The sequence below is a fragment of the Nymphaea colorata genome, chromosome 5 (assembly GCF_008831285.2).
Source record: "Nymphaea colorata isolate Beijing-Zhang1983 chromosome 5, ASM883128v2, whole genome shotgun sequence".
Classification (NCBI taxonomy): domain Eukaryota; kingdom Viridiplantae; phylum Streptophyta; class Magnoliopsida; order Nymphaeales; family Nymphaeaceae; genus Nymphaea; species Nymphaea colorata.
Window position 1 is genome coordinate 12258937 of NC_045142.1, and position 144179 is coordinate 12403115.

A 144179-nucleotide genomic window follows, 5' to 3' on the forward strand; every position below is an offset into this window, starting at 1 on the left:
AATAGATCAACGATCCTCCCTGTAAATTTTCACATAGAGAGAACAATCATGAAGACTAGGGAAGATGATAGAACACAGAGACAGAAATCTGTAATGCCCTGTTGTAGCAGAAGACCAGTTGCAGGGAACTCCTCAGAATAGTTTGTACTCAAAAAATCGTAGCGTCCTGGTGCCAACTCCAAAAATTCTGAAATTTAGAGGGAAGATTGACAAGAAGAAGACGATTCAGATGGATCTTTGCTCGACCAAAATGGTGGTCGGAGTAATCAACGCCAGTGTCTAGAAGTTGAGGCAGATTCTGTTTTTGTCGCCGACTGAGAAGGCTGAAGTTGAGGCAGAACTTCCATTTGTTTGCTTGTTGAATAAGCAAATCACATCCAAATTGAGTGAAAATTGGACATAATGAAGCCCAAATCTATATGAACCAAATAGAATATGTCCCATCCTCAGATGATAGGTGAGTCGCCAGATTCCGGTGTCGGAACTGGCTAGACTGTCATGACAGACAGAAACAGAACAAGTTCAATCGTGCCTCCAAAATTTAAGATTTTTGCATGGCTTCGATCACCAAATTGGTCCATCTTAGAGCCGTTGGATTGGTAACACAGAGAAGATACTCCCTGTAAAAGCTCAGTTTGAGAGTTTGTCTGTGCAGAAAACGCTGGTCAATGAAGTGAAGGGTGACAACAACGTTCCATGTTCCTTTTCTTCTTGACCGGGGCACTCAAAAATTCAAGTGTTCCCTCCTTGACACTTCAAAAATTTCTGCAAAGATTCTGGAAAGATCTCCTGACGTTTAGGAGTCCTTTGATCCTGCTTGACAGCTATATGGATCAACTGTGATAAGGTCAGCGGAAATCGTTGTAGTGTACAGATGGAATGTGCTCTATTTCTTCCTCTGTTTCACGCCTGCTGCAAAGAAGCTCTGATACCATGAAAACAAAAGAGATGGTACTCAATTTTAACGTGGTTCGGTACTCTGTACCTACATCCACGGTAGCTCTCAAAAGTATGAGAGACACACTATGTGTGTCGTTTAAATACAAGATGTATGACAAGAAGATTTACAATTAACGTTTATCTCCTTGATTTCAACCTTGGAGGTTACAGTATCTATCTCCTTCATTTCAGCCTTGGAGGTTACAATATTAATCTCCTTGATTCTAGCATTGGAGATTACAGTATCGTGAGTGATTTCAGCAACAACTATTTCATCTACGCCAGCATGTTCGTTGGTGATTTTGGCAACTTCATTATCATCAATACTTTCCACATATTTGATTCTTGCCTTATTGTTACACCCATTTCTGTTGCTAACTCATTAAATGTTTTATACTTCATTTTCCCTCAGACACAGGTGCCAAGCTTCTGTGGTTCTGCTCATCAAAGGGTGTAGTTTATTTCCTACCTTCAAGTACCACAGTGAGATTAAAGAGGTTATTACGTGCTTCTCTTCTTCCTAGGACCTCTTCCTTGAACAATTCTTTACACTCCAATTTACATGCTTGTTGTTTACTGTAGATTCGCGAAAAAATTCACAGCGTGAAAGAGTAGCTGATGCAGCTCTAAGAGCTTTATATAAAAGTGATATTGCAGGAAAGATAAAGCTGGAGCAAAGCTGTCCTTGCAAAAGGGTCATATTCTCCTCACAACCTGCTTCCATTTCCTTTTTTGGCTATTCTCTTTGAGTTGAGTCTCCGTCTATCAACACATAAGCCACTAAGTTACTGGTTTGTGTATTTTTGCAGAAAAAGCTGTTACATCTTATGAGGTCTCTCCTTTTCAATGCTCTTCATTTCAATTATTCTTTTCCCTTTGAAGGCATGTAGTCTTGCAGATGTTCAATATTTCTTCCAATATCTGGTCTGGTTGGTTCAAAAATAAAAACTAGAGTTGAAAAAAGTGTACATGGATGGTGGAACGGGCCTTGGCTTTTCAAAGTTCTTGATACTATAGAAGTTTGTCCAAGAGATCCAAAGGGTCCACTGATATCTACTTCACTTACAGCTGACACAAATATAACATTTGACTGACATCTAATAAGAATCAATCCCTGCTGCATATAAATATAAGATCCTAGTCATATCCAAAATTCGATTTTAACAAACACGGTTTGAAACCAACACTAAATTTGATTGCTAGATGTATATCAAACCAGGCCGTGACCAGAACTCAGTTGAAGCAAAAGGACACGCATGATCTCCGACCGTACTGCATGGTAACTTAGATCAACCTAACCCAGTATTATGGCAGGCTCAAAAAACACTAATTCTAAGTTTTATCAAGTTGGTCTAATTTTTGGGACTGATTCAAGAAATGATATATTACCATTACATTATACCTTCAAAATCCAAAACAGTTCCTTAACAAATATTAAGTTCGTCAGCAAAGGTATTCTTATACATTTAAAGAAAACAAATAAAATCTTGGCCTTAATTTGTCCACCAAAACGTGGATCGTGGTTTCCATATTCGAGCCCAATTCTATCCTCCAAAATAGAAATTTTGAAGTACTATGGTGGCTTTGATTAGGTGCAAAGACCGTGGAGGCTTTGATTTGTACACAAGATTGGTTGCAAGACCAAACTGAAAGACATTAATTTATTATTAATGTTTTTAAACATATTTTTGTGTTGTTTTTTTTTTGTTGGATGATTCCTATTTGCCTACACCCTAAGTCACATGGATACCGATACGATACGGGTACCGGTACGGGGATACCGATACGGATATGGCAGTTTTCAATTTTGTAGGATACGCGGATACAACTAATTTTATATTATCAAAAAATGTTGAAATAAAAAACCATTAAACTAAAACTAATAGTTCATCAACAAAAATCACAAACAATCTCAAAGAAAGTCTCTTGTTCATCATCAACAAAAACATTAAATTAATAGTTCACACTTAAAGTCACAAACAAAACATTATTCTTCACAAAACATTGTTTATCAATATCAACATTCTAGTCATTGTCAATGCCCAAATCGTCTTCAATGCCCAAATCGTCCTCTTCTTCTTCCACAATTTCACATGTTGAAGGAATAGAAGGTTCTTCGAATCTTGAATTAACAGCTTCAAGTTCAAGTTCATTGTCTTCTTCTAAGTTAAAGTCCTCAACATTCACATCCCAATATTTAGTTTCTCCTTCCCTACAAGACAAGAAAAAAATTAATTATTATGATATTAGCTAATAAGAACTAAGAAGAGAAACATCTAAATCAACAAATCATATACTTATTTACCTGTATTCTTTTTTGCTTCGTGATAGAAGTCGAAGGTTAGAGTGCACATAAACCAGATCCTCTGCACGTTTGCTTGTGAGATTATTTCGTTTTATAGTATGGATTTGTGAATATGTACTCCAATTTCTCTCACAGCATGAAGATGTCGTAGGTTGAACTAGTAATCTGAAAGCAAGGTATTGAAGAGTAGGATAAGCACTTCCATGTTTAATCCACCAAGATATAGGTGGATAATCATCTTTATCTGCAGTTGCACATATATCTTCTCCAATGCCACTAGAAAACCTTTCAAACTCATCATGAGCTCGGCGATTTTGATGTACATCAATAAAAATCCTATTAATACATGTCAATCTGTTTTTTGATAATTCTAGATCCATATGTGGTGCGGTTCTTCCAAGCCACTTTCTTCCATAATATTTAGGATTTAATGCATGTGCCATGCATTGAAGAGCATTGCTACTTTTATCCCATCTTACAATCAATATTTTATGCACATGATCAAAAAATGCTTAATTTTCAAGTGCAATATTTTTTTCCTCATGCTTAAAAATGACCTCTTGGATTTTTTCAACCATAGTGTCCCACATTGCATAAACACAGTGCAACATTGGATTATCACAATCAAGAACTCTCAACATATCCCAAATAGGCTCTGTGAATGCAAGAAAATAGAAGATTTTATCTCACCACTTGTCTTCAAGAATCAATCTTTTGATTGCTTGAGCTTTGTCATCATTATTAGCACGATAAAAATTCCAATCATCATCGGTCACCATACTAATCAATGCACTTTTGACCCTTTTTATCCTTTTGATCATAACAATTAGAGATGCAAAACGTGTCTCTGCAACTCTTAACAATTTTAGATCAGAATGCTTGTTATAAATGGAAAGTGCATGTTGATGATTTATTATGAAATTTCTGATGTTCCTCACATCTTTTTCTAACTCTTCAATCCACGAACATAATTCATAAGCATGAGGATCTTGCTCTTTACTTGGTGGATTGCATATACTCTTTAGAGCCAAATTTAAGCTGTGGACTGCACAAGGAGTCCAAAAGATATGAGGGTACTCATGTTCTATCGCAATTGCAGCTGCTCTACATACAGGTGCATTGTCTGTAATTATTTGAACAACCTTTTCTTTTCCCACTTCTTCAATAACTTCCATGAACAATCCTTTCAAATATTCAGCACTTTTGTATTCACCAGATGCATCTATCGCTTTCAAGAATACTGGTCCATTTGCTTAAGTTGCAATGAAATTAATGAGAGGGCGCCTTTGCAAATCTGTCCAGCCATCAGAAACAATAGAAACTCCATATTGCTCCCACGTTGCCTTTGGATACTCTAACAATTTGTTCACTCGAGTCTTTTTGTTGTTCTAATAGTACATTGTGAAGCCTTTCAGAACTAGGGGGAACATACCCAAACAAGTTAAAATTTGAAATAGATGTCAATAAATCTCTCCAATATGGACTTCTAGCTACATTAAATGGTATGCAATTAGCATAAAAAAATGTCGCCACTTTTAGATCTAATTCTCGCCGCCCTTGTAAACCAAATGATTCCTCAATTGATTTCTGATTCTGAGTAACATCAACAACTTTTCTTTTCTTCTGACCATCTCTAACATCATCATTTAAAATTGAAGCAATGTCATTATAACCAGATGATGTCGTGCCCTTCTTGTTCTCAAAAGCTTCTTGTTCTATCTTCAACTGATCCAAACTCTCCTCACTGATTTTTTTACATGGTTTAATTCCTTGTTTACTGATTTTTAATAGATGCGCTTTAACTCTTGTGTATGATCCAGTAACTCAATCCCACAAAAAGAACAACGAAAAACTGAATTTCCGCCACCTTTAGGACCTTTGTCTATTATTTTCATGTATGACCATAATGGTGGTCGGTCTTCCTCTGCAATAGATGCAAATGATCTAGATCCACAACTTGAACTTGTAGTTGTAGGTTGAGAAGAAACTCCCTTTCCTTTGTCGACCATACTATATGAAAACATATAATGAACATATAATTGAAGGAATAAAACATAATAGTTCAACAAACAAACAATCGAATCAACATATCTGAAAATTAAAAAAAGAACACAATAGATAGCCTCCATCACCATGGCATCTGCAATTCCCTTCCAGTCTTCCACCCTTCACCAACACCATCCCTGCCCAAAACAAACACGACCCAGTTCACCAAGATGCTTGCATCTTGGAACCCAAGGGCTTCAAGTCTAACACTCCGTCCCACTTACTTGAGAATCCCAAAATTCGATGCATATTGGTGATCTTAAATCCATAGTTCCATAGGGCCATCAGCCATGACTCCTCGGTGAATGACGGTCAGATACGTTGGTTGCTCATGTAAAAATCTTCACGCACACATAAAAACCCCCAAATAACAGAAAAATAGTAAAAAAACATGCCGTAACAGAAAATCTGCCCATGTTTTTCACAAATAACAGAAATGTAAGAAAAAAAACATCCCGTAACAGAGAAGATCAACGAACAAGTGAACAAGAACAAGTGAACAACCCATCACGCATCAATCATCATTCAAGAAAAGCTGAATGAGTTACAAAATCCGAAACCCTTAAAAACCCCCAAATGAAGAAGAAGAACACATTAAACTAGAAACGGAAAAAAAAAAATCCACTTACCTGTCCGTCGTCGGCGACGACCGGATGTCGCCGTGGGTCGCCGGAAGTTGTCACTGCCGCCCGCCATCGGTCGTCGCTCGTCAAAAGGTCGGCCGTCGGGGGAAGAGGAAGATTGAAGAACGTTCAGTGGAAACAGGAAAAGGAAGAACGTCGAAGTCGATGTAATTTCACGGATCAACATTTTAGGTTTGGATCGGGTCTGACCCAAACCCGATCCAAACGTATCCATGACGTATCCGTATCCGGATCGCCGTATCGGAGTATAAATACGGATACATGGGCTAATCCCACGTATCCGTGTGACATAGCCTACACCTTTGCATAAAGAGGAAGCACAATTTGAATGTGAAAAAAAAAAAGAATTTGCATCATAAATTAGAAATGTATGTTCTTTTATATCTATTTGCTTTCTTTACATCAATTGAAACCTACATATTTATGTTTAAGATGTTTATTTAATTAAAAATTTCATTTGCATAATGCAGGTTAATTTGATAACATTATCCTCAATATAGTGCCAACGTGGTTGGAGTATATATCAAAATATAAAGAAAATATCCACTATGGCAAGTAGAGGCATTGAAAGAAATTTTTTGGAAGCTCGCATTATATAGTGAATTTTTTTTTTTAATTGAAGTTGTCGAAGAATGACTTGTTTAGTCTCTTGTTGCTTCAACGAACAATACCCAAGTACAATTTTGAAAATTGAGGTTTGCATGCTCTAGAGAATGAAGTTTGATGACATGGTGTGAATGATATATACTTTTTTTGTTTGCTCTCTCTTTCTCTATGTGTCAATATGCTTGACAATTATCACTAGTCTAGTTTGGGCTGGTGTGAGGTTAAGATTGAGTTTCATAGTTCATTTGGTGCTTAATATATATTTTTGGTACATACTACCTTGATAATTACATGAGTACATTCCTTCATTATTTACTCATTACTTCACTATTGGTACTCGGTTAAAAAAATATGTTTTTGGTTTACTTTATTTAATTTGGCTAGCGTTCAAATTCTGAATTTATATACATATTTTTTAAGCTTAGCTAATTAATAAAATTACATTTTGAATCAAAATCAGATGGTATTTGAAAGTGAAGATTTGGATCGGATTGGCATATGGCTTAAAAGTCATATTCCAATCGGATTTGGATATGACTTAAAGCCAGATTCAAATCGGATTAGGATACGACTTAAAAGCCGAATTTAGAACGAATTAAGATATAACTTAAAGGTCAGATTCAGATTGGATTCAAATGTAACTTAAAGTCAGGTTCAGATCAAATTCAATTGTAGATTTTAAAGTCCGATTCAGATATGGTATAAGCTTGTTTTCATCTACATTCGAATCCAAGTATGAATCCGAATGTATGAATACCCGAAAAATCGAATATTGTAGAAGGTATGTTCAATGCCAATCAGATCTGTTGACATCCCTAAGACCGCCTTTGAACATGCTTAGCAAATGACTATTTTAGCCTTGGCACAAAGTTCCGACATTTGGATGATCCTAATCTATCATATTGGGTAGGTGGTAGATCAACCTCTAAGCTTGAGCCCGGTTCAAATCTCAACTGAAAATTCAAATGAATATATATTTTTTTAAGTCACGGGCATCAAATTTAAGGAGAAAATGGTAAAATGAGGGATAAACTGGGAAAACTAGCCTTCTAAGGTGTTTTAAATAGAATTTTCATTGGTTGAGCTGAGAAAACCTAGGTTACTACTATCTATAGAAGAATTTGTTGAAAGATGACAAATTTCTAATGCAATTCTGGCTAAAAGAAGCCCAAATCATCATAGAAGGAAAGGCAAGTGGCTAAAGAAAACTGAATTGAACTGTACTTGAGGCATTTAAACACAAATTGAACTAGGGCTAGGTTGATCTCAGTGTTGAACTTGACCCATGCTTGGGTTCAGGTGACTCCACCTTGTTCAGCAAACTTTGAGCTAAAATCTTCCATAAGTAGGGGTGAAAATGATCAAGTGAAATAAACAAATTGACCTTGAATGGAAATTAAGCAAGTGTAACTCAGAGTGAACTGAGGTTAGCCTAATCAAAACTCTGGTGGATTTGGTCTGAGCTTGGTTGCGGTAGTGCAGGCTGAGTTAATGGTAACTTAGAAATGACGCTTCATATGGCTAACATGAGTTTAGGGAGAACCTAATTGAGCTTAAATTCTTCTGATTTGGACAATTCCAAAATGTCCAAAGAATCAACAAGGGCAAGGCATTGGTATGGCCATAGTAGGTTGACATCCTACTGGATTCTAAGTGAGACTAACGCCTAGATGAAAGATAGATCAAGACTAATTTTTGGCTAAATGAACAATATAGTTTGAAATACTTAGAAAAACAATGCGAATATCTTCAAAATGGTAAGAAAACTAGGATAAAACAAGAAGATGTATAGATGGAAAATTTGAGTAAGAATAGGTTGAGCTTTAACATTACCATGAGATTGTCTTTCATAAAAACACTTGATTAAATCATTTAAATCTTTCTACACTTCATTTGCTTGCATAAATGCGAACACTAAAACCATCATAAAGAGGTGTATAGACTATCAAAAATCTTATGTGATGTCTTATAAATAATGAAGAGAAGCCAGTCTTTCCAAAAATGCTTTGTAGGACCAAAGAATGAATTAATTTTATTTATTTGCTTCTTATACTTGGGTTTAGGATTTTTTTTTAATCCTTTCCCGGAAGAGGAAACAAAACCGGTTCAAATCCCCGATTCCCGAGTCTACCATTTCTTTTGCCCCTTCAAACTTGTCGTCATCCTTCCCTTAAACGACCGTATCCGCCCTGCCGCGGAGGCAAGCAATGGCTTCCCTCAACCTCGGCTGGCTTGGCGACGGTAGCTGGTTCAGCAAACCGCCGAAGCCAATTACTCCTCCTCAACTTGTAACCAACCTCACCTCCTTCCTTTCTTCATTCTCATCCGTCTCCTTCACGAGCGGCAGCGGCGGCAACAACCAGCAATGCCTGCCTCCCAACTTCGCCTGGATTGGCTCCAATTTGTTCAGAAGGGAGAAGAAGGGACCTCCCACCAAAGGAAAGTACGGGGAGATGCTGGACCAGTACTTCTGGGAGTGCGAGAACCTCCCCGACTACCGGCACGCGCCCGAGGTGGATTCCATCCTTGACGACCACCCCTTTATCGAGAAGAAGGAGAACCCCACTCCTGAAGAGATCGAGGAGAACAAGAAATGGTGGGACGAGTTCATGAGTAACCCCGTAGTTCAGTTCTGGAAGAGGGCCGAGGAGATAGATGATGCCATCAATGAGATGGAGCTCAAGGAGAACGCGGTTCCTTACCGCCGGGAGGACCGGAAGCTGTGGCAGTCGCTGCCAAATGTCCCTGGAATGGACGGCCGGCCAATGCCGAGGAAGGCCATAAGGACGAAGAAGGAGTCGGACGACAAGTTCTGGGATTTCGCTAGGCAGTTCTTTTTTGGCCTCTGGGGGTTCCGACAGCGACCGTATCCGCCCTGCCGACCAATCGACGTCACGCAGGCGATCGGGTATAAGCGCCTTGAGAGGCGGTATTATGATTGTGAGTGATTGCTCTTTCTTTATTTTCATGCATTCACAAGTGAAGCGGCCTATGCAAGTATACCTCATTAGGCTATAGTGAGACTAGATAGATTAGATAGGTAAAACGAACTAATCGTTTTTTGGCGGTATTATGAAATTATTGAAGTCTTCATTGTTGATTTTTCTTGTTTTTTGCAAATAGCCCTCAGCAGAGCACAATCGATAGCGCAAACTGCTCTTCAGTCTGCACCATTTGAAGCTAGTTTGACTGCCTGTTCTTGAATTGAATCAAGCATGTAGATTGGGAATGGAGGACTTATATATACATGGTTAGGTATTTCAACGTCGAAATGTTATAGTGATTTATTTCAAAGTTTCAATGATTAGAGGCACGTTGAAGGTTATCATTTGACATTCTTTACAGAATTCACTTAGGGGCTCTCGTTATGGTCACTTTAATTTGACAAAATTTGGTTCACTTACAAATCCTAGAGTACCGACAAGGCAAAGGAACTACTGTGATGTGTTAGTTTACTAATTGCATATATGTCTTGATTTTGTTAGTATATTCACTTGGTTGCTTGGATACGAGATGGATGGGAGCAGATTGTAAACCAACTAAGCATTTCCATGGACTGGATAGCTTTTATGATCATTTATTTAAAATTTAAAACTGTTTAATGTGTTGTTATGCAGTTATCATGAGGAGCGGTGGGTGGTATTATAAGGATCGCTTAGGGCGTACAAGAGGGCCTTTAGAGCTAATAACTCTGAAGACAGCCTGGGCGGGGGCATAATCGACACAAATACTTTTGTATGGGGTGAGGATATGGATGAGTGGGCACCAATCGGCATGGTCTATGGTCTAGAACCAGCAATTGCCACTTGGGAAGGTTCGCCGACATCTTTTTCTTAGTTTTTTTCTCTGTTGTGCTTACTATTACTGTTATCATGTTCAATTTCTGATTACTAGTAATTCAATGCCGAATCACAAGTTGAAATATGTTTGTGTTAAGAAGGTTTTCCTGTAATTCCAGTTAGACTTGGAGCTGCTGGAACTGCTTTACTGCACAAGCTACAGAAAGGTATACCTCCATGGATACCCCTCAAGGTGCATGAGAAGAAAACGTACAAAGAACTTCAAGAAGAAGCAATTGAAAGTAAAAGACGTGATTTAGCAGTGCTTCAAGCAAATGGTGGAGTTTGGCCAGGTGTAAGAATTCCTAGCCATGCATTATTTCTTTGGGCTAGTGGGTCAGAGCTTACCCCAACTTTAGAAGCAGATCACATGCCTAACAAATTTATTCCCAAAGATCTTAGGTAATATGTTTTTCCTGCTTTATCTTCCTTTTTGTTGAGAGGCACTCATTTGTCTGAATCAGATATTTCTGCACTCTTGGTATCTTGCTGTTAAACTTAACAGGATAATGTTATTTTTCCTTTTGTCAATCGGCTGGCTTTACTGATGCTTTCATGTCCATCCAGTTTCCTTTGGTTCTCTGATGTACTTAAGAGTGACTACTAGTTTTCCTTATAGGATATCAATGCTAAGATTTTTGTAGTTGTTCTGCTCTTGAACATGTGAAATTGAATTTATTGTTGATGAGTGGCTTATCATTAAACTTAAGTAGGTATTATTGTTTGTGTTTATATTTGATGAGATTAGACCTTGGTGATCATCTCATTCATATCTGGGTTTAGTTGGTTCTCTGATGGTTTAGTTGGTTCTCTGATGTCCTTATTATGCTGAATGGCCTCTTACTAACTTAAACAGATTTTCTTTCGTTAAAGAGAACGTACATGTTAGCAGTATAACTGTTGATTAAATCAAATCCAAACTTCTTTTTTGAGCTCAATCTTATACTGCATCCATATAAAAAGCATTATTTGTTGGCGCACTTCTTATATTATCAAGTTTCTGATTATTTGTATATGAGTTCATTAAAGTCTTCAGCCTGGCAGTGAATGTTGAATACATTTAGTTGACACTTGGTTACTTCCTTCCTTGTATTTCTTAGCCTTTACATGCTAAGCATTTGAACTGTCAGAGTTGAAACCTTTATGGGTTCATTATCTTCGCAGAATTTTCTCTTAAATCATAAATTCATGGATAAACTATCTCCATTTCGTCATCTTTTGACATTTAGGATTTCGTTGACATTGATGTTATCTCATCCTTGCAGTTACAATTTTTCATTGTATTTGGTCCTTATTTGCTTTCAGAATGGTTGATCAGTAGTGTTTCCTTACATGAGTTGGACATTCTGCTTCACATGTCTAAGGCATAACATGCATGTGTTATGTTTTCCTACTATCCCTAATGCTTCTAAAATTGTGATCATTCATGTTTTTTGCTAATGGTAGAGCAGAAGTCCTTTTCTATCTTCTGTCTTTCCCGTACAAATGCAAATATTTATCTTTTTTCCCAGAACTATGGTCCGATACTTGTGCTCTTCAAAATGGTTGTAGATGTGGTATTAATAATTCCAACTTTGCTTTATAGTGAAATTGGTGACATTCTTCTACTCTATAGTTGTTTTTACTTGCAGTGGTTTAGATTTCTTAGAAGAAGTATGATGATACTAGCGTTCCAAAAAGTTTCTCAATCTTTTTGGACTATTATATGATTTTTCTTTGGTAATGGAAAGGTAAGAGGTAACTGATTCACTTTCTTAACAATTACACCTGCAGATGCATTCATTCTTTTGTACTTCTATTTCTTGATGCGACCCTACCATTGAGAAATTGAGGGAAAAGGATTTGAACTTTGAAGTTTGTTATTTTTATGAAAGATGCTTAAAGGTAACCTGTTGTTCATTTAGATGGTCCAATTTAGATGTCCTGGGCATATAAAAAATGCAAATGAAAGAAAATTGGATGGGAAAACGGTTGTAAAGTAACTGTATCAACCCAGATCCTCTTTGATGTCATATGATCTTGAGAAAAGGAAAGCCTATTTTTCATTTAGTGAAAACCAGTATGAGATCATCTTTTCTCTAACTGTTTATGCTGAAGTTCCCAAAGCAGAGGGTTGGGTTGTCTTTTTACTCTTGTTTGTGGCAACTTTGATTGTTTAAAATCACCTGAAGTTGGCTTCACCTTCAAGGATTTTCTAGCTCTGTACAGAAAAGATGTTTCAGAATTTCCCAATGTATAAGATGCTCCAATATATTTTGTTCTGTTGATAAATCAGTGTATTTGTTTTTGGCCTTCCTGATGCTTGACTCCAAGTTCACTGCTTTTTACAGGAAGCGTTTGGCAGACCTAATTCCTGGTTTGAGGCCTTGGGAAGTTCTGAGCATAGAACAAGCTATGGATCAAATTACGTATGATGGAGAATGGTACCGTGAACCATTTGGAGCATACACGACAGGTCCTCCATACATTAGGCATTGGAATAAGGATGTTAAGGTAGTGTTTTCATCTTGTTATGTATCTTTTATTTGCCAAGTTGCCATTGCATTATGTTCTACTTGTTTATAGTTCTTGGCTTTTAGTATAAGGACATAAGGCTATGCCACACTAGCTGGAATGTGGTCTCACCTGCTTAAAATATCCTGTTGAAATAGCAACATACCAAAAATAGTTCAAACCAAAGATAGGTGCACCTTCACATACCCTATTTTCTCTACTATTCATTGGGTCATCTGTAATTTGCAGTGCACAGCGTCCCTCTAAAATGGATTCCTTTCAATTGCTAAATTACTTTAGGTGCCTTGCTTGCCATTCTCTTTGTAAATTATCTAGGCACCTCCTTTATCGTTGAGTTAGCATTGTACTTCTTTGGCTTATATACTGTTATTGGACAAGTGTTGGTAATTTTCATGTTAAACAAAACCCTTATCCTCTTATGCATCACAATTTCTAGAATTTTTAAAGTTATTATTGTAACTCAATACCTTAAAGTCAGGAAAATTGGACTTTTATATACTCTGGAAAACATTCAAGGCACCATATAATCTACCAAATCTTGGCAAGACATTCTTATACATTGAAATGTTATGTTTTTTCATGGTAGGTTGAAGCCTCTAACTCGTCTAGTGAAATGACCAATTTTCTGCCATAAACCTACCAACAAAACATTGCCTGCTTAAGCTTGGATTATTGTTTCTGGGAACACTGTACCTTGGGCTAAAAACAACCATGCTTTGTACTTATGATGGAAAGATAGAACTAGCTTCCACTTAAGGGGAAGTGGATCATGAGTTTCAAAATTTGTTTTTATGGCTACATCTTCGTGGTGACAACATACACAACTTGCACTATATAGGGGCTCAAACATGAACTTGCCACAAATGCCAAGACAATGTCATCAGTGAAGTGTGATTGGTTGAGTCTTAACATGAAAACGAACCCTTTTTGTCCCTGCCCAGAGCTGGCCGGCCCAGATAACCAGTAGTTGACTTCCTATCAGTCCTGATTCGGATTGGGAGCTCTTGCCTCTTCCTTTGAAAGCATTTGCTATCCTTTCTGTAATCTTTTTGTAAATAATTGTTCTTTATAAAATACTTTCTCAAATCATTAATATTTCATTCGGGCACAAGATGCATATCTTGAGACTGTCAGCAGGAGGTATGTAGATCGGTAGAATATCCTAAATGACATCTTTACAATTGAGCTCAGACATTGTGCACCTTTAGAACAAAACTATCATCACTTGGCATGGCTGACATGACCCCTCTAGAAACATGGATTGAGGGACCCAGGAGATGCCTCGCCTCCTAAAACACTTATATGCCCATATCTCCCCATGAGCATGCTTGGTTAGGTGGAGTCCACAAATCTGGGGTCTAGCTCGTTGTTTCCAAAATTGGGCAAGCTTGCCTGACCCAGGTCTTGATTGTCCAAGTTACTGATCACGTTCCAAAAGAAGGAGGTGCTTGTCTTATATTGTGATTGGCCCAGTCTATGTGAAGGCAAAAGTAGCTCCACACCACCTTTGGTTGAACCATTAGGGTCGTAACACCAAGATATTATGACCCCCCCATGAGGTTGGGAGTATACTTCAACTCTAGAGGTCGAGACTAACTAACACACTCACCACCTTAGGTTGAACCATCAGGGTCTTTGCACCAGGATATTATGAACTCCCATTGAGGTTGGAGTATGCTTAACTATAGACTAACACACTCATCATCCCATCACCTTTAATTGATTACGACTTGATTACTTGACTAGATGCCATAGCTTACCGGAGTCTTGGCTTGGGTACCCATGTGTCTATTTCTAGATCACATGGGTGTGCCTAAACAGCTGCCACACCTGTGTCAACACTGGAGCTGGTGCTTCTCTGACACAACACATCTGGTGCGGTAAGCCGAACAGAGCCAAAACTAGCCATTTTAAATGTGTACTTGACTAAACTGGCTCTAATACAAATAGTTTATAATGACTTAAATGTAAATATAGGTAAATAAGGCTAGTAAATAGTCAACTGTACAGCAGCACCTGCATCTGCCCCTGCTGCAGCACCCACACCTTGCATCCATGTGACGTAGCTCTATATTGTTGATGAATGCTTACATGAGCAGTTACTCAAGCAAAAAAGTCTTCAGTCTTCTTTATAATGGCAAGTTTATGGCCACCATGACATGCTTAAATACCTTTCCAATAGGAACCTTGCCAAATAGGGTTAGTTCAGCCCTGTGGTCTCTTTTGACTTTCATATTGGGCCTAATCCACACACTTTTTCTAGTCTAGGTGTATTAACTGGACTTGACGTTCTTGTTTGAACCATGCCTTGAAGTACTTTTTAAAACTATTCATATCTCTGTGACCATAACCTGGATTTCCATTTCATCTTCACATACTGAAACATATAATATGTCCTCATATGATTCCAGTGTGGTGGTCCAATTGAGTCAATTGACACCTCAGTACAGGCCAAGTTCTAACTTCTAAATCTATGTATTTTAGTTTACTGTTTCCGGCTTTGACAATTCATCATAAAATGATCATGCTTTTTATCAAGGATTTGAAACTGATTGTTGAGATTGGAAGTAGACTTTCCCAACTTTCCTACCCCATATAGATATGTGTTCAATTGATACCCCAAGTTGCCTATGTAACTCGGTAAGGTTCAGGAATCTAAGAAGTTTTGGTTCTCTTCAACAATTTTCACAAAAAAGGAAACTATCTTTAAAGCCAAAACTCAGATTTCTTTCTGTTTATCAGAAAAATATATGGCACTCTGGGAATTTGAGGAACATTTATATGTGGTGCTTGGGTCCTCACCTGTACCTGAAGCTATGTCACATAGGTACGGGTATGGGTGCCGGTACCGATGTGGGTACGGGTACTGACCATTTTCAAAAAACTTAGGTGCGGGGGTACAGCCGTACATATATATAAACAATAAGAAATATTTAGAAAATATGTATCAAAATAAAGAATATACATCAACATAAACAAATAAATAACATAGAAAATATATATCAACGGCTCTTGCAACTGTGTGTTTAAGAAACCTATAAAAAACTTTAAACATATGAACAACCAAGCAGCCTCCTAGTCAAATATGAACATCAATCGAATTTTCACATCCAAATAATAGAATAAAAAGTAAAGTAGAAAAAAGTTAAATCAAAGTAAAATTAAGCAGTTTCAATCTATAGGTACCCAAGTGTCAAAGTACCCATTTTGGGTACGGGTACGACGACACGGGTACGTGGACTTTACTGAAGTACCCATGTGACTTAGACCTAAAGTAGCTGTATGTTAGAGTTCTGTCTCTGGAAGTCGGTTCATCAATTCCCACAGAGAGTTAGGGCTGTAGGTAGGTTGGGTTGGGCCAAGTCTCGTATGTACAAACCCGACCCATAAATTTGGGCGAGCTCAACTCCAGCTCTAGGTTGGGCCAGAAAGCTTGTGGACTGGACCTGAACTTGGCATTAAAAAGCTTGACCTGGTCTATTTCAAAATGTTGGATATTTTTATGTTTTGGAATATTGATATTCTTTTCTTTAGAAGGTTGCATGAACTGAAGTAAGATTACATGAAGTGTTATAGAAACTTTCATAAAAATTAAATGTGTGATTTGTCTTTTCTTAAGATTAACAGCGACACAAAGTTAAGTATCAAATATGTGTCACATGATAATTTATTAATTAAAATGAGATTACAAATGGCTTCTTTGGGCTTATGCAGGCTTTTCGATCAAAATTTTTTGACTGTGCTCAGCTTGCTATTGCGGTTCAGCCAAGCTTGGTCCTACTAAAGTATGGTTTGTGTCTTTGTGATGAGCAGGTCATGATACCGAGCTCAGGTTATAATCAGGTTATGAACATCCTTAGAGGCAGTCTGTGGTGTTCTGTCTTCCTTTTGTCCCTCAACTCCAAATTCAGTTCTGATTTCAATGTCAAAAAGAAAAAGTAGAAGTATAGGCCTTTCTAACATGCTATCATTTGCATAAAAAATGACTCAGGATGAGGGAGATAGTTTGTGTTACTACTTTGTTTGACAGCTGGAATGTAACCTGAGATTGCCTACACTCATCTTAAGATTATTTTTGAGTATTAACATGATTTTATTCAAAATCATTCAAGGGTCTGCAGTGAGTAATTTAACTTGCTAGCTTACTTAAAGGCATAGTGAAATCATTAGAAAAAACCAATATGTCAATACAATGGATCCTAATGTCCATAATCTTCACGGTCCTCCTCATTGAGCTTTTCTCCAAGCCTTGAAAACCTTTTTCAAAGTTTGATCCTTTTCATGTTATACAATCCAATAATCCATCCTTATGCCAAGACCTAATTCCATCAAAAGATCAATCCACAACAGAACACCAAGTTAGCATATACCATACATGCCACTGTCTTCAAATGAAGCAACTGAACAAATCCTACCATTTGTTGAGTTGCTTCAAGAGAACATGTTTATGTGTTCTTTCAGTGGGCTTTTGCCTTTTATCTTTGGTGGTTGCTTCACTTTGAAATTAGATTAACTACTTAAAGAAAAATTACAACTAAAAGTACCAAATAGTTACCACATTTTTTTCTCCTTTTCTGTCCTCATTCTCTCTTTCTTCCTCTTCTCTCTCTATTTTAGGTGCACCTCCCTTTAGAACAAGGGGAATGAAGAGGATGCGTGCCCCTCATTTCCCATTTATAGGTAAAGGTGGGGGCTTGCCCTCCTGTGTCAGAGTGAGCCAAGTTAGTACTTGGTCATTTTTCTTTCCAAAGGGCTCAAAGGAATGTGGCACAGCTTGCTTTTCTTTCACATATGCCATTTCTTGTTGGTCAATGACATTTATATCCTTTTTGGCCCTTTTATGCCCTTCACCAACTTGGTTATTTCATGGTTGCCATTTGGTCAATGGGCAACCTTAGGCCTCTTTGACTTCTATTTTTTCATGGATTTGGATTTTGATATTTTCTTGGGTTTCCCTTCTTTGTTTAGTTTAAGCTCCTTGGCCTTTGTAGGCCCATTTTGTTTCTTAAGTTTCAATTTATTTCTGTTTATACTTTATACCCATATTTAAAATTCTTAAAAATCCCATATTTAGCTGTCAAAAATTTCTATTTTATTCATCTTTGCTTTATTATCATATTTTTATGTTCTCAATTTTGCTGAATGTTATTGATTCTCTCTAAAATTCTCGTAATTTCGTATAAATTCTCATAAATCTCAATAAATTCATTAATAATTCCCCAAAATTGACTGAAATCCAACTTTATTGGTGATTTATATATAATGATTATATTAGAGTATGCAAACTCTGTAAATTTGAGAACTATGTAGATGATCATAAGTCATCTAATTAAATTGACAGATGCTTTACAAATTTTCATAAGTTATTTCTTTAAAAAGTCAACAAAAACAATTTCACTTGAAAAAAATAATTTTACAGTTGACACTTTCATCTATAAGGTTTATGAAATATGTGAGTGCTGAGTGAATAGGAGGACCATGTAAATGATTGCAGGTCGTCTAATAAGCGTGATTAATAGTTTACATGGTGCCACATGTATAGTACTTTTTCAAATAAGTTCATGGCAATTATGTTGACTTTAAAAAGATTAGTTTTTAGATAGCATCTTGCAGGCCATCAATCAAGTTGATTGGACAGTAATAATCGGCAAGTGCACATAGTTTTCATATTTATCTAGTCTGCACGTTTCATAAACCTCATATATATATATATATATATATATATATATATATATATATATATATATATATATATATATATATATATATATATATATATATATATATATAGGTGGAACAAACACAAATTAAACAAAAAAATGCACTCCTGTAAATAAAACGTGGTGAACAGAAAGAAGAAAAAAGATTACAGGAAGAAATTAGAAAAAAAGCAGAGAAGGTAACAGATTTTCTAGAAGACTAGAAAGTAGAATGAATAAGCAAAAAAGAAAAATCAGGTGTTACTTAATTTGAGGACTCATTTGTCACCATCTAGTCCCAATTTTGTGCCCTTAGACTAGTTCAATGACTGCCAACTTGGTGAATGTTGGACTTGGATTGGTGTACTGAGTTGAATCCTCAAATAAGATGTGATTTATTTGCATCATGCATAGATTTAAGCTATGACAGAATCTTGTTTATACTTAGTGTTTGGATGACACACTCAAAATATTTGGTTTTTGTCAAAACTAGGGTTTAGAAAAATTAGTTTTTAGTTCAGTTTGGAAAACTGATTTCTGTGTTTTCATAATAGGACCAAAACACTTTATGTGTAACCTGAAGGAGGGGCAGGTTTCACTCGATTTTGAAAAATAGTTTTTGTGAGAAATGAGTTTTGGCAAAATTCATTTCTGGTGTCATCCAAACATGCCTGATCTGGCGTTTAGGAAGAAAAACTATTTTCTACATCCAAAGATGGTTTTGGGGTGTCATCCAAATGCTCCCTTAATGTTTTCCATCTTAGTCAACCTTGTCAAAACTAGGGTTTAGAGAAATTACTTTTTTAAATGCTTTTTTTTTTTGTATTCTCTGTGTGGTCTCTATCTCTCCTCTCTCCTTCCACTTCTCCTTCTCTTTGTGAAAGCCCTTTGAAAGGGAGAAGAAACCCTAATTTTGGCTCTAACTTAATGCCTTAAAGCCCTCCAACAAAAACCACCAAGTTCCTTTATGTGAGGAAAGTGTCAAGAAGCTAGGGTTTCCTTCCTTTCTGCCCGCTATGGTGGTGCAGCTTGTCATCCCCAAGCTCTTGGAGCTTCTTATCGCCAACTTCCATAAGTCAATGTCCCAGACTGAGACAGGCGATGACACACCTTCTTAGAGTTCAATACACAAGGCATTGATTACAACTATGAATTCAAGGAGCTCAACTAGCTGATCATGTCTATGTCTGTGTGGTCCCCCGACAATTTTCACCTCTTTGCTGCCATGGCTCTCTATGAGTCGAATGACTGTGATCTGCCCCCAGATATGGATTGGGATACAGAGAGAAGAAGGGACTCAAAGAGAGGGACAGTGGGAGAAAAAGAGAGTTCGATGCACACTGGAGAGGAGAACATATTTGTTAGTTGCCAAGTCATTCAAAAACACATCCCGGAAATGAGAAAGGGAAATGGTGGACATCATTCCTTTCTTGCTTATAGGTAGATATGTATAATAGGAAAACCTAGAAGGTAGACATTGTTGGGCTGGGTCAAAATTGATGAAGTCCACAAATGATGAATTGAGGCTCAGGTACATTAACCACGCCTGACATGATCCATGCCATGTCCTGCCATGTCTAGGCCTGAATTGGTATTTTTATCCATGTCCTAGCATGTCAAGATGGGTGCATCGCTTCAAAAGGAGTATCCATGTGGCATGGTATCCCATGTATTATTTCACAAAATTTGATTTCCTGTAGGCAAGAACAGTTGGTATATTGGGATTATGTAAAGATTCGGTTAAGCAATTCATTAGACTGGGAATGGGACAAGCATCTCATGTGAAGGCTGATATTTTCTTTGGGGGTTCATGGATGGCTGGTAACATATTTGCTTGATCTTCTTGGGTATCATGTCATCACTCCGGTGGGAAGCAATGATATCATTTATTTCTTTGTGGATTTGTACGTCCAACCAGCATGTTTAATGCGTTGAATTAGAATAATCATTTTTTTTGTTTTTAGTCTTTTGCACAAGTTAAATGCAACCTTGCGGACTTGCAGTTGCTCTGTTAAAGAGTGGGTAATTTTCTTTATGGTCATTTTTTGCTTTGAGTTCTATTTTATGGGGTGTGTGTCAGAATTGGCCCTTTAGCAAAGCTTCACAAATAGCTAATTGGACAACCGGGTAACTTGTGAATTCATTTTTTTGATGCAGAGGATGTATCGGATCTTCAGCAAATTGAGCTACCGTGTGTGCAAAAAGCTAGAGAAAACAATTCCTGGTTTCGATGTTATCACGGAAAAAGTTATGAACGACAGTAGTGCGAGAGAGGAGCGGCGGCTGGAAAAGAGGGCTGAGAAAAAGAGAGCAGAGGCCAGGAAAATTTATGGAAAAGATGCGTGGGATTGATACTAGCATCACAGAGCAGAAAGCAATAAGTTCCACCTTTCGTCTATTAAGTTAGAGAACAGCCCCTAGTCCATCTTGTACGTGTGATTTTGGAATATGCTTGTGAAATGAGTTCTCTCTTTCGATTCATGTAATTGCTATGCATCTTCTGTTTACTGTTAATCATAGAAGCCTTCTATGTCCAGGTGGTTCATATATGCAAGATCAGCAGAAATTATCAAACCATGCTGAATAACCTTTTCTAATTTATGAACATGCACATGCACTAAATTTTGGTAAATCGAAATGTGAACAAGCAAGTTGCAACAAATAGTTTTGGTTCAGTAAACATTTGAGGACAGCTGACCTTCCGATCAATTAGAGGTACTACACCAGATTCATGTTAGGTTTAATCCTGGTGGCAGCTATAATCTTTTGAGCCGGCTTCATGCAAATTTTTCAACAACACCAATGGCAAGCAAGGGATGTAGTTCCAAGATTGAGGCTGTAATGGACGTGGGGTGTCGAAATGTGCTGGGGATTGCAGTCTTGTTTAGAAATTTTATTTGGATCTCTTCGACAAGTTCCAGATTGGAGATTTACAAAGCTCATAACATGCTAAAAATCTCTCAAACTCCTGGCCTCCATTGTCTTAAAGGTGGGCATGGCTCCCTGTGCAAACTCTCTTTTGATCTAAGGTGCGCGTCAACGCTTTGTGTAAGCTTAAGCAGACATAGGCCTTAGTTTTAAGGCACCAGGTGTGGTTGGGATTCAAACCAAAAAGTAAAAAGTAAAAACTTAATAATAGACTTCTATGAATACAATGCTTCATGAATATCCAGTAAAGATTGAGGTAAATTCATAAATGAATTTCCATTGCCAAAGGAATAGTTTGGTGGTAGAGACATTTTGTAAGTATCTTATAAATCTGCCTAAAAAATTAGAGCAAGTTTATGAAATAATAGTTTTAGTGTACAATAAACATGCTCCAATCTTTTAGGTAGATTCATGGAATACTCTCAAAGTGTTTCCTACCAAAAGACATCTACAATTCACAAACCAGATGAGTATATATGATTTTGCTTTTCAATTCGTGGCATGTATGCCAATGTCAATATCAGCATCAAAGCTGCCTAGGCTTATCAACCTGAATTAGAACCTGTCAAATAGGCTTTAACTTGCAGAACTAGAAAACGTAAAATGCATCGAAAATAAATTTTGCTTTAAAATACCTACATGTATGAGGCTGACATGATGATGTTCTTGGGTATCTCTTATTCTCCCTGCAACAATATTCCTTCGAAAGTCCATAGGAATCGGCTGTCATAGAACGGTGTCTAAATTGGTCCTTGCCAGTGACACAACAGCAGGCATCATGCCGAAGAATATATATGTATGCCAAGGAATATTTTATATATATATATATATATAGAGAGAGAGAGAGAGAGAGAGAGAAAACAAAATAAAAATATGGAAATATGAATTTTAAATGTATACGAGTCTGGCCCCATATAACTTTGGCCAGCCCAATGAGTTTTTTTTATTTTTTTTATTTTTTATTTTTATCGGCATAACCAGCCCATGCCTAACACATCAAAGGCCAGCTAACTAACTGTCCATTGACTAACCAACTTTCCATCGAGTATCTGGCTCATTGCCCACCCTTAGTTGTTAGGATAGGGAGGCAACCGTGACCCCGAAAAAGAAAAAAATAATAAAAAGAGGAGCAGTTCAAGCTATTACTTGAAGCCCCATCCATTTCGCACTTTGGAAGAAAAACTTTGCAATATCAGATCAAATTAAAGCGCTGCACTAAGCTTACTTGCTATTCACCAAATTAAAAAGAGTTTCATGAATTTTGTTAGCATAACGTTGCTAGGCACTAGGCAGTGACGAACTCCTAACTCCTCTGTAATCATTAGTTGCCTTGAGAGATTCAAATTTTTATAGATTTCTTGGACTTATCAAGATATGAGGAAGCGTTTTGTCTACGGTCTACCTGCTAAACGTGTACAATAACTTATTGTTGGTTGCACATATATGTATACATGTATATATACATTACATACATGCATAGATTCATGGTGGATCTGGATCTGAAACTCGGAAGGTCTTATTCTGACAAAAGGGGAAAATCAGCAACTTGCGGAGTTGCTATTCCACAAATTTATAACGAAGTAAGTATTACGTAGCGAAAAAGCAACAGAAGACAAAGGAAAGGAGACGTTCATCACCACGAATCCTCCTTCATCAATCATTATTACATAGTAATCTGAGTTCTAAGTAACAAACACGAGGGGGTTTAAAACAGCAGATCAGATAACCCTTCTTTTCTTCCCTTGAGAACTTGAAGTTTAAGCTTTGCAGCTTCCATAGCCTGCATGGAATTTAAATGAAACAAGGCGTTAGCCGTCACTAGTCCTATATATGACGAACCTAACAAGTAATTGTTGTCGATATTAGACTATTAAAACTATAATAAGTGTAGTATGAAGGGACACACAAATGATGTGTTCTCAGTTTATTCTTATGGGTGCTACTCTTAAAGATTATCTTTGAGATTACAAATGGTAGAATGCATAATAATTGAGTTGAAACATAAGACCATGTAGGTTCCAAAACAACTATGGACCTTAAGAACGAGGGAAAAGGAGTAGCTTTTGCCTCTCGAGTGACATCTTCCATTATAGCTTAAGACTGAATAATGAAATATTTGAGAAACCTTCTTTTTCATAAAGAGATATGAAAGTAGTGGAGCACATCAGGAAGCTTTACTTGGGTCGTCAATGACGATGAGGCCGGCGCCCCCAAAGTAGCAGAGGTGAGGGAGCCTCCCTTTGGCTTGGTAGTACAGGTTCATGGCAACGGAAGCGTGGTTAATGTAGGTGTCTGGAAGAGAGCATGGCCCTCCTGGTTTAAACACACTGCAGTTGACCTCCGCTTGAGAGCATGCAAACTCGATGATGTTGATCAGATCGGAATCTACCGTCGAAGGCTTTGCCACGCACCATGTCATCTGTCCCGGAAGACCCTGCAACGTTTAACATGAAATCTGCAAATTAAACCAGAAGTTGCTACCAACACCACCTCCAATTTTGATTCTTTTCTTCGTTTTCTGTTTCTTCCTTCAAAATTTTCGTACTTGTTTTTGTTGAAGAAAAGGTAACTTTTGAATTTTCAGAGACACCACTTTTGAGTCTTACCTGACCGACGACCACCTGCATCCCACCTTGCAGAACTGAACAGTTGGTGCAACAAGAAGAGTAACATCAGTTCGTAATAACAGAAGTTCTCAGTTAAGGAACCATCTAGCAGCTAAAAGAGATATTATCAGTTGCAGGAAATGAAGTAACGCTACTGGATTTATTATATATACCAGGAGTTGTGGAAAGCAGCAGCAGAACAGCAGCAATACGCATGATAAGGAGAGCTGGTGTGGCTCCGTTTGCCATTGGTATCACAGACGGAGGAAGATGACTCAGGAATCGGCTGCCGGACGTACTGAAGACTCGACTGCACTGGTGTAATTCAAGTTGGGAGGAGTTGTGCGACTGACCGGTGCTTATATAGAGGGATAGAAGAAAAGCGTGTTTCGTAAGATTTTGAAACTGAACTGGTTCTGGTTTGAACTTGGTGGTAGTTCGAATCTCAGAAACTGATTAGCTAAGAATAGGAGTCACGCGGAGATGCATCCCCACTTGCTACTTTAGCGTTTTTCGGCATTATGAACACCGTCATGAAAATTTTAAATATTTCCCGTTTTTGGGACTAGTCCATGACTAATCGCCAAATGATGGAAGAGCTCGTTTTATGAATTCCACTTTTGCCATCTGAAAGGGGAATCCTTTTCTTTAACATCAAGGGCATTTTTGTCATCTTCAACCACAAAACATGAGATATCATATTACGGTAATATCTCATGTTAGGGTAACTTGAAACGTTTGTATGTGGCAATTCACTAGAGAAGAAAGCCACCGTCCCTTTCCCTGCTCACAGGTTCAAGAGTTATTTCAAGATTTCATATATGGTAAAAAACTTCAATACCCGGTGAAATACTCATGCAAATGGCAAATGAATTTGTAATTAATATATATAAGACGCCCAGGGAACTGTCAGTTGCCAATAACTGGTGAACACATTTTGAGAAAATCCAGTTTTTTTTCATATGATCTTCAACATGTTAGTAATTAGCTCATATCATCATTAAAAAATAATAAAATATAGTCGCATGCATTGGTTTAAAAAAAAATGAATACAAGATCGTTCTTTATCTCTAATGCGTCCTTATTTCATACATCCACCCACTGGCCGCGCGCTTAAACTAAAGCCTAGTAATAAAGAGGAACTCCGATATGTATATGTCTTTGGTTGAGAAAATTATTTTATCATAACGCATCATGATCCGGTTGGGCGCGGCAACTTCTTAATTTTATGCAAACGATGTGATCTTCAGCTTATATATATATATATATATATATATATATATATACAATTGAATAGTTACTTTGGTTATTGCAGATAAAGAACGAGCACTTCCCAGTTTAAAACTTATAATAAACTTTACATATATTTATGAACATTCTCTAATTATGCATAACAATTTGTGCTGCAAGCAGTAGAACGGGGTATTTTAGGGAAGGTCGACCAATTCTTCTTCAAAACATTCTTCTTTGCTGGACTGCTCTCTACCGCCGTAGCAAGTACAAACACATAATGTTTCGAGCCACCACGAAAGTTTTCTCCCGACATGAGATTGCCCACACGAGGCTGATACAGAGTATCCTCTTGTTATGATTGTTTAGACCCTTGCATTTTGTGCTACATGAAATGAATTTATTGATAGTCTAACATAGACCATTTATCCATGTAGGTGTACTTGTGGCTGTGATTCATTGTAGATGATATCCCTGTGATTCATTGTAGATGATATCCAAAGTAAAAATAGAGAAAAAAGATGACGATAAAAGTCCACTTTTGAGCTCGTACTTGTATGAAGAGCTCGAAAAGCAAAATTTTATTGAAAAGTTTTGGACATTTTTGGAAAATTTTGAAAAGAATGCTTTGAAGAAAAGGGGAGCTCGATGGATTGTGCTCTCTTGACTTGGGGCTTCTTTCTGTTTCCTTTGATGGTGTTTTTCTTGGGGAGAGGAAGAGAGAAACAGAGGAAGAAACTTGTTCTCCACTCATTTGAACCAATAAAGGGATTGGAAGAGAACAGAAAGTGAGAGATTGAGAAGGAAGTAGCTTCCTTTGTTATTTAGGCCTGTTCTCTCATTCTTTTCTCTTTATTTGTTAAGATTCAGGAACGGAAAAGAGAGTTTTGCATGCTCATCTTTAGGTGATATTCTTTCACTTCTATCTTTTATTTGCATTGTTGCATATCCATTTTGGTGATTATAAGCTTTTTGGTATGTTTCATTATATACGCCCCTTTATAGCTATTCTTATATCACATAGTGGATTAGAGATCTCTTAGATAATATGGGTTTTATTTTGGAGCTCAGGTGGGAGTATCTTGTTTTTATGTGTATGGTAAAGAAGTGTTCATTTACAAGAGATCTCTTAGATAATATGGGTTTTATTTTGGAGCTCAGGTGGGAGTATCTTGTTTTTATGTGTATGGTAAAGAAGTGTTCATTTACAAGAGATCTCTTAGATAATATGGGTTTTATTTTGGGGCTCAGGTGGGAGTATCTTGTTTTTATGTGTATGGTAAAGAAGTGTTCATTTACAAGAGATCTCTTAGATAATATGGGTTTTATTTTGGAGCTCAGGTGGGAGTATCTTGTTTTTATGTGTATGGTAAAGAAGTGTTTATTTACAAGTTATTGTGAGCCATCATCTCCATTTGTAAATCTTCTCATTTGATTTGAGCTTGTTATTTCCAACAGAAACTTGCTGAGAGATGACACCTACCTTTTTAAAAACAATCAATAAAGAATACAACGAAGAATAAAATTAATCTAAACAGGCCACACAAAAACCTACTGAAAGGAAAAATAGTTACCCTCAGGAAGGCGAGCCCAAGTCATCCCTGAATTCAAGGGAACTGCGATCTATTAGGGTTAAGATCTGAAACCAATAACCTAGTCTGGTATGAGGCATATCCCCTATATCTCACTCAGTCCAAGATTGGTTCAACATAGCTCTTTTAAATCCATGAATATGAACCCCAATCAGCCAAAGATCTCCATTAATTGCTGGGAAATAATCTTTTATCCAGGGGCGTAGATAGGTTGGGCTTTGTGGAGCGTATGCCCCATGGAGCTTAACCTAAAACTTTTAATTTACATGTTTTACCTGTCCAATTTCTAATTTATCAAGATATCTATTATTCAGATATAAATAGTAACTATTTGTTCATCCACTGCAAGAGGGGTTGATTGGGATTGTTTGAGCAACTCCTGTAATTGTTGACCTCTTGCCAATTGATTCCGAGTAGCTTTATCTAGAATTTTGGTGGACCTGAGTTCAGTTATACAAGCAGCACTACGAGACACGAGTCGTTGCCGCAAGGCCAATTGAAAGTTTATTAAATATATATTTAGTGCCCATGAAAAAAAAAATCTGGCTAAGGCTTTTGCTTCTATCTAAAGCTATATATAGATCAGCTGCTGCCCAACTCTCTCAACTGAGCCTCGAAAGTACCTGATCCTGCACGCCGACCTAATTGCTCTAATTCCATAACAAAGATGAAGGAAATGAGAAAGAGAATTATAGCCCCATGCACGTTCACCTACATTCATAGACAGCCGAATCGATGATGGCAGCTTGGGCGAGCAAGACCTTTATCTAATGAAAGCTTATCGGCACGCTTGATTCCATGAATGCTTAATGTCGATACTTTCCAGTTGCAAGATTACCGTAGCTTCTTTTTACCGTAGCTTGTACTTGCAGGGGCAACGATTCGTCAAGTTTAAGCAGCCTTGGCTTCAGAGGAAACTCCCAATAACAGCGACTTCCCCATTACCGAGAATTTTGTGGGAACTGTGCTAACTTGACCTATGAATTTTTTTTATCCTTTCAAGTTGAAGTTGTAGTTCTTTGTTTTGTAGGGTTGTTAGTAAGGCCCATGCCTTTACAAAACTGGGCTTGGACTATACTGAAGCCTTTGTTGGCAGTCCAAGCCCTACTTGCTTAGTTATTGGGTTGGACATGACCGGCAACTAATTTATGCCTGTTAGGTACCCAGTTCGTTGTCAACTCATATTTGAAACCGATAACATTTTACATTTTACGATTTAAAAAAACCTTGGCATCTGCTGCTAAAGGTTTTTAAGTGAGTCATTAGTGACACACAAAAGTTTATGAGGGACACATCGGTGATAAACCAAAAGTTGAGCTAATAGCCGGCACCATGCTTATATATATATATATATATATATAGAGGGAGAGAGAGAAAACGAAATAAAAACATGAAAAGATGAGTTTTAAATGTATACATGAGGCTGAGTCGGGCTCCCAATTACTTTGGCTAGCCCAGCGAGTTTTTCATTTTCTTTTTTTTTTTTAATTGGGTCGGCCAAATGTCGAATAACCAGCCCATTTTTTTTTTTTAATTGGGTCGGCCAAATGTCGAATAACCAGCCCATTTCCCGTCCATCAAAGGCCAGCTAACCAACTATCCGTCGAGTACTTGACTCATTGCCCACCCTTAGTTGTTAGGATAGGGAGACAACGGTGACCCCGAAAAAAAATAAAGAAAAAGAGGAGCAGTTCAAGCTATTGAAGCCCCATCGATTTCGCGCTTTCAAAGAAAATCGTTGCAAGATCAGATCAAATTAAAGCGCTGTACTAGGCTTACTTGCTATTCACCAAATTAGAAAGAGTTTCATGAATTTTGTTAGCATAATGTTGCCATAGGCAGTGAAAAACTCCTCTGTGATCATTATTTGCCTTGAGAGATTCAAATTCCTAAAGATTGCTTGGGCTTATCAAGATGTGAGGAAACGTTTTTTCTACGGTCTACCTGCCTGCTAAACGTGTACAATAACTTATTGTTGGTTACATATATGTATACATGTATATATACATTACATACATGCATAGATTCATGGTGGATCTCGATCTGAAACTCGGAAGGTCTTATTCTGATAAAAGGGGAAAATCTGATTGCTATTCCACATATTTTCAAAATCAGCAACTTGCCGAGTTGCTATTCCACATATTTATAACGAAGTAAGAATTACGTAGCAGAAAAGCAACAGAAGACAAAGGAAAGGAGGCTTTCATCACCACGAATCCTCCTTCATCAATCATTATTACATAGTAATCTGAGTTCTAAGTAACCAACACGAGAGGGTTTAAAACAGCAGATCAGATATCCCCTTCTTTTATTCTCCGGAGAACTTGACGTTTAAGCTTTGCAGCTTCCATAGCCTGCATGGAATTTAAATGAAACAAGGCGTTAGCCGTCGTTAGTCCTACATATGAAGAACCTAACAAGTAACATGTTGTCGATATTAGACTATTAAAACTATGATAAGTGTAGTATGAAGAGACAAATGAATGCTCTGTTTGATTCTTGTTTGTGGTACTATTTTAGATTACAAATGGTAGCATGCAGAATAATTGAGCTGAAGCACCATCTAGGTCCCAAAACAACCATGGACCTTAAGAGGGAAAAGGGGGTAGCTTTGCCTAGAGTGATATCTTCCATTATAGCTTAAGACTGAATAATGAAATATTTAAGAAACTTTCTTTTTCAGAAAGAGAGATGAAAGTAGTGGATCACATTATGAAGCTTTACTTGGGTCGTCAATGACGATGAGGCCGGCGCCCCCAAAGTAGCAGAGGTGGGGGTGCCTCCCATTGGCTTGATAATACAGGTTCATGGCAACGGAAGCGTGGTTAATATAGGTGTCTGGAAGAGAGCATGGTCCTCCGGGTTTAAACACACTGCAGTTGACCTCCGGTTGAGAGCAAGCAAACTCGATGATGTTGATCAGATCGGAATCTACCGTCGAAGGCTTTGCCACGCACCATGTCATCTGTCCCGGAAGACCCTGAAACGTTTAACAACATGAAACCAGAAGTTGCTACCAACACCACCTTCAATTTTGATTTTTTTCTTTGTTTTCTTTTTCTTCCTTCAAAATTTTCGAACTTGTTTTTGTTGAAGAAAAGGTAAATTTGAATTTTAAGAGACACCACTTCCGGGTCATACCTGACCGACGACCACCTGCATCACACCTTGCAGAACTGAACAGTTGGTGCAACAAGAATAGTAACATCAGTTCGTAATAACAGAAGTTCTCAGTTAAGGAACTATCTAGCGGCTAAAAGAGATATTATCAGTTGCAGGAAATGAAGTAATGCTACTGGATTAATTATATATACCAGGAGTTGTGGAAAGCAGCAGCAGAACAGCAGCAATACGCATACTAAGGAGAGCTGGTGTGGCTCCGTTTGCCATTGGTATCACAGACGGAGGAAGATGACTCAGGAATCGGCTGCCGGACGTACTGAAGACTCGACTGCACTGGTGTAATTCAAGTTGGGAGGAGTTGTGCGACTGACCGCTGCTTATATAGAGGGATAGAAGAAAAGCGTGTTTCGTAAGATTTTGAAACTGAACAGGTTTTGGTTTGAACTTGGTGGTAGTTCGAATCTCAGAAACTGATTAGCTAAGAATAGGAGTCACGCGGAGACGCATCCCCACTTTGCTACTTTAGCGATTTTCTGCATTATGAACACCGTCATGAAAATTTTAAATATTTCTCGTTTTTGGGCTTTCGAAACTAGTCCGTGACTCATCGCCAAATGATGGAATAAGTCGTTTTATGAATTCCACTTTTGTCATCTGAAAGGGAAATCCTTTTCTTTACCAACAAGGGTATTTTTTCTCATTTTAAACCGCATAACATGATACTCATGTTAGGGTAATATCTCATGTTAGGGTATCTTCTTGTGAAATGTTTGTTTTGTAAGTGGCAATATCTCATGTTAGGGTATCTTCTTGTGAAATGTTTGTTTTGTAAGTGGCAATATCTCATGTTAGATCTTCTTGTGAAATGTTTGTTTTGTAAGTGGCAATATCACATGCTAGGGTATCTTCTTGTGAAATGTTTGTTTTGTAAGTGGCGATTCATTAGAGAAGAAAGCCACCCTTCCTTTCCCCTTACTCACAGGTTCAAGAGTTATTTCAAAATTTCATAACATCTTCAACTTAAATGGCACAATTAACAATTTAAATGATAATCGAACTATGGACCATACTTTCACCAGCTTGTCAACCCGACCCAGCTATGCTAATTGAATAGTAACTTTGGTTATTGCAGATAAGGAACGAGCACTGCCCAGTTTAAAACTTACAAACTTTATATATGTTTATGAACATTCTCTGATTATGCATAATAATTTGTGCTGCTAGCAGTAGGAGTAACAGGGTATTTTAGGGAAGGTCGACCAATTCTTCATGAAAAACATTCTTCTTCGATGGACTGCTCTCTACCGTTGCTACAATGGACTGCTCTCTACCGTTGTAGCATATACAGATACATAATGTTTCGAGCCACCACGAAAATTTTCTCCGACGACATGAGATTGCCCATGGTATGCACGTATTTCATAGACAATGTTCGATAGCTCACACGAGACTAATTGAAAGTATTCTCTTGTGACGATTGTTTAGACCCTTACATTTTGTGCTACATGGAATTGAATTTGCTGATAGTCTAACATAGACCGTGTATCCATGTATGTGTACTTGTGGCTATGATTCATTATAGATGATCCAATCCAAAGTAAAAATAGAAAAAAAAATGACGATGAAAGTCCACTTTTGAGCTCGTACTTGTATGAAGAGCTCGAAATGGAAAATCTTATTGAAAAGTTTTGGACATTTTTTGAAAATTTTGAAAATAATGCTTTAAAGAAAGGGGAGCTCGATCAGTTGTGCTCTCTTGACTTGAGGCTTTTTTGTGTTTCCTTTGATGGTGTTTTTCTTGGGGAGAGGAAGAGAGAAAGAGAGGGAGAAACTTGTTCTCCACTCATTTGAACCAACAAATGGGATTGGGAGAGAAGAGAAAGTAAAAGATTGAGAAGGAATTAGCTTCCTTTGTTATTTAGGGCTGTTCTCTCATTCTTTTCTGTTTATTTGTTAAAGACTGGAGGCAAGGAAAAGAGAGTTTCTGCATACTCATCTTTAGGTGATATTCTTTCACTTCTATCTTTTATTTGCATTGTTGCATATCCATTTTGGTGATTATAAGCTTTTCATTCATTGTTACATATATCGGGTATGCGTATTATACGGCGATGAAGTTCTTGTGTATAATACAGCAAAGTTATACATCTCGAGAAAGTCTTCGCAAATTTTTTAAAAATTTAAAACATTTAATAAATCCTCAAAATTATAAAAAAATAAAAATTAATCAAAACTATGAAAAAAGCATGTTTAATACACTTTTTTTCATGTTCTTTACTTTCTGGCATTTAAAAAAAAAAAGTCTAATGGCCGTTTAGGTGGGAGTATCATGTTTTTATGTGTATGGTGAAGAAGTGTTTATTTACAAGTTATTGTGAGCCATCATCTCCATTTGTAAAGTTTGATTTGAGCTTATTTTTTCCAACAGAAACTTGCTGAGAGATGACTCCTACCTTTATTAAAAAAATCAAGAAAGAATACAACGAAGAATAAAATTAATCGAAGCAGGTCACACAAAACCTACTGAAAGGAAAAATAGTTACCCTCAGGCCGGCGAGCCCAAGTCATCCCTGAATTCAAGGGAACTGGACTCAGTAGTCTTAAAATGGATCTATTAGGGTTAAAGTCTGAAACCATTAACCTAGTCTGGTTCGAGGCATATCCCTATATCTCACTCGGTCCAAGCTCGGTTCAACAATAGCTCTTTTAAAGATTCTGCTCCATGAATATGGACCCCAATCAGCCAAACATCTCCATTAATTGTAGGGAAATGCTCTTCTATTGAGGAGCGTAGATATGTGGGGCGTATGCCCGATGGAGCTTAATCTAAAACTTTTAATTTACATGTCCAAATTCTAATTGATCAAAATATCCATTCGTTCCAGTATGAATAGTAACTGTGTTCATCCACCGCGAGAGGCGATGATTGGGATTGTTTGAGCAACTCCCGTAATAGTTGACCTCTTGGCTCTTGCCAATTGATTCTGAGTATACTTATATAGAATTTCAGTGGACCTGGGTTTAGTTATACAAAGCAGCCCTACGAGACCCAAGTCGCAGCCCCAAAACGAATTGAAAGTTTATTAATTATATATTTAGTGCCCATGAAAAAAAAACTCTGGCCAAGGCTTCTGCGTCTATCTAAAGCAATAGATCAGCTGCTTCCCACCTCCCTCAACTGAGCCTCGAAAGTACCTGATCCTGCACGCCGACCGATTTGCTCTAATACCATAACAAAGATGAAGGCAACGAGAAAGAAGAAACCAGAATTATAGCCCCATGCACGTTCACCTACATTCATAGAAGAATCGATGATGGCAGCTTGGGCGAGCAAGACCTTTATTTAATGAAAGCTTATCGGCACGCTTGATTCCATGAATGCATTGTTACATTAATGTCGATACTTTCCAGTTGCAAGATTACCGTAGCTTCTTTATTAGTTTCAACAGTTTAAATTCATCAATAGCCTTCAAGTTTAAAATGGCATTTTTCTCTGCTGATAACAATGATCACCTTCTTCACTGAAACAATCTCGTCTATAGATATATTCCTCCAATTCTCACCTTCCTGGTCAGTGATACCTTTGTTTTGCAGAATTCCCCAAAGAAACAAGCAGGTGTAAGGGTTAGGCAATTTGTTGCTTAAGCACCTGCATGTTCCAGCATTCTGGTTATGACCATCTGATTTTACTTATGCTCGGGACATGAGAAGGATTAATCCCACCGCCCAATATACCTGGGCATCGGGCCAGCCCGGCCCGGTAAGAGTCGGACCCGATGCCCGATACCCAAGCCCGGGCCCAGCCCAATTAAAATAAAAAATGTAAAATATAAAATACATTTTAATAATAAAATTTATATTATTATTAAATTAAAATAATATAAAAAATACAATCGGGAGCCCGATGCCCAGGCTTACCGCCCAAGCGAGAGCCGAAGAGTCCTCTCTTCCCTAGGGTCCAGACCTGCATCGACACTAGGCAGTGAAATATGATCTTCACATGTTTAACATGCATGTAGAGACTATTGACTTTAATGTTGAAGCAACAAGGCAACATAGTTGCAAGGGATACTCCAAACATATCCATACATATGAGACACCGAGAGAGAGAGAGAAGCAGATGTGCTACAAATACTCAATTAAACGTTGTTTAGTTCAGTACGAGAAAGAGAAAATGACCTGTAATCATAGGCAAAAAGCCTATCATTAAGTCCAAAGGGCAGAGGGTCACACCTACGGTAGTCCTCTCAGAAATCCACACTTAGCCTGGCATCAAGACCAAAGAATTCCTGGAAAAAAGCCTTGAAGTGTTCATAGGAGTGAAGCACATCGTCAACACCGCACATCTCTCTTATGCTGTGCATGGACAGCTGAGGAGCACCAACGTCCACAGTACGGATCCCTACACCACTGGCCAATATAGGACCAATGGTCGAACCACATCCCATGTCATTGCGAACAACAAAATCCTGTAGTAGACTTCCACATTAGGTGAGGAATTCAGAAACTTCTAAGTTCAAGTCAACTGACTGTTGGTAGATGCAATTTGGGAATATAAAGCACTATGCGGTTAGGGAACTCACCTGAACAGGAATATTGTGCCTCTCTGCAATCTCTCTAAATAGAAATGCCGTCACTGCATTGGTTGCATACCGTTGATTGGCATTGTGCTTGATAACAAGGCCTCCATGCAACTTCGGCTGGTGGTTGTCTTCATGTTTGCTCTGTAATTGGGTCAGACCCTCTAATGTTAATTTATGGGCAGCAATGTGGCTACAAAGAGATTGAAGATGGCTCGTATGTCTTACCATATAATTTGGATGCAATGCATGGGCCATATCTGCGGAGACAAGAAAACTTTTCTGTATAGCTTTCTCAATGAGCTGAGATCAATGTAAATCACCAAATCAATATAAATAAGAAAAGAGGTGCAAATGGAAATACTGTTACAGTAGGCAGATGCAACATAAGCAAAATGGTTCTTCATAACCTCATATTCTTCTTGGTCAATAGGTTCAACATCAAAGGTGCAATGCATTAATTGAATGCAAATGCAGCCACACCAAGTGATGTGTTTGATTTTAAGCTAAAATGATAAGTTTTAATAGAAGAGAAAAAAGTGAATTAACAGAGAAGAATTTACAACAAAAACAATGTGGCCTTGCTGGTTGACCCGTTTTCTGTGATTACTATTGCCAAAATAATAAAACTAAACTCAGACTTGTAAGATTAGTCTTGATCAAAGATTTTCTCAGGAAATTTGATTTGACTTTTTGACTTAAGATCAACTAATTCCAAGAAGCATTGCAGGGGAAGAAATGCTGCATGGATGATTTTGGCTAAAATTTAGGAGCAACGATAACTCCATAGAAGACACTAAGAAAGCATGGGTGAAAGATATATTTGAGACTACCTAGGTTGCAATAGAACACCCATGAGATTAAAATGGCCAAAGCACCCTACTAATAAAGCATGGGTGAGAGATATGCATTGACTAACAAGATCATGCAGCACCCATGAGAGAATGTTTATCAGTGAATTTGCGTGGAATCAGGACTAACAAATATGAGCCTGCATAAAACAGATGCACATTAATTGCATTATGAGTCAAATGACCCCACTTAGTGCCTTCCCAAAATATTGCCAGGCTACTTGGATAGACTCATTTAAATGGCTTATTTGCACTGATACACTAACAGCAAATACAAACAGTCAGATGAACCAGGGATACAGAGGCAACAAAAAATTGAGGGTTGACAAATGAAGAATAAGCTGGCAAAACTTTACAGATGGAACAGACATTAATATGAATCTCGGAAAGATGGTTTACTTAAGTAGAATAGATTGATCTGTTTGGTAAATGCAATTCAAAAGCTGGAGTAACGTAGTAAAAGGAACTACAGTACCAGTTTTACCTTGGAATCTGAAGAGCTAAAGCCGTTCGTGACTCTCCCTAGGGCATCTAGCATAGCAGGAGATCCAGCCCCTTGAGCTGAGTTAGACCCAACCTCTTCATGATCAAACAGAGCAACCATCCTTACACCAGTCTCATTATCAAGAGAATCCTCAGATGATGTAGCATCCATTAGTGCCTGCGATTGTTGTAATGAAGATGCATAGGTAGAAAAAGGTCATTGAGTTTAACTCCTAACTACTTCACGATTACATGTACTCAGATTACCTCCTTAAGATATCTACTTCAGGAAATTGTCTTATACATGACAATCATCCTTCAAAACCATCTGAAATTGGGAATAAAAAACAACTCTAAATAAAGAGAGGCATTGTTTGTACGTGCACATATAAGTAGCATCATCACAAACTCTAGACATCTAAATTTTCGTCATTAATCTAAATAGCTGTATCTTTCAAATCATGACCATATTTTGTAGTCAACACTGCTGAAAAATGAATGGACCTCAATGCTTTACACTGTAACACTCCAGATTTGTCTATTGGCTTTTCATTCTTTAAATGACAAAGCACAATATTGAAACTCTGTAATATAAAACGATATTTCTTATTAATAAGTGTAGAGATACAATTAATTATATGATTGACAAAAAATACTAAATCATTATGAATGGAAAATTGTTGCATCAAGAATGGTTGTGAAGTTGCACCCTCCACACATTAATTTTTTTTTTCCTTACAAAATGGGTAAATTTTACCCCAAACAGTGACCATATATCTTTGTTTCAACTTTTGCAGGTCTGATATGAACTTGCATTTATCTTTAGCATGATCCGCAACTTGACTGGCTATCATTTCATCCAACATTAAAGAAAACCCATGATTTTATGAACCCTTGAAATTTATAGAAATTCCATACCTGTCAAATTGTTTACCTCTTATAAAAACTTCTTGCATGTTGAACAATACAACCCGAGTTAATTCCTATGGAACTGAATGTGTATATCCCTTACATAATTTGGATTATTTTACGCAGTAAAATGATTCTTCCGTACTTTGCCCACACCAGCTATATATATACAACAAATACACACATTAACATTCAGCCATTTACAAAAATGTAAATGAAATTTTGAAGGTGAAAATGACTTTTTAAACTGGAAAGGAAACAATATAGTTTCACATTACCCACAATTTTATAGGTGATTTTGCTATTTCTACTAGTTGAGGCTGATAATGTTACTACAACTAGTTTAAGTTAGACAAGGCTCTGTGGATGAGAATGGATGAATGTGAAACTATTCCTGCATCAAAACAAAACAAAGACCAACTTATTTTCTATCATCAACTCTGAAATTTGATGAGGATTGAAGAAGCGTGTGGGGATTGATCTACAAGACACAACAAATTTTCAACTTTTATGTTTTCCATTTGACCTCCTGAATGCTTAATTATTCATTAATTCCTAACTGCTAAAATTATTCTTCTTATACATAAAAGTAAAGAGTTTAACAGAGAATGCAGCCAAACAACCTACTCCCGAGGCATCAAGGCTAAACCATTTAGAATCCAATCACTATACGCACTATGACTGATCCCAGTGTCAGCAAGTTGGAAATCATGAAACAAGTCGGAAAGAGAAAATGAAAAGATAAAATCCTTGCTTCTCTAAACAAAATTACTTATTATGGAAATTATGCCAAAGACCCAAAAGGTGATGCGTACAGGGGTCAAAAGAAGAAAAGCACCTAACATTTTGCATGTTGTTAACACAACATCTGTTTGGGTAGGATTGAAAACATTCACATAGGGGTAGGATTGAAAACATTCACATAGAACTGTTTCTATATCTCTTAGCTGACAACTATTTACCTTCAAAGAGCAAAATGACATACAAAGATTGTCTAGCCTGCCTGAAAACACGAACTCCTTAGCAGCACCACCAATTACACTTGGTTGAGTATCACAAAGTTGCAACTCGAAATCACATATTTCACCTGGTTCACATCCAGCTTGAGCTGCAAGCAACTGAAAGATAATACAAGGGTACAACCATCATAAATATATGAATACCTAATAAAATTAATGCATGTAATGCACAACCAACTGCTTACAATATGGAAAAATCTTTCCCCTAAAGATGGAATTTATTAAGAGAATGGATGTCACCCACATAAGAATGATAGACTATTGGATACCTGCAGTAAAACAGGATGATGCTTCTTGTTAGCCACAGACTTCTTTTCATCACCATGTTTTCCATCACATTCAGTATCATTTTCTAGTGATCCATTTTCAGCTGGCAGCTTGTTCACTTCAGCCTGAGATGCTATAAACATCAACCATGTGATGGCATTTGAAAAGAGGCAGAGAAAACTGTACAAAATCAGTATAAAAGACTGGACAAGAAGCTTGTTTCTCTGGTAATATCATAAATTCAAAATAGAATCAGTTTCAATACTTTGACAGAAGATCCTATGTGGACTCCTTGCTTGAATCATGGATGTGTTTCTCCATGCTTTTCAGTCTGACATATTATCCTACCTAAACTCTTACATGAATGTGCTTCTCTATATTTTTCTCTGATGTATTTCCTCTTTATTAAGGATTTAATGCCATCATAAAGGGCAACAAAAGTAGAACGTAGCTATGTCACATCGGTTTGGACATAAACACTTGTGCAAAGCATTTTCAAAAAACTTGCATTTGGGGCAAGGCTTTATCTCTCTCTCTCTCTCTCTCTCTCTCACACACACACACACATACACACACACACACACACACACACACACACGCATACAGTAATAATAAGGTTTTAAGCAAACAAATACATATATTTGTTATCTATAAACTACAAATGTACATAGAGAGAGAGAGAGTATATATAAATATATATACTTTTCACTGTTTATTAGAATTATAATAGAATACAATTGTATGACAAGCAATGTGAACATGGAGATTATGTTGAGGACCTAAGTCACATGGGTATGGGTGTGATACAGATACGGCCCACGGGTATGGAGGTGCGGGTATGGCGAATTAAGAAATTCTGGATGCGGGGGTATGATAGAGTGTATATATAAATATATATATTATTATATATAATAGTCCATGAATTTTCAAAATCAAAGAAAAATGAGAGGAAAATATAGAATCTTGGTGGAAGGGAAATACAAAAGAAGAGAAAAATCGAAATTAAAGAAAAGATTAAGCTTGTAAATATAATTTTTTATGTTTTAAAGTACAGCCATACCCATGAACCTGTATTGCCTCACCCGCATACCGACACGGGTACATGGGCAAATCACACATACCCATGTGACTTAGTTGAGACTTGCATTCCCTAAAAAAAGATTAAATTAGTAACTTTAAGCTTCAATGTAGGCTTTTAAATTTTAGAAATTATAAATAGAGATTTATAGTCTATGTCACATAGGTATGGGTATGGCCCGTATGGGTATGGAGAAGCCGACACGGGTACTGCAATTTTAGAAAATTTTGGTATGGGGGTACGGCAAAAAAAGTGTATCTATATCTATATACATATACAACACATTATTAAGACCATTTTTAATAGTTTCTTTCAAAATTTCTACATGTATTTTTATAAAACATCAATAAATTAACAAAAATATGGTTAAAATGTAAGAAAAAATGAAAAAAAATGGTTTGGATCAGTTCCGACTGAGAACTGATCCAAGCTGTACCACTGCCATACCGCCATATCAGTACCAGCGCACCACCGTACTGGTACTGGTACGTGGGCATATCCCACAAACCACTGTGACATAGTTTATAGTTGATCTTTACGAAACTAGAAGATTTTGTGTGCTTCAAAATATTGCAAAGCAGTAATGATAGATAGTATGCTAATATAGTCTTTAAGATTAACTTTTGATTGCTCGACATTATTAAATTTGCTCTTTCAAACTTTTGCATGTTTATTATTCTATGGAATGTTTTATGTGAGTGTTTTCAAGCATTTTAATTGTTCTGTTGTTACGAGTTAGTAATCATTATTTGTTCATTAAGAAATTCTTTGGGTAACTGTTAGTTTTAAGAAGTATTGCATTTTATTGGTTTACTTTGTTTTCCTCAAATGCTTAGTGTGCCTATTTCTACCAAGGGTCTAAGCTCAATTCACCGACTAGGCCGCACGAGTGCTTTTTACAACATTGCACAGACTGATAGAAATCTAGCACCAATATCTGTAACCAGAAAACAGCACTCACGCAGGAAGATAGAGATAGAGAAAGAGAGAGAGAGAGAGAGAGAGAGAATGAAAACAAGAAGAAACTGAGGAGAAGAAGCCGTAGCCAAAATGGTTTGCACGGCCTCTATTTATAATCCCATTTTCAGAATTCTAAGAGTCTCCAATCGTAGAATCCTAGGAGATTTCACAAGCTCCAAGGACATTAATTACATCATAGAAACCTAAGAGACTTCACATATTACAAGGATATTAACTATAACATAGAATCCTAGGAGACTTCCCATATAACAAAGATATTAACTACAACATAGAATCCTAGGAGACTCTTCACATGTTACAAGGACATTAAATATCTTAACACATTCAACAAGGAGGTGGAATCCTAAGAGACTCCTCTTCAACGTGCTGGTGAAGGATTTATATTTTAACACCCTCCCTCAAGTTGTGCATGGTTTTGCACCATGTACAACTTGCCTTTTAGAAACCAGAATCGTTCCTTTGTTAATCCTTTTGTAAATAAGTCTGCAACTTGTTCATCTGTACGAACATAAATAGGCTGAATCTCCTTGTCTTCCACCTTTTGTCTAACAAAGTGTTGATCAATCTCAATGTGCTTTGTTCGACCATGTTGTACGGGATTAAAGGCAATGTTAATAGCGCTTTGATTATCGCACATTAACATTGATGTTTTAATCTTTTCTCCAATGTCTTCTAGCAAATGTCTAACCCATGTAACTTCAGCAGTACCTGCAGCCATGCATCTGTATTCAGCTTCAGTGCTGGATCTTGCTACTGCCTTTTGCTTTCGACAACTCCAAGACACAAGATTACGTCCAATGAAAATACAAAAACCAGAAATGGACTTTCTTTGATCGGGATCTCCAGCCCAATCTGCATCTGTGAATGTCATAAGTTGATGTCCAGTAGTTATATTTTCACTCTTACCATAAACTAAGCCATCTCCTGCTGTCCCTTTAAGATATCTTAATATTCTTTTGACAGCATCCATGTGAATATCTCTAGGTGCATGCATAAATTGAGATACTTGATTCACAGCATATATAATATCTGGTCTAGTAAATGTAAGATATTGAAGTGCCCCAACAATACTTCGATATTGCGTAGGATCTTCATATAACTCCCCATCTTGAGCACTTAGTCTTTGATTTAGAACACTAGGAGTTCCAACAGGCTTACAATCAGACATACCTGACTTTTTCAGCAGATCCAACGTGTATTTCTGTTGTGTCAATGTGAGGCGATTATTGTGCCTATCAATCTCCACTCCAAGAAAGAATCGTAAATCACCAAGCTCTTTCATTTTGAAGTTTTGCATCATCAAAACTTTAGCTTCTTCTATGTGTTTTTCTGAATTGCCTGTGATAACAATATCATCAACATATATAAAAAGTAAAGTAAATATGTTTTCCTTTCGATAAATGAAAAGAGAGTGATCTAGAGGACATCTCCGAAAACCACATTCTTGAATCTTGCAAGAGAAACTGTCAAACCACGAATGTGAGGCCTGTTTAAGTCCATAAATAGATTTTCTTAGTTTGCAAACCCATGCATGAGAGTCTCCTTTCGTGTATCCTGGAGGTTGTTCCATATATACTTCCTCCCTTAAATCACCATGAAGAAAAGCATTCTTCACGTCCATTTGATGTAGTCTCCATCCATATTCAACTGCCAATGATATAATCACGCGAATTGTTCCCATTTTGATCACAGGGCTGAATGTCTCATCATAATCTTCTCCATATTGTTGTGTAAACTCTTTTGCTACTAACCTTGCTTTGTGTCTTTCTATGCTGCCGTCAGGTTTGTATTTAATTTTGTATACCCATTTGGAGCCCACTACGTTCTTTTCGTGTGGCCTCGGAACGATCTCCCATGTTCCACATTCATGCAAGGCATCCATTTCTTCTTTCATAGCCTTTCTCCAATGATGTGATTTTGATGCTTGATCAAATGAAGTAGGTTCTTCCTCCTTGCCAACTTTTGCCATGAATAACTGAAAATCAAGTGATAAAGAATCATAGCTAACCCACCTGTGAATGGGATGACGAATGCGTTGGGATCTTCTAAGGTGGGGCATGTTGTCTTCTTCACTGTGAGCATCTCTGTCCCTTAGTCGTCGACTGTAGATAAGACCCGAATACCGATGTGCATCGTTGCTCTGTTCTTCATTATTGTTTTCGTGATGACTTTATGACTGTGTTGGATCTTCTTGATTTTCACTTTGAGCCATATCCGACGGTTGTATTGCTCTCTCTGAATCTTCACTTTGAGGCACATCATTTTCTATAACAGGATCTGCATTGAATAACTGTGTACTGGTCCAGGGATCATAAGATTCAATGGTCATAGGCATGTCATTTGTATTATCAAAACTATGTTCATCAAAAATGACATTTCTTGAAGTTTTGATACGTTTAGTTGTTGGATCATAGCATCGAAAACCTTTATATTCATCAGCATATCCAACGAATCTACATTGAATAGCTTTGTCTTGAAACTTGTTCCTCAAGGCAGCATCAACGTGAACATAGCATACACAACCAAAAACCTTCAAGTTCTTGTAATCAGGTTGTTTGCCTAAGAGTGTAAAATATGGCGATTTAGACATCAAGAGTGTCATAGGCAAACAATTTATTATGTATACAGCAGTATGGAAGGCTTCAGTCCACAAGGAAATGGGCACATTAGTATCATGCATCATGCTCATGGCGCTTTCAACTATATGTCGATGTTTCCGCTCAACTACACCATTTTGTTGTGGTGTGTAAGGGCAGGAAATTTGTCTAGTTATCCCTTTTTCACGTAGAAATTCAATAAAATCAAGCGAGGAATATTCTCCCCCTCCATCACATTGAAAATGCACCACATTGGATGAAAATTTAGTTTGAATCAAGGCATAGAAGTTTCGAAATATGTGAGGTACTTCTGATTTGTGTTTCATGAAGTAAATCCAGGTGAAACGTGAGTAAGAGTCAATGAATAAGACATAATATCTTGACCCAGACATGGAATCAATAGGGACTGGCCCCCATACATCAGAAAAAATAGTTTCAAAAGGTTTGGAAGCCCTTTGATTTATATTATGGAAAGGTAAAACATGACTCTTACAAAGTCCACAACTTGAATATTTTTTGACACTTGAAGTAAGAGGTAAACTTAATCTTGGAATGAGACTATCTGTGACAAGTTTTTCAATGAAATGTCGACCGCAGTGTCCTAGCCGACTATGCCACAAATAGACTCCAAAAATTGGTTAGGGCCCCTTACTTTTGATTGAAAATGGCAAGAACTTGGCACTGATGACGCATTATGAGAAAGAGAAAATGTCTTCAATCCTATATCAAAAGTGGATGAATCCTTGGGTAGACATTCCTTGAGGACGTACATATTCCCTTGACGCTCCCCTCTAGCGAACATTTTCTTCGTTTGGAGGTCCTTGACATAGACAAAAGAAGGTGTGAATTCAACAGAAGAGCTTGTATCATCAATGAGTTTAGAAATGGATATGATGTTCTTTTTAATATTGGGAGCAAGAACAACATTAGACAGTGATAGAGACGAGGATGACAATGGAATATGTGCATTTCCAATATGTGTAATAGGATGAGATTTTCCATCACCTGTTATAATGCAACTTCTACCGTAATGAGGGGATAAGTTAGTCAATTTACCTGCATTTCCTGTCACATGGGTAGCTGCACCTGAATCCAAGAACCATTCTCCCTGCTCATTTTGCTTTATAGTCATCTTTAAGAATGCGGTCATCAATAGCTGTTGCATATCTTCAGCGGTGGATTTAGAACTTTGTCCTCCTTGTTTATAATCATGTCTTACCCCTTTGTTTTTATTTTGAGGATTAAACCAACATTGTGCCTTCATGTGTCCTTTCTTGTTGCACTGAAAACAAATTGGTATTTTTCTTGAAGTATCCAAGGGAGACATACCTTGGTTATGTGGTGTTGGTAGAATGCCACGACCACCATGGTTGGAGTTCCCATGGCTCTTACCAAACTTTACATTCATAGCCAACACATTTTGGGAGTTCCCTTGATCAGTCCTTTCAATGACTCTTTTCATATTCATTTCATGTTGGAGAAGTTTACCTTGTAGTTCGTTGAAGGAAGGCAGAACAGGAAGGACCTCAAGAGCTGTAATAAAAGCATGATAATCATGCCCAAGTCCATTCAAGGTTTGCTGCACCTTTTCCTTATCAGAAATGTTATTCCCCGAGGCAGCAAGTTGGTCTGCGACGGCCTTAATACGCCCCAAATAATCCATGATAGACGTTGAACCTTTGCTCAAATTCTGAAATTCTTTCTTTAAGTACATAATTCGAGCTTCTGATATTTGGGAAAAGGTATCAGCAAGGGTTTCCCATAATTCTTCTGCAGTACAATCATCAGAAACTGAAAGTAACACTTGTTGAGATAAAGTGGACAAAATATACGCAACCAGACTTTGATCACGTCTCATCCACATAGCATGTTCAGGATTGTTGTCTTTATGAACAGCAATAACTTCTCCTGCCTCATTTTTTATTTCCTGTAAGACGGATATTGGTGGAGCCTTTGTTGAACCATCGAGATGTCCAAAGAGGCCTTGACTTCTTATGAAAGGCATGATTTGCCTTTTCCAGATCAGATAATTCTCATGGTTGAGTTTTTCGGTAATAAGGTGAGGAAGAAAACTTGAGGACATGCTAGAATGCGAAAGGTTTTCCATGACAGCAGAAAGGAATGGTATATAGGTAGAAGATGAGAGGGAAAGAAGACACGATATAACAAGATGTGTCCTTGGGTAAGCAAGAAGAAAAAGGAACAAGAATTGTGCAAGAGAAAAGTAAATTCAGGATAGAGACAAGATGAGAAAAGAGTTCTAACCAGATCAGACCTGTTTGGGCATTTCGTTTGGTAGAGATAATGTAACCTGGCGTTCTGATACCATGATAGAAATCTACCACCAATATCTGTAACCAGAAAACAGCACTCACGCAGGAAGACAGAGATAGAGAAAGAGAGAGAGAGAGAGAGAGAGAGAGAGAGAGAGGGAGAGAGAGAATGAAAACAAGAAGAAACTGAGGAGAAGAAGCCGTAGCCAAAATGGTTTGCACGGCCTCTATTTATAATCCCATTTCCAGAATTCTAAGAGTCTCCAATCGTAGAATCCTAAGAGATTTCACAAGCTCCAAGGACATTAATTACATCATAAAAACCTAAGAGACTTCACATATTACAAGGATATTAACTACAACATAGAATCCTAGGAGACTTCCCATATAACAAGGATATTAACTACAACATAGAATCCTAAGAGACTCTTCACATGTTACAAGGACATTAAATATCTTAACACATTCTACAAGGAGGTGGAATCCTAAGAGACTCCTCTTCAACGTGCTGGTGAAGGATTTATATTTTAACACAGACCTCATATGTTCTTAAATTAAATCATTAAATGTCGAGGCTTTATTATCTAGCAATTCCTCCAGGCACATGAGTAAAGAAAAAGAACCAGAAAAACTAACGAAGTTATGTCATGAAAGCCTGCATACCATGAACATCATGCAACTATTATGCATACAAACGACAGGAACAATCATATGTAGAAAAAACAGGTTCAGACCATGAAACAAACAATCTATGAATTGGGAAGAACACAAAAATTCCTACCCACAAGTGAACTTAATTAACGCCCAATTCAAGTTGAACTGATGGACCAAGTGACCATAGTCAGGATTTGAGCACTGAAGAGCTGAACATCAATCTTGTGGTCGATATCAGCATGGGGGTCTACAAACATGCAATCTTAAGTTCCCTGCTTTTGAATTGGGAAATGGAAAACTGCAGCATTATGGACCTGAAATGAACTTAATTAACGCCCAATTCAAGTTGAACTGATGGACCAAGTGACCATGGTCAGGATTTGAGCACTGAAGAGCTGAACATCAATCTTGTGGTCGATCTCAGCATGGGGGTCTACAAACATGCAATCTTAAGTTCGCTGCTTTTGAATTGAGAAATGGAAAACTGCAGCATCATGGACCTGAAAGGATTGGCTTAGCAAAGCAAGCCATGACTGTTTGATGGGCAGTCATAATTGGAACTTCATGGCTATCAGTCTCCTGTGCAAAACAATGCACATATAGGCCTTGGGATGAGGGTACTAGCCTTAGGGTCTTATACCGCTGATTGAGCAATGAAATCTTTTGAACCAGGTGCTGTTCCCCATGAAAATGTCGCAGCACATTACAAAACCTCGGAAGCATGAAAGGTTGTTGTTATCCTAGCATTATTATATTGAACTGAATAATGCCAAAAAACTACTTTAATTGACATGCATATGCATTTTCTTCCTGTTTCAAGAGGCACAAAGAGAGCAACTAAACTATTGAACAATATAAAATCCATTTCCAGTACTTGCATCCAACATGCAGTCAAGTACATAATTTGATCAAACTCCTGAATCCTGATTCAAACGGTGACATATTGTATACTTGAGCAATTCTCCAGCAAACAACATCATTTGCACAATGAACCTTCAACTGGAATAAAAGGATCACTTTTTTTGCTAAACTACATACAGAGAATAAAACTTTAACTTTTTCTCCTTTTGCTTCTTCATTTCCAAACCAATGCTCTTCCATATGTTGACTAAACTTGAAAATTTCCTACATGTGCGATATCTTGTTCAGTGTTATCAGTATTACGATATGAGCCCATATCGTATACGTAATATATAGGTCAAAGAAACCTAAACAATACACCAATGATACACCTTTCTTAAGTGTATTGATAATGCATCGGCCGATACACTTCTTATCTAACGATATGGAGCTAGGTTTTTTTTCCATTTTGTTTCACTTTTTGTTTTACAACCGCTTCTCTCCCTCATTCCAAACACTTCTAGAGCTTTGGGAAGGGGAGCCTTTGCATGTGCAGGTCTTTTAGAGAAGTTGATTTGAGTGATAAATGATCGATTTGAGAAAGAAAATAGTTGGTGTGAAGGAATTTGTATGTGGGGGACCGATATGTATTGATTGACGACAATCAGGGATGAATGCTATTAATTAGACACTCTCATTTAGCAATGAAAAGTTATGTTGTGATGTGATCTAAAATACTTTAAACTTATGAAGTTATTCTTAATGTCTTGTTAACATATTATAGCTCATGAAGGATGAATCATGAATGTTCATTATGTGTAACGAGTTTTTTCATATAGATCACATTTGTCATGATTTTTCCTGATATTTTTATGAACTTTTCTTTATTTTTCCTAATTCTTTTACGAATTAAAAAGTAATTTTACGACACATTATGATACGGCATATATGTCAGCCTAACTAATACGCGATACAATACGCCTTTTACAACATTGCTTGTCAATCGAACTAGTAATTCTGATAAGTCAATATCAATAGCAAATTAATAATAGTAATAGTAACAATAATAATACTTCTAGAAGCCCGATATAAATATAAAAAATCTACAACCACAATCTGAGGACAACATCTCAAATTACCTTCACTACAGTTGCCAGAACAGGAACTAAATGGTTCTCCGTGTTAACCTTGAAGCCATCTGACACGCTCCTAGAACAAGTCGCCACAGAAAACAACAAAATCAGATCTTCACTCAGTTTATAAATTCAAACAACTAACCTGAAAAAGAGAAAGGTCGAATTGCAAGCGTACTATCTGCCTGCTAAAAGGAAATAGGAAGAATGCAAGAAAAATAACTGAACATATGGTATGACCACGCTAAACCAATATTTATGTGTACACAATCACCTCCCATCCACCCCAATTAAAGCAAGAACAAAACTGCCCAACAAAATTACCTATCCAAATGAATTGCTAGAGTTGGCACACGAAGTATAGGCCCTCCAACCTTTACAAGCATATGCCTGTAGGCGTCATCCTTTTCCTTTATTATTAATCTGCCAGCGACAGTCAGATCCCGATCAAACCATGTATGCCACAAACCTCCTCCATAAGTTTGGACACCTACTTCACAGTACCCTCCTTTAGTTACCTGAAGAGGTTAAAATAACACCCGTTAAAGCACCTACAGAGGATTGGTCCCTTGCTGAAATAGGAACTGTGGATATGCACACACCAAAGGGTTAAAAAGAAAACAGACCACGGTAAATGCCACTGAAGAACAAGTGTGGAAAATAAGGTTTAGATAACAAAAACACATCGACCTATGACTAATCCTTCTAGGAGGAAGAAGAAAAAGAAGAAAACGAACACTGGACCTTAGAGATAGGCTTGAGTTTGAGGCATGGACTATCCGTGTGAGCACCAACCACGCAAAACCCATTTCCAGCAACGTACCTACGACAATCAACACGCTATCTAATGAAAGAAAGAACTCTACCAAACGGAGGCGAGACGAATGAAAGAAGGAATAAATATATTCAGTTTTTCTTGTTTCCTCACTTTTTGCCAATCGCAAAGGCCACGATGGTCGAGTGGTTCCTGGTGAAGAAATATTTGCCACCCGTGTGGAGCTTCCAATCCTCCCTCTCTGAAATGTGCACAAATCCCGCTTCCCCCAATCTCCTCTTCGCCTCATCTGCCAAAGATTTCCGATCAGATTCCCCATGAAAGAAGTTGAATTTTTCATCAAAACGAAACTAAACAGACAGAACACTACCAACGGCGTGGAAGGCGGTCGGTGAGGAGTTCAAGAAGTCGATGAGATCGGACGCCACCGAGCTCGTTTCACTCTCAGCCTTCGTCATCCTCTCTCTCTCTCTCTCTCTCCCTGTATTTCTGCGCGGGCTGTGCGGAAGGTGGCAGTTTCGGGGGAACGACGGAAAGAAACTTGTGCTGATTCATATGCTTATGGACGGGCAATTGATCATCCAATATCTTTGTTTGGGTGTCCTATTCTTGTTCGCAACTACCAGAGTCTCATCAATCTGCCACTTTGTTTAGGCAACGTAGTTTTTTCTAGTATTTTAGTTTGTTCTCAAACAGCATATCTAATGCCACTTAGTATCACATTTTCATGTTTTTTGTGCATTTAAAAGCTTTGATTGAATATTCTTAAAAAAAAATGGACAAAAGAGACCTTTTTCATGTTTTAATAGAATTTCAAGCTAAATGGAGCAATTTGGGAACAATTTGGAGAAGCACTCTAAATTATAGGAGAATATATCCAAAAGCTAGGGCCTAAGGGACCAAAACCCAAAATCGATTTAGTGAGAAAAGTCCAAAAACCAAGCAAGTGCAATTCTAATCTTAAATGCAACTTAAAAAGCAACAAAAAGATTTGAATATATAGCCCATTTGACGTTTGGATTCTAGCTCTATAATGATGCCCTATTTAGATATGATTTGGATCCACACTGTCAAGGGGATAGTGAAAATGTAAGAAATACACATAATCTTGTGTAACAAATATAAGCATTTATGCTTTTCTTATTAGTTTAAAACCTATAATAAGATGGCCATAGGTGTTCTAGAGTTGTGGTTTGAATTTTGCTTCAATCAAGAGTTAACATGAAGAAGTTGAAGTTGTTTTAGAAAATGTTGCCACTCGCACATCGTATCACATGTCGGTCGGGCTGACCTCTATGCGATATCGTAACATATCAAAATTATTTTTTAATTAAAACTCTAAAAATAACTAATAACCTAAAATTTGAAATTTCACAAAAATGTATTTTATAAAAAAACTCATGACAAAGTTCATCACATATAAGTTATAATCAAATAACCATCAGTTATCATAAATTCACATCTTCCTAATAATTGTCTTTGGGAATTTCTCTAATGCCTTCAACTGCAATATCAATATCCACATTTCACGGTTTTCCTTCAACAAACTCTTCTAGTCCTTTAAGGTTATTAAAAAAATCAAGACCATTCTCATCAAGCACAACATGTGTTTCATTTTCACATTCAACCCAAGAATCCAATACATCTAAATGAACTATGCTCATAGGATCAAATTAAGTATGATGCTCCATCTAATTGCCTATAAAATTTAAAAAGAGAAAAATTGGCCGATTGCTAAAAAAATTAAAATGCATAATTCATATTATGAAATATAAGTTGAAACTTGGAACTTTGCATAACAAATGCATTGAATTTACCTTTCTCTCAACTTCGTATTGTATTTGACAAAAACAAAGTTATTCAACCTTTTATCTTCCACTTTATTTCCTTTCTTGGTGTGAATTTGTTCGAATACACTCCAATTTCTTTTGCATTTAGTGGCACTATATGTTTGGCTGAAGATTCTAATTGTCTACTTCTTGAGATGTGGGCGTTCAAGGCCAAACATATCCCACCACATATCTAAATAGCAAAATGAAAAGTAATGTTATGAAAAAGTAAAACACCAAATAAATTTAAATAACGTGCAAAAACTCAAAAAGTAGCTAACAGTAGCATACAGTTCATGTTTCTAATACTTGGACACAAAGATTTCCTACATCGAACTGTGGTATCTCTTCATATGATACCAAAACAAATATGGTACTTGTAGATCTCTCAATGGATAGCATCTTGTTCTATATGGTCACTGATTAATACATCAATGCTATCTAGTATGTCATACTCGACTTCTCTATCTTTTTTAAAAGTGAAAAAAGATATCTAATAAAAGGATTTAGGTAATAGGTCTGCTGCATAAAATGAGCAGTGAAGTTGTCTAAACCACCTTTGATCTACAATAACTTCTTTTTTTTCTCCTTTAGATTATCTCTCATGTTCTCCTTTGCTATGTCCATAGCCTCATACAGATATCCTATGGAAGGTCTTTGTTTGCTATCAACCAATTTAAGAATTTTCATAAGAGGTATACAAATCTTCAACAACATTGTGCATGATTTTCAAAATTCATTACTGAATATAATATCTACAATTGTAGTAGGTTGCCTTTTATAGGCTTGTGAATACACAGCCCAGAGAACATTTGCATTAGATCAGGAATTCTCTGCTTGACTATACCCTGCATAGTCAAAACATTTGTGGCAAGCCTAGTTTGTGCAAGTCGAATCAAATCATTCTCATTTGTGAATTTCTTTATTAAATTCAAAACATAAGCATGATTGCAAACATATTTAGTGGTTTCTTAGCCTTGTTGAACTAGGTACTTCAAATCATTTCTTTTACCAAGATCTTGAAGCATTAGATTTAAACATTGAGCAATACATGGGCACCAATAGAATTTCTCATATCATGTTGCTAACATCTTGTCCTGTCTGTAACAAATTCAACAATATTTTCAAGCTCAACTGTTCGTCCAACTTCATAAATAACTATCAATAAAGCTCCAGAATTCTTAGGAGTATAAGACATATCCATAGATTTCATAAACATTATACCTAAAGGGAAATATAAAAAGAAGTTTGCCAATGTTCTATTCCTCACATCTATCCAGCTTTCTGCCATCACATTACATATTGTATTTTTCCATGTCATCATTACAATATTTTTAACATCTCTAACTACTAAGAATTTTACCTCTCAATTTATGGTAAGAGGGCATTTTGTACCCTTGACCCACATTAGCAATGGCATATGCTATAGCTTGAAATTGAAAACAATTAGCTGCCTTAAAGGGCATAGATGCATAATAAATCTGCATGTGTATTGTGTCATCTACTTGCTGCATACAAATTTCAGGCTAAGCACCTACAACAATATAAGACGGAAAAAAAAATTGTGGATCGAACCAGACCTAGTAATCGACCTTCCAGTAGGTACTCTATGGGTTCAACCTGCACCACTGTGATCACCACTTTCCATCATGCCACATCCTCTTGAACTTGTAGTTGCACTACCTCTTCTCTTTTTACCATAACATGAAGAACTACCTCTATGCATGGCACCTTTCCCTTGTTCAAAACTGGCACCAGCATCCTCTTCTTCAAGTTCAATGTTTTTCATCTCGCTTCATTCATCTTCAAGTTCAATGAGATCCTCATATCCTACCTCAACATCATTCATTCTTTTCTCAATTCTAATTGCTTTAGTTGCATTTACCGTATTTTCTCTAGAACCATTACACTTAGCCATATCGTTGTGTGTCCCAGCTATATGATGTTTAAAACAAGATATCCCTCCTGATATGATTTGCTCACAAAAATAGCATTTAATTTATTGCTAAGCATATTGACACTTTCAGATTGTCACGCAGGATGTATCATATCTTTGCAAAACAAGAAAATTATTAAGCCCTAAAATATTGGAAGCCTCTTTCTTCAAGCAAGAACCAAGCTCATGTCATCCCCACGAGTAAATCTTTAGGCCAAATTGATGGTTCCGTACTCAAATAAGTGATTTTTTGGAGAAACCAGCAAAGTCTCTCCCTCTCACAGCTTTTAGAGAAGTTTAAGAGAGGGAGTAAGGGTCTCAGTTTAAAAGAATGATGGAAAAGGGTGTCTTGCACCCTTTTTTAAACTTTTAACACTATACAGGATTTATCGTACTATACATATGATACACTTGTGGGGTATTGTATGACATACTTGCTTGTATCATATGGTACATCTAATACATGCATGATACGTAGGTGTATCGCATATCGGACAGTATTGTATGATAATCTAATATTGGTAGGATATGTAGGCATATTGCATATCGAGCCCATATCGTATGAGTTTTCTTCACCCATACAAGTCGTATCGTATGATATGGTTAACACTGGTTTTAGCGTATGTGTAGAATTATAGAAAGATCTATACCTATCCAAATCTGCCCCAAACGTGTTACTTTTGGATGTTGGACCTGATGTCAATCTAATCTAATATTAGATCTGACAGATCTTTTTCACCACCTTAGTTTTGGAATTGAAGATAAATTTCGTCTTATTTTCAAGAAATAGTTTGCACACTGCTTCTCTTTTGAAACTTGTAGAAATTTAGAAACCCCAATCAGAACTATAAATAGCAAAATGAGGAGGGTGGATCCTGCATCTTTGTTTCTTCAAAAAATGACATTCCTTCTCACTCCGTCCTTCTTTCGTCCTCTATTATTATTATTATTATTATTATTATTCATGCCTCCTCCTTCATGTCTATCTACCCTTTCTTCACTTTTCAACATAGCTCTTCCCTTATTATTCATGCCCCCCTTTCATGTCTATCTACCATTTCTCCATTTTACAACATAGCTCTTCCCTTCTCCCCCCATATGGGTGAGTCCCCAGACTCTTCTCATATTTGATGGAGATGTGTGTGCTAAAATGATGGAAAAGATTGCTCTCTTCTCAACCAAGTTCATCATTTGGTCCAATTCTTCTTCTTCTGCATCTTCTTTAGATTAGGTCATAGAGGTGGATTGTGTTTTTGGACTATATATAGCTAGATCATGCATATTGAAGGGTTTTTCTTACCTTGATTAGTTTAATAAAATGTCTTTGTTAGCATACATTTAAGTGTCTTGATGTTTGATTTCATAAACTAGATATTCATGAAGTTCCAAGTGGAATTAGATGTTGCAATTTGTGGTCCAAAGTCCATTTCGTAGAATTTATAGCTTATTTCATCACACTTGGAATTGTAGATAATTTACAATAAACTTGAGAAAGTGACAATTTTGTCAACATTGGGAACTTCATAACAAGTTTTGATATTTGCGGTCTCTATTCTAAAGTTGTTTTGACTCAATAAAGCTGCAGGACATGTTTCGCTTCCTATTTACTTGTTTCCGTCTAAAATTGTTTTGCCTCATCTGTAGTTGGAAAGATTTGATTTTAATCGAAAGCTATTTGAATGATGTAGATTAACGTCTAATTTTGGTCTTATTAGCATATGCCTCTTAGTGCATCATCACTATGCTTCAGTTCGCTTCGCCTCACTTTACATACTCAACACTTCAGTTCACCTCATCACATTTGCCAATATTGATAGAAAAATAATTAAAACTATGGCTTCTGTCTCTCACTTAGAGCAGCAATTCAAAATGCTAAACTTTGAGCGTCCTCTAACTCTTGGTCTACACTTGGAGTTAGATGAGTAAAGAGAACCCATAAAGACTGGAGTATCCAAATCACCAAGCACAACGCAGCAAGTCTGGGAGCATTAGTGTAAGAATTTTTTTTATTTTCTTTCAGTTAGAGCATTAAACTTTTATTATTTTTTGGCTAGTATTAATTCATCTTTGTATCATTTTAAACTTGTAATAGGCTTGTGGATGGTTATTTATGTATATATGTCTATTCAGAGGTAGTAAAGTAATTGTTTGCAATACGAAGTTAATTTCATTTCTTCAGTTGGACCTGGCCTTGCCTCTATGTAAGAGCCTGTCATTTAAAATTTAATGTACAATTTTTAGATTGCTAGATTTTAAGTAAAAATACCTTTTACATCTTTCATAGACAGACACCAGATTTGGATTGATTTGGATTGTGAAATTGATTTCAGATTCAAATAAGATTTTTCTTTGTTCGTATTCAAAACCAAATTCGAATATGAACATGTGAATATCTAAAAGGCTGATATAGTGAAGGGTGTATCCGATTCAAATCCAATCCATTGACAAGCCCATTTAGAACTTTGATTTCCATAAATCTTGACTTTGGTATGGTTAGCTTATTTTGCTGTGTGTTATGTTAGCATCATTAATTTCTAGTGTAGGTTAACTGGACAGAGATGATATACGTTTATTTTATTTGTTCATAGTCTTGAAGCACTTGGTTTTATTTATTTTTGGTGTCAAGGACTTGGAGAAATTTTAGTCTAGAATTTTTGTTGGTATCCGTGTTTTATTCCTTTTTAGATTGCTTGTAATTGAATTTAGAGATAGTATAAAGGCATTCTGATTTTCGTTAAGACATCAATAAAGCGATCGATTTGGATCCTAACTTTGTATCTATCTTATTCCCGGAGATCGGCCAGTTTTTTTGTTTTTAGTTGGTGCCCGATTGTCCCTTGATTTTTATTGGAAAATATTTTTTTAAATGTTAGTACTTCTAAGCTACACATATTTTTTTTAAATTATTATTTTTTAGTTCATTTTGCAATATTCTTATTTCTAAGTGTGTTAAACGTTCTAGAGGACTAGATTAAAAATATTTATTTCAAGACTTTAAAAATTAGTTCCTTTTTTTCGGGGGAGACAAAACAGGTTTCTATCGTGGGTCTCCTCTCAATTAGTCATTAAATTTGAACTTTTGTAGCTTGCTCAAGAGCTTGTCTAGTTCGTGCAGTTAACAATTGAGCTTCATTAGATCCATGGTTTGTTAGATATGGAACCTTCTCTATGAGGGGTTGTTTTCATGCTTCTTTAGCATTTTGTTGTTCTTTAAAAGTGTAGATTTGCAACGTAATTTTTTTATTTTTAAGAATTTCTTTTTCTAGATATTTTTTATTTTTTTCGTCAAGCAGTTCTTGGAGGGCAAGCTCGTTGCAGCCTGCATTGTACAATTTAGCTGATTGGATTATTGTACGGTCTATAAATCTTGTTGAATGCATATTTAGGAGAAAAAAAATAAGAATGCACATTTATTTTGTTTCTGAGGGTTAAGAGAAGATCTTTGGCTTTTGGTTGGAATTTGCCTAAAACAGGAATGTTTTTTGTCTTGATAGTTGGATCAAATTCAACATGATCTGAAACCTTTTTTGCTCTAGAAGTCTTTGTGCTTTTTCTGATATCACAAATAATTTCTGTGAAAAAATTGGTCATTTTCATGTTATCAACTGGCGTCGTAGACATTGTAACTGGCTTTGTCTTTCCGTCGGATACATTTTTTGCAAAATTTCGAAGGCAGAAAATATGGCTTTTGATTTGATTCTCGAGGTCAAAGTAACATTTTTTTCTATTTTATTTTCTTTGGAAATTCTCTGGGAAGCTCGAGTTTTTTTTGTTTAATTTGTAGAGTCCATTTAGTGGGCTGCAGACGATAGAAAATTTAAGTGGAATTACGTCTCGGTTTTCTGCATTTAGTGTCATTTCAAGTGCGCAGGAGAGATTTGTAATAGCACATTCAAAACTTCAGACGGCCAAAAAATGGTCGCGCCCGCTTTGAAAGTGGACACAAAAACGAAACAAACTCAGAAAGAACAAAGAGCAGAGCTTCGTCTCGGGAACAGGCTTCCATTCAAATGCTATGGCACGTTTTGCGTACAGTTTTGGTTGCTAGCGGAAAAAACGACCATCTCAACCTACCATAAAGTGTGCAAATTTATCCAAATGCCACTCGATAGGAGAAAGGAAATTGAAGACACTGTAACTCTGTTGCAGTTGTAAAGCTACTGAAAATATTTCCAATAAGACAACTGAAGTACTTTAATAGGATCTTTACATGAACGAACATTTTACAATATGTAGAAAAACTGAGACCAAATTAAGCACCAAAATTCATGCATCATTTGACAACTTTGAGTTACCATTGGATTGGAGCCTAAATTTAAGAACCTTATGAAGCTTGCAAATGGTATTGATTTGCTTAAAGGGTTTCTTATTTGGATCAGCCGCACATTTTCCTGCAAAAAGTTCTGCATCAGCTGAACGACTTTCCTTGTTTATCGATGGTGCCTCTTCCTCAGCTGAGATGAACCAACAAAATTGACCAATGAACAAGAAAACATTAGACGCAAAGCAAGAGGAGAAATTCTCATTGAAGATGAAACTTAAACAAGACCTTGGCAGTCTTGACATGAGTCTAATTCTATGGTCAATGTGTCACTGTGGCTATATATATATATAATTCATCCTAATGCCACCCTTTTGTAGCCATTTACAGCTATCAGCATGCCACTGGTTGGAGATTGAATGGTAACATGATCAGTGCAGTAGCAGCCTGCTACTAAGGCTCCAAGTGTTTAGCAGCTCAAGCTTCATACGAACTTTACTTGTATAAGCTCTGCTTAGAAAATGTGAATTCAACTGGTCAAATGAGTCAGGCTTGAGCTACGTATGCTCAACTTGCAAAAGCTTGGCAATGCAGACCCACATAGGTCCATACCCCAATGGGCCCAACCACACTCCCTTGGCCCAGGCTAGGCACACATGGCTCAGCTAAGACTGCATCAGGTTCTAATTTTCTCAACCGGTAGAGGAAGCTAACCTCGACAGAACTCATTCAGAGATCAAACCCAGCCCGAACAAGCCCATTTGCACAAGCCACAACACGGCTCACCTTGGGACCAACAAGTCGCACTTCAGATCCAGAGATTGAAGAATGCAGATCCAGGCCAGCACCGCTTGATCCAAGTGCATGCTGCAAAGAGAGTCCCACACGAAGGGTAGTTGTGTCCAAAAGATGGTGCCATAACCCTACCACAAACCATTCCCATGCTGCATGGACCAAGAAAGGAAAGCCCATGCCATGCGGGACAGGGTCACACATTACAATCTCATGCTTCATCTGACTCGTGCCCTCAAGGGTGAGTGGCCCATCCTAACCAACATACTTCCACCAGACCGAATCCAGCCCAAACAAGAGGTGGCATTCTTGGTAAGGAGTAGGTACACTTTTTTAGGAATTCGATTTAGTTTCTTATTTGTTTGTGCAAGCATTTAGGAAGTCAGGATTTATTTTTTATTTTTATTTCATTTTTAGCTACGGAAGGGCAGGAATGCCCACACCTCTATTTAAGTATTGTAGCTCATCATGTGTAATCATCATCCTAGGAATTATAACACAAACCAAGTCTTCAATTTCCTTCTTCTCCAAGTAATAGGCTGCAACACCACTGGCATCCACATTGCCTATGATCCCATCCTCCACAGCCACCCTAGCAGCAATCTTGCCCACCCTCAGCCAAGTCAAGCGTAAACTACACAAAAGCATCCTTCAACATCAAGAGCATCACACACACAACTGAGGAACTCTTGCAACCGTGGGCCACCCACTACCACTGCATCCCCCTCAAGGTTGCAAACTATTGCTGCACTCCCCCGTGCAATCTTCTCTTGGCCACATATGTCATGTGAGTGCTTCAAAATGACACATGGATCCATGTCGAGGCAATATGGGTAAAGGTGCATGTGAAGATGCAGCATTGACTCAGTTGCTGCTGACTGCACTCATCCCCAATTATAATTAAAAAAAAAATCTCACTTTCCCTATCTCATCCTCGTCCCTCTCTCTCTCTCTTTTTCTTTCTTTCTTCTCTTTTTCCCTCTCCCTTGCATTTTTCTCTTCTTTCCATTCATTTTCTCCTTTTTTTTTTTTCAATGCATGAACCCCTCTCTCCCACACTTTGGGAAAGGAAATCTGTAGCCCTTTTAATCCCTTTAAAAACGGATGACAACTTGTCATCCTTGTTATCCTTTTATTCCCTTTTATAAAGGACAACCATCCCTTTCAAAAGGGACAACCAAGATGTCATTTAACATCGTCCTTGTAATCTGAAAAAATTTTAAAACAATTAAAAATAATTACAAGTAATGTGTGTATATATATATATATATATATATATATATATATATATATATATATATATATATATATATATATATATATATATATATATATAATGTTAAATAGTTACTTAATTATATAATAAATTATATATAAATACACTCGAGGCTTGCCACACCAGCAACCCAATTTTTTTGAAAATTACCACAGCCGTACATGCACCCGCAATCTACACCTGTGTGATATATAGTCGGCTATAGCTAGAATCGGTTGTGTTAGCATAACTCCATCAATTCGAGAGCTTTCTTGGACTACAACTTTAGAACAACTTGAACGATCACGTTGCACTTTGTCATCAGCCTCGTATTCATCTCCAGAGTCAGTTCCCAAAAGCCTAGCCAAGGAATATTCTCTGGAATTACCACTTGGACAAGCACCATAAAAAACCAGATTGGCCATTGATGGCTCAGCCTCCTTGCGAAGACCCTGTTCTTAACTTGTACCCATGGGAGGTCCACAACACCTAGTCAAAGGTTTATATATGTGTGTGTGTGTGTGTGTGTCTCTCTCTCTCTCTCTCTCTCTCTCTCTCTCACTATATATATATATATATATATATATATATATATATATATATATATATATATATATATATGCACGTCTATATGTAGGAGAATTCCATGCTGCTATATGTTGAATGTTGTCGCATGGCTAAAAACTAAAAATCTGTCACTGAAAGCACCATGAATTATTGCTAAAATCCTAAAAGCTTCATGAATCCTTGTTGCATTATAAACCGTCATTAATGCTCCGGTGACGGTTCTTAGTAACATATTTTAACTTTTAGCCATCTGACAACATCCATCATATAGCAACATAGAACTCCCCTATATATATATATATATATATATATAGGACAACATTATGTTAAAGAGAGAGAGAGAGAGAGAGTCATGCATGAAAAACAAAGTGACATGGAGGGAAAAATGAGAACAAGAGAAAAAGAAAAGAGAGAGAGAGAGAGAGAGAAGAAAGAGGAGAGGAGAGAAAGCGAGAGGAGAACAAGACAACTATATTTTCTCATTTGATAACAAGAAATTAGACAATTAAGTTGCTGCTCCTACCTTATAATTCATATTTCCAAAAAAGTGTGCAGCAAGAATCAATGTATTAATAAAAAACAAGTTGATAAAAATCAAATGCTAAGATCAATGTATTCAGCATTTACAACTAAATCGTTAACAAACTCAACATGTATGATGTATGTTAATAATTAATATTATGTAAATTAAAAATCCATAAGTAAAGAGTCCATCATCCTAGAAATTGAAACAAATACACTACACATGAAGTCAAACATAATTAGCTTAAACCTTTCATTTGTAATGTGCAAATTTAATAAACGACCAATAATTTTAAATTTTTATATTTCAATAAGTTGAAAGATTCGTGTAAAAATATTAAGTAGTTAGTAAATAAAATCACCTCATCAATTACAAAATACAAAGTTTAACACTAGACTGCATCGAATAAAACAAGTTTCAGCTAAGTCGAACCGAGTCACAGCCAAATCATGCCGAGTTTCAACAAAAAGTAAGTCCTACTGGATTGACCTAGTAGATGCCCAAGTCCACGAGTTGACTTGGCGAGTTTTTAATCATTGCTTTTCCTTCTCAAAAATGAAAATATTTATTGATTGCAGAAATGGGCACCAAGATAGCCAATAAGTTAAAAGCCCTTCATAGCAATCACAAAATGGGATGCAATTAAAAATTTAAAAGGGTCTAGAGGATGATCAAGATCAGAATAATGCCAGGTATGGAAGACATGAGTAGGGATGTGGTTTGCTATCACTTATTCTTCAGAAAAGGCTTATAAATGAATCATGAACGACCTTTACATTCTATATTGCATACACCAAAATTTTCGTGTTGCCCTTTAGGGAAGGCCAAATTTGTTCCTCAGTTGTGAAATAAAATCCAAAGAACTAAAAATATTAGGCGACATAGTCGACGTACACCAGCATATGTTTCATATAACAATGACTTCTACAGAGACTAAGTAAACCAAATATTCATGAGAAATACAAGTAGAAGGTACGAATGACAGAGAAGTTTCTAGATTACTTGTTTCAGATAATATGAAGCATGTTCCAATTGTCTCTTGATACTCTCCAATCTGCCATAGAAGAAATATGTTCTCAGAAAACATTTTTTTTAATTACATTATTCCTTCTACAGTCATACAATAACAACTTTAAGCAAGCCCAAGAAAATACTTTTTCTCTAACAGAATGTGAGCCCTATGATGGAGGTCCTAACTTAAAAGGTACCTGCACATTAATCCGTCCTTTCTGTTAACCCTTGCAAAAAGCACCAAGGTTATCAACCGACCCACATTCCCGGTAGTAGCTTTTAGTAAGTATGACTACTTTGCACACTTGAATAACCCCTTATTCCAATTAATGGTGCATTATTGAGACTTCTATAAGCATAAGTGACAATGCAAATGCTTCTCAACACTGACATTTCTTGGTTAATGGTTGTGCGCTATCTTTTCTTTGACAAAAAAGGAGGCTCTCACTTTTCTATCAAATTGGCCAAAAGACAAGATGAAAGGCTTCGGTGCAGCCTCTCTCTCACTCTTTTGTGGTCAGACAATGAACAGAAGAGTAGAAACACTGCTCATCAAATAAGATGTTCAGGTGCCGTAAGCAAATATGCCATATGCTTAATATACCATTTGGGCACATACCCCTTATTCCAATTAATCGTATATTATTGAGACTTCTATAAGCATGAAGTGACAATGTCAAATGCTTCTCGACAATGACATTCCTAGGTTAATGGTTGTGCACTATCTTTTATTTGACTAAAAAAGGAGGCTCTCTTTTTTCTATCAAATTAGCAAGAAGACAAGATGAAAGTGCTGCCTCTCTCACACTCCTTTGTGGTTAGACAATGAACAGAAGAGTAAAAACGCCATTCATCAATAAGATGTTCAGGTGCTGCCCCTCTTTCACTCCTTTCTGGTTAGACAATAAACAGAAGAGCAAAGGCCACTCAGTTTTCTTTTACCCTCCAGAGTTCATATAAGTATTTTAGTGTCCAGTCTGAATAGATTTTTTTGCCGAAAAAAAATGGAATAATTTTCCTCGCATCAAAATGGAAAGATAACTACCATCTGTCTAACGCCATTTGAACATAGGAAGACAAAGTGAATTAAAAAGACCAAGACTTTGTGGGACAAAAGAATTCAAGATCCAGAAATTCAGCCTATCTGACTCATGAAGAAGACTTTAGTGGCTGACTTCTCCACAATACTCTTACCCATTTCTCAGCACCGATTGCCAAGAGACAAGCCTGACTGTTGTACTAAACCACACATTAAGAAAAGGGTATATTGACACTTTATCATCTGTATGTAGAATTATCTCACTGTCCGTCTACAAAATTTGTTTTTTGTACCTATATGTACTCATAGAACTCTTAGAATCTTATTGTTTTCAACTTAGCAAAGGGCTAACTGATAAGAGACAGATGATCATTCAAAGAAATAGACAAGTACCTTAGGTACAAATCCAACTTAATTCCTTTCTTGAATGGTGATACTAAGAAAATCATTACAATCTGTTTTGCCTTCAATCACCTATTAACATGTGTTGGATATGGATTCAGTTCTAATCCAGACCCAGACATGATGTATTTTGGGCATACTAGCGTATGGACATGTTTCCAATTTTGCTCATATGATGGGGGCATTTTGTCCATGTTATGTACAAACACCTATATAAATTAAATTAAGTCATGCCCTCTACATTTGAAACGTGACCCCTTGTTCTTTCTCCAAACATCTTTGCTAAATAAGATTGTGGTTGTTGATCTTCTCAAATCTGACATGCGATCAGAGCCAGGTTACATTCAAAGGCTGTGTTCATAAAATATGCTCTAAAAGATCCACGATTGATTTCCAAATCAAAAGAGCAACAATGAGTGACCTTCCCTAAAGGGCAACACGAAAATTTCTTCCATAGTCTCTCTTCTATTCCTCATATCAAAATTTCCGGATTTCAACAATAAGTGCTGTGCAGATTGGTTGAAAACTAAATTAGACTGACCAAGACAACAGCACTTGTTTGTTCCATGTTGAGATTGGGGCTAGAAATAGGGGCAGTAGAAAAGGCCCATGAGAATATTGAGAAACATAAAATTTGAGAAATTAGGTTTTGAGAACATAATAATCGAATCAGAGAAATGAGAGAAATATGTAGAGGTTTAAGAAATTAAAGTTTGTTTTGAGAAAGAGAATACCTAAGCAAATGCAGAGGTCAGAAGTGAATTTGATTTGAAGAATATGAAGGTAGAAAACATGGAGAATCCAAGGGATAAAGCATAAGAAGATATGATGATGAAAGAATCTTTTGACTTGAATAAGATAGTGATATCTTTGGTCACACTTTTGGAGTCAATAGCAAGCCTTAGACTTGACCTTGGTCTAATGTCATGTTAGATTTAAAAGAGAACACCAAAATGTATCAACAGAGATGAAGAACAAGATGCAAGGACTGGTAAAGCTGTTTTAGTTTCCAATTTGTGACCTACTTTCGCTCATTATATTTAGAGTTTACAATGTTTTTTTTGGGGATGGATTTTCACAACTTCAGCATGAATCAGACTCCATATTTTGAGATTTATCATCCATGGCTAGATGCAGAACTCTCTTCCTAGTACCAATGGAAATTATTGATCAGCTTGTGATGCAGATTAATCTATGCCTGAGCCCGACAGTATTGCCAATGTATCTCATATTGAAGCTGAAAATCTGCAGCCTAAGAATATTGAAAATTTTTCTGTGTGTTTATGTAAAAAGAGAGAAAGAACCTCCTCCTATTAATAATGACCCTAACAATCAACATTCAATAAGAACAGAGACAATTTGACATCTAGTTGAAAAAATGGGTTAATCATGGCAAGTTCAATTGTTTCTGTCAGAAGTATAACAAAGTCACATAAGTGGGTGAAGGCAAAAAATGAGGAGATAGAAGCATTGCTGATGTGGGAGGTTGTCCTTAACCTAAGGGAAAGTGTGTTTTAGGTTCTAATTTGTAAATAGTGAAAAATCTTTTGAGACAAAGCTTGAATTTAAAATGAAGAATTTCAAAGAATTGAGATATTTTCTTTGTGTTAAGGTTGACAGAAAGGATGACACTTTAACTCTTAACACAACATAACTATACTCATGACTCATTGGGTGAACTAGGGATGAAATATTGCAAAAGTTTGCAGACCTTTGGCTACTTGTGTTCTACATCAAAAGCTAAGTTCCTAGAATGAAGAGTTGTTTGATGATCTGATCAGATACTTGTCAAAAGTAAAGGTCCTAGAATGAAGAGTTGTATGATGATCTGACCAGATACCGAAATAACATTAACATGCTTCAATGCCTTACTTCACTAAAAGAGATTTTTATTTTTCGAATCAAGAATTGAACATATGGATGCAATAAAGAGGATCTGAGAAACTTAATTTAATGGTCAGAGATGGACTTCCATATAAATTAGTCAGACAAAGGAAAATACAAGATTCTTACTTATATAGACATAGAGTGAGCAAGAGATCAAGATAAAAAGAAATCGAATTTATGCTATTGTATGTTTCTTGGACAGAACTTAATGACATCTGTCATGGAGTAGTAGAAAAAAAAAAACTAATATTGAATAAACTATTAACGCAAAGTATGTAGGTCTATGGTTGCTGCTACAGCGACAGCTACATGGATTAGATGCATGTTGAGTGCTATGTCACATGGATACATGTGAAAGGCCTAAATACTCGTGTCAGTACGTGGATATAGCAACACAGGTCTGTGGGTATGGCTGGATACAGCTGTATTTTAAAACTTGCAAATTTATATTTTCAAACTTAAACTTTTGCTTTTGTTTTGATTTTTCTCTTCTGTTTTATTTCCTTTCCATCTAGCTTCTACTTTATCCTGTCTTTGCCACACACACACCCCTTGCTGTATCCCAATTCCCATAATTTTCAAAAATGGTGTGCCCCTACCTGCACTGTTGTACCCATACTGCACCCATACCCACACCATGTGACATAGGTTGAGTAACATTGGGAGAATCTATTCAAGATCATTATTGTTGCACAATAGCCAAAATATCTTAAATATTTCTATTAGTTTCATTCATCAGTCACATAAAACACATTATCAAATAGAAGGTTGAAGATATATGTACGTAGTTCGTACTGAAAAATCAAGTCATGCATTTATTCATAAATGACTGACAAAGCACCATTTTATCTTTAAAAGGTAAGTTTCCATGGTTTGAGAACATGCACAACTTGAGGGAGGCTGTCAAAATGTGCTGGATTTGGATGCGGTTCTAATTCAAATTTCAAACCCAAAAATGAAGTATACTGGGTGCACATTTTGTGTGGATATTTTGTAATTTTGCTTATCTAGTTAGGGCAATTATTATTTCATGTTATGTTTTGTAACACATAAATTTGTATAAGTTAAAGTAGGTCACAACCTCTAAATTGGAGTTCTGACTCTTGTGCATCCCTTGTTCTCCTTTCTCAATACTTCTTTGCACTTTGCTAAGATAGTCTGTAAAAGCTAACCTTCTCAAACCTAACATCGCTTCTTACACATGAAGACCAAGGTTGGGCACAAAACTCTAAAAACTGCAGTTGATAACTACTTATTTACATGTCCGGTCATTTTCACATAGCACAGCAGAAAGCTATATATGCAAAGAAAGGGTATTAGCACTTCACAGTAAGATTGAGAAGATTAAAGGTTTTATTCTAAAAAGTATACTTTTAAATTTCTGAAAAAAATGGAGGGAAATGAGAGCAGCCAAAAGAAAATGTAATAATCTATAACCATTTGATAATTTACATATACAAAAAATAATCACCATCCAAGTCCTTTGACAACCTAAGAGATGCAAAAATCTATAGCAGGCTATCTTACCATCACTTTGTCGCCGATGGTTAGTGTTGGAGTAGTAGTATCCAAACCCTAAAAAGAAAATGAAAAAAACATTAGAAACAGTATACAAAAGAAACGAACCAGATTCTATGAAAAAAAAGGAGGAAATGTGTATTCTATTTATATAATTTATTAGGAGATATGCAAAGAAATCTAGTCAAAACAGAAGGGCTATTCGAATTATTCGTAAAATATCGTCAAATTGTCAATAGTACATCTACAAATATGGACAGTCTTGACGGGAACCCACATGACAATAGTGTACAAGAGTGAATCAGAAAGATCGGCTAAAAGTTCGTTGTAACTATTGTAAGCAAGTGATATCAGAATGAATCGCTTGCTTTAAGCACCATATAGCTGGGACATACCACAACGTGACTAAGTGCGATAGTTCCCCAAAGAACCCATATCCACCATATATCAAACATCATTGCGTGGAATTGACTAATACTTTAAAAGCAAACAAGATTGAGAAAGAAAGTAATAATGTTGAGGTAGGACATGGGAAGCCCTGTAAAGAGGAAGAAAGTGAAGATGAAAACATAGAGCTTGAAGAAAAGGATGTGTCAGTTTGAGAACAGATAAAGAGAAAACGTCATGTATAGAGGCAGCTCTTGAAAGATGAAAATAGATCATGAAGTTTATTTGCGATCATGCTTATTTTTTCAATTTGATGAGGACATTCATAAATGGGGCTGACTTGATTCAACCTGCACAAACAAGGTTTGTCACAAATGTTTTGACTATGCAAGTTATAGTCTATGTAACACGGGTACTGCTCCAAACCGTACCGGTACAGGTACGGGTACGGCCTGGGTGCGGCGTTGACCGTGTCGGGTACGGTCAAAGTACCCGAGGTCGAATCCAACCATTTTCAAACTCGGTCAAAGTTGACTGAGTCCAAAATCGTCCATTGCACGTTTTCAAAAACCATTTTTTTCCCTCTCTCTCGCACGATGCCTTTGCCCTCTTGCCTCACCCCCCTCACCCCTCTCGTCCCTTGCCTTCTCGCCCCTTTCACCCCTCTTGCCTTTCTCATCCTCTCACCTCTCCCCCCTTTGCCTCTCTCATTCCTCGCCTTTTCGCCCCTTGGAACTCCCAAATGACAGAATTTTTGTCTTGAAATTCTTAGTATCTACAAATTTTGGATCATGATTTAATGATTTATGAATATGCTATTTTGTTTGTAATTTTTTTGATATATATATATATATATATATATATATATATTTATTTATTTATTTATTTATATATATATATATATATTTATTTATTTATTTATTTATATATATATATATATATATATGTGTGTGTGTACGGCCGTACCCCCGCACCCAAGTTTTTAGAAAATGATTTGTACCCATACCCGCACCAGTACCCGTACCGGCACCCGCACCCGTACATATGTGACATAGGTTATAGTCAAGGCTGTCAAGCAAAAAAATCTCTCAGGCATTAGATCATTACTTAGTGATTATAAAGAATAAGGAGTTGCTCATAAGTCAATCAACAAATATGATACTTGTTATGGTAACATGGAAAGAGATACAGAAATTTGATGCATGACAACCTTGCATCCAAGTAGTAGAAAAATGGACTTTATCTGATTTTTGTTTGCCATTTATTTGTTGTTTTTCATAGTATTTATTTTCCATTTTGTTGTTTAGGTTAATGGTGGAGTAGGTTTGGGATTGATTGCCCATAACTAAAGAAGTTTGCAATCAAAATCTTCATCCAGTCATGCAGTACAATTGTACCACTAGATGTGAAAGAAATTTGAGTTTGTATTAAAAATCTAAAACACATCCACAGTAAAAAGACAAATAGGTTGGAATATAAAAGGTTGAATGGCTTGGTCTTTGTTCATATAATATGGAGTAGAGACAAAGGTAGGGCTGTTCATGAGTGAGTTCGAGCCAAGTTGAGCCAGCTTGAAGTCAGCTCGAATGTCTTGAAAGAAACTCGAACTCAGCTCGAGTCGAGTTCGATTTCATTAGCTTGAGCTCGAGTCCTTAAAACTCAAACTCGGCTCGATTAAGCTCGAGCCAAAGATTGGCTTGAGCCGAGCCAAGCATTTCATTAAAAAATTATTTTTTAAAAGGAAGAGGCGGCATGTAGATTTGAACATGGAACCTCCCACATATCAATCACGTGCATACCCATTTGAACAATATACTTTTTTTATAATTTTATGAGACACATTTTATATATTTTCTTCCTCGAGCTAAACCAAGTTTAACCGAGCCAAGCCCACTTAACTCGAGCTGGACTTGTTTAGGTTGTGGAGTTCATTTCTTAAATCGAACTCGACTCATTTAATAAACAAGTCGAGTTCAAGTCAAGTTTATCGAGCAAGTTTGAGTCAAGCTCAAGTTAGTTCGACTCGTTGAACAGTCCTAGAGAAAGGTAAAGTAAATACATTTATTCTGCAAGTTATCGTATATATTTTAACAATCTATTAATTTTTTCTCTTGTTGTACTTTAGGCAATTAAAAGCAACAGATGCAAGGAAACATCACATCAACTTCATCCCATCAGCCTAGACAACTTTGATGTATTAGATTTTTGGGTTGAAGAACAACGAACCGCTATACTTGATGAGGATGATCTTGATTTTCTAAACACTGAAGCAGTAGCAAAGTTTGATGAAGAATAAGAGTTTGCACATATTGGAAAGAACATTCCATTTGAAGCATTGTCAAAAATCTCATTATCAAGAAAATCTCGGCCAAGTTTTTCTTGGGTATTTTTTGGCAAAGTTGTTCTTCTTCAGTAAATCTCCAGAAAATCTCAACAATTTTTAAAAAATTAGAAAGACAAACAAAATCATAAAAAAGCTGGCCCGAACGATACGCGTTATGATACATTTTTTATGACATTGACTCCAATTACATATCAACAAGATGAAATTAAGCATATCATACATTCTCTTTAGATGTAATTCTGTTATAATGGAACATATAATAGGTATAAGCTTTCTTTATGCAAAAGCTTCCACCCGTATTCATATACTTTGAAACTATTCCAAGTGGCCTCAAGATCACAGTAGCACCTGGCTTATATCGGTTTATCTGGAGTATGTTTTTCATCCCATTTTTATCAGCTCTAAGGGAAAAGTATGCAATCACAACTAGAGATGGGCGCTGGGCCGGGCCACCGGCGGGGGCCCGTACTCGGCCTGTAACAGGCCCGGGCCGGATGGGCCAGCCCGGCAAAAGTCAGAACTAAATGTGTATAACTTTGCTGGTGCACACATTGCTTCTCTTTTTTAGATTAGTCGACAACAAATTCAATTGTTAGATCAATTCATGGATTGGAAACGATAGATATGTTTTGTATGCATGTTCTAATCACATAGATGCATGTAATCTTTTATTGAGAAATATAATTATTAAACAATTTAAATTTTAGACATGAACATTTTGGCTTTTTAGTGAACCAACTAGTCCCAACGTGCCACTTCCAAGTGCTTTTGTCTGCGAAATGAAAACACCTAGATAGTATGGGTGAGCATCATTATTGAGCAAGTTCACAGGAAACACTATTAAAGCAACTGTAGTACACAGGTAGCAATAGCAGATATTTAGGAAAAACTAACCGAGAGTGTATATGATGAATTAGATGAAATATCAACTTGCCCACAAACATCATCTAGGTCAATCAAGACATACTCCTCCTCACACTCCACGTTCTGGTTTGCCTTAGAATGAGTTGCCATCCCTGTACTATAATCCGTAAGAAAGTCATATCACATAATAACATTAAGTGATCCGATAATTTTGCAGCCACAGCTGCAACAGGAAGACATGGAACCATCACCTTGATGTCATAAACAAGATAGGCACAGCACATAATAGCATAAACAGCGAAAGGTTGCAAAGCATCTTGGGAAATAAAATTGGCACTTGAGATCTTTAGACTCATGTTATGCAACAATGATAATGGAATTGATAAATAAATAAATATATATGTGTGTGTGTGTGTGTGTGTGTGTGTGTGTGTATACAACTTAGATTGTTCTGATAGTGGCGCCTACTCTTTCTCCCATCTAGAAGGGCATCTGGCACACCAGCTATTTCATGGTCACCTTTTACAAATCCAATCGTAGGTTTAGGAGTACAAGAATCAATCCTCTAATAGAACTTTAAGTGAAAATGCATAAAAGAATAAATAGGTACAGCTAAATAAAAAACAAGTAAGCAAATGAAGGAAATTTTTCCACCAAGATGAATCAGTTGATGAATTATCGACCAACAGAAAAAAGAGAGACAGATGGAAGAATATGATCTTGGAACCATCACTTTTTTAGTCTGTGTTCCCTCAGTCAATCTCCTACCATTCAATAACGGAAAAGAGTTGGAGGCACCAGATCTTCAACAAGCCAGTTAGCATCAAAACGAAGAAAAGGCGGAATCATGTATCTAGGAGTGGTTCTCAGTCGATTCTCTTTCTATTCGTCTCTCTTTTGTTCCCTCTTTATTGTATCAACAGGAAACAGAAAGGGGACAGAAGGGGATGACGGTGGTTTGGGCACAGGTACTGCTGGTTTCATTGGGCGTTTACAGAGGAAATGGTTGCTGTTCAGTGCGAAACACCAACACTATTTCCTTTGTTTTGCCGGACAGGGACAGGACGCGGTCAGGTGGGCCGAGTTGGTGGAAGGCGCGTTCTCAAATTTCAATCAGTGACTTTGTAAATGAAAAATCAGACGTCAAATTCTACTCCGTAGATAGAGAACCTACACTTCGGACTTCGTAGCAAAAAAACCCTTGCCCGCTGGTTGGGGAGATACCTCTGTCGCTCAGACACACTAAGACACACAGAGACGGAGAGAGACAGAGACAGATAGAGAGAGAGAGAGAGACCTCGTCGATCAGTGAGGTCCGGCCTACGATACTCGCTGCGGATGACGGCCGGCAGATAGCGGTGGATTAGGCATTTGGAGCAGCTGCGTTGTGGCTCTCAAACCACGCAAAGAGAGTCAACGGAGCCTCTGAAGAGAAACGTGGGTTAAGACGAGCCAAAAGAGAGAAGAAAACAAGAAAAAGACAGAGAGAGGTTTCACTTGTCACCAGCGCTGCGGGTGGCCGTCGCTGTTCCCGGCAGCAGGCGGCTGCTGAGAACAGAGAAGGCCTAGATCAACAGCGGTAAAACCAGAGACAGAAAATGGGAGGAGAATTATAGAGGAGAAGAAGAACTAAGGAAAAAACGAGGGTGCACGAAATTTTATGCGTCATTTTTAATAAGACATGCCTATCATTAATAAAAAAAAACCTTTTACATGAAAAAAAAAGTGTAAAGACAAGATTTGGGAATTCTATAAAGTAAAATTTATTAATTCACACATAAGGTTATAACCAATATGATCAATATACAGTTTTTACGCAGTGAAAAAACGTCATTTTTTTGTCTAGCTCCTAGTTTTCTGATAAATATTTTATTATCTTATAAATATTATCTTTAGTGTTATTTCTTATATTCATCTGTTATTTCATTTTCTAATAAATATTTTATTATTTCATAAACATTATCATGCTTAGTGTTATCTCATGCATTCGTTTGTTATCTGATTATCTCATAATTTTTTGTTATCTCGTAATCATTATATTATACAATCATCCATCAGTTATTTCATTATCTCATAAATCTTTTGTGACCTCATAAATATTATCTTATATTTATTTGTTGTTTCATATTTATTTGTTATCTCACTCACATGCGTATGTAATGTTTGTTCATGAAAGTAGAAATACATATTAGTAGTATGATCCACATTTGGTGTATGTTTGTTACATACACAGGGCGACATATAGAACTCAGTTTTCAAAGGAAGAGAAAGTAGATGCACTTAAATCAAGAATGATGGCGGGATGCTAAGAGGGACGAGAGCAAAGGGAAGTTGATAGCGTTGCACTACGAGTTGAACCAACTCAGGTTGACTCGAACTTGCTCAAAAAACCTTAGCTCAAGCTCCGCTTGTTTATAAATGAGATGAGTTCAAACTTACAAAGATGCTCGAAACAATAAACGAGTACTCAACTCGACTCTCAAACCAGTACTATATATAATATTGCCAAAAATGGTTCAACCAATCACCAGTTTTAACTTTTAGGGTAGAAATAAATTTTTTCCCTTTTGAATTTTGATTCACTTGGAGTCTCACTTTTGTCTCTCTCTCTCTCTTCTATCAACCATCTTCACCGAATCACCTTCCCACTGGTCGCTACTAACCCATTAACTAGCACAGCATCATATGCCCACCAGCCCACTGGCATCCCATCATCCGTCTCTACCGGACCATCGTACAGATCACTGTGGTCTGTATCAGGTATGTAACGTATCTTATTATCTTGATCTCCTCTCTCTGTCCTTAGACTCTCTCTCACACACTCTCTTTATGTTTGCCAGTCTCTTTCTCTTAGACTTTCATGACCTAGTTTGTCTCGGCCATCAAACAATTACTTTGCCTCTCTCTGATTCTCTCTCTCTCAGAGTGCCTTTGCCAAAAAGTGGTGGCGCATTGTCCAGAACTTCTGCGGGTTCAGTGGTTCCTCTGGTCACCCACCGAGAGCATTGGTTATAAAGCTTCTGTCAAGCTTGTTGAGGCTTCCTTTTGAGGTTGCTCTCTTTCTATTCTTTGCACTAAATCATTCATTTCTTCATTTTGTATTGATGATTGAAATTAATCCCTACTTAATATCTATTATGATTTATATATTATGATTTATGTGCCAATTATTATGAATTGCGTTAATCTCTACTTAATCACTGCTTAATCCCTTTCTGTTTTCTATCTTTTGTCCAAATTCTGTTCTTTATTTGCTGGAAAGAAGGAGGTCGTGCGAGCTACTGTTTAATTGCTCAGTGATTTCCCTTTTTATGTGAACTTGAAACTGTTCTCTAGATTTTTCCTTTTCATTTCAATAAGCATGCTACTAGATGACCTCGTTTGACTTTATATGTGTTTTCTTTGCATTGGTGGCCATATGGCTAGATTCCCATATCCTTCTTTACAATTATAAATTGGTGTTGCTTGTTTACAATATGGTTCTTTTTTTTTTCCTTATCTTTACCATTTCTTCTTTTCATTTCATTGAAACTTGAACTGCATAAGCATGTGACTACAACATGCATGCATTAAACCCAAAAGCAGATAGAACAATGGTGATTAATCTTTTTCCTTTTTTTTCTTTTTTTTTTAATTAATTTGGATGTAAGAACCTGTCAAACCTGCACTCCCCATGATAGACATATAAAGTTTTATGTAGTTAAAAGGTAAGTTTAGTTGTTTTAGCCATTAGCAATTGGGAAAAGAAAGCAAAAGTTTGCCTAAGTACTTCATAAATATAATTTATTGCTTATATCCATAATGAACCTGTTATTCTTATGTCAATGGCCATATTTACAAAAGTTTCAAGTACAATGGCTTGTCTTTCCATTTGAGATGTTAATGTGTTACATGCTTTTTGGAGCATTCCCTACATTAGCTTTATATAAGGTAGCTTATATATATTGTTATTGAGCTTTAAGAGAGTTTGAGTTGTTCTATATATATATATATATATATATATATATATATATATATATATATATATATATATATATATATATATATATATATATATATATATATATATATATATATATATATATATATGTATGTATATATATATATATTCTTAGTATTACTCATTTGAGTTGTTACTTTAACTTAGTTTTACAAATGTTTATTTATTTAATTCAATAAATAGATGACATGATTCTTTTGCTTATATAGTTTGAGTTTGATTTTTCTTTTGTTTGTATGCAAAAAAGGAATGCCATCACCAAGAGAAAATGCTACAAGTAAAGACCACTTATCTTAGAAATCTCTGCACAACAGTCTATAGCTGATAACAGTTTAAATCCTACTTATTTGAAGTCTATTGAAAATGAGGATGTAAACATGGATAAAGTTGATGAAGCAATGCTTAATAGTGGTATGAGACTATGGGTGGTGTGAAAAAAAATAGATGCAAGTATTGCAAAGTAACGTTTGTTATAAGTATACATCATCAATGAGAAGACATAAGTGTCTTGTATGTCCTCGTAATATGAGACAAAATACTTTGAGTTTTGACATTAGTGAAGTTTCAAGTCTTACAAAGGAAACAATGAGTAAGGGTGTCAAACTTGATCCCAAAAAAATAAGAGACATATTGACAAAGATGGTAGTTTGTCATGAGTGCACATTCACCATGGTTGAGCATTGCTGGTTTAGATTTTTACTGAAGTTTGCTTTTCCAAATTGGTTACCCATTTCAAGAACAACAGTAAAAAGAGATGTCACAAAATTATATGAGGTAAAAAAAAAATAAGTTGAAGGAAAATTTTAAAGGTGTTAAATATATTGCTTTGACAACAGATGTATGAACATCTAATCAATAAATTGGGTATATTTCCATTACAGCTCACTTCATAGATTATGCTTGGATGCTTCAAAAGCGTATAATTGGTGTTAATACAATTGAACAATCTCATATTAAAGAATCTAGCAAATGTGATTGCTAAAAATCTTCAAGAATGAAAAATAAAGAAGATTATCTCCATTACAATTGACAATGTTTCTTCTAATGATCGTCTTGTAAGAACGTTGAAGGAAATGTTAGAGAAATATGGTGTAAATCTATACCAAAGCGATAATTTTTTCATGGCATTGTGCACATATTCTAAATCTGATAGTGCAAGATGGTTTGTCTACTATTAAAGATGAATTTGGAAAGATTGGAGAGGTAGTCAATGTAAATCAGGCCCAAACAAGGCAAATACTTCAAGAATATCACTCTTGAATCTCCCACTAACTCAACAAGGCAATACACAAGAGTCCTCTAGCAATACACAAGAGTCCTCTAACAAGAGGATAAAGAAAACATATATTGATCTTCAACAATAAACAAGATGTGGCTTAACAAGCCATGTGATAAAAAGAGGGGAATGTACACTATATATAGAGGAGAGAACAAAAGAATAAGAGGACCAGCCATTGGGACTAGTTCTAACGGCTAAAATTCTAGACGTTGGGACTAGTCCCCTTTGGGGTATAAGGATAAAGAAAGAGGGTAAAAGGGGAAAGTAAAAATATATAAAAAATGAAAAAATTACATAAGTATCCTAATATCCAAATATATATAAAATATATATATGTATGTATACATATAAGATATATATTAGATAACTAATATATATATATATAATGCATACAATCTAACATTCTAACACCCCCCCTCAAACTTACGGTGTGATAACCGAAAGTTTGCTAAGGAGAAATTTAAATCTGGCAGCGGCAAGAGCCTTTGTGAAGAAGTCGCCTAATTGATACTCATAAGAAACATAGGAGAGATCAATATTCTTCTGAAGGAATTCTTCACGAACATAATGACAGTCCATCTCTATATACTTCGTTCTTTCGTGAAATGTGTGATTGCTAGCAGGGGCGGAGCTAGGATTTTTTTTAGGGTTGGGCCAATACGATTTGCGAGCCGGGCCAGGGTCGGGCCAAGAGGAGCGACGAGGAGCAACCGGTCGGGCCATACTAAAAAAAATTGATTTTTTCAATGTAAAAAAAAAAAAATTTCTGGCCTCACCCAGGATTGCTAGCAATATAAATTACACTTTTGTTGTCACAGCAAAGCTTGACAGGATCTTTGATATGAATTCTCATATCTTTCAGCAAGCTCTTCAGCCACACTATCTCCATTGTTGTAGTTGTCATTGCACGATACTCAGCTTCTGTTGATGATAGTGATACCTTATTTTGTTTCTTGCATCGCCAGGAAATTGATGATAGTGACACCTTATTTTGTTTCTTGCATCGCCAAGAAATTAAGGAATCACCTAAAAACACACAAAAACTAGTGGTGGAGTATCTATTATTGGGATCTCCACCCCAATCAGCATCTGTATAAGCAACTAATTCTAATAGAGAGGAGGAAGATAGAAATAGTCCTTTGTTGATAGTGTTTTTCACATAACGGACAATCTGCATTGCTGCTCCCATGTGCACTGAGGTGGATCTTTGCTGAAATTGGCTTATCACATACACGGCATGAGAAATGTCAAAAATGGTGATGGAGAGATAAGAGAGAGCACCAACTATTTACCGAAAGGGAGTGGGATTCTCTAATATTTCTCCATCATCAATTTTCATTTTTACTCCCAGTGTTTCTGGAGTATCCACAACTTTGTCATCTGAGATATCTGTTCTGTCAACTAATTCACTGGCAAACTTCATTTGAGAAAGAAGATAACCCTGTTTGCTATAAGCAACTTCAATTCCAAGAAAATATGTTAGTCTTCCCAAATCATTGAAAACATTTCTTAAGAAAATGTTTTACCTCTATAATCCCTTTATCATCACTCCCAGTAATAATCATATCATCAACATACAATAATAAAACAATTACACTTACGGATGTGGTTTTAACAAACATGGCAGTATCAGAGTAACAAGATTGAAAACATTGATTAAACATAACACCACTAAACTTGTCAAACCAGGCCTTGGGAACTTGTTTTAAACCATAAAGGGCTTTCTTAAGGCGTAAAACTTTGTTTTGAGGTAGGTCAAAACCAGAAGGAACACTCATGAAAACTTCTTCCTGTAGGTGACCATTTAAGAAGGCATTTTTAACATCCATTTGAAAAATAGTCTAATGTTTAACAGAAGCAATGGCAATAAGAGTTCTAACAGAAGTCATGCGAGCAACATGAGCAAAGGTTTCTTCATAATCAATCCCATATTCTTGAGCATATCCCTTAGCAACAAGTCTGGCCTTATATCTTTCTAAGGCTCCATCACTTCTCGTTTTGATTTTATAGATCCATCTACAACCAATAGTCTTTTTCCTTGTTGGTAGAGACACAATATCTCAAGTCTCATTGTCTTCAAGAGCTTTAAGTTCAAGATTCGTGGCTTCAATCCAATTGGGATCTTCCTTAGCTTCAAGGTAAGAAGATGACTCATAAAAAGAATGATGTGCCATAAGACAAGCTCAAAATTTTGGAGAAAAGGACTCATAAGAGATAAATCTTTGAGGAGGCCTAATGTGCCTTTGGGATCTCCTAGGAAGAGATTGATTGGTCTCTTGATTTTGGAGATCTCTTCTTCTATAAACTAACATCTCTTTTGGAGGAATGGTAGGATTATCATTGTTAACTTCTTCAATTTGCACTTCTTCAACTTTATCGGGTTCATCACCATCAATATCGTCATCATCATCAATATCATTAGTCCAAAGAAAAGTATAATCTTCTAGTTTCTTGGGTTCATCGTTGAAACCATCTTCATTTTCTAAAAAGATCACATTTCTAGAAACATAAACTTTATCTCTTTCAATATCATAACATCTATAACCCTTTTGAGATTCAGAATACCCAATAAAAACACAACCAATGGCCTTGGAAGAAAGCTTATCATCTTTGTCACTTAACACAAAACATTTGCAACCAAAGACTTTAAGTCTATTGTAATGAGGTTTAACATGGTGAAGTTTTTCAAAAGGAGAAATATGTTTCAAAAGTTTGGTAGGCATTCTATTAATTAGATAGGTTGAAGTCAAAACAGCCTCAGCCCAAAAGTTTTTGGAAACATTTTTAGATAAAAGAAGAGCTCTAATAGTTTCATTAATGTGTCTATGATTACGCTCGGCCACTCCGTTTTGTTGTGGAGTGTTAGGACAAGATCTTTGATGAACAATGTCTTTTTCTTTTAGAAATTGTTGAAATTCATTTGACATAAATTCTCCTCCTGAATCACTTCTAAAAACTTTGATACTTCAGCCAAATTGGGTATAGATCATGTTGTAAAAATTCTTAAAGTTCGTAAAAACCTTCGATTTGTGTTTTAGAAAGTAAACCCAAGTATGTCTAGAATAATCATCAATAAAGATCACATCGTACAATAATCCTTCTTTTGACATAATAGGAGCGGGTCCCCACACATCCGAATGCACCAAATCAAAAGATTTTTGGGCAATAAATTTTCTATTATCAAAAGATAAGGCTTTCATTTTTGCCTTAATATAATCATTACAATAGAAATTCTTTTGACAAAACTTCTCCATAAAGGGAAGATGAGAAGTTGGAATGCCTTTGATGTCAAGTTTGAATGTCACATCCTTTGGAGATATTGCAAGATGGTCTTGAAAGATCCAAAAATTCTATGTAGTAGAGATCATTTGTTCTAAAACTTTTCCCAATCGTCTTCTTGGATACACGATCATGTATCAAACACTTGTATTGTGAGAAGATTATATCAAAACCAAGGTTGGCTATTTGAGAAACAGATAATAAATTTAAGTTTAACTTAGGAATATATCTTACTTGAGGTACTTTTAGAGTTTTGGATCCAAAAGTTTGGTCAAGATTTCCAATAAAATCAATTTCAAGAGAAGTATCATTCATCGTTTTCACAAAAGAATAAGAATCATTTTTGGTGCATTCGGTGAGAAGGGATACACAATGAGTCATATGAAAAGATGCACATGAATCAATAATCTAAGAACACTTACTTGATGAAGTAGATGCCATGGTGGCGCCCCATGTTGAGGGTGTGCCTCCTCCCTTTAGTAACGGTTGAATAACTTCAATGATCTTGGATTGAAGAGCACTCATGAGTTGATCAAGTTGAAATGAGCTTGCATTTTCCTTTCTTCTTGAATTGGAGCTGCAACATTGCTTCTTTTGTCAAAATATCTAAGTTTTGGACATCTAGGCTTGGTATGTTCTTTTTCTTGACAATGATAGCAAATAATTTTTCTTTTTACTCCTACATTTGTACGATTAAAGTGATGAGGTCTATAAGTTCTCAAATGGGCCCCCGGCCTAGATGTGGCAAGAACATTGTTGACTTTTTCTTTATCAAGACAAAGTCGATTTTCTTCCATTTGAAGCTCCGCAATAGCTTCATTCATAGATGATGTTTTATAACGATGGAGTAAAGCGGTTTTAACACCATCAAATTCGGGTCTAAGACCTATGATAAACTTATAGAACTTGTCATGTTGTATTTGCTTTTCTCTAAGAAGAAGATCTTGCATCCAATATGGTTCAACGATGCTTAATTCATCATACAATTGATCTATTTCAACCACATAATCTTTAATGGATCTATCTCCCTGTTGGAGATTGTGAATTTTGAGTTGAACATTATGCATATAAGCAACATCTCTCATGGTATGAGTTTTCTTTAGATACTCCCAAGCCTCTAGGGCAGGATTTAATTTAGAGATTTGCCCGCTAGTAGCATTGTCAACACAAGTCAAGATCCAAGTGATAATTTTGTAATGACCAACACTCCATTCTTCCCATTTCTTGTTGTATTCAGCCACTACTTTCTCTTTTTCAGTTCCATCCAATTCCATAGCCCTTCCATCAACATCTTTCATAAGGACTAGTTGTGGTTCAAGTTTTGTCCCATCAACTAGTCCCCAAAGGCTTTTATTACGAATAAAGTGTTCCATAGTTTTAGCCCATTGTATGTAATTTGTTGATGAGAGTTTGGGAAATGAAAAAGAAGAGACTTTGTCATCCATGAGCACAATCAACAAGGTAGATCCACTTACAAGTTATGAAGAAGATGGCTGCCACGTGAAAAGAAGTCCACGACAATGATAAAAACTTAGCAATAATAAAAACCAGCCACCCTTCCAACAGTCACGAGTTCACCACCAAGGAAGCTAAATTCCGTCAAGAAATCACCAAAAAGAGGCCATCAAAAACACTCTTCTTCTTGTGTAAAACTGCAGCAAGCAATATCTCGAACACTTTGAGTGCTTCACAGCTCTAACGTAAGAGTAAAAGCCGAACCTTCAATCTAGAACGACAGCAAGACAAAGAGCCAAAGACGAGGCTCTGATACCATGTAAATCAGGTTCAAACAAGGCAAATACTTCAAGAATATCACTCGTGAATCTCCCACTAACTCAACAAGTCTATACACAAGAGTCCTCTAACAAAAGGATAAAGAAAACATATATTGATCTTCAACAATGTGGCTTAACAAGCCATGTGATAAAAAGAGGGGAATGTACACTATATATAGAGGAGAGAACAAAAGGTAGAAGAGGGCCAGCCATTGGGACTAGTTCCAACTGCTAGAATTCTAACCGTTGGGACTAGTCCCCTTTGGGGTATAAGGATAAAGAAAGAGGGTAAAAGGGAAAAGTAAAAATACATAAAAAAGGAAAAAATTGCATAAGTATCTTAATATCCAAATATATATATAATATATATATGTATGTATACATATAAGACATATATTAGATAATTAATATATGTAATATATATATATATATAGATACACACATTTAGAATGCATACAATCTAACATTCTAACAGTCAAATATATAAAATGCTTCCCATCAAAACTTCACAACTTTCAACTTATAGTAGATGAATTTGGAATTCATGGTCAAAAGAAATTGGTGCTAGATGTAGCAACTCGATAGAATTTTACTTATTTAATGTTGGAGGTTGCACTTATATATGAGCATGTCTTTGATAGATATGATACGGAAGATGCTGATTTTACATGGTGCTGGATGCAAATGAATGAGAGAGAGTATAAAAAATTATGTACTTTTTTTGAAGTATCTTATAATATTTTTGTGCTTTTTCAAGGTCCAAGTATCCTACAACTAACATGTTTTTCTTAAAAATTTAGAGGGTTAAAAAAACTATTACAAGAAAAAATTATAAATAGATGCAGCTTTATGAAGATAATGACAACTAAAATGAAAGAAAAGTTTGATAAGTATTATAGCTCCTACAATATATTGATAGTTATTGTTTCTATACTAAATCCAATGATAAAGTTAAGTTTAACAAATGTTGCGGTTTCAACGATTTTTAGTCCAACAGAAGAAAAGGAAGATCATATAACATTAGTAAGAAATACATCATGGGTGGATCTTGACCTAAAATTCAACCTTAGTGGAGGCATTCAAGGATTAAGAAGGGCATAACCCCTTGTGTACATTTGTGCTAACCTCCTAATAACATGCTGGTCGCAACAACATAGCCTCCTCGAGGCCATTGCCCTGCACCTGCTAGGTGTGGCCGGTAGTGACTAGACCAAGGGGTACTACAAAAAATAGATGCTAGCTAAGGTGGAGTTTACACATCAATCTGCCCTCCTTAAAATGGCCCTTGACTTGAAGGCCCAACAAATGGGTCTAATTTCCACCCAGGTCCCAAGCGTGGTGTAGTCTGGGTCCAAAGGATACACATTTTTTATCATGGCTGATTGATGAAGGCACACCAATGTCATGAGCATATTGAACATCATCCTGATGAGAATTGGCATGTGGTGTTGATCTCGGCTAGAGGAAGGTTAGTGAAACAAGAAGGATACATGGGCAAGGCCTCAACTATCACATCATTCCCATGCCTGGTTAGTTGTGACCATAGTGGGCAACAAGCTACACTGTGGTAGCTTGGTTTGGTTGGGGTTTGCCAGGCTAAGGTTGATGCTAGGGACTGCAAGTGAGAACTGGACACCAAACATGTCGAAGGCAACAGAGGAGGGCCACCTACCCTCAAGAGGTTCCGACGAAGACAATAGAAAAGGTAGTGGTGTCACTACTTGGGGGCAGTAGCGGAGCTACTTGTTGGCTGGGGTGGGTCACTGCCCATTCCAGCCCATTAAAAAATTCATTATCCTATGTTAACTTCACATTGTTATGACTAAATTTATATGTAGTGTCCACACCAAAGTCGTGTCACCTATACAAGTGCCCCACGGATGAAAAATCTTGGCTCCCAGTGCTTGGGGGATGTCTTTGTTCGAATGTCAGCCACAATGGAGCACGCAGGGATCGTGCTACGCCTAAACACATTATCATGAAGGTGTTGACCAATCAGATTCACCCTTTCCTGTGCATTTTGATTTCTTTGTCGCAAATGGCTTTTATCCGTGGGCATTCTATTCACATTCAATACATACTTGCATTAGAACTAGCAATTTCATGGCCTAATCCTGATCTCCCTTCTATATCTTGAAGCCCTTCGACTCTAACTCTTGGCAATTTTGATTCTAAGTTACGAGAATATATGCATTTTTGATCGTTGAATGCTTTGGAATCGGGAGCTCATGTGCGACTCTTCTGTTGTTCTCTCCATTAATAGCAAGCTTGGCGACTCACTTTTAGTTGCCAATAGATGGCTGCTGAGAGATAGGCCCCCTACCAGTTTATTTCAAAGAACAAGATACAGAGAGAAAAAATGTACAAAATGGTGAGCATCACCTAGTTTATAAAAAAGAAAACAAAAAACACAGAAGGCAAGCATAACCCAACTGCCCCAAATTATACGAAGAGTCTCACATCAAAAGGATAATCTTTCTCAAAGCATAGCAACATAGCTGGAAACTAGAGGAGCTCTCTATCCCCCATCAAGCAGCATCTATGCGGACATTCCCCCACTTCAAGTGTGGGCATGTCATAGCGAACCCAGTGGCAGAGGTTTTTGAAATGCATCTATCTCTGATTCTCTGGTCTATCTGTCTCCTCCCTTCAAGCATTCCTTTTAGTCTGCGTCTCCATTCTGTTGTTGGAGATTATACCTAAAGGTCCCTTGATTCTCTAAAGATTCCAACCAGCCATTAAGAATCTGCATTTCTGTTTCATCTCCTCTTGCACAAGCCTCAGTGTTACAGAATTTGTGGGTAATCCTATCCCCCATCTGCCACAGTCCAGTCACGATATAGCCATTGCCTTTTTGACAAAGCACAACCTGCAAAACATTGTGAGACTCATTGAACCTCACCTGCGGGCCGGAACAGAGAATACTAATTAGCTTCCATATTGACGAGACCTTTAACTCATCTTCTTCTTGCTCCAAACCACAGAACATCTCCTTAACAATCCTCCATGCTATAGAGAAAAATGGACTCTATGGTCATGGTGGGCATCCTTCCATGAGCTACCTCACTTCTGCTCCACCACAGCCTCCACACTCTGAGGGGAAAAGTCATCAACCAGCACTTCCTAAACCATTTTCACTTGAATGGAAGTTTTTGCCAGAGTTGGATTTCCTTCTCAATACCCTGCCATGGAGCCCTACTCCTGCCAAACTTGGATACGAACCTTCTGCCACACCCTCCTCAAAACCCTGCATTGGAAGAGAACATGCATGTTGCTCTCCTCTGACCTCTTGCACAGGTAGCACCGATTTGCCAGCTGAACTCCATGCCTTTGGAGTCTGTCCTGCGTGGTCAGTCTTAGAATGGCTAGCTACGAAAAGTGTTCCAGCTTGCTCTGGCTGGGATTTTCACGTTCCATATATTTTTGCCTCCAAGCTTCCTTCCTACCCTTCTGGCTAGATGCTTCCCAAATGCTTATGGACTTCAGGTCTCTAAGGTCATGAGAGGAGCTAAAAAGTTGGTCGGGTGAATTGTGAGCTCAACTTGACGAAGAGAAGATTCTGCCTCCTTTAAAATGGGAGTTCCAACATAATGCAGCTCCTTAACATCTACCACCGTAAGCTTCAACTGGCCACTTATACTTTCATAGTCCTCCCCACTCACTTCTTTTACCAGCAAGTTTTCATGCCACCAGTCAGACCAAAAGAGAGCCGTTGGGCCAGTTCCGATTTTCCATCTCACCTTGTTCTCAATAATCCCCCATCCTTTCCTCAAACTTTTCCAAGCCCAAGAGCCCCTCCAGGGCCGATGAATACTTTAGAGGCTCCTTCTCGCTTGGACTTATCTGGCTCTGCACCACTGAGTCATGAGTTAGTTAATACCCAAGCAACACTACATCGAAGCTTGGGTGACTCGGTTAGAATCAGCTTTGTTAGATCATTAACTTGGCTTGGAATCTCCTGAGTCAGGCACGAATTTTGATAATACATAATGAGATTTTGATACATATTGCTTTTGACCCAATTTTATCTGTAAACTAATTTAATTTTCTCAATCCATGTATAAGAAAAGAGAAACGTGTGCCTGATGCTGTTGTTGTATAGAGCATTGTAACTGTGCTGTTGTAGGGTTTCACAGCCAGACGACAAATGGCAGGCCACTAGTGACGATCATTGGGTGGTGGCCTCTCTCCCTCTCTGGCTTTCACTTTTCAGTTTTCACTAATGAACTTTTAGTCTTTTACTACATAATTAAGTTTGTCAGTCACCACTTAGTGTTAGCCTATTCATGTGAAGTGTGAGTGTGAATTGTGTAGGATAAGTGAGTTTATGTATAGTTCATACTGCAAAGGACGAGTATGAATCCCATGCTAATATAATTCTCCAATGTAATTACATAGTTATGTAATGAATTCTCTAATGTAATTATGGATTGAGTTTGTGCATAATGCATCCTGCATAGTTCATGTAATTAGTCCTGTAATGTAGTTATCTAACAACATAATCTATTCTTTCTTATAAATTTATAATAATATTCTCAAACTGTTTATTTTATATTTGTTTACTTATTATTAGGCAAACTTCTTAATTTTGAAAGTTCCTTAGAAGTCTCTTTATAGATAAGGATGTTTCAAGCACATTATCTCTTACATTTTGATGTTGATCTTAGTGTCTTATAGTATGTCACTTTGAATTCGATGATTTGTCATTTAATCACTATTGATAGTGAGATAATAAACACGCTAAACTATTGATTATGGACCATGACACATGTAACTATGTTCAAAATTTTCATCACGTTATAGTAAAAAATACACTAAAAAAAATTACCACCTGATTCGACGAGTAGCGGAGTCAAGTCGCTGATCCGATGACCTATCTTCTGCTGATCCTAGTCCGATTTCTGGCTTTGCTGACCTACAAATACCAGAATCATAGGACAAACGTGGCCCTCAAAAGGGGATGCATTTGTTTACCCTAGAATAGTTTGCCCAAGGCACGCTACGGAGTAACAAACTTCCTGTCCTGCCATTTCTTGCCATTCAAACACCAACTATGGTGTCAATTTTTTTGAAGTTTTTACACATGATTAAAAATTTGCTTTTCCATGAGTTCAACTTCAGTTATTTTGAACTGAGAGAGAGAGAGTTAATGAATCAAATTCATTAGTAGGTCTTCATGTTCCTCGTTTCGTCCATCGCCAAAACTTTTGCAACATTGTACCACTTTAACCAATACTTAAAAAAGGGAAGAAAAGTATCTTCCTTCTTGTGCTCTATGGGAAAATACTGCCGACTACCAAATTTTATGGCTGATAACTAGTAAGACGATGTGTTTTTTCCATTACTTGCCTTTTTTTCTTGAAAAAGTCAGTTGCAGTGTTTCTTTTTGTAAGTTGTTACTCCTCGTCACATATTTGTCTCCCCGCTTAAATTTTGCTCGCTTCTCCATATAGTTTACCAAGCTGCCATTCGAAAACGTTGTACCTTTAGTTTGTCACTCTGAGATCTGCCTTTTGCACATCGGCTACTTGCCACTACCAATTGCTTTTTTATTTTTTCCAGAACTTATGTCAGAAAGGAAAACCATTGTTTTCCAAAACTTACTTCAGTAAACCGAAAAGAGCTAAGGCCACCTGGCCAAGTTGAAGAAAAAGCCAAGACTTCAAGGCCCAAGACCTAGCCCAATGACATGCCAATGACATGCCTAACACATTTGCTCATTTTTCTTTTCGAGAAAAAGTGATCGATCAGATACAGTTGCGACGACGCTCACACAGTCACCCTTCACCTTGTTTGGCAACTTGAGATCATCATTAAATGGACACCACTTATACGAGTTATATGTCTGCAAAACAAAATAATATGTAAAAGCTAGGGAATGATGGAAAGAAATTGACCTACCCGAAGCCCTTTAACAAGAAAAAAACAGAAACGAACCACTGCCATTCGTGTGTTTGGGAAAAAAAAAAAGAAAAAAAACAGACCCCGCCAGACAGTGCCACTGTTTCCAATACAAAAGAATCGTGCCCACAAAAATGAAACTGATGATCAAGCTCTTTCCCTAAGCCAATAGACCCAACCTCCCCTCAAACCTCAAACCAAGCACAACCAGCCTTATAAACAAGTCCATAAAAAATCCTCGCTATCTCAAGCAAGCCTAATTTCTTGAGGGACTGCGGTTTCATTTTTCATAAATAAAATATTAAGGATTCACAAAAAGGTTTTTCTTCTCTTCATTTTACACAGACAACATGCTAGAGATTTAAAGAAAAAAGAAGCTTTTTCTTCCCCCCAAAAAAGATCAATATATAAACTTTTGTGTGTGTGACCACAATCATATGAGAATCAGCACTATCCCCATGACGCATCTTTAGCATCTCTTCTATCACTTTAGCACGTCAGATGAGTATAGCTGAATTAAAGGGAAACTCGGTGTTTCTTTTCGGACTTCACTACCTGTACGTAGTTGTTCTACCTAAAGTATATGGACACCAGAGGGACGTCGATGTCGTTTTCTTCCTCGTCCTCACAAGCCACCACAATGTCAAAATGGCGTCGGCTTGGTGGTACCTCTAACTTAGAAATCTCCATAGCCAAGTCAACCACCTTCCGGTCCATACGCTCTCTGTGCCTGGGAAATATGCTGTTATAAAGCAGACTCTGTCCACATGAAATGCTGTAGGCAGTTAATCCTCTGGCTTGGAACCATTGAAGTAATTCTCTCAAGGTCAGGTTCTCCCTTATAATCCAGCGGTCCCATACTGTCCAGCTTAGATCACGATGTTTAATCACCTTTGGCCCAACTGGTTCTGCCATGACAAATAGAGGCAGAGCCAAGTTGGCAAATGTGTTTCTATAATCATCTAATTTATGGCCTCCAGCCAGCACTTTGTACAATTCCAGACACACGAACCCCGTAGCCATCGCAGTAGTAGTAGCAATTGCAGGAATTATTCTTCCTGCTATGAACTTTGCCTTCAGTTTCTCAACTTCAGGAATGCCGTAGTTTCTTGCACGCATATTAGCCAGGCCAGAAATCAAGTCTATGTGGTAATTTGTATCATCATCCTGCAAACATGTTCACAGAAATTTAAAGACAAATTAAAATTTAAACGAAAAATGTCCCAGTAAATGGCTCCAAACCTTTTCAAACTGTATTGGGTTCATTCTGAACCCAGACGGCAGTTCAGTCGCACGCTCGTCCAGTTTCAGTATTAGACCATCTATTACAGCAGCATCATCGGTGGAAGCTGTGGTGAGAGTGGTGGCCTTCTCATCGGTCACAATCTTCACATCCCGTTTGGGATGAAATTCTGAAACTGTAACTCTTTTGATCGCAGCAACAAACTCATTGCTGTCAGGTCTTTTTGCCCAATCTGGTACATTTATACAGAATGCTTCTGCTCGCAGGATGGAAGCAGCCATGATAAAGTGACGGTGGGCTACATCCTCGACGGAAAACACCAATGGTCTAGGGAAGCGCTTAGGAGCAGACCAGAATGGAAAGCCAGTACTAGTGGCAGCATCTTCCGGGAAAGTAAAAGTCAGCTGCTTTACACGGTTTGAAAAGTAATCCTCAAACCTGAAAAACTAGTGCTGTTAGGAGGAAAAGGGGATAACTAGTTCAAGCAGCGAAGTGAGGAAAGAAATTTTGTACTTACTTCAGACGTGCCCAAGCAACACAGTCTTGGAAAGTCTCACAATACTCAGTGCCAAGACATTCAATTACACGCTCAAGAGTCTCCTTAGCCTGAACATCCCCCGCAGATCTTATAGCAGCTTTATATTCATTTGGTTTTGACAGGAAGGAGTTCACTTCAGTCGGTGTTTTCTCAAGCAACCCTTCAAACTCAGAACGAGCCCAGGTTAGGCAGTGATCAATGTTGTGGGGGAAGGAATGCACAGTGCACATAGGTGCTTGCTTCTCAGGAGGATCCCTCGATGCCCCATAGTTTTCTGTAAGATGAGGGATCACCATTTGTGTATTACACTTGGTTCCTAGAGTTCCCGACTCCAAAAGTGGCTTCTGAAAATATAAGCACCTACTATCTATGTAAAGCCTTGCAGTAACATTGTCCAGTGCATTGATGACAACATCTAAGCCCTCCCAAAATGGGTCGTCGAACACATTTTCAGTATCAGGACTAGCACGGTTTTGCAGAGCCTCTATATTAAGTGAAGGGTTAATTAATACAGCAGCAGCTGCAGCAACAGTAGATTTTGCTTGACCAATGTTCCAATCTCTGAACAGGAACTGCCTGCTGAGGTTACTTTTCTCAATAACATCATCATCAGTAATGACAAGCTTGCCTTGGGAATCACAAGAGACCCCCATCAAGCTTAAATTTTTCAAAAATTCACATCCCAGCGCACCAGCTCCAACAACAAATACTTTGGCTTCCTCGAACTTTTTCTGCAGCTTGGAACCAAAGACTGATATTTGTGGATCATAGCGACTACTTATTGGCATCAGATCACCAGGATCCAGTGGCTCAGCAGGGAGTGACTCAAGTGAGTCAAAGTAAAAGAACTGAGAGAAACACATCAATCCGAACGAGAGAAGTCAAATAACAAAATCTAACAAAAGAAGCAAAGGAATAAAAACACAACATACAGAGCATAGCCACAAGAAAACACATATTCTTAAAAAAACCACGTTTGAAATGTTAAAAACTGGTCAGCTGAATAAAACGTGAAAAAACACACTTTTTTGAAACAAAACATCAAAAACGTAAAAACACATATTTCCCCTTTTTACATGTATTTTCCTTTTTTTCATGCTTTTTATCGTTTTTTCATGTTTTTTGCAGTTTGTACTTTTTAGTTACCAGATTTTTATTTTCAACTTTTTTGTATTTTATTTTTAAGATTTTGGCCATCTTTCTTTTTTCTTGCCAAAAAATTAATTGTTTTAAAGTTTGCCAAAATTTTCCTTTTTTTTTTCATCAAAAACAACTTGGCCATTTTAGACCCATATTAAAACCCAAAAAAAAAGGGATATTTGTGGCTATGATACAAAGCCCGATCAATAACAAATTCAACTAAGTAGGAAGACTCAAAGATCAAAATATGTGAGAGTCAACAGCATAAAGATGAGAAGGAGATTCTGGCCGAAGGATAGAACATCCCTCTCTTTTGGGTGCTCAAACTTTTAGCACATCTGCACTATAAAGACACTGAAAATGTCGCAACTTGCTCTTTCTTGAATAACTAAATTAAGGAACTGACCTGGTAAATGGGATGAAACTTTCCGGAACAAGCTTTCACAACCTCCTGTCCAGCAATACCACCAAAGATAGCAGCCATAGGGTTCAGTACTGCCCTTGCTCCACAAGCAAAATGTTGAAGAACATTTTCATCTATCTCCCCCAATTTTGCATCACCTGGCAACTCCTCATTCATTGCAGTAACCATGTCTACCAACCTCCGAGAATCTTCATCTGATCCAGCAATAGGAAATCGGCCGGTCTTGGATATGAATTTGTCAAGAGCTTCGAATGCCAAATGCAGAAGAGGTGGCCTAAAGGACTTCGCAAAGTCACTAAGAAGAAAATATCCAGGATCTCTTAGTGCAACCTTTAAGGGTTTAAAATTCAAGTTCTTTGGTTGCTTGACCTGAGTTGCTATGCCACCTTTATCATATTCACCAAATTTTGTGGTATCCTCCTCTAAGACAAATGAAAATGGCCTTGCATTTTTAATCCTTCTAGGTTTTCCATCGTTCAGCTCAGTCATGCCCTTGATTTCAGAAAACACAACCAGATCTCCATCTTGAAATTCAAGCCGTTCATCATCAACAAACGAAACAAGTGCAGGATTATCATTGCTGATCGAAGCAATGATGCCAGTGTGTGGCTCCTTATCATCCACATCTAGAACTGTAAATTCAGGTCCAAAGTCACAAAATATGCTCCCAAATAAACCTCTAACTTCAGATTTGATGAAAGCTATGGGTGGCTGATGATTATGACAGTACTCATCAAATTCAATTGCCTTCTCCAAATTGATATTGGTAAAAACGACAGCCTGCAATGAAAAATGAGTGAGATCTGAAGGGACTTAGACAAAAACATAACAAACCTCTCAACCAAGAACAAGCTCCCCGTATAATTAACTACATTACTACAAGAATAAAATAAGCATAAAAGAACATGTAAGGTAATGTAAGAAACTTCAGACGTAACCACCAATGAGGATTCATTAAAAAAGTTTCAGTAGTATGAAAATAAGACAGTTAAAATAAGGAACTGCATTTATCTAGTGAAGTGATTGCAAGAAACAAAGTACAGATATATACCTAGGCTTGAACATTTAATGAGTCAAGACTTGTGCAAAAACCAAGCTAGTCATTCATTCATGAAAAAAAAAACCCCACAATTCTACAGAATGGCCACAAGAGAATGGCAAATGATCTATAAAATATAACTAATGACTATCATGAACTTCCTTATAGACAATTCCCTCTCAACCTTTTACAATCTCAATTTAAAAAACAGGGATACACCCCACAAGAATTTATCTTTCCAAAATTTGACATTGGTGTATCAGGGTAATAGTAGCCAAAAAACAGTCATATTAGCATATTCTACGAATGCATGCACAGGGTGCCTGAAGCAAGCAACCTCCACACTTCAGTAATTGTTCTGCATGTTCACATCAATATTTGTGTGCATGCATGTGCATGCACATTCAAAAATGCATGAAAAATTTTAAAGCTACATATGACCAACATTAATTTTAAAAGGGTAAACCAACAAACTCTAGATTTTTCCTTTTCATAACAATGCAACTGCCTTTAACACATCACAGCAGAAAGCACTAAGTACCTTACAATCTTTGATGTTGTAAAACATGAAACATTGAGGATGGGGAAGCTAGAATTTTGATCAAATATACAATTGCAAAAGATGGACTGCATATATATATATATATATATATATATATATATATATATATATATAGAGAGAGAGAGAGAGAGAGAGAGAGAGAAGGTGGATCCTTCCGGCAAAAGGGATACCCATTGATGATTTATTCATAGAATCCTGTAGCAAACAAGAGCTGTCCAACTAAAAATTTGGATGGCGCTCATTGGCCATCTGTAATACCCCAAAAAGTTTAGTCTTGTATTGAAGATTGTGAGAAATCTTCAAGAACTTATAAGAGGGGTCATTAATGAAATGATTGTCCTGGTTCCTAGTCTTTTCAGGGTTGGAACTGAAACTGCTAGGGGGTTAGGATCCGTTGAACCATGGGCCCGAGCCCAGAAGTGGGTCGAGTTGTTATACCATTCCCCTGTCCTCCCCACAACATGTCTTCCCTCTTGCCCTATGTCACATGAGTGCGGGGTGCGGGTGCCGGAACGGCACATCCCAAAAAATTTAGGTGCGGTGGTACGGTGAAGGTATTTTATTATTATTATTATTATTATTATTAATTTATTATATATATAACAGAATAAATACGTATATAACATACTTGCATAATTGTATTGCATAGGAAAATATCAAAACAACATGTATTATATATAATATATTATATAAAGTAATTAGCAAAATGACATACTAATAGTCTAACATAAAACATAAAAAATTGATAGAATCATAAAAGCAGAAATTGAAAATCTGAATTAAAACTTCAAAAAAACAACACTAACTACAGCTGATCGGCTGCATAATGCATATATAAAAAAGCTTATATTATATACTACAAGTTTATAACATGACAATATATCACTGTATCAGTTGCAAAGGATATATGCACGATTGCATATGTACACGACTGACAATATATATTTGTTAGTTAAATTTTGAAACTTTTATAGTAGAATCAAGAACAACTGAACAAGCATGTAAAACAAAATGCTAAGATGTATACAACAATAATACCAAAAAATGGGACACATTTAGACCAGACGCGGGTTGACCGCAGAGTTTGACCATAATCAGGTGCGTGTCAAAAATGGACAAATATAGTCTGGTGCGACGCGAGTCGGAGCGGCACCCATGTCCGGTGTGCACCCGCACCCGACTCGATGTGATTTGGGTGCGGCAGTAAAATAAAAGAGTCTGTGCGGCAGCCTATGGCTTGATTGACTGTTACAAATGTAGGATAGCTGAGATTTGGAGAGGAAGAGCCACGCCAAAGTGGGCATCAAGGATGAGCTAGCAGGTGCTGAGCACAAGATGACCCCCAACAAGCAGGTGGATTGTGCTATGGTACGTTCAGCAGTATCAGGCAATTCAGCAGTCAAGGGGGTCCGGCAAGCACTCACCCACACTAATGGCAATAAAGAAAAGCTCTTTCCTCTTTGGTATTATGGGAGTGGAATCAGAGAGACCAGGAGTGCTCGACTGTTGATTGACATCACTAGCTAGAAGAGTGAAAGAAATCAAGGAGGAAAAGACCTGGAGATGGAGGGGACTTAATTGACAGCAGATGCCCAACCCAATGCCGCCATCAGGTCATCAAAGGCCTCATCCCACAGGTGGATGAATACACAAAGCATTGTCACAGATATCTTGATATTTTCGAACATATCACAACATTAATGCTAAAAATGAGAAAAACAAAAAAAAAACATGTTCCTAATGAGAACACCATTTATTGCATTTTTTGCATTCTTTTTTTTCTCTTCTTTTGCATTAATTTCATCATTGAATCAATTTAAACTTGAAAGAATTGTTTGTAATCATTTTTATCATCATTAACATTTTCTTTTTATCATCTTGTCTAGTTTTTCTAATGACTTATTAATTTTTTATTAATTTTGCTTTTATCTAATGTTTAGATTTTTTATTTTTTTGAGAAAAGTGTCAAAAAAACACCCAAGAAAACCTCGCTGTTGAAAACTCAAAAAACATATTTGTGACCATGGTGCAAAGAGAGGGAGAAATCTGATTTGGGTAGTACAATATAAAAGAATGAACAGCCCAAATGAGAGAGGTTCCCACCAAGAAGGATGTTCATCTGATGGGTGTGTGTGTGTGTGTGTGTGTGTGTGTGTGTGTGTGTGTATATATAGACACAAGCAATGTGCACTCCAAGTTCGGCTTGGGTGCGGAATACGCAATCAACGCGAATCAAGTGCAGCAGCTAGTTGCACCTGCCTATTTCTGTCCAAAAGAAGTGCACAGAGAGTCAATGGCAAGTAAAGTGCGGTCAAACATTACTGGAGTCCATTTCATCCTTCAGCTTACTTGGAAAGAAAAAAATAATCTAGGGTTACAAGTTCCACATTTACCCCCTCACCCTTTCTCTCTCCCATCTTCCTGTCTATGTCTTTAATGGAACTGACACTAGCATAAGGTGGTGCAATTTCAACACACCTATGACCAGCAGCTCTCAATTTCCATTACAGCAGTTTCTTGCCTCAACCGTCGGCCTCCCAGTCTCACCACTTCCACTAATGAACAGGAGAAACAAGCTTATGCTCTCATCCACCATGGCCTCACACCTCAGCATTTTTTAAGTTTGTGTTAGGGCCACTTGTAGCTTATATATATTCTGTGTTCTATAAGGTCATCTAGTAATAATATTGTACAAGCCGTGATCTCAGTTAAATTTTTTTCTGTTTAAATCTGTCTTCATCCGCTTCATATACTCTGCTTTATTTGATAATTTGTATCCTCTCTGTTTTCAACCTATTTATATATTAGTTTTAATTTGTTTGCTATGGACCTGTTTTAGCTGACATATACAATTTGTTTTGAAATATATATATATATATATATATATATATATATATATATATATATATATATTGTTGACAGTTAATATAATGGGGAGGTTTTAATAAGTGTCATGGGTTAATGAAAGTGATTCTATATTCTCCCAAAAAACTTGTCTCAACATGGTAATTTTCGACCTCAAACAAAAACAATTTGAATCAAACTGACGTCAACTTGATTTATTTCTGCATGGTGGCTAAGTTGTTTCCTGTTTTTCATTGAAAATTTTGGTGATTGTGTTGCTGCTTGTTAGAATATGTTGTTGTGGGAACCGGGTCCATATCTGGACCCGGTTCTATGGGGCGCGGGTACCGAGGCGAGCTCGGTACCCTAGGCGGCTTCTCCTCTCTCCCTCTATATATTGTCCTTATGTGTAAGTGTTGAATTATGTGGAATAACATTTTCTCTCTCCTAGGGTTGCGGTTGTGCACCTAAGTTAGAGCTTCTCCGTGGTTTTTCACCTCTCTTTGAGGTTTTCCACGTATATTGTGTGTTCCTTCTCTTTCTCTCCATCTTGGTGTGTGTTTCTACATGGTATCAGAGCCAACGCGTGAGAGATCGTTGGTGTGATCGTCGTGTTTCCGCCGGTTTTTTGCCGCTGCTGTTTTCTCCGTTTTTTCTCTGCCGCTGCTGCGCCGTCGCTCACTGCTGCGCCGCCGCCGTCCAGCGCTGCCAGCGGCGCCGCCATCGTCCGGCGCGGTTGTTCTCTGCTGCGTTGCCGTTGTCCATCACTGCCGTTGCCCACTTCAGCGCCGCCGTCGTCCCGCGCCACCGCTGCCCATCACCGTCGCCGTCCATCGTTCCCAGCGTCGCCCAGGAACGTCGCCGCCTGCCTTCCGTAGCCGCTGCCTCATTCCCGTCGCCTCTGCCTAGTTCTTGCCGCTGTGCCTCTTGTTGCTGTGTGCGTGTTTGTGATGGCAGACGCGATGGGGACTCAAAAAGATGTTGTTCTTGACGCGGGCAGCGCTTCCAAGACTGAGAACGTGCCGATCCAGGTCACCTCCATCCGTCTGACCAAGGACAATTACCTATCTTGGTCTGCCGCTCTCGAGATTGGGATTACTAGCCGTGGGCGTCTCTCTTACATCACTGGCGACAAACCTGCGCCCATCAAATCTGATCCTCATTGGGCAACGTGGGCGTTGGAGGACAGCCAAGTGAAGGTCTGGATTATCAGCTCCGTGTCCTCCGATATCCAGCCCCTCATTCTGCGGAAGCCGACCTCTTTTGATATGTGGACTGTGCTTGCGAAGATGTATGGTCGCAAGAAGAGACATCTGCGTACCTATCAGATTAAACGCAGTATTTACTCCCTGACACAGGGTGATTTGTCTGTTGCTGCCTTCTATGCTGCCCTGAAGACCAAATGGGAGGAGCTAGATTATCATGTGACTGATGAGTGGAAGTGCGGTTCAGATCATTCCCTCTACTGGGAAAAGGAATGGATGGACCGTACGTTTTTGTTTCTGGGAGGCCTGCGGGATGAATTTGAGTCTATTCGTAGCCAAATTCTTAATGGTGATGAAATTCCGGGGATAGAGGAAGTATATGCCCGAGTTGAGTCTGAAGAACAACGTCGCCAGGTGATGCATCTTGACACCGGTCATGGCCCTTCTGCCTTTATCAGCCGTGCCTCTGGGACTGGGCAGCGTCCTGCCCGGCATTGCACTCATTGCAACAAGTTGGGGCATTCGGTGGATTTCTGTTGGGATCTTCATCCCGAGAAGAGACTGGTCAGAGGTCGTCCTCCCTCTGGCAAGCGTAGCCCTTCTGTGTCTGATTCCAGTCAGAGCAATTCTTCTAGTGGTGCAAAGTCCAAGCTGTCCCCTGCTCAACTCAAGGAGCTACAGGCGTACATCAGCCGCCTATCTACTACCCCTGAGGAGTCCTCCACGTCTGAAGGGGCTCAGCTAGCCCAAGCCCTCGTTGCCTCGACTGATCAAGGTAACCCTTCTCTTGGTGATTGGATTGTTGATAGTGGAGCCACTCACCACATGACAGGGGACTCTAAACTCTTTCAAGAATATCAACTTTCCTCTGGCAAGCAACGCGTGTCTATGGCAGATGGGTCTTCTATCTCTGTGGCTGGGAAAGGGAGCTTGTCCCTGTTGAACAAATACCATCTCCACAATGCCTTGCATGTTCCAAATATTCCTGTGAACCTTCTCTCTGTCAGCAGTATTACTAAAGAATTAAACTGTAATCTAATTTTCTCTGCTGATCATTGTTCCCTGCAGGACTTGGTGACGGGGAAGAAGATTGGGATTGGTTCGGTTACTGACGGGCTCTACAGATTGCCGGTACAAGTTGCTTCAGCATTGATTTCTGCCACGAGTGGTCACTTGTCTGGTGTGAATGATAGATCTACTGTTCTGCGATGGCACGAGCGTCTTGGACATCTCCCATTTCAGTTAATAAAGAAGTTGTTTCCTCATTTGTTTGCTTCTGTTTCCATTGACTCCTTCGCTTGTGAAGTGTGTCAATTGGCTAAACATGTCAGGGTTTCGTACCCTATCTCATTGAATAAAACCACTCATCCGTTTGCCTTAGTTCATTCCGATGTTTGGGGTCCTTCTGGAGTACCCACGTGTGGTGGTTGTCACTATTTTTTGACGCTTATTGATGATTACTCTAGATGTACGTTGCGAGACCGTAGTCAGGTTCCAGCAGTTGTGAAAAACTTTGTTGCCTTTGTTGAGACTCAATTCCATACGACTGTTCAAGCTTTCCGTACGGATAATGCTAGGGAATGTCTCTCAATCCCTTGATGATTTCTTGAAAGGCAAGGGTATTGTTCATGAAACCTCTTGTAGTTATACCCCTCCTCAAAATGGTATAGCTGAACGTAAAAATCGTCACCTTTTGAATGTTACCCGGGCCATTATGTTCCAACGCCATGTTCCGAAGCGGTATTGGGGTGATGCACTTCTCACTAGTGCACACCTCATTAACCGTATGCCTACTAGGGTGTTGGATGGTCAGTCTCCTTATTCTACCCTGTGGCCCACTCAGAATCCGTGGCCTCTTACTCCTCGTGTCTTTGGGTGCAGTTGTTTTGTGCATAATCATAGCCCTACTCTCAAAAAGCTTGATCCCCGGTCTATTAAAGGAGTGTTCTTGGGGTACTCTTCCACTCAGAAGGGGTACAAATGTGTGGATCCCACTACTTCCAAAGTGTATGTTTCGAGGGATGTCACATTTCATGAACATGAGTCGTATTTTCCGGTGAATCCTCTTCAGGGGGAGTGTATTGGGCACAAAGGGGAAGAGTATTCCTCTAATCAGCTGATTCAGTTTATGGAGTTTTTGGACTACAAGGTTAGTCCCAGTGTGATTGACACGGTCACGGTCAGTAATGAGAAGGGCAGTTATATGGAAGGGGTCACGGTGGATGCTCAGCCCACTGTTGCCAGGGATCACTTGTTTGGCCAGGTTTATGTCAGAAAGGAGAAAGCTACAGTGGAAGATGTTGGTGATGATGATAGAACCAATCCCAATCCCGTGATCTCCCTGGATGACCCAAGTCCATCGAATGGAGAGCTCCCCATTGCTTTGCGCAAAGGCACCAGGTCATGTACTTCTCACCCTATTCAGAGATTTGTTTCTTATGCTAAGCTCAGTACAAATTACAAATGTTTTATCACAACCTTATCCAAAGTTGTTATTCCCAGGTCGGTGGATGATGCTAAGGATGATCCCAAGTGGTTACATGCTATGACGGAGGAGATGGGTGCGTTAGCCAAGAACAAAACATGGGAAGTGGTTGATATCCCTAAAGGGACACACTTAGTTGGCTCTAAGTGGGTGTACAACGTGAAGTATAAACCTGATGGCACTGTAGATCGATATAAAGCTCGTCTGGTTGCAAAGGGGTTCAGCCAGAAGTATGGGATTGACTATCTTGAGACCTTTGCCCCTGTTGCAAAGTTGAAGACCGTGAGGGTTATTCTTGCTCTTGCTGTGCACAGGAAGTGGCGCATGGACCAGCTTGATGTTAAAAATGCATTCTTGAACGGCCATCTGGAGGAAGAAGTCTATATGAGCATGCCTCCCGGGTATGTTCAAGAGGGAAAATGTTGTCACCTCAAGAAAGCTTTGTATGGCTTGAAGCAGTCGCCGAGAGCTTGGTTTGAGAGACTAAGGATCGTTATGAAGTCTACTGGGTACAAGCAAGGAAATGAAGATCATACCCTATTCATAAAGCAGAGAGATGGTCTGGTGAGTCTTCTCCTTGTCTACGTTGATGATATGATTGTCACTGGCAGTGATGAGGAAGAAAACAGGAAGATGAAGGAGAGATTAGCTAAAGAATTCGACCTCAAGGATCTGGGTAAACTGAGATACTTTCTGGGGATAGAGATTGCTCGATCAGAGACAAGGCTGGTTATGAATCAAAGGAAGTACACTCTTGACTTACTAAAGGAGACAGGTAAACTTGGTTGTCGGCCCTATCTTACTCCTATGGAATCGGGGACTAAGATAAGTATCAAGACAGGCACTATTCTGGATGAGGAAGGAAAAGGGCGATATCAGAGGCTAGTAGGTAAGCTTATCTATCTTACTCTTACTCGCCCTGATATCACGTATGCGGTAAATGTGCTAAGTCAATTTATGCATGCTCCCACGGATTGTCACTGGAAGAGTGCAGAAAGAGTGTTGGGATATCTAAAGAATGACCTAGGAAAAGGACTGCTGTATACTCGACAAGACAAACTTACTATTGAGGGCTACTCAGATGCAGATTGGGCAGGTTGCACTGACACAAGGAGGTCCACTACAGGGTATTGTATCTTCCTTGGAGGTAACCTAGTTTGGAGAAGCAAGAGGCAAGAAGTGTGTTCGAGGTCTAGTGTTGAGGCTGAGTACAGGGCTGTTGCAATGGGAGTTACAGAGATGCTGTGGCTGAAGATCCTTTTGACTGATATTGGTGTGGAACTGGAAGATAAAATGAAGATGTACTGTGACAACAAGTCTGCGATTAATCTTGCCAATAATCCAGTTCTACATGACAGGACCAAACATGTGGAGATTGACCGTCACTTTATCCGGGAACGCATTGACTCAAAGGAGCTGATTCTGCCATATATGAAGTCTGAAGATCAAGTTGCAGACGTCCTAACTAAAGGGCTTTGTACTTCTTCATTCGAAAAAAATGTTAGCAAGCTCGGCATGTTTGACATGTATGCCAAGCTTGAGGGGGAGTGTTAGAATATGTTGTTGTGGGAACCGGGTCCATATCTGGACCCGGTTCTATGGGGCGCGGGTACCGAGGCGAGCTCGGTACCCTAGGCGGCTTCTCCTCTCTCCCTCTATATATTGTCCTTATGTGTAAGTGTTGAATTATGTGGAATAACATTTTCTCTCTCCTAGGGTTGCGGTTGTGCACCTAGGTTAGAGCTTCTCCGTGGTTTTTCACCTCTCTTTGAGGTTTTCCATGTATATTGTGTGTTCCTTCTCTTTCTCTCCATCTTGGTGTGTGTTTCTACACTGCTAAATTCCCTGACATCGACCTATTTTATTTTTGCGTCGTGGCTGAGTTGTTTGCTGCCTATTGTTGGAGATTCTTCCTCCAGGCATCTAGTGACTCCCCTGCTTCTGCCTTGGCATCCACAGGAGGTGGAGGTGGTGGAGGTGGTGGATCTCCCATGCGCATTCATGGTAGAGGTCATGACCGAGGGGCTGTGCTCATGGGAGACTTCAGTGCACATATCATAGCACATAGGTTCATCTCGAGGATAGGTGTTGGGATAAGTAGAGTCCTTCATCCTCTTCTTCAGCTCCTCACAGCAAAGTAGCTCAGGTTGCATCTCCCATTGTAGTTGCATCTTCCACTAGAAAGCTTGCCAAGACTTCACCTGTGTCTACAGATTCCTTTATGTCTAATGTTAGTTGCACAAAGTATGAGCAACTTCTAGCTTAGCAGTCTACATCTGCATCTACATCCACTGTAGTGACTAACATGACTTGTTCTGCAGGTATCATAACATGGAATAAAGGTAGTGTATGGATTAGTGACTCGGGAGCTTCTCGACACTTTTGTGGAGAATCCCATAGTTTTTCTACTTTGCAGCCTTCATTTTCTCAACATGTAAAACTTGCTGATGGGAGACTGTCGCTCATCATGGGGCAAGGAGATGTTCACTTGTCCCCTACTTTACATACTTAGAGGGTTTTGCACACTTCGGAGTTTCCCAAAAATCTCTTATCTGTGAACTAAGTTACCAGAGAGTTGAATTAGAGAGTTATTTTTCCACCATAGATTCTTGAATTTTTCAAGGCTTAAAATTGGAAGAAGAATGGTGGAGGCCATGAAGAAGGGAAACTTTACCATCTTACTACACTAGTTGGACTAGCAGCTTCTTTTGTTGAGTCGAGTTTTAATTGATTGCAATGGCACCTCAGGTTTGGTGATCCTTCCCTTTACAAACTTCGTCAAGGGGCTCCACAGATTCCTTCTTCAACAACTTTCTTGCGTGAAGTCTTTAAGCCGCAGTTCAATTTCTTCAAGCCACAGTCCTTCTAGTCAAAGTCCTTTTCATCTTGTCCACGTTGACATATGGGAACCTAGTCAGGTTCCTAATCAATCTCAATCTCAGTATTATCTTGTCAAAGTTGATGATTATTCTAGAATGCCTTGGGGTTTTTTTGCTAAAAGAAAGGCTTCAAGTCTTTTTGTATCCTCAAATCCTTTATGCTTCAAATGCAAAGTCAGTTTTATTCCACTATTAAATGTGTTCGCACTGATAATGCTCTAAAATTTAAATCTACCCAATTGTTACAATTCTATAAAGATCATGGTATTTGTCCCCAATTCACTTGTGCCCATACCTCCAAGCATACTGGAGTTGCAGAACAAAAGGCATAGGCACCTCCTACATATTGTACGTTCTCTTATGATGCAGACCAATATGTCATAATCCTTCTAAGAAGATGTCATCCTCACTGTTAGCTGAGATGATTAATCGAATGTCTTCTTCTATTGAGGATAAAATTTCTATTTAGTTACTTTAAAATAGTAGGGGCAACCTAGGTGCCTCAGACTATGCATCTGACCAACTGCCCAATATCAAATCCCACTTTTGACTACAAAGGTATGTTTGCAGCATGGCCATAAATATCATTCTCGGGCTTTACTAGCCAGGTTTTCCTCAGCTACTTTTTGGCAAAGTCGCTCTCTTTTGGGAAAATCTCTAGAAACTCTCGACAATTTTTTAAAAAATAAAAAAAAAAGCCAAAGAAATTAGGTAAAAAATAAATAAATGAGAAACTAATAAGAAGACATAAAAATACTAAGGTAAACGTGAAAAATAATGTTATCAAGATGATAAAAATATCTTGTTCGACTTATTTCTTTATAAAAGCTGGGGCATTGTTATGATGATGAATGTGATAGGGCTTTACCCTTGAAAGACAACAGACAAGTTAAAAACTCAAAACAAGCCGAAACAAACAATAAAACAGAAATTGGAAAAAGAGAAAAAACAAAAAAGGCATTGCATGCTCATCTCTTGGCAGAAACTGGGTAACAATCTATGTCACATAAGTATTGGTATGAGTATGGACCATTTTCAAAAAACTTGAGTATGGGGTATGGATGTATATATATATATATAGATATATATATATATATATATATATATATATATATATATAGAGAGAGAGAGAGAGAGAACAAAAATAAGAGTTCAAACAACAAAACAACACATTCATGAATCAAAGTATGAAGAAGAGACCAACGAACAAAGTATGAAAGTAACAAACATACTAAAAATCCAAAAAAAAACAAAGAAGTCCTTAATTTTTGGATAGAAATGGACTTGGTCAACATTGACCAAGTCCAAAAAAAGACGGATACAGTCCTGGGTACATTAACCATACCCGAGACTGCTTTGACTGTACCCAGGACGTACGTATGGGCATTCCGGTGCCCATACCGGTTTCGTACCCATAAGGTACCACGGTACTGCTCCATAACAGCAGTACCCTGTGACATAGGTAACAATCAAAAATATATATATATGAGTGCCCTATATGTTCCCAACAATATTGCAGTCTCCTCTTTTCACATTGCAAATGAAAGATAGGGTTTAAAATCCCTAAACAAATTTTAAGTTCCCTTTTTGCCAATAAAAAGGATGGCAGGTTCAAAGATGCCTGACTTAGCTTTCTTATGTAAGTTGCCCCTTCTTTTAAAAGAAAAAAAAAAAATCAAGTGCCATTTTTTCACTTTGAATAATTTCTTGTAATGATGACAATTCCCTCACTTCAATGTAAAAATAAAATACATGAAAAGAAACGCGAATAAATTCATTTTCACTTTTTTTTTTAAAAAAAATGTGTCTTGTTCACAATTTTTGTTTTTCTCATTTTTTTGTTAATATTGTGATATTTGTGGTGACAGTTTGCAGATAGACAATGAAGACCACTTATAAGTTCATTAAACTTCATTTTCAATTTACTAGATAAAAATAAAAAATTGCCCAGGGTCATGTGACTTAGGAAGACCAACCTTCATATTTAAAGTCATTGTGTATGTAAGACCTAGCGTTATGGGCGTAAATTACCAACAGCGCCACTGATGTTTTAATCCCTTGGATCACTTTTGTGGAAGCTTAAAATGAATCAAACCACAACCAAGCTTTTCTATGTGAGCTAGATAATAAGTTTGCTTTAAACGGGAAGAAAAATTTTGGCTTTAACAAGGGGTTGGTCACAGACTGGATTGGATTACTTTTATGGAAGCTTAAAATGAATCAAACCACAACCAAGCTTATTTATGTGAACCAGATAATAAGTTTGCTCTAAACGGGAAGGAAATTTTGGCTTTAACAAGGGGTTGGTCACAGACTGGATTACCAATGTCCATGCAAGCCATGATGATCCTTCACAACAACATTCATAACAGGTTTCAACTAATATTGTGCATTCATATCCTTACCAAAATTGAACAACTCCATTCCAGTTTTATCAAGCCTAGAAGACTGCTCCAGAAGGTGGGCCGGAACTTGTCATCACTCCATTGCGAAGGGAAAATGACCCCATACATGACCACTAACTTCCATGCTAAATTAAAGCTTTATCATGATATGCATTATCCTTTATATTTTAAATAAAAATATTCAAAAATGTGGATCTGAATTTGTTATCTTTGAATTGAGAAGGGAAAATGAACTCAATACATGACCATGACTTTTTCAGTAAAATAAACATTTACCATATTATCATCACTATGTATTATCCCCTTTTAATTTTAATTGAGACTATTCAAGTTTTGTGAAGCTTGAATGAGGCTGCACAAGTACAACTCATTTCATTTGCATACGATGAGTTTGAACTAGTGCCAAGCTTGACTAGTTTAATGAGTGATCATGCTGAAGAAAACTTAAACAAGTTGTTTTAAGCTAATCTCAGATAGCTTGGTTTGTTATTCACCCATAGCTATATCTCCCATTGTCACAAATATCATTTCTTATAAAAAAAAATGACAAAACAGGGAAAAAGGGAAAAATCTGTCAAAATGAAGATATCATGGTTTCTTATGTTTTTTTGTGTTTTCAAACAAAAAAAGTTTTTTCAAATATATTTACCTTTTGTGTGATCTCTTTTAATATTTTATTAAACATTTTGAACTTTTACCAATGTTTTTTACAAAAATTAGCAGAAAGCTCAAATTCTCATAATTTACGTTTGGCATTAAAAAATGAAAAAAATGGAAAAAGTGAAAAGAAGACGAGAAAACACAGTTTTTTCATGTTTAACATTTTTTTCAAAAAAACACGTTTTTTTATTTTTAAATGGCAATTTAGTTTGTCGTGTTTTTTTCAAAGAAAATGTGTTTTTTGTGACCATGGGTCAAACGACAACCGGCACCACCCTGCAATGGGTCTTCGAGTGGAACAAAAGACTTCTCTGCTCTATTTCAGTAGTCTTATCTCTTAAGTTTGTATTTTATTTTGTTGTGTCACATATTCAACTCATGACCCACAGCACAGCTGATTCTATTTTTTTGTTTTATGCTTAACTCAGTACATGCTCTTATTTGACTGTTAGTTTTTCCACTTTCTCAGTTTTGTGTTTTGCTGCAATGACTGCTATTTCTTGTTTAACATTTTTTTTCCATTTCTGTGTTCTGTCCTGTTTTTGTTGATTTCGTTAACTTGATTTGTGAAAGAATGAAAGTCTGCATGTTTATTTTTTTAGTTTTTACTTGTCTATGTTCTATCTTGTTTTTGTTGTTTTTTGCTTACTTGTTTAATGTTTGTACCTTGTAAGCATGTTAATGTTTAATATGTTACATTCATATACACAATACATTATAACTTATAAGTATGTAATATATAATATTCATATATAATTTACCCATAAAGTGTATAAGAGTAGAGTGTACAAACTATAGAGTATACTCTTAATTTTTTAAATTTATATATACATATATATATATATATATATATATATTATAATAAATTAATAATAATAAATACTCTCACCGCACTGCCGCACCCAAATTTTTGGGGATGTGCCGCTCCGGCATCCACACCCACACCCCGCACCTATGTGACATAAGAGTCTAAGCAGTCGAAAGAAAAAGTTAACTCTAATTAAACCCATTGTAAACTTTTCAAATTAACAGTGACAACTAAACTATTTCTCAATGGAAAACTACAATAACCAAGTTATAACAACAAAAAAATTAAAATTTAAAATGCACAACAATGCATATATTAAATATTATGCTAACACAATAATAACCATAAGCTAGAGAGCAAATTTAATAAAGTTGAACAATTAAAGTTAAAATGTCATACAGATTGCTTTGTAAAGATTTAAAGCAAGCAAAATCTTCTATTTGTAAACACCAACTACTAAACCTCTAGTTTTAGTTTCCAACAAACGAAAGAATAAACTAAAGACTAACGTTACAATTAAAAAAAAAAAAAAAACCGGAAGATAAATCCTAAACATAATTTCAGCTTCTATGTTAACCTTCCTTTTGTCAACCTCTCTTCTATTAAAATTCTAATCAATGTTATCAAAGGCATAGCATATCACGTATCGGTCGGGCCAATCTATACACTGTATCGTAAAATTATTTTTTTTATTTTTTTTAATATTAAAAAATAGAAAAAAAATCATAAAATTCAACAAAATTCAAAAAAATCCGAAAAGAAAGCAAAAATCAGAAAAAAACAAGAAAAATGTATTTAAAGGAACATTCATGTATATGAAGTATGAACAACACATTCCAAAATAAGAATTCAGACATTCAAAATAACATAATAAGCAGCCGAAGAGAATTCGATTACATCACAATTCATAAGTTCAAAAGTCAAAACATATAGTTATCATCTTTCAAAATTTAACAATAATCCTCGTCAATAGTCATCTGCATCATCATCTTCATTTTCTTCATTAAGTGTTTCTATCCCCTCTGTTGGAAATGGAATGTTACCAACATTCCATTGCTCCCCAGCCTCTCCTTCTTCAATAATCTCTGCTGCTCCTTCAAGGTTCAGACTCCCCACGATGAGAAAGAAAGCTTCTTCATTGGCAAAGCTTGATGCAAATGGAGAAAATCTCTCCCTCCCATGTCTCTTGCAGTATTTAGAAACAAGAAAAGAGAGAGAGAGGAGAGTAGGTTTTAAAAGAACACGCAAAAAAGGGGCCATCGGGCCCCTTTTTAATTTTACTCTTGTATCGTACAATAAGGGGGTCTATCGCACGTATCGTGTGATACGGTACGCATACGATACACATGTGTATCGCGTATCGAACGCGTATCGTATAGGTTTCTTCGGCGTATCATATAATACAGATAACATTGATTCTAATAACCAGGAAAAAGTACTAGAAAGAAAAAAAATACACAAGTACATATATCACACACACACACACACATATTTTTATTAGTCAAAACCTCAAACAACATATAAATATTCAAAGTATAATAGTACATGCTCTTCAAGTCTCTGACTGAAACTAAACTACACAAGTCACAAGTACATACATATATAGAATCATAGATAAATACTTCTCATGCAAATTACATGCAACATAAAAAAAAAAAAGAAGACAAAGAAATCTCAAAATCAGTATAAAATCACAATAAGAAAAGAAACTACTTCAGATTGGAAAAGAAAAGGAAATAAAAAGGACGCCTCAGAGTCTCAGACAATACAAGAAGAAATAAGAGGAACAAGAATGAGAAAAAAGGCTCATGAAGGAAGAAAAGCTTGATACCTAGGCAAGACTAGGCTCCCTCATTAACAACCTAAGCATTTTCAAATTGTAGTTACCAACAAATAGCTAGCCTATAAGGACCAGCCAAGCTAAGGGGCCTAGGCATGTTTGTAACAACAGATCATGTGTACATCTTAGGCATATAATCAAATTCTCTCCTATTAAGTTCTTGTGTGTTATATCTCTTCTTCAGCTTCTTTGTGGGGTTGAATTCCCGTTGCAATTTCCTAAGTGATTATTCACCTCATAATTGGTTGATTAATCATTAAAGTCTTTTGGTGAGGCTTTAATTGTCATTGTGATATCAAAAGTGATTATTCACTCCACAAGTGGTTGATTAATCATTAAAATCATCTGGCTTGTGATTAGCATTGGAAGCTAATTTTATGCATACATCATGCTATAGAAAGCAGTGAAAATTCATCAGTACATTCAGACACTCATATGTCATATCAAAACCGACACTTGCAACTTTTCTTCACTGAAGGGAAATATTTACTGAGCTTGCCCAAGATATAAATGAGGACTTGCCTGAAAACAAGAAAGCTGTTCTTTGGAAATCTGTGTCGTCCAAGTAGATATAACTACAGAGCTATTCAGTTCCTGAAGCTTCTGAACGGAAGCCAGTGCACGATTCTTGCCAATATCCTTCTCAGAGAAAAGAAAGTTACTAGACAAGTCCCATAGCTCAACCGATCCTTCATCATGCAAAGTGACAGACTTCACACCAGCTAGTATGAGGTTTTTGGCTGCATTAAACCAATAAACTAGTAAGAATAGATCATTTCCTGCATGCTTAAGGCATTAAACAACACAACGATGTTTAGCTAAAAATCAGTTCAAACGAGAATTCATCTCAACATATTCGTCAGCATTACATCACCCAATCTTCCTCCAATGACACATGCATTTGAAATAATTAAAAATGCAATATTAATTATACAGAATTCGTTAAACTATTAACACTATCAGGTTAGAAATATAAATGACGCCAAGCAGGCAAATACTTTTAGAATAGTAAACGAAGTTCAAAGAAGTTGCATGACCCGTGCCGCTCACAATAATGTAAGAAGTTATGCACTTTTCAACCAAAACTTCCCCTGAACAATCATATACCACATCAAGGAAGACCAATAATGTTACCGGAATGCCCAAAGTTGAGACCACAATTATGTATCATCATATAGGATCCAGTTCATAAATCCAAGACAACAGAAACACAACGTCCGGCAATTAACACCAAGGGAGCGACAAAAATAAAATATCTGCAAGTTTGGCCTGTTCAGCCACCAAAAAATGGAGGAAATTTGAGCAATAAAATATCAGAGGAGAAATCCAGGACGTACCCACTTCAGCACCAAGGCCCTGCATCCCAGAAACGAGGACATTAGACGCGGCAAGCCTGCGCATAGTCTCCCGCCCATAGACAGCGAGTTGCCTGCTGTGCAGATCCTCGTCGATCTCCGGTGGGTTCCCATCATCGAAGGCCATCGTCTCCAGTCTGTTGTTGCTGCTGCTGTTGTTGTTCGCCGTGGCGATCAAGAAGTCAATCCGCGGTTTCTTCAGCAAACTTTCCGTTTCAACGTCGGTTCCGACAACCTTCCTTTTAGGAAGCATATAGTGCAATAAACTGCTCAAAAACCCACTACGAAAAGCAGTCACCAATACTACTCCAACGAAAAAGCCAACACCTAAACCCAAACCCAATCTCCCAACCCCAAGGCTTTCCTGATAGATAAATCTCTGAAAACCATCAAAGGTCGATCCTCGGGGACCCATCGCAAGATGCCAGGGTCTAAATTTATGGGGCTTTGAGATGGGAAAGCTGAAAAAAGAGACACGGAATAAAGAGAAATGCTTACCAGGGTTGCTTTGGAAGAGTGGTGCGGAAAGGAATCGGGTTCCGCGGCCGGATGAGGTGAGCGGGTATCTGATTTAACAATGAGGATGATAGCCGGAGGTGTTGGTGTCGGTGGTGGCTCTAGGGTTTAACCCTGATGCTCTCAATCAGAGAGAGAGAGAGAGAGAGAGAGAGAGAGAGAGAGAGAGAGCACGTCGACAGGGAATGCACTTCGAGCAATACGCGAGAGAGAGAGAGAGAAGGGAAGGTGGTCAGTCTGTTTTCATCACTATCACTTTATAAAGTGGACCTTAGTCCTTGCACCATGTTTGGATGGACTCAAAGCTGCCGTTTAAAGGCATGGTAGTAAAATACCTAGCATAAAATGTCAGGTATTTAATACTAAGCATATATGGGATAGAAATAAAAGTTTCATGTTTCAAAACCTACGCAGGTATTTTTGTTCGAGGCAATATATTTTTCATGTTTGATATATGAGGTATTAAAATACTATGCTTCCATTTGACTATTTGAAGAAAATGACCTTTCCATGCCCTGTGATTAACGATTGTCCACCTCAATTAAACACTCATTAGTGGAAACTAGAGAAATATGTTTTCTTTTTGTCATTGGTTGTGGGACTGCACAATTAGTCGACTTGAACTCGCTCTTCAAAACTCGACTTGAACTAGACTCATTTATAAATGAATCAAGCTCGAGTTCAAATATATGTTAGAAATGTTAAATGAGTGGAGTTCAAGTTGTAAGAACTTGACTCATTTAAACTCAACTCAGTTCGACTATATAATGAATAATGAATTATAATGAAAGAATCATTAAACGAGTAGCAAGTAAATGATTTAATCGAGTAACAAGTCAAAAGAAACAAGACATGCTTATCATAAACGAGTTAAACGAAATGAGTTTGAGCTTCATGTTGTATCCGTGAGTTGAGTTCGACCATGTTCTATCGAGCTCAACTTGAGTTCGAGCTCGAACTTTATGAGTTGAGTCAAGCTCTAGCTAGCTCAACTCGAGCACAACTCAGCTTGTGTGTAACCTAGTTGGCTGTATATTTAAGAAACTGTCGTCAACAAGGTAGGTACATCGTCCACAATGCATTAGATAGTTGATTAGTAGCGCCTAATGGGGGTTTAGATGAGTCTGGTTGTATTTATGCAGATTGAAGTAATTGGAAGAGTATTTGTTGGTAGGGATGGTCTACTTGTTTCAGCAAGTTAGGCCGCAACCAAGTGATGGAGATGCGATGTGGTGTCTCCTTATGAGTGACATTCACGATGGCCAAGCAAGCATAATGCAAATCATATGGTGGATAGGAGTTTCAAAACAAAGATTTTGTCGAACAATGGCCCTGACCCCTATTCGTGCATCTCGTAACTGTAAGGGGACCCACTTATAGTTACGGGAATTAAATTAGAGATACTGATTTCTAAGTAAAAAGATTTTCTTCAATTAAGATTTTGATTAACATATTGACAATCTCTCATAGAATATAACCGAAAACTGGCAAATCAGGAAACCCTAAGAGGTGATATATAAAGGCCCAACTAATCTTAAACTTAGGGTTAATCGTGAGATTAACCTTGTCGGTGCTTCCTAGAAGCAAACCCATGAATAACCTATCTCTGCTTATGTTTTTCTCCTCTTCTTCCTTTTTCAGTTGGTATTACTGATGCCTCTTCATGCACAGACTGGAGATGTCGTTGGTGAACGTGCTGCACAGACAAAGAGACAATCATAGACGTGTTCCACTTCCAAACATTCATCATTGGTATCAAAACCTTGTTCTTCAAACTCAAGTAAGTTTGTTCAGACTTCGGTGGTGCCTGTGATGTTTATAATGAACATTGCCTACACATGCATGTATATCACCAATTAATCATGCTAACTTTTTAAAGATTATGCCTACTGAATATGAAAGCATGCTAGATTATGCTAAACCGAATATATGAAGCATGCTAGTTTGAATAGAAATAATTTTTTTTTCTCAGGCTCAAACGTATTAGGTTATGCTCTTTTCTAGAAGATATACCACTGTATCCTTGAGATCTAAGGAGTCGGAGAACAAAGTTGAGCTCTGAACCTGAGCTTGAAGTCTGTCGAGAATTATGATAGCGGATTCCAAAAAGAAAACAATGATAACAACAAGAAATTAGAAAGGTTACACATGCAAGACAGAGAGAATAGTTTGCCTCCAAGGAGTTGCTTGCGTTTGAGCCTCTAAGAACCATGTTGTTTTTTCTTTAATCGGACCTTCTGACACAACCAGAGAATCACTTCAACTCTTGTCCCAGCAAACCCGTGAGAGCGTGGACTACCAATAACACCTTGTTCGAAATTCTCCTTCCTATGGCCGTGCAAGAAAGCTTTAGAGATTTTCTATTTAGAACCAAGAGCTACTCTTGAGTGCATCAGGAGTATGAGCAAGTGAAATAAATGTCATTTCTTTATTTATTTTCAAAAATATGCTTGTTATATTGCTTTATTCACTATTTATGATTGACATTATTCTTCTGTGTGATATATTAAGCTTCTTTAATGAATGAGCAAATGCTCGGTGAGAATGAGTATTTGGGATTTGAGATTTTCTAATTTTATTGTTGATTTTTTAGGTTGGGATTTGTCCAACCCAGAAAAACCATTCACGAATTTATACATGTTAAAGTGCATCTTCATGTCATTCACTCGCTTAGTTTCTTTTTTAATCACCCATTTAGGGACCCCAATGAGTGCTTTTCTACGTTGCTCTTCATTTCATGTACGTTTGATTTTCTTCCAAACCCAACAGTGGAAAAAATATATTCTTTTGTAGCAAACAAACTAATAATACTTTTCGTGTTCACATACAAAAATATTTAGAATCATATTTTCTAAAAGGTTTTCGAAAGCAAAAAAACCTCCTCTAAATAAAAATGGAGGATTAAATACCTTGAATATAGATGAGTCTCCTCCTTTGAATGATCTTAGGATCACCTCGGATGAAGTTTCAAGATGATGAAAATATCCCTTCAGGAGGTCTCCTTGTGCTCTCTTGAAGAGTTTGAACTTGGAGAACATTGCTCTTAAGGTTGGAGAAGAAGAAGAAAGGTAGAAGAGAAAAATGGAAAGAGGGAGCTTAAAAAAAATCTAGATTTCAAGTAAAGAAGCAATGGAGGATTCCAAAGGGTTAGCTCATGCACAAGAGAGAAGATTGTGGGATTATTTATAGGGAGTTTTGGAGCCAAAACTCAAAATTTGAAAATTTTTGAATTTAACAAGACTTTCATGCGAATTTCAAGTATTTTTAAACAATTTTATTTTTTTTAAATAAGATTTGACTAAGTGGGATTTGCCACTAGCCCTACAAACATCCCTTTGGGGTGTGGGTAGGGCTAATGCCCACCCAGTCAGGCTAAAACCACCCCAAGGGGTAGTTTAACACTAAAAGGGGGGGGGGGGTCTCGGTGTGTGTTTGCGTGACCGCGGGATCGTGCGGCACCGTCGCGTGTGCCGGCGTGCGCTTCTTTTTTTTTAAAAAAAAAGATAAAACGAAATGAAATCAAATAAAATGCATAAATAATAAAATAAATAAAGGTTGTTTATATAAGAAGCATAAAACATTTTTTATTTAAAATGTCTAAAAAAATTACTTTTGCTACAAATGGGCAGTCGAATCCATTTTGAGTGACTCTAGGCTCGTTCTAGAGCTGGATTGGGTTCAATTGGTCGTCGATGCCTTCTAGGGAGTGGTTCAGGCTCAAAAATATAATTTTGCTGTGAGGACAATACATAAAACAAAGGGAAGGTTTGTGTGCCCACATGCGATGCCTGATAGCATCAAATTTTGTCTTTTTGGCATCGGCTTTGGGATTTGAGTTTGAATTCCCCGATTTGGATCTAATTCAGATCCGAAAGTTGGATTTAGGATTTAATTCTCGCATCTAAAGTTTTGAATTTGAATTTTGTGTTTAGGTTCATACAAGGGTTTAGAAATTCATTTTGAATTGAATAGTCACAAATTTATTCTGGGTCTAGTATTGGGCTTAAAGCCCAAAATTAAAATCCAAATGAAGTAATTGAGATTTAGCAAAAATGAAGTACAACCCTTTTTGGAAAAAATTGGGGTGATAACAATAATGCAACTGCAAGATTTGTTTTACGATATACTCAAATAATGTGGTTACAAGGATGCAATAAGTACTCAAACAAATTTAATGCGATAATAACACAATATGGATTGGTTTTATGATAAAGTGTGTTTACTAAGAGACGATAAACTATCAAAAAAACAAAATCGTGATAATAAATGACATGATTTGTGTACGAGAGAATGAAATAACATGTTTACAAGAAGGTGATAGGTAATCAGACAAAAAAGTTGTATGATATCACAACGTCAGGATTGGTTTTACAATACGTTGAAATAAATTCATCTTTACGAGGACGTGATAAGCACTCAGACAAAATTAATGTGACAACGACATTGTATGGATTGTTTTATGATAGAATGATAAATAAATGTGTTTACAAAGAGGCGATAAGCACTCAGATAAAAATTAATGCGACATGGACATTGTATGGACTGGTTTTACAATAGAATGATAAATAAGCATGCTTACAAGGAAGTGAAAAGCACTCGAGTAAAACATAATGTGACAACGCCATTATATAGACTAGTTTTACGATAAAAAGACATTTACTAAAATGCGATATTTACTCCGACAAAAGAGACTGCGGTAATCAATGGTGTGACTGTTGTATGAGTGGGAAAGAAATAATATGTTTACAAGGAGGCAATAGGTAATCAGACAAAAAATTGTGTGATAACAAACTACACAAATTGTTTTATGATATGCTCAAATAAAATTGTGTTTACAAGGATGCGATAAGCACTCGAAAAAAACATAATATGAGAACACCATTGTATGGATTGGTTTTACGATAAAAAAACATTTACTAAAAGGTGATAAGCACTCAGACAAAATATAATAAGATAATCAAAGACAAGATGGTTGTACGAGAGAGAATGAAATAACAATGCATTTACAAGGAGGCGATAGGTAATCTAACTAAAAATCATGTGATAAGGCAACTGCAGGATTCATTTTACAACACACTTAAATAAAATCGTGTTTAGAAGGATGCGATAACAACATTGTATGGACTGGTTTTATAATATAATGACAAATAAACACTCTTACAAGAAGGTTTGATGACAATAATGGTTTTACAATGGATTAAAATAAACATTATTAATAAAATTGACTTCTTATTGGTCATTCTTATACACAAAAGCATATTCTTTATAGTCATTAAAATATATAATTATTCTCGATCATCTTATACATGCCGTGACAAATTATGATTCAAATCATCAAATTTTCTGAGTCAAATCAGTAACATGATCAATAAGCAAGTTTATTTTTGTGACCAATCTCTCTTCCATAGGTCATAGGCGGGTTTGGGCATTGGGATGCAGTCTCTTCATGGTCCTGGCGTCTTTTGCTTCAAGCGTCTTTTGCTTCAAATCTCCCTACCCATATGATCCTAGCACCGTTCAATGCGGATCTCCCCCTGACAGCATCCTCTGCTCAAGATGATGATGATGTTGTTGCTGTGGAGGGTGATCCAAGATGGGTCATATCTAAACACATTTCAGATACCCAATAATGCACTGCATTCTAACACTACTCGTGGTACTCTGGTACAAACCCATGTCCATCGTAAACAATGGCCATTTCACCACCACACTAGTTTTGGAGCTCTTTATGAAAAAAACACCTGCCAATCAACTCCAGCCTAAAAGCACTTTTGTTGCTTAATCTCTTGTAGGGCTGGGGTGGCTGCATAATCGACTATTCAACACCATGTTACATTTTTACTTTGTTCATGTAGCACAACCACATGCCTCTGCATGACAGCTCAAAACTATTCATGATAATCCAATCTTGGTTGGCACCACCAATGTAAGGTCTAAAAAACACCTATAAAACAAGGAGTAATCATTGATACACAAGTTTTCGAGCGTTCTTATTGAACAATACATACCTAACCCATTTGAAGATTTGATACGATCAATTTAGATGATTATACTATGTTGTGTTTTTTAAGAGTAATACCTGTGCATATAATGGAAGAGCATTCGGAAATGGATTCTCCATAGTGGGTCTAATAGAAGGTATGTGCTCCAACATCTAGAACTAGAGTTAAAATATAGATATAGATATTACAAGTTCATAGATAATATTTTTTACATATAAATTTACATGATGAAGATACTATCTATACCTGCAGCAACAACCAACATCCTCCCACAGATGAAATCCTATCTCGTTCCAACTAACTATACAATTGCACTAGCACGGCTACCCCCCACGCATAGTGGTGAATCTCATTCATATATTCTAAAAATTGGGCATACCGCTAGCTTATTCTTGAGCATGAATTAACTACTTATAGTGCAAAAAGAATGGATCCCAACATTCGAGCCCCCTCATTTTTTGATTATTGGAAGGGGAAGAGAAAAAAATGAACATGACAAAACTGTTTCTTACTTGCTCCAAACCTCTTGTTCTTTCCTTTTTGGGTAGAGGGAAGGTGCTTCCCAGGGCTATGAATCAAGTGTGGAGCTGGAGTGCTTGGTCAATTGCAAAGCAAGCCTTACCTAATCATCATTGCACCGCAACCCCTGTAGCCTATACGCGGAGAGTGAGAGTAAGTGTAAGCAAAGCTTATAAGACTTTGCTTTGACTTTGCTTGAAGTTGTGTGCTTACCTTTCAATTGCACAAAGCACACACTCACAAAGTGAAGGATGTCATGTCATGTCACATCATGGTTGAGCAAGCCTATTGAACAACTAGGCTAGGTGGGCCGGACATGAGCAAGGGACCAGAAAGAAAGCATTATACAGCCACAAAGGGGGGGGGGGGGTGGGGTGGAGGCTTCACCTACTCTTTCTACCAATTTGACAAAGGGGACTTGATGGAGGAGTACTAAGAGGGATGTCAAAAGGCGTTCTGGTCTAAAATATCCCATGTACACTCACAGAAGAAGATGTTCCAATTGCTCTATTTTCAGGAATGGAATGCGCATCTCCTTATGCATCATATCCTTGGCATTTTTTTCCATACGATTGTACATCCATACCATAATACATCCATCTATAGTATTGGCACACCCAAAGGAGGTGACAATTGACTTGCTAAGAGCCATGACTCCTAGAGAAGGATTAGATAAACTCACAAAGCCTTGAAATTGGGAAGAAGGAACTTGACAACGGGCTAACCCATGGCTGACTACAAGCTTGGCTTGACCCTCGGCCATGGTCTGATCCTGGCTTGCAAGAATGGTAAGCAATTCCAATTTCCATCAAACCTTGATGAGTTCCCTTCCTGAAATCGATTCCAATTTCTCCATTTCCGTAAGAGAGAAACAATTAGGGAACAAGCAAAGCCCACAAAGCACTCACAAAGTGAAAGGCTTATCCAGACTCTCTCTGATAGATCATCAGACAAGAAGGGAACTCACATTGATGAACAATTTTCATTGAATGGCATTCTTTATTATTTGTCCATGAACTCTCCTCGAAAAAGTAAGGCATTCCCAATGTCCTTTTATACACTTGCGCATATAATTGCCCCTTAGGCACCAATGGACCAATGCCTTCTTCTATCACCCAAATTTGTTGATTCACAACGTCGAGTGCTTGCTTTTGAGATCTCATGACTTGACCAGTATTGAGATCTCGTGACTAGACCAGTATAGGTAGATTGGACCATTCTAACTATGACAACATTGTTTTTCTCATCAAAGATCACAGCATTCACAACTTCAAATTGCTGAAGCACCTATTTTCGATTGACAACAAATAGTTTTATGTATAGATGAGTGATAGAGGTGCTCATTCATTTTTTTTTTTGAGAGCATGAATAGGGGAGCTCTAGTTGGTGATATTTTTGTGTTGTCATGTGACCTTCCACACTGGCATTTTTCCTTTGTCGATTCTCTCGGGCCCCACATAATATTTCCCTGGGGAGAGGGAGAAGGGAGAAGCAGGGCTTGAAGAATGAGCCGTGCAAGGACGCAAGGATATAGCAAGTAAGCAGCAAGGTTCTCCCTTTAGGACCAACTACAACAAGCTCACTCTATTTGCTTGCAATATGTTGCCTATCAAAGTGGGCGAACACTGCCTAGTAACCGTATGTCTAAGGCTGCTTTTTTTATAGTTGCTAGTGGAATGCCAGCCTCACCAAACTCAAATTGTCGATCCTCATAGAATTGCTCCCTTTGATGGTTCAGTGCAGTTGGTGGCTTTCCTTCCTCTTTCCGCTAGTATTGATTATTAGGGTTAGAATGAGAAGAAAACTATGACCCAAGGCCAAGGCCTTCCACAAGAAGAAGCTTCACAAAGAGGCTGGGCTGTTCATTGACTTGACTTCACTTTACTTAAGATAGAAGATACGGGCCAGGGGGGCAGTCAGTGTGAAAGAGAGAGCAACGACATCCACTTGAGGCAAAAAATTCTATGTCAAAAGCATCAACTTCACATATAGAAAAAGAACTCTATGTGTGAGGGATCCTACTAAAATCTCAATATCTATAAAAAGTAAAGAGGAGAAGGCATGACCAGAAGACGTGTGAGATAAGTGAATTTATTCAATTGAGACTTGTTGGTCTGAGAAAAAAGGATTCCCTCAAAAAAAAAAAAGACTTCTTCCTACAAGAGAAGTGATAGTTCACTGTGGTTGGTTCTTTTCTTCCTTTGTTTACCAGTAGAAAGCATGGGAGAAACTACTTGTCATCATTTGTTCGCCTACAGCTCACTAACCACCTTCTTTCTTTCCAAGCAGCAGCAAGTTACACCAACAAGTCTACTCTTGCAGAGCAAGTTATTGGAGTGCAGCCCATGCCTACCCACATTCTTTTCCCCTTGACTCTCCCCGTATTGGTCACTCGGCTATGACATGAATGTCTTGCTCCCTTTTTCCTAGGGCCTCATGGTTGGAGGGGCGACTGACTAGTGGGATAAGCTTATCATCCTAACACATGCTCGTTCCACCCCACTACTAAGGTGCCATTTGATTGACTAAAGTTTTGTGCTGCTCACCACTCCCCTCGGCCATGGATGCGGTCGAACAATCATTTCGTTATTTGCAGTTCAATACATTTCTATTATGTTACCTAGCTAAACCAGGCCCCCTCATCGAAGTCAACCAGCCCCACTCCCTCTTTTTCTACTTCTACCTATGCAGTGGTGGGCTCCGCCTTTATATTGCCGGCTAGGGTTTCCAGAGTGGGAACTCTTTCTCCCTTGCCTTGTGGAATCTTCTTTTTCTGATTGAAGCAAGTCACTAGTATTGAGGCCAGATAGAAGGTTTTTTCTTCTTTCACCAACGACAAAGGCAAAGAAAATGACAAAGCAAGGGAAGGCTGCAACCACGCTCCAATAACGAATAATGAAGAAAGCTTACCAAACAAAGCTGATCGTCAGGCTTGACTAAAAGGGAGTGAATCCAAGTGACATGGCTTGGCGCTATCCCTTTCTAGAGATGGTTGCTCATCTAGTCGAGTGGATGCTTCTGTGGTGCGGATCTATCCAAGAAGGGCTCACCCCACCTCTCCTCCTTGACTCCGTTCTAATTGATTCATTCATTCAAGTGCTTGGTTCACCACTTGTTGCATTTCATGATCCTACACAAAGTGAATTTCAATTTGCTTCAGATAGCCAGCTGGGATGGGATCCATCTCATGCCTCATCTTTTGACACAACGTTGATTTCTGAACCATGTCAGCTCCTTATCAAACAACTAAGATGGGTTGAACCAACACACTGTCATGTTTCCCTAAGATGCATCACTCCTCACCTACCTCGACATCTTTGAGGGGGGTCGCAAAAAGGACTCTCGTGTAGTCAGTAGGCTCAGAGTCACAACTCATTTCATAGATTTTGTAGTCCAAGAGTCACAACTCACTTCGCATATTTCGTAGCCCATGTAGGCAACACTCTCTATGATAGGGTGCTAATATTTGTGCTACTTTCTTAGGTGAATAAGCTAACGACCTTTGCTTGGTTCCATAAGGTCTTCATTTCTATGTAAAAAAACCCTTTTGCCTCTTGTGCCATTATGAATTTCTTTCTTTATGATCAAATCAATAATGGTGGTAAATAATGGTCCAAATAAAGAAAAAATGAAAGGTTTGACAAAGAAGCGTTGACAAAATTGCCCTTCCATATGGATTAGATCATTGTGGCATAAAATGATGTTCTTCCTCACTACTTGGAGAAATTCTGAGTGGGTGGCTGTTGTTTTTTTTGTCTTTTTGGAAGGCTAAAATGAAGAGAAAGAAAGATCTACTATACCTAGCAACACTCTGCAGTGAATGCCTAACCACCGGCCAAAAAGCCCCTCCACACAATGTGGTTGGGGTTGGTTGGAAACTCTATGAATATTGGCAATCTTCTTCCATCTAGCATAGAGAAAATGGGGTTCAAACCCATGACTTCTGGTGTGATAGGCCAGCACTTTAACCAACTCAGCTATTTCCCCTCTCCCAATTAGGTTGCCTCCTCCACACTGGAATGAATAAGTGAGTGCATAGAGTGAGATAGATCAAGAGATCAACCAATGTCACATTTTCTCTCCCTCGACCTCCTTATCTCTCCGAATTCGTTCCATTCATTAAGTTGTGATTGTTACCTTTGAATGAATGTGGAAGCAAGATCTTTGAACCCTATTAGCAATTTGCATTTACATAAATGCTCTCTCCTAAGCAAGCAACCGAGCCTATGAGCGAAGTTGTAGGAGCGAGCCTATGACATGCTATAAAAGCTGTAACTGTGAGTAGGATACAACATCCATACAGTTGATGCACTATGGTAGCTTTGGACATGGAGGTAGCTTTCAACGTTACGTAAACTTAGACCGTCTATTTTTTTTTTCAATGCAAGCCATCACATCACGTCATGAGCAAAGCCAAAGCTTTGCGATGACAACAACATGTCGTAGAAGGAGATAATTGGTGTTGACCAAAAAGACTAACATATCTACAACTACATCCCTGAGGGGTAGTCATACGGGGGTGTGAATACAATATGCCAACACAATGATTGGCTGGACAGAGGCTGAGGCTGCTTCCTTCCCACCACATCCTTTCTTGTGTGTAAGAGATACAAAGCAGGTGCACCTCGGGAACTAGTTTGATGTATTCTATGCCAAAGAATTCTGAGCAAGTTTGCACATTTAGACGAACTTTACCAAGCGTTAGGAGCATTTAGTGGAACCAGTGAACTACACTTGCTTTTGGATAGTGGGATAGTGGGATAGTGGGAATGTGGTACCTACTGTCTTACCCCTTCTTCTTTTTGAGAACCGTGTGAACAGAGAGTGGGCAGAAGGAAAGGAGGTCCTCATATGGAGTCAGAAAAGTCGCATTTTTGAGCTGTGCAGGAGAGAAAAAGGAGCCGAAAAGTTCATTTGAAGACAAATTCAGCCTTGTTTAAGGTATTTCTTTTGTTTTAGTGATTGGAAGGAAAGGGGGGCACTTATATGTTCACTTCCATGGAAAATAGAACAATTATACAATATCCTACCTTATGTGACATGTTAGGATTATTTATCTACTATCCACAGGAAAGGTGGCATGATTCGAACCTCTGGCGGGCCTGGCATTGCCTGTTAGGTGGAGTTCAGTGGTCGGGTTAGCACCCCTCATCGTCTCCATGCCCAAAATGCATTGTGCTACCCAGTGCATAACCTTGTCTCTCCCAATGTCACGAGCAATGCCTACAAAGCCCTACACATTGCAAGTGCTTTGGGAGCACATGAATAGTATACAATTGCCCTTTCCCATCAACTTCATAAGGGTTAGTACTTTTCAGTATTTGTCGAAACTGAATCAGTGACCTTTAGTATCAATAACCAATCAAGAAAATTGCAATGTCCATCAAATTTGGTATGCACTTTGAATGTTTTCCCAGACTTGAATCAGTTAAGTGTGTTTCAGTATCAAGAACCGTTCAATGAAAATTCGAATGTTCAATTCTCTTCTTCCAAAAAGCTCCTTTCAATATGTTTTTGTCACTAAATATATACACAAGAAAAGACCTCAATTCTTGGTCTGCTTCTTGTGAAGGTGCATAACCTTTTGCATGCTACCATTTGTTTATAGATTTGAAATAATTCATGACTTCGACTTTCTCCAACTTTCTTAAACTTCAAATACATCAACCCTAAAAGGTTGCTCCTCTTCCCTGTCAAGTCGAACCTGAATCCCGAGCACAAGTTTTTCGTGAGTTCCCATATGCAACAGCCTAACAACATCTTCTAGGATGATTGTCATCTTGAATCCATCAAACACAAATGTCTTTGTCCGAGAATTCCCACTTCTGTGCCAAGACGTACAAGGGCCCCCATTCGAGTTTTATTGCACTATAGGACAACAACCCCAAGAATTGCATTTTTGCCCAATCTCTGCATTTAAAAGTGCGGCGTAACTTCATTCCAATCATTGACCAAAGGTCATTGGCAGCACTCGCATTTCTGCAACAAAAATACCAGCGTTAAAGACATTATCCAACATAAAAATTTTAATTACAAATACTTGAATAAACAACATAGATTAGTTATATCGATGTCACACAATCACCTCATTTCCTTCCCAACTATCTCTACCACCTCTAAATTGGAATCAGAATTTCCTCTTCACCTAGAACCTCTAGTTTTTAGTGCAAGTACAATCTGCACATGTACACTAATCCATCTACTTCATTCAACAATGGATTCTCCTCTTCATTAGTCTCATCTTCTATGTTCCCCACCTCCAAGAGTCGCTCCCCTTCTGCCACCTCCTCCTATCAAAATCCCCATCTCCCTTCCATTTTCTATCTTCGCAGCCTGGCCCTTCATTTCAGTCACCTCTTCCTACTCAAATTCCTTATCTCTTGCATTCTTCATCTCTATGGCCTGTCCCTTTGTTTTCATCACCTCCTTTAGCTAAAATTTCTTCTCCCCTGCATTGTTAGCCTCCACAGCCTATCCATTCATTTTCACTACCTCCTCCTGTTCAAATTCCTTTTTTCCTGTATTCTTTGACTCTACGGCCTATCCATTCGTTTCCACCACCTTATCCTCCTCATTTTCTTCCACACATTCCTCCTCCTTCTCAATGATCTACTTCACCTCATGTGGCATGTGCTCCTGTTTAAATTCCACATTTTCTTCTACACTCACTTATCATTATATGTTTTTCCAAGTTCTTCAGATTTGGTTCAATGTATAAGTCGACTTCACCCTATTTGACATCACACAAGCGACGTTCCGTGTTGTATTCTTTCATATTGATTGCAGTAGACATCATTGATCTACAAGAAGCAAAAACGTTGACATAAGATAGTTAAATAAGAATGCTATATAAAGCGGAAGATAAACAAATATAAGACATTTAGATTACAACGTGTGTATATACTATATATGACAAACAAAAAGATATGAGATTGTGTTATTTCATTATCTCACTTCCTTTTGTTTTTCTTCTATGCATGAGTTGTTATTTCATTATTTCATCTCATTCTTTTATTTTATACAACATATGAACTAATGAAAGTGTGAGACTACCTAAAAGTGATAGACTATATTTGTCACTGACAAGCATAACCCCAATAATCATCCTTACGCTTGCTCCGACCGACGTTCTTCGGCCGAAGACGATAACTTCCACTAATGAGGACCATTAGCGCACCTTGCTAAAGTGAACTCCCTCTGAAAGAAGCGAACCTGATAGAAGCCTTTGTTGTTCCAACAAACGTCCTTAAGGTTACTTTGACCAACGCTCTTCGATCGACGACAAGAATTGCTCCGACGAGATGATCATCACTATCAATGACTCATGACTTCCTCTACTGTTGTGAACATTCAAAGCATTATGTTGAAGCCTCTGCTCCACGATCGATAAATTTCCTTTTTCTTTTTTCACGTATGGGCTTCTTACATCATTTGCACCATCCACTCGGGGGCATGTTCTTTTTGAAGATCCATTTTGTAACATCAAAGGGTATTTTTGGTCAATGACACCTTCACTTACGTACTTCTCACAATATTCCTTCCATTAATCTCGAGGTATTAGTGTCTATTGAGTCCACCTTTCGATTCGCCTTCGATCCATCTTGGTGCCGATTTGGCTTCCAAATTAATGTTCAAGATAAGTGGTTGATGAGATAGTAAAATATTTATAAAATAATGTTCATGAGAGAATAACAATATTTAAGAGATAATGAAATAACGTCATGAAGAGATAACGAGACAATGCTATGGGCCAAACAAAAAATGAAAACATTTGTTTTATTGCTTAAAAGGTACATTGGTCATACCAATATGCTATACACACATTTTTACTGAATCTCCAAATCTTCTTTTAACGATGTTAACACCCCAAATTTTTCCACATCATAATTGAAGCAATATCAAAATTTTACAAAAGAATTGTGTAAAATGCAATTGTAAAGCCAATTTTGAATCTAAAAAACAATTTAGATTCAAATCATGAATTTAAACCTGCAGCATGAATCCAAATGCAGAATTACGAGTCCAAACTATGTCGAAATTAGGATTTGACATCCAAATCCAATTACAACTGTCATTTGACATCCAAATCCAATTACAAATGTCATTTGAAATCCAAATCCAATTGCAAAATTTAATTTTTGACTTAAATCTGAGAATTGGACGTAATTCAGTCTAAAATGCTACGTGGGGCCCACGTGTGGGCCCCACCTAGCCTGTGTCGTCAAGAGCACCCTACGGGTCACACCCCCCCTCCCCCGCCATTTTAAACAAAAAATTATATTTTTCTCAATTAAATAAAAAAATCATTTTCAAGGAGAACTGAATGAGATCATAACTAGAAACCTAGGAAAAAGATACATTTATGCATCTGTCTCTTCTTTCATTAGGTCCTCTTTAAAGAGGGGTCAACCTTCGAAAAACAATAACTAGGCTAATCAAACCCACTTAATTCAAGTAGGTTTGACTCTAGTGCACCTGAATATGACACAAATCTCAGCTAAGATCAGTCAACACGAGTTCAGTTTGGCCAAAAGGTAGGTCTATCTCATGATCCAATTAGTGGACAAAAATAGACCTTGACCAAATCAAGTCCACTTTAACTAGACTCAGTCGAAGTACAATTCAGCTCAATTAAGAGCTTTCTTAGCTCAAATTTATCAAATTACCTCAAACAAAATCAAACTACTCGCAAATGAGCTTTGACTTTGGTCAATTGATCAAATTTGTCTAATTTGAACAATTTAGCCCTTTTATGAGCAAATTGAGATTACAGAGCCTAAATTGGTTTACATTTGGATTTGTCAAATGTATAAGTCAAATATCAAATTAAAATTTAATATTTCAAACCAAATTTTGATTCAATTAAAATCCATCTTCAATCAAGTTTTGAACGAAAATACCCTTTTTAAACCAAATTTGATAGAATTACCAAATTGTATTCAAATTTAAATTAAGTTGTCATAATTCAATAACATTTAGAGCTTAGTAACTAGGTGTTATCCTAACAAACTTGATTTCAAAGAAAAATAAATAAATAGCACAAGTTAAGACAAAACACTATGTAAGGACATTTTTATCTAAAATTTTGGTCAAAGTTGGTCAGGTAAGTCTGAACCAAGGTTGACCATACGTAGCCCAGCCCACCCAGCTCGTGTGAATGAGATAAGAATGATTAAATAGAGCCATTAAAAATTCATTTAATCTATTTTCCAACTCCTTAGGCCTTGTTTAATCTTCCAAGGCACATTAAAGAAGATGGTTGAACCTTTATTCTCCTTTATATAAACCCTCCCTTGACAACCAAGGGGAGGACAAATTTTTGAGTATTGCATCAAGTTGATGCAGCTAAGGAGCCATGAGGGAGAAGCCAAGGAGGAGGAGGAGGAGAAGGATTCGTCCAAGCCCCCTTTCCCCTTTTTCTAATTTTCTTCTTCATTTTCCTCTATTCTCTTCATTGATTTTGCTAAGTTAGGGTGCTTAAGTGAACCCTTAGGATTTTCGTGGTGAGAAGCTCTCTTTTCCATTACAAATTTCAGCAAGAAAGTTATTATTCTTCTAGTTTGGCTAAACTAAAATCTAAGCTTGGATTCTTGCTTAAGATTGCTCGATTTAGAAAACAAGTGAAGTAGAAGATCAAACATCAAGACCGACCGCAAGGTAAGCGATTTTAACTCATTTCTCATCTACTTTAGTTTCTTATTGGTTCATTCTAATTTCAGCAATTTGTGAGAGAGGTTTATTTTCATTCATTTTATAGCTGAGAATGACGTCTAGTTAGGGGAAACCTACGATTAAATATACATGTTAATGCATAATGCATGCATGAGTCGGTTTTTCTAAAAAGATAAACCCATGCATCAAATTTTGAAAATGGCCACAAGGCCACGTTCTTTTCAAAAAAACTAACTTAAAAACAATTTTGAACTCCCCACCATAAGAGAATCTCATGGTGAGAGGATGATTTTGCTGCAGTATATATGACGAAAAAGCCTCTTAAGGACGGATGCATTCTCATGAATGTAATTCATCCTTGCATGTCGAAACTAAAGATGGACTAGCTTGAACATTCATTTATCTCTTTCCATTTAAAGTTATTTTGTTTCATGCTTTTTCATTTGATCAAGGGCAACAGGAGGGATTTGAAACATGTTTTCAATCATCCTACATAAAAGAACCCAACAATGAATCATCATGATTCGTGAGTTATTTGGCCCCTTGATAAAATTTCATTTTGAAGAGTAAGGTATATATATATATATATATATATATATATATATATATATATATATATATATATATATACACTCAATTTTCTTAAAAACCAGTTTGAAAACGTGTTCCAACCTGATTTTAAATGAAGAAAATGATTTTTAAAAACAGATTCCACACACACACACACACACACACACATATATATATATATACACACACACACACACATGTGGAATCTGTTGTTAAAAATCATTTTCTTCATTTAAAATCAGGTTGGAACACGTTTATATATATATATATATATATATATATATATATATATATATATATATATATATATATATATATATATATATATATATATATATATATATATATATATACATGTGGAATCTGTTGTTAAAAATCATTTTCTTCATTTAAAATCAGGTTGGAACACGTTTTCAAACTGGTTTTTAAGAAAATGGATCATTTTTATTGATTTTCATAGCATAAAGCTATGAGATCATTTTCATTCCATTTTAAAATTTGCTTAATTTCAGCAATCCATATGTAAGGTGTATCTAAGTTGTTGAAATCAAACCATGTTTTATAGGAATTGACATAAGAATGTCAAAGTTTACATACTTGGAATGCCAACTATCCTAAAATCATCCAAAGAAGTTTTGGCATGAAATCTGAACTTTGAATAGGCTTGAAAGACTTATCATCTCTATCTAAAAAACAAGTCTCTCTCTCTTGGAATCAATTTCCACAATTTTCAGTTATTTAAATCAACCCAAGATTTGATTTTTTTTAGCTATTTTGAGATAAAAGTGGATGTCATCCATGTCTCCCATTTAGTTTAACTCCCATTTAGTTTAAAAACTGATTTTGGCATCAATCTTCATCTTTTTGTTAAGCTCTAATTCATGTCCTTAATAATGTGATGAGCACATTTAGAGAAAGTCTTACATTTTAATCAAAATCAATCTTCATGCACAGATTGCATGACGTTTGATTGCAATGAATGAACTTTGAAGGATTATGAGAGAGTGAATAATGTATGTTTCATATGAATGAATCTTGAGAGATTATGAAGGAGAAAGAATGAATATTTCATATAGTTTCCATTCTCATTTTATGCATTCACTTTTACTCAAAATCAATAGCACTACATGCACATTATCAAGAAAATAATTGATTTAAATTTGAGTTACAAACAGTGACTAAGTCATATTGCAACAAGAATTTGTAAACTTCAATTAACTTCCAAAGAAAACATAAGCAATGTATTCAGAATCTTGACCAAAATATGTTTAGAAAACAACATGTTTTCTAACAATTTGAAATCTATGTTTCATCGTCACAAGTTTCTAAATGTCTTAGACCAAGTCACACGATTTGGCAAAAAAAGAATTCAAAATCAATTTTTAATCATAAGATGATCATAGTTTCAACTCCTGAATCATAACTAGTTCACAACAAAGAACTCAATCTCAAATTTTCAAAATTTCTAAGAATTGAGGATTTCAAATCAAATGCCACCAAAACAAAGGGTTTTAAATCAATTTAAAAACCCTTCAATCTTGAAGTCAAGAGAATTCATTTTCAAACAAGTTCAAATCACTTAATCGAAATGAACTTTGGTTCTTGAATCCAACAAATCACTTTGGTTCTTGAATCTAAAACCTCAATGCATAAGCACATAAGATTTACATCAATAACTCGTATATGATCCAAATGATCCTTAGTTCTAGGTCCAATTGTCCTTGTTAAAGGTGGTAGGAATGGTTGGACCTCGTACTGACGAGCGGATCCCTTTCTCTTAAAAATTTTTCCTCAAAACCCCAATTTTGAAAGAATTTTACGCATTTCGATGCCCTTTGAGAAGAGGGTAAGGTGCGAACAGATGCACACCCGGTGGGACCCATCATCATTTGTCTAAGGACTTATTTGGATCATATACAAGTTATATCAATTGCACAAAATTTTTCATAAACATGCATACTGACATAATGTAGTAAATATTGAGGAGATTCCATGAACCCCTTTTATTTCAATTTATCATACCCTTACTCAATTTATGATTGTATGGAACTCATGTATGCTCTCAAAATTTCAAATCTATCTCTTAGGAATGTGTGTAATAGAGCCATCTATTTCGCATCTTCTCATGAGTTTTGAAAAAGAAATCCTTACCTACATCATATCCCAATCATTTTGTTGCCGAGCTATTTCCAAGACATTAGTCCAAGATATAGCCTTACAACTGGACGACCCAATTGGACTGAAAAGTCTCCCCATTAGTACTGAAACAGATAATAGTGTCAGTATATCGATGGGTAAACAAAAAAAAATTGGAGAGCCCAAATCTAGAAAACCTTTGGAGTAGTCTATGTCAGTACCATGGATTTGGTATATACACATACCTTAAATTTTGAAAAAACCAATAATGATTTAACCATTTATTCTCTATAGACTCCAAGATCAAATTTCAAAATAATGCATATAGGCAAAAGTCCTAGGGAATGCATTAACAATTTTTCATTAATTGCTTGTTTGGATGCATGTAATGTTTTATCTTGTCTCCAAACCATGTCCAAACCCAACGTCAAAATTCTTCTCGTGTCTCTATTGGGTCAATTTATGTCAACAAGTAATACTTTCTCTTGTCCAGATGGACGCTGAAAGCATTTTTTTCATATGACCACATCTTATTCGGGTCATGTCAAGGTCGATCTGGACTTTGCATCATCCCAAATGGAGTCTACCTACCTCAGTGGTATCTTTCTTGGTACCCAACTTTTTGGTGTATGTTCCTGAACAATTTAGAGGATTGCAGTCTCGAAAAAGTAGTTACTCTTGCCAGACAACCTATCAACGACAATTTAATCCATGGAGTTGTTGAAAGATGGAACCCAAGGACCAACACATTCTGGTTTTCATGGAGTGACATGACAATCACTCTTGATGAGTTTTCCAATATTATGGGTTTGCTAGAACTCAAAGGTGACCCAAGAGGACCAATTGAAGACAAGTTCCTTATAAACCAAGGACAAGTCAGAAACTCTAAAAGTGATTCATAAACTCACAGGAAAACAGAGTTGGCCCTTTCTAGAAAAAGATGAACATCAATATCTTCAACTACAAGAACTTGGTGATACATATTCCTAATATGCCAACTCTGCTTCACTATCTAGAAGTGTTGCAGACAAGTACAAAAGCTCTATGGTGACTTGTACCGCATGTCTTTTCTTCTTTAACAATGAAGAACACATAATGGATTTTTGCACAACTCACCTCTTTAGAAAATGGGGGCATGTCAAAGTCCATCACGTATTCATAGCAATGGCAGCCTTGGCGTTCCTTTACCAAGGATTAACCAAATTTTTAATTGAGGATGTAGACTCGATAGAAGGATGTGTCTTCGCACTACAATCATGGTTCTACAAACACCTGGGGCCACAATCATGCCATTTTCAGAACACCGATGGCCTGTTATCCAGTATGGAGCACTACCGTAGGAAGATGGAGGAAGTGGATGACTCAACCATCATTTGAAACTTCTTTGATCGAGAAGTCATCAAATCAAGATACAGCTACAACCCAGTAAGAGGAAGTCTTGTATTGGGACCATTCTTCATAGTTGAATACCATCCAGAGCGTTGCCTCAGACAATTTTCACTGCATCAGAGGAAAACATATCCAATTGAGTCAGAAGGAGCCATCTTAGAGTGTGAACTAGATACCGAAGAGTGGTCTTGGATATACACCATAAAGTCAAGTTTTGTCAAGTTGTGTTGAACTTTGTCAAGTCTTGTCAATCTCATCTTTCTTTCAATATGCAATCAAAATTTTTCATTTTGTCATCTGTATGAATTATCACTCATCAATTCAAATCTTGCCATTTTAATTTTTTCTTCCCACAAGGATGGCACCGAAGGATCAAACATCAAAATCGTTTAAGGAGGTAAATCCAGAACTCACCGAGGCGAAATGTCCAGAGTTCATCCAAATAAAAAACAAGATCAACCGTCACCTTTGATTAATGATCCGATTGAGGAAATTAACATTGACACAGAAAAGAATCCAAAGATTTTGCAAATCGAAATAAGTCTGCCAGCAGAAGAAAGAAAAGAGTTGATAGACTTTTTCAAAGAGCATCAAGAAGCCTTTGCATGAACTTATGAGGACATGCCAGAACTCGATACAGTATCGACTACCATTGAAACAATAATGCAAGCCAATCAAACAAAAATTGAAGAAACTAGACCCTCATCTAGAGGGAGAAGTTAAGGAAGGTCTAGAACACCTACTAAAGGTAGGGTTCATCCGAACAATTGACTATCCTGAATTGTTAGCAAACATCATGGTAGTCCCAAAGAAAAATGACAAAATTCGACTCTGCATCGATTTCAGATATTTGAATAAAGTCACACCAAAGGATGACTATCCACTTCCAAACATCGACTTGTTGGTAGATAGTACCGTAGGTCATACTATGTTCTCTTCTACGGATGCATATTTTGGCTATAACCAAATTAAGTTGGCTGCTCAAGACTAGGCCAAAACATCATTTACAACCCTATGAGACACCTTTCGCTATAGTGTAATGCCATTTGACTTGAAGAACGGTGTGGCAACATATCAAAGTGTTATGACATCTATTTTTCATGATCAAATCATGAATGTGTATGTATATGATCTACTAATTAAGTCAAAAACAATGGAAAATCACATCAGCATTCTCTTTCAAGTTTTTGATAGACTCTTACAATATAAGCTTAGATTGAATCCACAAAAATGTGTATTTGATGTGAAATCTGGTAAGCTTTTAAGATTTATTTAGAAAAAAGGGAATCGAGATGGATCCCTCCAAAGGAAAGGCGCACCGCCAACAAATCTTAAGGAGCTACGTAGGATGCAAGTTAAAATTCAGTCAATCAGAAGGTTTATATGTAATCTTGCCATGAAATGTGGACCCTTCAACCATTTATTGTGGAAAGAAGTCAAGTTTGAATGCGGACAGGACATGAATGTCAGGCCTCATTCGAAAAAATCAAGAAGTACCTTCTTTGCACGCCACTTTTAAAACCCCCAATTTTGGGGAAACCTTTACTATTGTACATCATAGTTAACAATTCAGCCTACATAGATTTTTGGCTTAATATGAAGAAGAATGTCAAATAGAACATGTCATTTATAACATCAACAAGACATTTGTACAATATAAAAAGAATTACTCCCACTTAGAAAAAACTTGTTTAGGCTTGGTTTAGATGTGTCAAAAATTAAGGCATTATCTATTGTCATGCGAAGTTAAAATTTTATCCAAACTTAATCCATTCAAATATATCCTTGAACAACCACTTCTAAATGGAGGGATAGCAAAGTGGTAAGTTCTGTTGATGCAATATGATTTGGAATATGTGTCATAGAAGTCAATCAAAGGTTAAGCCATCGCAGATCAATTGGTAGATTTTCTTCTATCTGAAAAATTAGAACAAACAATGATTTTTTATACGAGCAAATCATAATGACCAAAACCAGAGTCGATATGAGAGATGCATTTCAATAGATCTAAAAGCACAACGGGGGCATGCATTGGGATGCTTTCATCACACCAGAGAATGAAATGATTCCATACTCCCTCAAATTAAATTTCTCTTGCATGCATAATATGGTAGAATAGAATATGAGGCCTTAATATAATGACTCAAAATGCTTCTCAAATTTAAAGTGCAAAGAGTTCGTATTTTTGAAGATTCTCTTTTAGTTATCAGTCAAGTCAATGGAGATTAGCAAGTCAAAGATCAGAAATTGATCTCATATCAAGAATTAGCAACTTCACTCTTAAGACAATTCGAGGAATATCAACTCTTACATGTCAAAAGAAAATTTAACCCAATTGCGAACGGTTTGGCCAGTTTAGGCTAGGGCTGTTCATGAGCGAGTTCGAGCCGAGCTTGAACAAGCTCGGCTCGAACTCGACTAAAACTACTCGAGCTCGAGCTCGAACTCAACTCGAGCTCGAGTCGAGCTTCTTACAGAAGGCTCGAACTCGTCTCGACTATCAGTAGTCGAGCTCGAGCTCGACTCGATTAACCCGATATGAAGTTGTAAACTGGTTCTGGGTCGGGTCTCAGATCGAAGTTGTAAACTGGTTCCGGGTCTAGTTTCAGATCCAAAATCCAAAAAATCTAACGAGACCACCGCCGAGGTCTCCCAAACTCCCACCTGTGGAGCAACTACAATGACAAAGTTAATATATTTTGAAGTTTATGTTTCAAACTTTTGATACAAGACTAAAAAGTTTTGAAACAGAAACAGAGACTTCAAAAGTTTAGTCCTGTATCAAAAGTTTTGAAACAGAAACTTTAAAATATATTAACTTTGTTATTGTAGTTGTTCCACAAGTCGGACGGGTGTGGGTCTGGGAGACTTCGACGGGGAGGGTCTTGCATTAGATTTTTTGGATTTTGGATCTGAGACCCGACCCAGAACCAGTTAATACCGAGTCGAGCCGAGTTTAAACGAGTCAAGTTCGTGCAACTCGAACTCGACTCGTTTATTTAATCGAGTTTAACGTTCAACTCGAACTCGACTCATTTATAAACGAGTCGAGCTCGAGCCGAGCTTTGTCGAGCGAGTTCGAGTCGAGCTCGAGTTGGCTCGACTCGTTGTGCAGCCCTAGTTTAGGCTCTACCATTGCATTCAAACCTGGAGAAACTATCAGATCTTTTGAAGTCAGAACACTCGAACAACCATCTTTTGTCATACCACAACAGGTGTTATAAGCAGAAAGCAGAGAAACACCATGATATCAGAACATTAAGGATTTCCTCTGAACTGAAACACTTCCACCTAAAATATCTCGAAAAGAGCAAGGGGATCTAAGACACATGTCATCAAGATATTTCGTTTTAACTGACATTTTATACAGAAGAGGATTTAGTACAGAATATGTTAGATGTCTGAATACAAATGAGACATTAGAAATTATTCAAGAAGCCCACGAAGGAATTTGTGGGGGACTTGTAGGGTAGAGAGCAAGGGGATCTAAGACACATGTCATCAAGATATTTCGTTTTAACTGACATTTTATACAAAAGAGGATTTAGTACAGAATATGTTAGATGTCTGAATACAAATGAGACATTAGAAATTATTCAAGAAGCCCACGAAGGAATTTGTTGGGGACTTGTAGGGTATCAGACCCTCGTCAAGCAAATAGTCAGAGTAGGGTACTATTGGCCCACAATGTAAAGGGACACCAATTTATCAAAAAGTGCATCAAATGTGAGTTGCATGCACAATTAATTCATGCTCCAGCAATATACCTTCATTCAGTCAGCTCACCATAGCCATTCTCAATGTGGACCTTCAACGTGGTTGGTCCGATCAATCTGTCTGCCTAAAATGGCCACAGGTATTTTTTTGCAGCCATAGATTACTTCACTAAATGAGTGGAAGCAATCACCTTAAAAGCAGTTGAAGGACGACATGTAGTATCCTTTATTTACAAAAACCTTTTGTGTAGATTTGACATCTCGCACGATATCATTTTTGACAATGGTACTCATTTTAAAAATAAAAAAGTACGCAATCTTTGTTATAAACATAAAATACAACATCACTTTTCTGCCCTATATTACCCTTAAGGTAATAGCCAGACAGAAGCAACCAACAAGATTTTGATTCGTACCTTAAAAAGAACTGTTGTAACAGGTTGACATTGGCATGAAAAAATACATAATGCACTTTGAGCGTATCGAACCACAATTTGGACACTCACCAATGCCACACCAGCAGAATTAGTATATAGAACAAAAATTGCCTTTCCATTACATGTCCAAAAACCAGCAATAAAATTTGTTGCACTCATTGAACTCCCAATTAACAAGTATCAAAAAAAGAGATTTGCTCAAATAGACCTCTTAGACGAGAAAAGGCTACAGATAGCACATGTTGAAGCCTATCGGAAGAGAGTCGCTTGACATTATGTCAAATTGGTCATTAAAAGAAAATTCTAGTAAATGATCTTGTACTAAGATCTATAGTTCCATTCAGGAGTAGACCTAAAGAAAAATGAACACTGAACTGAGAAAGACCATATGTCCTCAAAGAGGTTCTACCTCACAATTCTTATCGGTTGATTGACGCTGATGTAATCAAAATTCCTGATCCAATTAATGCTTTGCATATCAAGAAATTCTATACTTGAATTTGTAATTCAAAAATTTCAAAACAATTGTGTTTCGATAAGCACATTCTTAGCAATTTTTAAATCAACTCGAGCTCACTTGATCAACTGGATTTGTTTAATAAACAAATTGAATTCAAATTCAAAAATGAATTCGACCAATCGGTTAAACTTTATTAAGTTCATTATATATATATATATATATATATATATGAAATTTGTCAGGTATTATACGGTAAAATTGTATATCTCGAAAATAAAACAGAAAAATCTCAGTAAATTTTAAAAAAATTTAAAATATTTAATAAATCTTAAAAATTATTAAAAAAATAAAAAAATCATAAAAAATATGTAAAAAATGCAAACAAACACATATAATACATGTCTACCGTTTTTTTAAAAAACACATTTTGTACATGTATTATATATGACTGGTTATGTTTGACGTATTATATACGTATTTTTTTAATAAGATGTGTTTTTTTGTGACAGTGATATATATATATATATATATATATATATATATATATATATATATATATATATATATATATATATATATATATATATTTATTTTCTAATAAGATGTGTTTTTTTGTGACAGTGATAGTGTTTTTTTGTGACAGTGATATATATATATATATATCATAAAGTTATTAAATAGCATCGACTCAATTTAACTCGATTAAGCATGACAAAGAAAATATATAAAATAAATATAATAAAAACTAGATGGTTTACATGACATATGCACATCAATACTGGTTCAAATGTCAATAATACTCGTTCAAATGTCAATTTTATTGACATTCTCTGTCGTTTTGATCAATTTGATCGAGTGAATTCGAGTTTTAAGAGCTCAAGCCAAGCTAATAATTTCAACTCGGCTCTTGATCGATTGATTGAGTTCGAGCTAATAATCTTGATCGATTGATCGAGTTCAAGCTGATAATCTTGATCGATTGATCGAGTTTGAGCTAATAATTTCAACTCGGCTCTTGATCGGCTCGTGCTGGAACCGAGCTCGAGGTTTTCTCAAGACACTCGACCTGAGCTGCCCGTGAACAGCTCTACTTGCACCATACCTATGTTCAATTAATTAAAAAATTTGAATTAATTAAAAATTTTGAGCGTTATTTCTATGTGCATCCATATACGTAGATTTTTATATGTTGACGTAAAACGGGGCTTAAATGTTTCGTTTTTCTTCGCAGATTGTAAGACTAGCCAACACCTCTACCCAACTTTTTATAGCTTCCGTGGAACGAGATAACCTACTAAAAAGACGAGCAACCAGTGACTATTGACAACTTCTATCATTCATACCATTCAGAAGAAAAGGATCTCCATATCAACATTTTGTAACCCTGCACAGGTTTCCAGCAAAGGTCGGACTCTCTGCATGCTGCAGCCAAGTCATTCAGCAGCTTTCTATGGCAGCGAGCATCAGACAACCGCTGCCTCTGTAACAGCAGTAGCCATCGGCATCGGCACCACACCCTTCTGCAACCCTTCGGCCTCCTCATTATTGACCTCCCACCATTTCTCCACAAGCATCTTCATGTCTTCCCTATCCATGTTCCTCTCCTTTTCTGAAAAGTTCCACGGTTTGGATCCCTGTTCACGGCAGGGAAACGAAGAAAGAAATCAGACGAAGTTGATCGGCTTGTGCTAGCAACTTATCACCATGATTTTCTGGCATAGGGAGGAACGAGAGCATGAGACTCACCGGTGCACAGTAGTGAACCACCTTGGCCTTAACACCCTCCACCAGCTCGGGATGATGCCACAAGACACCGACCATGAAGTTGTAAGCCAGGGGGATTGGCTTGTAAACGTCCTTAAAATACATGTTCAGCAAATCCTTCGAAACGAAAGAAGAAAACAAAGTCATATATCTGGCTGCAGCATCTCTCTCTCTGTCTCTCTACGCAGTCTTTACCTGCTCTGCGAGATGGGTGACAGGGGCGACCTCGATTGTCTGGATAAGGCTGGCGCAGGTGAACTTGCTGGGCTCGAAGACGAAGACGCCGGCGTTGAAGTAGAGTGGAGGAGGACCACCCATCTCCGGCGGCCACGGCACCTTGCTCGGGCTATACTGGCAGTAGCCAGCAGGGTGCTGGGGTCCTGCCGGCCATTCGCAGGTGCAATCCATTACGGCGTAAACATGGCCGTCCGGAAGTTCGAAGAGGTCGTCGATGTTCTCGTAAGCCTGGACGTCCGCATCCAGAAACACCATCTTCCCGTACTCCTCGAACTGTGAGAGAGACAGAGAGGGAGAGAGAGTTAGATCAATAAGAAGATATCCCATAGTCCCCTGTGAAGACCTGAAAGTTCTAACATGGCCTCAGTTACGCTCGATTCGATAGTACGTAATCAATCAGTAAGAAGGGGGAAGGTTAATTGCCTGCCAAATTCGTATCTTCGAGTAGTTAACTACGTAGTTAGGCCTCGCGAACTGGGTCCCATTCCCTGGGGGGTAAACCGGCTCGATCTCCCTTACCGTGCAGCCTTGCTCCCGGAGCTGTCGGCGGTGATCCTCCGGCACGTCGGGCAAGACGGCGACCACCAGCGGGTAGGCGGAGTGCACCCTCCGGAGGCCCTTGGCGAGGCACAATACCCCCTTCACGTAGTCGCCGTCCCCCGCGAGGAAAGTTACGTACGCGCGCAAGCCGGCGACGGCATTAGCGGCCTGTTTCTCTAACACACCATTCTGCATTTCCGGCACTGTATCTTCCGTCCCCATCGAGCAAAATTCGTTAGCTGTCCCTTCGCTGCGTGAAGGAGAAAAGAAGAAGCCTTCCGAATCAGAAGAAGCCTTCGCTGCGTGAGGGGAAGAAGGAGAAGAAAGAAAAGAAAAGAAGACCTGGAACCAACCTTCGCTATTGCAATTGTGAGGGAGGTGGGGAGGGCGACGCTCCGATGATTTTGATCTTTTCCTGTTTGTGCTTACGCGTCGAATCGTCATCAGAACAAGGTGTAATTGGGACACGTGAAAGCATAATCGACGATATATTACTTCTAGCAGATTGACACGTTTTCACCGGAAAAGCTGCCGGGTGGTGAGTTTCATGCAGAAACGCCATCTTCGACTCCCAGCGTCTGGCCGTCCGGGTGGCAGATTCGGCCTGGAACTCTCCTCTCCTGAAAGATGACTCCATCTTATCATGCGGCATCCTTCGAGTGTCTTCTTTGAGTATTTAACTCTTCGGATACAGCACGATCATAACTTATCAAAATCTTTTTTCTAATTCAAATTTTCAATTCATTGTTATTTTTTTGGATGAGTGGAAAGTTAACAATCCAATACTGAAAAAGCTTACCCAGTTATTTATCTTATTTTTTAAGTTTTGGGTTGCATTGGGGTTTAGATGAATAGACCATCCTAGCTATGGAGCATCCTTACCTCTTAAAAGTTTGACTACCAGTCTACGGTACAGTTCTAAAATGTGGCCTAAACAATGTCCATCATGGTTACAGCCGCTGTTGCTAAGCAACAGCAGCTGAACCATGGTTTATGTTATATTTATTTTTGAAGCTTATACATACATGAGAGAGAAAGAGTACTAACTCAGAAAATAGTAATTCTTTTTTATCAAAACATTGTTTACATGATAAAAATTACATTGACAAATGTTTTTTTTTTCTCATTGATCATCACTAATTCATGAGCTATTGACCAATGGTATGAGGAAACAATCATGGGAATTAAGAAATTTTAAAAAATCAAGGAATTCCCATTATCAGGAATATTTCATCCACTTGCTCATGAGCTGTTCAATACAGAACCTGAACAATCTGGCTTCTCTGTTGCTGCAGCTACTTTCTTTGCTTCCAAATCTAAACAAATGGAAGAAAAAGGTAGAAAGAAGAGAGAAGAGAAACAAGCACAAAAAAGTAACATTGTTAAACCTTTAATGGCCTACATCAACGATAGAGCCAGCTCACACCTGGAATATTAATTCATTTGCATACCACAGTCAACATTTACAAAATGGTCTTCCTCCAAAGATGGCAGAGATGAAGGAATACAATGAGATACCAAAAAAAGAATGGTACATGTATCTCAACCACAATCGAAAGGAAATCACAATAACTGAATATATAAACCTTCTATTCTCAAACACTCCCCCTCCAAGTGGGCCATACAAATTGTAACAGCCCCACTTGTCCTTTCAATTCCCTTTTGTGAAGCCATCAGCAAAATAATCAATACTTTTGGTATAAGGAGTATAAATTTCTTTGTATATCTTCTCGTGCAGATAGTGATAGTCAATCTCTATGTGCTTTGTATGTTCAAAAACTATTGAGTTGGTGGCAATATGAATCACTCCTTGATTATCATAATGCATAGGAATAAGATACATCCATTTTGAAACCTATTTCTAGAATGAGTGACTTAACCCAAACAAGCTCACTAGCAGTTGTTGCAATGGTTCTACATTCTGCTTTAGCACTCGAGTGAGAGACAATAAGCTGCCTTTACTTTTCAATGAAACAAGGTTGCCACCAATCAATATATAGTATTCGGTGGTAGATCTTCTGTCTGCACTACCAGCCCAATCTACATTGGTATATCCCTCTATATTACTACATTCATTAGATTTATACCACAATCCTTGGCCTGGTGCCCTTTTAAGTACCTTAGGATGCGATTCATAGCTTGCACATGTAAGCTTTTGGAGCATGCATATACTGCCTCACCCAATTGACTGCATGAGTGATTCTCGGTCGGATAACTAGGGTTGAACATGAGCCAAGTCGAGCTCAAGCTATACCAGAACGAGCTTGGCTCAACTCATAAAGCCTCGAGCTCAGATCAAACTCGAGTTGAGATCAACAAAAGAGGCTCAAGCTCGACTCGATGGACAACATCGACGCCGAGCTCGACTGGGTAAGCTTGATAAGGTCCTATCAAAAAGAGATTCAAGTTGAAAGTAGAAGAGCCTCCACCTACAACAGACCTGCACACCATTCACCAAGTACTGCAGCCTTCCTTCTCATTTCTCTTGTTTGATGCTCATTACTGAAAACGGCATTCACTACCTTCACTATTTGCTCAAATCTCACCAAATGTTCAGCTTCTGATCTTTACTGAATCCCATGGCTTTCTTGTTACGGACAAGAAGGACAACTCCAAGGATGATCTCCAAAGACGGGCCAAGTCAATAATGGCAAACCTGATATCTCTATATCAAGGAAGTACCACAACATTGCCCAAAACCTTTATTACAAAGGATTGATGGAGAAATTGCTTGGTCTTTACAACGACACCTTGATCGTCGGCCATCACAACAATGTCATTCACATAAACAAGTACAAGAACAACCTTTTCACTTGTTTGCTTAATAAACAATGAATTATCTATAAAATTTGGCAAGAACCCTTTTTCTTCTAGAGCAATGTTCAGAAACCACGCATGAGGAGACTATTTAAGTCCATAATAGACTTTTTGAGTCTGCATACTAGATTCAGCTTTCCTTCTTGGGGATGCCCTGGTGTACTCTTCATCGCTTAAGTCACCCCATAGAAAAGTATTCTTCACATCTAGTTTAAGCAAGTGCCAATGAAGATTGCAAGCAATAAATAAAAATACTTACATTTGAGCAACAGAAGTGAAAGTTTCCTCATAATCTAGACTGAGGTTGTGTGTATATCCATTGACCACAAGACAAACTTTATAATGCTCTAGAGTGCCAACATTATTATATTTAGTCTTGAATATCTATCTACATCCTACTTCCTTTTTTGTCTTTGAGCAACAATGTGATCTCCCAAGTGCTATTTTTATGGAGAGCTTTCAACACTTCATTAATGGTTTGTGCCCAAACATGATTTTTCATTGCTCATTGATAAATGCTAGAATTAGCCTTTCAGATATATTACTCAGGAAAGCAATATGTTGTGGAGAAACTTGATCATGACATCGAAAGTGATGTATAGGGAAAAAATGAGCTAAATATGTAATATAATCTTGTAAATACCCTGGAGGGTTGCTGGCCCATTGGGATCTCCTCACCATGATTTCAAAGATAGGATCAAGAGTGGACTCTTCTTCATAAGTAATCAAGCCACTAGCAGTTTGATTTTGAGCTTCTTCAATTGGGTGTTGCTCTATACTTTGAAATTGTAGTGTAGTGATGACAACGTCTAATTCTTTATAATCATCAATGGTGGGCATAACAACGTTGTTTATCTATAGCTCCCCTGACTTTCATTATTCTGAGCGTGAAAGAAGAATTGTTGCTCATCAAAGGAAACATCTCATGACATAAAAATTTGTTTATTTCAGCAGCATAACACCGGTGCCCTTTCTTAGATGTGGAGTATCCCATGAACATCTTTTAGCTTTAGAACTGAATTTGTACTTCACTTTAATTTTAACATAGACTACTTACACAAAGATTCTCATGTGGGTGACTTTAGTGTTTTTTTTTTTCTTGCACATACGAGTTTCAAGAGGCGATTGGTCCTTTGATTTTCTTGAGGGGAGGCAATTAATAATGCAACACGTTATCATGATGGTATCACTCCAGAAGGCCTTAGGCATAGTCATTTGAAAGAGGAGAGACTTAGTAGTCTCAAGAAGATGCCAATTTTTTTTCTCTCAGCAGCTTATTCTGCTAGGAGGGTGTTGATATAGGAAAATTGATGGTTAATCCCATTCAATTTTTAAATTGTTCAAATTCATGATTTTTAAATTCCATTCCATTATCAGTTCTGAGAGTCTTGATATGGGCATCATATTGAATTTCAATCATCCTATAAAATCCAGAAAACTTGGAAAACACCTCATCTTCAAGTTTCAATAAATAAAACAAAGCAACTTAAAAAAAAATCAATAAAAATCACATAATAATGATAACCACTATAAGAGTCCATAGGTACAGGGCCCCAAACATCAGAATGCACTAGTTCAAATGGTGCAAATAGGACTTGGCATCAGGCCGGGTACTCGGCGGGTACCCAGTACTCGGCGGGTACCCAGTACTAGGCTCGATTGGCCTGAAAAAACCAGCCCAACAGGCCCCAATTCAACCTCATATCTTTTTAATATTATTTTTTTAATAATAATACATATTTTTTTATTAAAAATTAATTTTATATTTAAAATTTTTATATTTAAATATTTTTTTTATTTTAACTGGGCAGGCTGGGTCAAGTCTAGGCTCAGGTTTCAGGCTGCAGGCCAGCTCGATGCCCATGCTTAAACACAAATAAATTATTAAGGCCACTAAAAGACAACCTAGACATTTTAGCAAACATGCAAATGTCACATGAGTGAGAATCAAATAATAAATCATGCATCAAAAATTTCAAACCATGGCTTGACACGTATCCAAGGCATTTGTGCCATAGTTCACAATTTGTTCTAGATTTAGGCATAAACTCTAGGCTCAAGTTTTCTAGCACATAGAGATCTTTCCTCGGAGTTCTTTCACCAATCATTCTATTAGTCGTAAGGTCCTGAATAACCACATTTGTGGGAAAGAAGATAACTTGGCAGTTAAGGTCCTTGGTGAGTTTAGATACCGATAGCAGATTCTAATTCAAACCAAGCATACGAAGGACCTTAGAACAATGTGGCATATTTAAGAAAGATATCTCATCAACCTCTCTAACATGCATAGATGCTGCTATAGTGATAAACTTATTAGTGTCGTGCATAGAATGTTTATTGGGTAAAACACTATCCATAGTTATACGGTCATTGGCCCCTGAATCTATAACCTAAAAATTAGGCAATGTACTTTACGATATGCATGAGAAGTAGCACTAGTCAAAGCAGTCACTTGGTCAGTTTGACATTTATATTTTCCAGCAACTCACTGATTTTCTCCAAGATCATCGATGCATCAGTGGACTTGTTTCAATCACTGGTTGCCACTTTGGCACTCAATGTAGATTCTTGAATTTTTTTCAGGCAATCACTGGTTGTCCAAACTGTGGTTGCCACTTTGGCACTCAATGTAGATTCTTGAAAATTTTCAGGCAGTCACTGGTTGCCCAAAATCTCTCACGTGAGTGGCCTTCTTTCTTGCGGTATGTGCAACACTCCTAGTCTTAATTTTTCATTGATATGAATCACCATGCTTGTCAGTAGTAAGGAAGGTAACTTTGTCATCTGATTCTTTGCTTTTTGGAGATTGTGGTTCATAACTTTCTTTCTTGATTCATCTCACATGAGTATCTGGTAAACCGTGGGCACAGATGGTAGCTCAGCAGCCACAAGGATTTGGCTTCTTGTTGTTTCATATGCAGGATCAAGGCCAGTGCGCAACTCAAATATTTTATGTTCCTTGTGAAGTTTTCCCGGATTTCAGACTTTCTAACATATCTACCAGATAGTCCAACTCATCCTGTATACCTTGAAGGTCTTCAAGCTGTCCACCAAAGGATGTTTTCTACTCATTCTTCATGCCACGAATGCTTTTGGATGGATGGAATTCTGGGTCATTGCAGCCGTTCAATGAAGAAAAAATTTTTGAGAGATTTTTTGCTTCTATAGAGTTAATCAGCCAGGATACGGCAAGGTGATTGTTTGATCTCCATTCTTTGATGGGTAGGTCATTTTCATTAAGCTTAGGAAGATCCCTTATCACGTATTCCAACTTTGATTTTCCACTGAGAAACTTCATGGTGGGCTTAGACCATACTGATAGTTGGTTCCATTCAGGAGGACAAAGATGATTTTCAGAGTAAGGCTGATCTGTTCCTACACCACTATATTCCGAACGGGCCTATCCATTGTGGTTGGAAGTATTTGCCATTCTTCTTGCAATGAAGGTGAAAGAGGATGACCAAAATCAGGTAGAGCAAAGTCGCTTTGATACCATGTAGAAAAGGAAGAGAGAAGAGAAACAATCACATAAAAGTAATGTGGTTCAGCCTTTGATGGCCTATGGACATCCATGACAAAAGCACACATCTGGATTATTTCTTTCACATACCATGGTCAACATTTATAAAGTGTTAGAAGGAGTACGTACCACTACAATGGCCTTCCTTGAAAGACGTGGAGATAAAAGCAAATGCACTACATATGTACTTGCTTTCATGGATACTCTACACACTCACTTGGCTTTGTATTGAACGTTAAAGTTCTTCTGAATACTGAACACTGATGGGAATATGTATGTGGTTTGTCGTAGACTTTATAGTGAAATTCTGATATATATCCAATGAATATGGTTCCTGTATTTATGAATTGTGCATAAATGTTGATTAAAACATTTGATACTATTTGTATTTATAGTATCTTGGTGTGTTGATATGTTCTTCGAACTTCACTATAGTTATTTTTGTTTTTGTACGAAAAAGACTCGCCATTGAGGGTTTTTTATCTATTTGGTGTGATTATTTATCTAATTTCTATAAATCTAGAAAAATGTTTCTTTATTATCAAACTAAGAAATAATTTTCTGGAAATCTGGAAATATATTTTTGTACCATCAAACTCAAAAATATATTTTTAGAAATATATTTCTCAGTCATCACACACACACCAAAATTGGAATCGAAAAGATTTTTTTCATTCATTTTTTCCAGGAAATATATTTCCATAAATATATTTCCAATTCCACATTTCCAGGCCATCAAACGGCCCTATATTCTCAAACAAAAACATTTCAAAACATACATATATGAGTGGCAGAGAGAGAACCACTGTAATAATCACGTCGCCTGATTAGGGACAAGCATTCCAACGCAAGGAAGTTCTTTTGCTGGATCATCCACCTCTTCCTCTCTAGATCCCTCTCTTCCCCTCTCGCCTCTCATACCATTGATTCATTACTTGAGCCATCGATGCACCTCCCTCTCTTCCTTACTAAGGCATTGATGCATTTGCTATAAGGATTGTTCGAATCATTCTTCAATTACCAGCTTATTTGAATTATGTGAAGGAATTGATCTTGATGGCAAACACAATGACCAATTTAACTATGGAGCTTCCTATAACAGTTATGAAAATAGTTTGAATCGGGAAATTGAGATTGAATTGGCATTTTTTATATGACATAAATGCATTCAGAAAGGGGACCTAAATCAGCTTCCTTTTCAAATCGAATCGGCCCCCTTTTGATTCAATGCAAAGGCCAATTTGAAGGAAACCCAAAATCAACTGATTTATGAAATAAAGAGAATGTTGAGCAATTAATTAAGCAAGAATCACTGATTTAAATTTGGCCATTACAAAGTAAAAAATAAAATAATGGCAGGTGATTGCAAAGAGACCAGTAACAACAAAAGAGAGTTAACTAAAGTTGCTGCCGGCAAGCACTCAAATGGAAATGCGTTAAATCCGTCTTGAAAACTGTAATAAAATAAACTGGCTAAGGGTAAAATGAAAGCTTTGACAGTGGAAATTTACATGGTCACAATCATGACATCATAGTCACTTGGGTGCGACAATTTGGACCCCCACTGGCGTTGACGCGATGTGGGTACGCTCCAGGTGTGCAGTCAACGCGATGTGGGTCTGTTTCAGACATGCACTCATGTCTCGTGTCTTAAAAGGGTCAAACGTGAGTCTGGTGCAGTCGCACCCGATTGAATTCTTCCATGTTTGACGCGCACTTGACTCGCGTCAAAAACGAGTCCGGTGCGTCAAGAACGAGTCCGATGCGTCAAACAGCACCTGCCCTTTTCCGGACGTTTTTTCCGTCAAATTTGTGGGCGTTTTTTACAACTTAAGGGCACGCTCGGCTTGTCTCCCTCTCACGGTGCTCCCTGTCTGTGATGCTTGGGGAACTCTTTGCTCCCTCTCTCTGCGACGCTTGGGGAACTATTTGCCCTCTGTCTGGGACGCTTGGGGAACTCTTTGCTCCCTCTCTCTGTGCTGCTCCCTCACCCAGAGGCCAGAACTCGCTGTTCCCTCTCTGTGCGCTGCTCCCTCTCTGCGCTGCGTTCTGCGACCGACGCTTCTCCCACTCACGATCTGCGTTGGATTTGGGTAAACTCTCTCTCTCACACCCTTTGATATCAGGTTCTGGGTCTTCGACCGTTCGACGCTGCTCCCTCTCTGCTCTGTTTTAGTTTGTTGTTCTCTGTTTTAGACTTTTACTGTGTTCAACTGTGTTGTTTACGTTTCATGTCATGCATTCTCTGCCATATGTGGTTAATTTGTGTTGCTGATTTTCATTATCCTGTGTGTGATTTCTGATTTGATGATTCCACAATTTTCTGTAATTTCTTATGGTTTTTGAATATCAAATGCATCTAACTTGTTTGAGGAGGCCTTTGCTTTTATGATTTTATCGATGATCAGTTTAGAAGCTTTCTCTAACTCGTTTAATTACAGTCTCAGTCTGTTTAGTCACTTTAATGTTTATTAAATTGTTTATCTATAATCTATGTTGGCAGATAATTTCAATCATTGTCACAAAAAACGGGGACGGGTATTAAACGACGAGGAAAAAAACGGGTATAATACGGCAAAGTTTTATATATCGGGAATAAAACGGAAAAAGTTCGGCAAATTTTTTTTAAAAATTAAACATTTAATACATCTTAAAAATTATAAAAAATAATAATTAATAAAAAACGACAAAAAATGGGAAAATAACGGCAAAAAACGGGAAAATAACGTATAATACGGGTATTATATGCGTTTTTTGTTTTTTGACGTTTTTTTTAAAAAAACGGGAATAGTACGGGTATTATATGGCAGAACTGTTTTTGGCGTTAAATACGCGTTTTTTAAAAAAAAAACGGCGTGTTTTGTGACAATTTCAATGTAATAAATACTAAAGTTTATATAGATTCCATTTCAATATATAGTCTGTTACTCTGATTGTAAGTTGTAAATCATTTGAGTACAGTCTGTTTATTTGTCTATTTACAGTCTGTTTGTAACTCATTACTGTCAGTCCATAATTTTTAGTTTTCTTATGAAATAAGCATGCCATTTTATGATATTAAACATTTAATTTGGTAATGGAATTATGGAAAGCTTTA

At 37.4% G+C, this 144179-nt stretch overlaps 8 protein-coding genes and 1 non-coding gene across 15 annotated transcripts in view; 2 read left to right on the top strand and 7 right to left on the bottom strand.

Moving 5' to 3' along the window:
- Nucleotides 1-8699: 8699 nt before the first annotated feature.
- On the top strand, nucleotides 8700-21166 carry LOC116255159 (protein TIC 56, chloroplastic). The gene is given in 6 exon segments (XM_031630926.2): nucleotides 8700-9480; nucleotides 10158-10241; nucleotides 10244-10354; nucleotides 10499-10781; nucleotides 12710-12872; nucleotides 20750-21166. Coding segments are annotated over 6 exon segments (1569 nt in total). The 5' UTR covers nucleotides 8700-8747; the 3' UTR covers nucleotides 20945-21166.
- A 1854-nt stretch (nucleotides 21167-23020) lies between these two features.
- On the bottom strand, nucleotides 23021-24452 carry LOC116254979 (major pollen allergen Ole e 10-like). The gene is made up of 4 exons (XM_031630664.1): nucleotides 24300-24452; nucleotides 24127-24161; nucleotides 23699-23954; nucleotides 23021-23300 (listed from the first exon to the last, which is right to left on the bottom strand). The coding sequence occupies exons 1-4, from the start codon at nucleotides 24373-24375 to the stop codon at nucleotides 23278-23280; spliced, it is 390 nt and encodes a 129-aa protein (XP_031486524.1). The 5' UTR covers nucleotides 24376-24452; the 3' UTR covers nucleotides 23021-23277.
- A 4591-nt stretch (nucleotides 24453-29043) lies between these two features.
- On the bottom strand, nucleotides 29044-30415 carry LOC116255004 (major pollen allergen Ole e 10-like). Of its 2 annotated transcripts, none has more exons than XM_031630694.2 (4): nucleotides 30263-30415; nucleotides 30090-30124; nucleotides 29673-29928; nucleotides 29044-29302 (listed from the first exon to the last, which is right to left on the bottom strand). In XM_031630694.2, the coding sequence occupies exons 1-4, from the start codon at nucleotides 30336-30338 to the stop codon at nucleotides 29280-29282; spliced, it is 390 nt and encodes a 129-aa protein (XP_031486554.1). In that variant the 5' UTR covers nucleotides 30339-30415; the 3' UTR covers nucleotides 29044-29279. The 2 variants fall into 2 exon arrangements, with proteins under 2 accessions (XP_031486554.1, XP_031486555.1); XM_031630695.2 differs by having other exon boundaries at nucleotides 29658-29928.
- A 3639-nt stretch (nucleotides 30416-34054) lies between these two features.
- On the bottom strand, nucleotides 34055-49124 carry LOC116254476 (probable aspartyl aminopeptidase). Of its 2 annotated transcripts, XM_031629880.2 has the most exons (11): nucleotides 48882-49119; nucleotides 48665-48800; nucleotides 48481-48559; nucleotides 48061-48254; nucleotides 47743-47812; nucleotides 38183-38305; nucleotides 37857-38012; nucleotides 35987-36163; nucleotides 34880-34954; nucleotides 34655-34795; nucleotides 34055-34540 (listed from the first exon to the last, which is right to left on the bottom strand). In XM_031629880.2, the coding sequence occupies exons 1-11, from the start codon at nucleotides 48967-48969 to the stop codon at nucleotides 34319-34321; spliced, it is 1461 nt and encodes a 486-aa protein (XP_031485740.1). In that variant the 5' UTR covers nucleotides 48970-49119; the 3' UTR covers nucleotides 34055-34318. The 2 variants fall into 2 exon arrangements, with proteins under 2 accessions (XP_031485740.1, XP_031485739.1); XM_031629879.2 differs by having other exon boundaries at nucleotides 34655-34954; nucleotides 48882-49124.
- A 7293-nt stretch (nucleotides 49125-56417) lies between these two features.
- LOC116254226 (uncharacterized) lies at nucleotides 56418-70763 on the bottom strand. Of its 4 annotated transcripts, none has more exons than XM_031629450.2 (6): nucleotides 70631-70763; nucleotides 70424-70551; nucleotides 69157-69278; nucleotides 65541-65588; nucleotides 60677-60728; nucleotides 56418-56730 (listed from the first exon to the last, which is right to left on the bottom strand). In XM_031629450.2, exons 3-6 carry the CDS (start codon nucleotides 69274-69276, stop codon nucleotides 56543-56545), a joined length of 408 nt encoding a protein of 135 aa, XP_031485310.1. In that variant the 5' UTR covers nucleotides 69277-69278; nucleotides 70424-70551; nucleotides 70631-70763; the 3' UTR covers nucleotides 56418-56542. The 4 variants fall into 4 exon arrangements, with proteins under 4 accessions (XP_031485310.1, XP_031485311.1, XP_031485312.1 ...); XM_031629451.2 differs by having other exon boundaries at nucleotides 70624-70763; XM_031629452.2 differs by having other exon boundaries at nucleotides 69157-69283; nucleotides 70624-70763.
- Nucleotides 70764-85588: 14825 nt separating this feature from the next.
- On the bottom strand, nucleotides 85589-107533 carry LOC116254378 (ubiquitin-activating enzyme E1 1-like). The gene is made up of 7 exons (XM_031629753.2): nucleotides 107286-107533; nucleotides 106770-107053; nucleotides 105955-106172; nucleotides 88688-89485; nucleotides 87121-87989; nucleotides 86603-87041; nucleotides 85589-86527 (listed from the first exon to the last, which is right to left on the bottom strand). The coding sequence occupies exons 2-7, from the start codon at nucleotides 107038-107040 to the stop codon at nucleotides 85931-85933; spliced, it is 3192 nt and encodes a 1063-aa protein (XP_031485613.1). The 5' UTR covers nucleotides 107041-107053; nucleotides 107286-107533; the 3' UTR covers nucleotides 85589-85930.
- Nucleotides 107534-117737: 10204 nt separating this feature from the next.
- Nucleotides 117738-117811, bottom strand: TRNAD-AUC (transfer RNA aspartic acid (anticodon AUC)). The gene has a single exon. It is a non-coding gene; the product is annotated as a tRNA-Asp (tRNA).
- A 13549-nt stretch (nucleotides 117812-131360) lies between these two features.
- Nucleotides 131361-134967, bottom strand: LOC116255196 (galactinol synthase 1-like). The gene is made up of 6 exons (XM_031630982.1): nucleotides 134629-134967; nucleotides 134164-134478; nucleotides 133951-134085; nucleotides 133716-133838; nucleotides 131621-131674; nucleotides 131361-131432 (listed from the first exon to the last, which is right to left on the bottom strand). Exons 1-6 carry the CDS (start codon nucleotides 134965-134967, stop codon nucleotides 131361-131363), a joined length of 1038 nt encoding a protein of 345 aa, XP_031486842.1.
- Nucleotides 134968-142912: 7945 nt separating this feature from the next.
- The window catches only part of LOC116255172 (DEAD-box ATP-dependent RNA helicase 16-like), a 10899-nt gene continuing 9632 nt past the window's right edge, over nucleotides 142913-144179 (top strand). For both annotated transcript variants that reach the window (XM_031630949.2, XM_031630948.2), the window contains exon 1: nucleotides 142913-143175. The gene's annotated coding sequence lies outside the window, so the exon portion shown is untranslated. The remainder of the gene's footprint in view (nucleotides 143176-144179) is intronic.

Excerpts from the sequence above, each read along its gene's own strand:
- LOC116254979 (XM_031630664.1), bottom strand. The coding sequence starts at position 24,375 with ATGGCAAACGGAGCCACACCAGCTCTCCTTATCATGCGTATTGCTGCT. Across the intron at positions 23,955-24,126 it reads TGCAGGTGGTCGTCGGTCAG|GGTCTTCCGGGACAGATGAC; the intron begins GTAAGACTCAAA and ends TAAACGTTGCAG. Across the intron at positions 23,301-23,698 it reads CATCGTCATTGACGACCCAA|GCTATGGAAGCTGCAAAGCT; the intron begins GTAAAGCTTCCT and ends AATTCCATGCAG.
- LOC116255004 (XM_031630694.2), bottom strand. The coding sequence starts at position 30,338 with ATGGCAAACGGAGCCACACCAGCTCTCCTTAGTATGCGTATTGCTGCT. Across the intron at positions 29,929-30,089 it reads TGCAGGTGGTCGTCGGTCAG|GGTCTTCCGGGACAGATGAC; the intron begins GTATGACCCGGA and ends TAAACGTTTCAG. Across the intron at positions 29,303-29,672 it reads CATCGTCATTGACGACCCAA|GCTATGGAAGCTGCAAAGCT; the intron begins GTAAAGCTTCAT and ends AATTCCATGCAG.
- LOC116254476 (XM_031629879.2), bottom strand. The coding sequence starts at position 48,969 with ATGACGAAGGCTGAGAGTGAAACGAGCTCGGTGGCGTCCGATCTCATC. Across the intron at positions 48,560-48,664 it reads GCCTTTGCGATTGGCAAAAA|GTACGTTGCTGGAAATGGGT; the intron begins GTGAGGAAACAA and ends TGATTGTCGTAG. Across the intron at positions 38,306-47,742 it reads TTCTGGCAACTGTAGTGAAG|GCTGAAGTGAACAAGCTGCC; the intron begins GTAATTTGAGAT and ends ATAGCATCTCAG.
- LOC116254226 (XM_031629450.2), bottom strand. The coding sequence starts at position 69,276 with ATGGCAACTCATTCTAAGGCAAACCAGAACGTGGAGTGTGAGGAGGAG. Across the intron at positions 60,729-65,540 it reads CCATCGGCGACAAAGTGATG|ATTGGAGAGTATCAAGAGAC; the intron begins GTAAGATAGCCT and ends CTTCTATGGCAG. Across the intron at positions 56,731-60,676 it reads CTTCATATTATCTGAAACAA|CTGAGGAAGAGGCACCATCG; the intron begins GTAATCTAGAAA and ends GGTTCATCTCAG.
- LOC116254378 (XM_031629753.2), bottom strand. The coding sequence starts at position 107,040 with ATGCTTCCTAAAAGGAAGGTTGTCGGAACCGACGTTGAAACGGAAAGT. Across the intron at positions 106,173-106,769 it reads GGGCCTTGGTGCTGAAGTGG|CCAAAAACCTCATACTAGCT; the intron begins GTACGTCCTGGA and ends GGTTTAATGCAG. Across the intron at positions 89,486-105,954 it reads AACAGCTTTCTTGTTTTCAG|GCTGTCGTTTTTACCAATAT; the intron begins GCAAGTCCTCAT and ends TTTTCATTGCAG.
- LOC116255196 (XM_031630982.1), bottom strand. The coding sequence starts at position 134,967 with ATGGGGACGGAAGATACAGTGCCGGAAATGCAGAATGGTGTGTTAGAG. Across the intron at positions 134,479-134,628 it reads CGAAGATACGAATTTGGCAG|TTCGAGGAGTACGGGAAGAT; the intron begins GCAATTAACCTT and ends TCTCTCTCACAG. Across the intron at positions 134,086-134,163 it reads TCACCCATCTCGCAGAGCAG|GATTTGCTGAACATGTATTT; the intron begins GTAAAGACTGCG and ends TTCGTTTCGAAG.